Source organism: Temnothorax longispinosus, chromosome 11, assembly GCF_030848805.1.
Source record: "Temnothorax longispinosus isolate EJ_2023e chromosome 11, Tlon_JGU_v1, whole genome shotgun sequence".
Taxonomy (NCBI): Eukaryota; Metazoa; Arthropoda; class Insecta; order Hymenoptera; family Formicidae; genus Temnothorax; species Temnothorax longispinosus.
This window is the reverse complement of record NC_092368.1, coordinates 13029495-13171663: the sequence shown is the minus strand read 5'-3', so window position 1 is coordinate 13171663 and position 142169 is coordinate 13029495. Positions and strand designations below refer to the sequence as shown.

Genomic DNA, 142169 nt, shown 5'->3' with positions numbered 1-142169 from the left:
CCTCCCAAAGTCGTTGTAAAAAGTCGATTTGTAGAATCATTTGATTAGAGCTGTAACTTGTCAAGATGGTAGTTTAAATATATAAAATTATTAAAAAATAAGTCTGGCTACTTGTACTGGCTGGAAAATTGGTCTGGCACCCCCTTTCGTCTGCACGAGCGCGCCGGTAGCTCGTTGCCCGCCGTATTTGTAATAATTATTAACGCATTACTCATTGAAAAAGATTTTACTTGTCCAAAAGGAGAAACGTAAACGATTTCGTGCTTATTAGTAGTGGAATAATGTGTAATTAATTATGTAATAATCAGAAATAAAGTAATTAAAAAATAAAACTATATTTTAAAGTAGTCAACATTATGAAAGTATACGCTTATAAAAAATTAATTAACTTTATTTATTAAAATTATTAATTTATTCATCTGGATAATCTGTAATCAAACTTTCAATTTCTGATGAACTTTTATTTTCATCATCGGTGAGCTCGGTATTGTCGGTATCGTCATCGGATTCTTCTTCGATTTTCTTTGATTGAGTACGTTCATGATCTGAAAATGATTCAAAGTTGAATTTATTATTAAAATTACACGATTTTAAATAAGCTGCGATAAAAACAAAACTTTTACGAACTAAACTAATTAACTCGTTTTATTTGCAAAAAATAATTATTATCTTAAAATCATATTTCTAAAGTCATGATTAAAGATTTATTAACAGTATTTAAACCAAAATTCTTTATATTTTTATAAACTAAAATATTATAATATTATACAATAAATAAATAATTAGTTATTATATAATAAGTATCTTTATTAATTTCAAATTATTTGTTGCATCATTATTATAACTTTATTACTAGTTTATTTATTCAAAATTAATTTTGCATTCATTTAAAATAAAATTAATTTATGAAATATACCTTCATTTTCTTCCTCATTCGATTCAAGTAATATATATCGCTCACGAACGGGGGCAGTTGCACTCCTTCGAACCAAGTAAACTCGTACTTTTCGTCAACTTCTTTCCAGCCATTCTCAATCGGAGACTTTGTCATATGCTGCAAATAAGCGTTTCTCCAAATGGTTGCGATGCATGACGCTCTCAAAAGTTGTTGCTTTAATTCGGATTGACATGGAGGTATAGATGACGCATCAAGTACAACTTTTGAGAGCGTCACACATCGCAACCATTTGGAGAAATGCTTATTTGCAGCATATGACAAATTTGTCTCCGATTGAGAATGGCTGGAAAGAAGTTGACGAAAAGTACGAGTTTACTTGGTTCGAAGGAGTGCAACTGCCCGTTCGTGAGCGATATAGTATATTACTTGAATCGAATGAGGAAGCAAATGAAGGTATATTTCATAAATTAATTTTATTTTAAATGAATGCAAAATTAATTTTGAATAAATAAACTAGTAATAAAGTTATAATAATGATGCAACAAATGATTTGAAATTAATAAAGATACTTATTATTATAATAACTAATTATTTATTTATTGTATAATATTATAATATTTTAGTTTATAAAAATATAAAGAATTTTGGTTTAAATACTGTTAATAATTCTTTAATCATGACTTTAGAAATATGATTTTAATTAAATAATAATTATTTTTTTGCAAATAAAACGAGTTAATTAGTTTAGTTTGTAAAAGTTTTGTTTTTATCGCAGCTTATTAAAATCGTGTAATTTTAATAATAAATTCAACTTTGAATCATTTTCAGATCATGAACGTACTCAATCAAAGGAAATCGAAGAAGAATCCGATGACGATACCGACAATACCGAGCTCACCGATGATGAAAATGAAAGTTCATCAGAAATTGAAAGTTTGATTACAGATTATCCAGATGAATAAATTAATAATTTTAATAAATAAAGTTAATTGATTTTTTATAAGCGTATACTTTCATAATGTTGACTACTTTAAAATATAGTTTTATTTTTAAATTACTTTATTTCTGATTATTACATAATTAATTACACATTATTCCACTATTAATAAGCACGAAATCGTTTACGTTTCTCCTTTTGGACAAGTAAAATCTTTTTCAATAAGTAATGCGTTAATAATATTACAAATACGGCGGGCAACGAGCTACCGGTGCGCTCGTGCAGACGACTTTAAAGGGGGTGCCAGACCAATTTTCCAGCCAGTACAAGTAGCCAGACTTATTTTTTAATAATTTTATATATTTAAACTACCATCTTGACAAGTTACAGCTCTAATCAAATAATTCTACAAATCGACTTTTTATAACGACTTTGGGAGGATGTCAGACTCATTTTCCAGTGTCAGTTGCATGCCAGACTCTTCTAAAACATTTCTTCATACAAAAAACAATAAATATATAAAAGCTCAGCACTAATCAAATTCTTCCAACATAAGTGTTTTTTCGACAAGATCAAAGGCGCCGCAACGCCCATTCCAGCGAGACAGCGCAGTCAGACTCTGTATTTCATCAACAACACTATTAGAACAAGAGAAATTACTTTGTTCCAAGACTAATCAAATCGCTGACACTTTTGTGTTGCTACCTCTCGGACTATAACAAGAAAATATGAGAAAAGTAAAAAAAGTCCTATACTAATATGTATATAGACGACGGAAGGCGCGCGGCGCGAGCGGCAACGCGGGCTCGCGCGGCGAAAGGGTTCGGTTCGCGCCCGCTACGCGGCGCATCGCCGGTATATTCTCGCGTGATTAAGATTCAACATCGACCCCTATATCTAGGGCAAATCGGCAGGGTTTCTACAGCGTTCTCAAGTTCGCTCGTGGCGGACAGCTGACCGCCACAGCCTATAACAGCAAACAGCAACTTATGTTTTTGCCATGACTGCAACAGACGTCTCGTTTTTTGTCCATCAGCCATATTTTTATTCTTTGCTCTCTAAATTTCCTATACTTTCTTGAAATCTTTTGCATATTATGACTATATTCTAGCCGTGCAAGATTAGTATGGTATTTACTTTGTTCGTGTATACTTGTATTTTCGAGAAAAATTTTCTGCGTGTAACGATTCAAACCGATAGAAACTGATTGAAATTACATCTTTGAATACCAATCCGTTTCAATCGTTTTCAATCAGTGTAATCGTTATAAAATCATAACAATTCAAATCGATAGAATCCGATTGAAATTACATCCTTGAACACCAATCCGTTTCAATCGTTTTCAGTCGGTGTAATCGTTATAAATCCGTGATTTCCGGATCAAGAATCCAGATTCATGCGGACTCAAAATTTTTAATCGGATTCAATCGGTCATTTTTAGCAGGGCCCTGCTTTATAGAAGTTGTGATTTTCGTTAAAGCAGGGCACACACACGTGTGTATGCTGGTGTATGCCCTGCTTTATAGAAGTTGTGATTTTCGTTAAAGCAGGTCATACACACGTGTGTATGCCCTGCTTTATAGAAGTTGTGATTTTCGTTAAAGCAGGGCACACACACGTGTGTATGCTGGTGTATGCCCTGCTTTATAGAAGTTGTGATTTTCGTTAAAGCAGGGCACACACACGTGTGTATGCCCTGCTTTAACGAAAATCATTAAACAGTTACATCGTGCAAAATAACCAAGCATCTCGATTCAAGCAGTTAGGTCTCACGCTGGGAGTTTCATTAGTTTAATTATGCGTGGGAAGCACACACACACACACACACACACGGGGGGTGCGAGGGGGGGGCCTTCGGCCCCTCCCCTCCCCTGCACCCACCCCGTCGGTAAGCAGCGTGGACCTCGCTTTACAACATAAAGTACATACTAAGTTGTAAAGCGAAATTATAAAGCACATGCATGGAGGGGTGCCGAAGGCCCCCCCTCGCACCCCCCCCCGTGTGTGTGTGTGTGTGCTTCCCACGCATAATTAAACTAAAGAAACTCCCAGCGTGAGACCTAATTGCTTGAATCGAGATGCTTGGTTATTCTGCACGATTGATTCATTTAAAATTGGCGCAGTTTTACATGCGCGTGCGACCACTGAGCATGCGCATATGGCCGCAGGGCACGTTCAGTGTTGCTACATGTCGTCGGTATGACAGGAGTCATAACCTGATTCCTGTCAATTTTAATGATTAATATCTCGCGTCGCGGGGCAGAGCGACACTTTTTTCTGCCAGATTCGTTCGTTTCGTGCAAAAACGCGTCGATTAAGCCTAATTGCATCGATTTCTGTGCTGAGGTAGCTAAACTGAAAAATTACCATACATTTAGCGCAGCTTAGCCCACGGAGATTTAGCATTGTCGACATTGCCCACTTTGAACCGAGCAAAGTCCGCAATGTGATAATCGTTGCTGACATTGCCATCGCTGGATGGGCAGTGTTAACTTTGCCCACATCAAACCGGGCAATGTCCGCTAATAAACTACTTTGCCCAGTCGCGTTGTGCAATGCTGACATTGCCCGGGCACTGCCGACACTGCACACCATGCTGACTTTGCCCGTAACATATACACCGCTTTTATTATGTTACCCTTCCAATTTCTACCAACGCTTCACTCACTCACGACATGTCAGAGCGACAGGTACATTTTAACCCTTCGTCCGCATACGTTTTTTTGGCACCTTTACGCCGCATAGGTGGGTCGTTTTCGTCTTGTCGTTTTTTTTTAAGTGTTAAAGTGTTACAAAAAATCTGAAAAAATTCATGGAGGTAATTCAAACCTTCAATTTGAAGTATCAATCATAAAATTATAAGCAATTTAATTTTTTCACATATTTTTTATTTAAGAAATGGAGCAACTACAACTACAACTTGTAAAATCATCTTTTACTCAAAAAATCATAACTTTAAGACAAATAAAGATATCGAAATGAATAAAAAAAGAAATTGAAGGGGAAAAACGTACCTTTCATAAAAAAAATATTGCATGCAATTATTTTGAAATGAAGTGCTTAAGTGTTCGCCGCCAACCTCGTTTTTTCAAGAATTACGTGTCTCCTGTGACGGCTGGAGGGGGTCTGGCGCCTTGAAACTCGGTAGGCGGGTTCTCGGAGAGCATAACTTTTTTTACGGATGCGCAGTGGCGCCATTTCTACGCGTTTGCAAAAGTTACAACTACATTTGATTTTCGCCCGGACGAAAACGACCCACCTAGTGGGACGAAGGGTTAACACTGCGACTTACTGGTCTGTAATGCTCCGTAAGTAAGAATTTGTGATTGTAATTTTAATACTGATACATTGCGTTTTTAACATATTGCGACTCCGATTCACGGTTTAGAAAGTACAATCGAATCTCTCCTTTCTACCTGGTCTTCCAACCTGAGAGTAAACGTCGAAGATGCGATTGATTCGGAGCATTTGCATATCGGCATATCCTGACAGACTACCAAACATTCGTATGAATTTTATTTTATTGATTTGACTGCGCTTTTCTACTGATTGACTCATATTTTATCGCGATTAACTGTAATTTATCGTCTAAAATTTTCATGTATTATTTTCATTTTTACACTGAAAATGACACAAAAAAAGTGTCGAAACGTTCAAATTTATATTAACTAATATATATATTTTACTATTGACTTATTTTGATTGCGCATTAATTACCGCGCGTGGCTCTGATTGCCTCTCTTACTTCCCTTTATTTGATTTAAAAATTGAAACAACAATGTGTAATAATAATATTAATAACATAGGCCAGTAAAATTAGGTTTGAAAATGGCAAAACGGATTGACAAGCCAATTTTTTGAGGGTGAGTAGAGGGTCATAGGAGATGCCCAAATTCACAAAGTTCCAACAAAATTTTTCTGTGCGTCGGCGGCCATCTTGAAAATAAGGGTGAATATTTAAAGTTTGAATATCTCGGCTTTTATTGGTTGCATTTTGTTCTTTTTTTTTAGTTTTGTAGGGAAAAATATTTGCTACAACTTTTGTTCGAAAAAATTTTTAATAGCTGTCAAGGAAAAAAAGTTAAAACCAAAAAAGTGCCGTCGATTAGGGGTTGAACAATTTTATTGACACTTATATCGCCCCCTGTTAGTTTGATAAAAAAAATGTTCCAATAAAACTTGTAGAGGATTCAATTCTCTACAATTTTCGTATATATTTTTTTGCGGTGGCTCAAAAAACACTAGAGATAGAGAGCGCCAAAGTTGAGTGTATCTAGTAAATGCTCTTTTTCGTGGGAAAAATTCGCGGTTTTATTGTGAATTGTCGTATATTATAAAACTCTTTTCCGCGAACTGTACAGTGTGTTATTGTGTGTGTGTTGTTTGTGTGTGTTATTGTGTATTATTTACGGTTAGTCGTAATCTGTATTTCGAGCGTTTCAGAGTAAAATTTCTTGAAAATGAGCGAGTATTTTATTTATAGTCCATATGCCAGGTCGATTGAGCATTTTTATCGAGGTTGATGGCTTAAGTTAATGTTTTTTTATGTTTTTGAGGTTATAAAACAGGAATCTGTAAATAGTTGTTTCGTAAGTTGATGCAATAAAAAGTTATTAACAATTTATTTGTTTAAATTGCCCTAGCGATCAAACTATACATCCTATAAAAATGAACTAGAGAAAATTTGTTCCTCTTTTTACGACGAACAAAATGGCGTTTGAATTTTTCCAAAATCTTGATTATTGACGGAAATGTGTCAATTTTTAGGTAATTACTGCTTATGCGTCGCGGAGTACCCTAGGCGTGCGCGCTTGCGCTCAATTGTACCACACGAGTTTTGCTCCTTTAATTTTAATTTAATTTGCTTTTTTGCTCCTTTATTTACAATTAAGCGCGAGCGCGCACGCCTAGGGTACTCCGTGACGCGTAGGCAGTAATTACATAAAAATTGACACATTTCCGTCAATAATCAAGATTTTGGAAAAATTCAAACACCATTTTGTTTGTCGTGAAAAGAGGAACAAATTTTCTCTAGTTCATTTTTTTATAGGATGTATAGTTTGATCGCTAGGGCAATTTAAACAAATAAATTGTTAATAACTTTTTATTGCATCGACTTACAAAAAAACTATTTACAGATTCCTGTTTTACGACCCAAAAAAACAAAAAAAAAACATTAACTTAAGCCATCAACCTCGATAAAAATGCTCAATTGACCTGGCATATGGACTTATACAAATAAAATACTCGCTCATTTTCGAGAAATTTTACTCTGAAACGCTCGAAATACAGATCACGACTAGCCGAAAATAATACACAATAACACACACAAACAACACACACACAATAACACACTGTACAGTTCGCGGAAAAGAGTTTTATAATATACGACAATTCACAATAAAACCGCGAATTTTTCCCACGAAAAAGAGCATTTACTAGATACACTCAACTTTGGCGCTCTCTATCTCTAGTGTTTTTTGAGCCACCGCAAAAAAATATATACGAAAATTGTAGAGAATTGAATCCTCTACAAGTTTTATTGGAACATTTTTTTTATCAAACTAACAGGGGGCGATATAAGTGTCAATAAAATTGTTCAACCCCTAATCGACGGCACTTTTTTGGTTTTAACTTTTTTTCCTTGACAGCTATTAAAAATTTTTTCGAACAAAAGTTGTAGCAAATATTTTTCCCTACAAAACTAAAAAAAAAACAAAATTTGACCAATAAAAGCCGAGATATTCAAACTTTAAATATTCACCCCTATTTTCATGATTGTCGCCGACGCACAGAGAAATTTTGTTGGAACTTTGTGAATTTGGGCATCTCCTACGACCCTCTACTCACCCTCAAAAAATTGGCTTGTCAATCCGTTTTGTAGATATTCGGTGTTTTTCGAGCTAATTTTACTGGCCTAACATACCGATATGATTTTGGGGTGGCCATTTTCCACCCCAAATTCATATCAGCGATAAATAATTGTTTTTCAGGTGATATTGTTTTACGTCGATTTTGATCTTAGTAATTTAGGTTTTAAAATTTGTAGAATAAAATTAAATGTTGCTCGCTTTATTCTAAAAAAAAGGGTTTATTTCAAAAATTAAATATTCTTCCTCACGAATAATAATTCTAATAATGTTATTATTTGCGCAAATATAACACACAATAACCTATCGTCTGCCATTTTGACGTGCTCATAGTCGCTTACATTGCCAAAACGAACGACATTTCTTACTATTGTGTAAGCGCTCAAATTTCAAATCGAACGATTGAAAACAGCGCTTATAAGCGTGAGCGCTTAGGCTGAGTTTCCACTGAGCGCGTCACGCGTCGCGTCGTCACAAGTTAACCAATCAAAACATCCCATTTCATTACATTCTTGTGACGGGATCGAAATGGGATGTTTTGATTGGATGACGCGACGCGTGACGCGCTCAGTGGAAACTCAGCCTTACAGCGCGTGAGCGTCCAAACCGAACGCACCCTTATTGCACTAGTTCAGAAGTGCAGCGAAAACGAACAGACTTAATACACTTTGAAGTTGAGTTGTGTACGACGGCTTTAATGTGCACTAGTGCGCACTGAGTGCAGTGAGTGCATTCAATCGAGTTCGCTATAAGCTGTCGTGGAACTCGGATAAACAAAACGCAAAACATTCGCGAGTAAAAAAGTGTAGCAAGAAATGGTTTCGAGTGATAACGAAAGTGACGATGTATTTGGCATACCTGAAAAAATCGCTGAAGCAGCGAAAAATGTCGAACAGAACTTGTTATCGACAAAATCAAAAAGCCGGTATGAAACCACGTACCTAACCTTCATGAACTGGAGAAAAGAGAAAAACATAAATTCATTCTCAGAAAATGTGCTTCTGGCTTATATCAGTGAGCTATCGAAGAAGACAAAACCGTCGACTCTGTGGAGTCAGTATTCCATGCTGAAAAGTACCCTAATCGCTAAACATAACGTCAATATTCATAGTTATTCTAAATTGACCGCTTTTCTCAAGAGAAAATCTAATGGCTTTAAGAGCAAAAAATCAAAAGTTTTTACTTCAAATGAAATTCGAAAATTTCTAAATGAAGCGCCAGATGATCAGTATCTAGCAACAAAGGTAAAGTAATATATATAAATTTATAAAATATATAAAAATAATATATATCTAACAATATAACAAAATACATTTACTATTTTTTTACAGGTTGCTTTAATTGTTGGCATTGCTGGAGCCTGCCGAGGAAACGAACTTACAAAACTTAACGTAGAAAATATTGAACATCATGGTTCTTTGTTACTCATAAGAATTCCAGATACAAAAACGAAGATTTCGCGATTGTACACAATTGAAGGGAAATTCGCTGAAATTGTTAAAAAATATGAGACCCTGCGACTACAATATGCCACTACAAATCGATTCTTTTTAAATTTTCAAAAAGGAAAATGCACGACTTAAGTTATAGGAAAAAACAAAATCGCTAGAATGCCAAAAGAAATTGCAAGTTACTTGAATTTATTAGAACCCGAATTGTATACCAGTCATAGCTTCCGAAGGACATCGGCGACGTTATTGGCTGATACTGGTGCAGGTATAACAAGCATCAAGCGTCATGGTGGTTGGAAATCAACCAGTGTGGCGGAATATCAAATATTATAGTTACTAAAATTAATATTGTCCTATTTTATTTAAAACGAATAAAAATTTACAATTTATTTACAGAATATATTAAAAAGTTGATAAACAATAAAAGGAATATTGCAAATATCACATCATCAATAAATTTACATGAAACTATTGCAAAACAAAATCCTGAGTCCGAAGAACCGCCAATAAAACAATCGAAACTTGGAATAAATGTTAATGCATCAACATCAAAAAGCTCCGACTGCATTATGATTGAAGATGAATTTAAATCAACATTTAAAATAAAAAAATCCAGGAAATAATCCAATCTTCTAATTTTAAAATTGTAATGTAAATATTAAATTCATTAACTAATAAAACTTTTTCATTGTAATTATATTAATTTTTATAAATAAAAAAATAATTGCTATTTCAAAAATTATTTGTATTAAGACTATCGATTTCAAACTGTTTTTTTCTTAATAATATATCACTGAATAATAATATAACTAAATATACTTATTTACATAATCCCTAAATAAAATCCCAAATTGTCAATCAGATTTAGTGCAAAAATTAAAATTATTTTTTTTTCGATTTTATTGTCATTCAAATTTTAATTTTGTGATAAGTGGGGGCTTCGCTCCTGGATCCCACCAAAGGCTTCGCTCTTGAATCCCGTATTGCTCTCTTTTTCTCTTTCTATTTAACGATACGCGCGTACAAACTGTATGAATGAAACACTAAACGCACACACTCTATAGGCATTTTTAAAAATCAAACATTACCGTGTAAGACATCTAAGGTCCCGCTTTTGGACATGTGTGCTTTATGGGTTCACACTCGTCTGAAAAACGCAGCTTTTTCCTCTTGGTAAACAATATACTATTCTTTACAAATTATGGAAAACATTATAATTCCCATGTTGATGCTGTTGAAATTAAAGAGTCAACCGACGCTGAAAAGATAAAAGTTCATTTTTCACAACTGGTTAAACATCTTCCCCGCCTCTGATGTACTAAATTTTGCAAACAAAACTTTCATTTTTTGTACTAATTTTTACAAATAAAATTTTTTACAAAATTTTAAAATTGCTTTATCTATTTTCCTGGCCTGGAGTTTTTTTTGCTGGTGTCAATATCCAAGAATTACTTCTTGCCTGGGTCTGTTCAGTTCCTCACACAATCGTATTCCATATTATTTTCGTCTCTTGGCTCATTGTCTCTTACGTATACTTCTGGTGTGATCTGTGCCGTGTAACTAACCCATCGTGACACACGGTTGTTCCCGCACTATTTCTCTTATCAAGTCCGTGTGGCACAGAATGATGTGTGCTCTGGGCATCACGCAAAGAAGTAAGCTTGGTGTTGCTGGATGCGAATAAACGTAAGTAGTCTGGTTGTTGAATGTTACCTAAAAGTTCTGTGTCTATCTTTGCCACTAGGCTCCGTCTCTCAGATGCACGGGGAAATACTCACAGGTCAGGTCCGTAGTGTACAACACTTCTTCCGTCTTACAGTGGGCTCAACTGTAGGGACGTGAATACACCGATTGCTCCGTCGCTGAAATCTAAGCACACGACGGTCCGGTGGACTGACAGGTGCTCCGGGGGCCTCTCGAGAAAGATATGCGAGTGTGGTCCGTACCATGCTCGTGGGATAAAGGTCGAGCTCTGCTGCGACCGGCCGTCTGGTCTCAGTGCCGCACAAGATACACTCGGTAACGAGTAGAGGATAACATCCAGCAACTGCGAGTATGTGAATAACTGGACGATGTAATAAACAGATTTTGCGTACCGCGGCAGATCCAGTCCAAACTGAGGTGGCCTTGTAATTGGTGGCTGATAACGTACTCCTGGTATCAGACCTGTAAACGGCTGCTCAGAGATCAGCGAAGAGGGTTGTCCTCTGTACCCCTGCGCGTTGTGATCAATTACCCAAGCAGGTGTGAAATTTTGACTTTCTTCGCACCCTAGCAAGCGACATAGACACGCCCCTGTACTGCGTAGGTAAAATCAGCACGCGTACGATGGCCTCGTGACCTTTGAGACTCTGTCCCGCGAGTAGTCCCGCCGCAAATCAGACCTAGGGGGCGTTATCGCGTGACCTGTCCTAATATGCTCTCTAGGCACAGAATCGTTACTCTGCGGATGTGGATACATGATAGGTTCACCTTTGCGGCGACCGTGGGATAGAGCTCGCGGAGTACGCTGACTGTCATATGCGGGTCGATAACCTCTGTGTAGGTCTAAGGGCCACCTCTCGGTATGCAACACACACCCTTCATTGAATTGCGTCTAAATCAAACTTATATAAAATATATCCGTGGTTACCCATGCTGGAAATAAACCATTTGGATCGTGGTCATTGGGCACATCGCTCATATAGACATCCTGTTTGTATTGCTTAAAACTTCACATAATCGCGAATACAACATGTCTAATCGAAATTATTTAAATAGCTTAGTAAAAGAATTGTGATTCTTCATATGTAAAAAACAGTAGCTTTCCCAAATGTCGCGTTAATGAAAACTGTGTGACTATATTGGTTACATATGAATTGAAAATGAAAGTACTTTACTATCGTTAAAATCCTAAATTCAACTTTATTTTATTTTTCTACAATTTCAAACTTTTATGCAGTCTTATGTTCGACAAATCTCCTAATATTCATACTACGATATTATATAGAATCATATGGTAAAGTCGCTTTATGATCAATGATATTTTAATACAATACAGTAAATTAGTGTTATCCTCGTAGATTAATATTATTTTACTTTACACTCTCAATGTCCTATAAAATTAGAATAGCGGTATCTTGATAAATGATAGCGTATTATGTTGGACTGACGGTGGAGTGAAGATTTCATTTATATTGAAATGGATATATCCTCACACAAGTCTACAGTATTAAACCGCTAATAAGTCGTCCGTCATCTCCACAGGACAAAAATATAGTTCGTTCGCTATCTGTGACTATACAGTGTGTCATATATCTCTACTAATAAGTCAGTCTTGCCTGAGTAAAGCTGTTAGGTTATTGCCTGCTCTGGTCTCTGCGACTCCAAACTACCGCGCTCCGCGAGAGTCTCGCTGTATGTGACGGTGTGGGGCGCTTGACTGGCTGCTGGAGTTTCGACAACCGGGCATTTGGCACTCATAAATAATACTAACGCTCTCCTAGTCCTGCGATGCGATCACCGGCTAGGCCTTGTGCAATTAGGATGTAATTCGATAAGAGAGTTATATCACTTGGTCGAATACGCTGCCGTCATCACATAGTTTATACTGTGTGGTAGAGTCGGCCCTGTGTAGACCATCCAGGCTGATCGCGTTTTGTTGGCGAGGTGCTCAAGAAGTTCATGTCTCGTATACCTTTGATCGCTTTCGTGTCTGCGACCGGCTTTGGAATTGCGTAGGAAAGTTCATAACTTCTAATCTCTCGAGTAGCATGTGAAGAAAAATACGTATTACTCCAAGTATAGCATTGGGTTATCGACTGGTGTAAAATACACAAGTACGTTATGTTGTAATGGACCAAGTAATATATGTGAAAGCAGATCAAATTAATGATTGAGCCGCTCACTACAGTCTTTCCATAAAATACTAAGCGGTGTGTCCGACGTGCTGAACTTCGTCATGCAATTTGTTAAATTCCTGTCGGTACAAAGATAATTAAATAAAAGCTGTCTGGATAACCGGCGATACGGACCCCGAACCCGGCCCTATTAATTGTCTCAAACGTTAACCCCAAATATTTAACATCACACGGAACTCCAATACCTAAGGTCACGTCGTTTTTTATCAATTTACAATGAACCGACGAACTTCCATCATCAAAAGGCCAGGTCGCATGACTCTTTTGATGTGGAATTCGTATACTTGCCTGCCCATCTTTGTAAATAGAAACGTCCTGAACGAGCCCACCGAGCATCACACTAACTCGACTATAGAATCGTATTCGTGCGTCGCCAAGGGAGCAAGAACACTGACCGACTCATCGTGACTACTAGCGTCATTTACACGGTGATATCTTCGCTGCGTGGGTATATGCGGTCAACGCTGAATCGGTTTATCCCGTGCTGCGGCGACCTATTGTTGTTAAAAGATTCCCTCAATAGATTCACACCCGAGCTACCGTTAATATTGCGGGATCCCGTATTTCTCTCGGAAGCTCCCAGGTGCGGGTGAAACGTTGCTCGTCGTGCCCTGTTCATCACGTCTCATAAGGGATGTGGCAAACTGATCTAGAAATTGCTCTCTTACCGCTTACCATTCCTCTGTGGGTCTGCGGTGTATGGGGGATCCGCTGTTCGGGTTATTTCAAGACCGGAACTGTCCTCAATCTGTCAGCCGACGCCTTCGGATACGACTCATCGTAGGAACCCGGGCACGATAACTATCTCCAGCCGCAGTCATCAACTGCGCAGTCATGTGTCGTGTCTAAATTCCTTCATTAGGCTCATGTAATTAGGGTAAAAGCACCCCGGCCTTTGCGCGCAGGACAAACAGCTCTACATGAAAGCCGGAACGACCTAAATGTATTTGAGAATATCATCGCGCTAATGCAAATCTTATAAGTTTCGATAAAAACGTGAGAGTCGGTGAGTATGATTGACGTCGAACTCTTTCTGCGAATTGCAAACCAAAAACGCCAAAATTATTATGATATATTTGACATTAAATAATATAATTTAACAAGAGATTTAATTTCTATGTTGTAATTAATAATATATATAACTTTGTTTCAGCTTAGAAAATTAAGAAGGTAATGCTCGAGAGAGAGAGAGAGAGAAAAACTTTTCAATAATTAATTACAAATATCTTTTAGGTTTCAAAATCCGATTTTAACAAAATAATCTTGTTGGATATCGAAGAGATATAACTGTGTGTATGTTTGAATTTATATCCAAATTTATATCCTGATTAAAATCTAAAGAGGAAATATAATATATTATTTGATATATAAATGGAGAAGTATAAAAATTTAATTTTGCTCCGGTATGCTCCGACGCGAGGAGATGCATTTAAGAATTCGTCGTCTGTATGCTTATGCAAACGTTGTACATCTCGTTGCGCATCTCTCGAGTTCTCTCGTCTACGCGAGGAAACGTTTCGCGTCTGCCGCGAAATTCATCGGAGTTCCGCGCGACGACGGTTTCGCGCGTAATGCACATAAGTAAGTTTAACGCTTTCTAGAGGAGACGATATAACAGTGAACACGGTACCTCCATTACGGCGTCAATGTCGCAGTTTGCAATTTGCGATTTCTGGGATCGCCGCGAGGATGCTGCGAGATGACACACTCGTCAAAATGATCGAGCGACGTTGCGGTGCGATGACGGGACAGATAAAACGTCCATTTTTAAAAATCCTTCAAAAGAAGATACGCGATGCAATACGTATAATTTCACATAGACAAAAGCGCATTGTAATGAACGACGTATTTCGTCAAATATACATATGCAACACCCATTTCGCGTTTGTCGGTATGCTTGCCACGGAGAAAGAAAGTGTAATCTTCAATAATACCACTTTTTCAGAAATAGATGTATTGTTTCGGATTTAAAACTGATGGCACGCTAATTACGCGGCTCGTGTGAAAAGGATATAGATTTATTTCCGAAACATACAAGGTGTGTTTCAAAACTTACCAACCCACTTTTGTACATCCGAGTTTTTTCGCAGTCAATTTGAAGTTAACTTTCAATCATTTACTACAAGTGTTTAATTTCCAACATTAAACGTTACACGCCTTTTCAATTTCTTATATCAAACAAATATTAAATTAAGCAAAGAACGAAACCAGCTTATTCATCTACTTACACTCTCGATGTTCAATTCTCGAAAAGACTGCGGTATTTTTATTAACAAACTGACTCTAAGTTCACGAAAAAACAATCCGTAGATTAAACGTGACTCATTGACTCTGGCACACCCTGTATATCTCCTGAATTAACCGAGCCGCGAAATCGCATGGGATAAAAGTGATAGGTAACGCACGGAAGCTCGTTAACCCGAAGCTCTCCATTTCCAGCAATGCATAACAAAGCGAGGAAAAAGTGAGAAGCTTTTCCGACTGGCCGCTGCTGTGATGGAAAATTAAAAATCAAGTGTGCCATTTAAGTCAACACCAACAAAATTCACTATTAGCGACATCTTAATAATATGTAAAATGTCAAATAAATTTGAGATAATAAAAACTGTTGAAAACTTTAACATAATTAATCGCTTCAGTTTAAAAATTTACAATTTGCCAGAAATGTAAGCTCTGAGAAATTCAAGAAACCAATATTTTGCAATATCTAATTTTCTCAAGCGTGTATCTTTGACTTTGAATTTCTGACTTGTATTAAACACACGATTTTCTCGAATTAATAGACTTTAGAGTTTTAATTTCTGTTTCTTAATTCAAATTTTTATGTTCTCAATTCTATTGCATTAGAATTTCTTCTATTCTGTGAGAGATCTAAAACTCCCTTCTTTAAATCTTTTTAAATTTTTCACTCTTAATTTCCTAAGTCAATAATTTTGAAAAGTCAATAAAAACTATATTTCAGATTCTAAAAGCAATTTGCCGAAGGATTAAAACAAATAGAATTCTTTAATTAAAACGGACGGATTTCAAAGACCCGAGCTTCATTTATTAGGAATTCTCTCGCGAAAAAAACGAAAAAGGCCATAAGGGATCAGCGAGTCGACGATCGAATTTGCGGCGTTCTCCCGTGGAACAATGGCTTCATTTTGAACGCCGAGCGCGTTTCATGTCACGCAGACCCCGCAGAATGATCGATCAATCTGAAATGACCCCATCATCCCGATTACCTTTTAGTCCACTTCCCTCATCTTTTGCCGCGTCCGTCGCAAACGTCGCAGCGGGACTTTCGCCCTGTAACCTTTAACAGGACAAGGCAAAAGGGTAATTTGAATATGACTGGGAAATTAAAATAATACTGCGCCGCGTTCTAAAGTTATCAGTACAAAATTACCTTTTTCAAAAAAAGGTAAAAAAAGGCGCCAAGTACACGCGCAATGTATGTTGCAAATCTAAAAATCTTAAATGGTAGTAGCTTTATTTCTTCCTAACAAAATAATTCACAAAATTGCGTTACCTAACTCAACCCAAATGATATGTATAGTAGCTTTATATTTTTCTCCCTAACAAAATAATTCACAAAATTGCGTTACCTAATTCAACCTAAGTGATACGTATTTCAAAAAAAAGTGATATCTTTAAATTGCGCCAATTGCAAAGAGAATATATATACTTTCAAAAATAATTGTTGTGCAACTACTTTTAAAAAATAAAACAAAATTGTGTTACCTAACTCAGCCCAAGTGGTATGTATCTTTGTATTCCTGAGAGTCTTTCTATCAACCCAAGTGGTAGTAGTTTTAATTCTCCTTGATAAAATTATAATATTACAAAGAATTATTTTAATCACAAAAAATTAAAGAGGTAACATTATAAAATAAAAATATTTAATTAAAATAAAATAAATAAATTTTTCTTGTAAAAAACTTGGCGCTGCTTTTTTAAGGTTTAGAACCTTTGCACAAGACTTTCGTATGGCAACGTAGTGTAACGAAACGTAGTGGGTCAACGCACAAGAAACGTATCAGTTACGGCGTTAAAGCTGGCCACACACACTTTTTCGTAACAGTAACAGTAGGATTTCGACCAATCGTGTTACTCGATTCGGGAACGTACGGCCGTACGTTTTCGAATCGAGCAACGCGATTGGTCGAAATCCTACTGTTACTGTTACGAAAAAATGTGTGTCCTGAGCCTTAAGCGTCGTCTACAATGGCAGCAGGAGTATGCAATAAGACGTAAGCAGTAAGCTATTCTATTGACCAATCACAATCGATTATTCTTGAATTGTAAAAAATCCCATTAATCAATAACTTACTGCTTACGTCTTACTGTATACTCCTGCTGCCATTGTAGATGACGCTTTATACGTCAATACGTTTCTTGTGCGTTGATCTACGTTACGTTACCATACGAAAATTTTGTGCGGAGGCTCTAACCGATACGTTTCTTGTGCGTTAATCCACGTTACGTTACGCTACGCTATCATACGAGAGTCTTGTGCGGAAACTCTTATCCAGACAAATTTGCATAGCGCATAAACATAAGCGTAAGAAATTGATTGGTTTATATGTATATGTGCAAAAGGAAATAGACCAAAATCCATCTCTTTATGCATATGCTTATGCACTTATGCAAGTTTGTCTGGGTTGACCTTAAAAAAGCAGCGCCAAGTTTTTTACAAGAAAAATTTATTTATTTTATTTTAATTAAATATTTTTATTTTATAATGTTACCTCTTTAATTTTTGTGATTAAAATAATTCTTTGTAATATTATAATTTTATCAAGAAGAATTAAAACTACTCCACTTGGGTTGATAGAAAGACTCTCAGGAATACAAAGATACATACCACTTGGGCTGAGTTAGGTAACACAATTTTGTTTTATTTTTTAAAAGTAGTTGCACAACAATTATTTTTGAAAGTATATATATTCTCTTTGCAATTGGCGCAATTTAAAGATATCACTTTTTTTTTGAAATACGTATCACTTAGGTTGAATTAGGTAACGCAATTTTGTGAATTATTTTGTTAGGGAGAAAAATATAAAGCTACTATACATATCATTTGGGTTGAGTTAGGTAACGCAATTTTGTGAATTATTTTGTTAGGAAGAAATAAAGCTACTACCATTTAAGATTTTTAGATTTACAACATACATTGCGCGTGTACTTGGCGCCTTTTTTTACCTTTTTTTGAAAAAGGTAATTTTGTACTGATATCATGCGTTTTGTAGTGATAAGCAAGTATCGGCAAAAAATTTCCATTTTTTATTTTTTAATTATTTACAAATTGATAATAACAACAAATTAAATTTTTATTAAATTTATATATATATATATATATATAATTTATATATATATATATATATATATATATATATATATATATATATATATATATATATATATATATATATATATATATATATATAAAACCTCTTATTTTTTACAAATATACATATATGTGTATTTATATTCGTATTATATAGAGAATCGCTATAACATTAAATGTAATAATAGTTATAATATAGAACTATTGTCTTCTATTTTTGAAATTTATTAAATATGTATTTATTGATTAAATACGTATTTATTATATGTATATATATATATATATATATATATATATATATATATATATATATATATATATTCACGGCAAACCGCATATATAACATCGTGTTATTTTTATAACCTATTTACGCAACTTACGTTACTTCTGTAGTAACTTACGATACGATAATTCCTCTGCGTAAACGGGAGATTTTATAGTAACTATTATGATCGGAAATCAAGAGCCACCGTTGAAAGTAGTGAAGGTTACGTTTCTCTGATTGAGAGACGACGACGTATCTTAATATGAATTACTGTAAGTTACTACAGATGTACTCACTCACATAAACATATAGTTCGACAACTTTTACAAGACAGCATATACGTATGTGTGCAATTTTGGATATACCTTCCTTCTTTTGAAGATCTCCTCGACATCAGCTCTCTGTGGTTAATACTTTATATATTTCACTTACTACGTTTACGCGAGCGTAATTATCGTAAGTTTACTATAGTAAACTTACGATAATTCCTTCGCGTAAACAGAATTTTCCTTCGCGTAAACGGGATTTTGTAGTAACTTACGATAATTTACTCCGCGTAAACGAGTGAATTATCGTAAGTTACTACAGAAGTAACGCTCGCGTAAACATACAGTTTGACAACTTTTACAAGGCAGCATATACGTACGTGTTTGTACGATTTTGTAGATACACCTTCCTTCTTAAAGATCTCTCGGCATCAGCTCTCTACGGTCAATACTTATATATATTTCACTATCTGTCACGACGCGGCAACGGTCACGACTATCACACACTTACACTTATCCTTTTCTAGGTTGTAAAAAACTGTCACGCACTGCGACAGTGCACGAGTGCAATCTCGTGTCAAAAATGGGAAAGTGACACACCAGCCGCCATTTTTGTCCGACGTGGACGTTTCTTAAAAAAAAATTTTCCAGATTTGGACTTTGCATCGCAATATCTTCGCTCGTAGGGCACGTAACGGAAAAAAAAAACTCTTATTTATAAATCAAACCCCAAGCTATCGATCGAACCTACTTAGAAATTGATCCGTTCACTCGTTATTGAGATCTCAAAATCTCGGATACTCGCAACTCATGCGTTCGCGTAAAAGAGTCACGGTGCGTCTCGCTTCGCGCGTACTTGGCGCGAGACACTACCGTGTCTCTTGATCCGCTGATTTTAATGGCTAAAAAGCATCAAGAAGAGATTTAAAGTTCTACTCGACAATACGGATACGAAGAATTATATAAAACGTGCCAATTATCTTGACTTAATTACCAAATTGTTATAGATAATCAATATACATTTAAATCAACATAATTAATGTAACGCAGTATCAATTAATAAAACAAATTAATACAAATATTTAACGATGATCGTCATTTTATAATATAGTATCGAAGTAATATCAAAGAACGATCTTTTGTGCAAAAGTATTATAACGTGAAAAACCAGAATAATCTTTGGTACATGAGACTCTATTTTCGAAAGCATCAATTTTGAAATTTAATCTAGTAATGCTACACTGGATGTGAAAAAGGTATTATGGTTTTCAAAGGTTTCATAGTTTTTTCACCTTTTTTTATTATATGAAACCTTTTAAAATGTGTACGTTTACATGTAATAACATAAACAGAGATAAAGGCATCAATTAACTTCTTAAATTTCCAGAATTGGTCTCTTTTAAATAAAACTCGGTACGAAAAAAAGTCGATATTATTTTTTAAATAGGTACATATAAAATCAGCCTTTCACATCTCGTGTCATAAATATACTATACTAAATATTTAACATATTTTGATTAATGTATATTATATATATATATATATATATATATATATATATATATATATATTAGTCAATTTCAATATATGATTGAATATATTATAATTAACAAAGTTACGAAATTCTCGTAATTCTCTGGTCCGCCGCGTCCTCCGAGTCCCGAATCCCCGATTATGGGCTCGCGTGCAATGGTTAATATTCGAATGTAATGTGCAGCGAGGATTCATTTCCGGTCGAGGAGTTAATTGCACATAATGCAGGCGCCAAGTTGAATTTGACGGGCAGGCGCGCGAACACTTTTAACGGCATTCGCCGTTCGCAATCAGCGCTTATTAAATTCAATCGAGTTCGAATATCGTGACGAAGGATAAATAGGATTTCTCTTTCGCACGCGCTTTATTGTGGCCCGGCCGCGGAAATGAAGTGCGCTGACGTGACTTGGCTCGCCGATCGATCTTAACTCGTCACGTCGTCTCGCTCGCGCGGCACGCGGCGGCTCGGGAATCTACGGCCGCACATGTGTGTGCGTGCACGCGTGTTTGCACGCTTATTCGCACGCGCGCCTCTGCACGCTTGCTGCACAACGAATGCGCGGAAAGTCAGGGAGGATGCGACAAATATCTATAATTCGCCGATTATTTACGACGTCCAAGCGCGTCATTCAGCAGAACCGCGTTGGCGTGCAAACAAGTTCGAAAAATTCGATTGCGACAAGGAAAATCCAATATATTTTAATTTTTAACTTAAACTTATTATTGATCAAAATTCTTATTTTAAATTATCTATATTAAATTTATAGTTTTTATATTTGTATTTTGGATCTTATTATCTTAAACTTTTATCTTCATTTTCAAATAAACGAACGTATTCAAATACATATTTTTATTTCCAATGTCAGTTTTAATTATATTTTTATTTTAAAATTTTCAATTTTATTACTCTAATTAAATTTTCCTTCTCACTCGCAAGTTTATTTTCGATTAATTTACGTTCTTCTATTTTCGATTTCTACGATTCTTAATTCTTGAAATCAAGCCACCAAATCTTTCGGAGCTTTGATCCGCGCAATTCTAGAGCGAAGCCCGGACGAGATAAGAAATCGGCGTAAAAAAAGGAGGAAAAATCCCAGCGACATAAATCTCCGCGCGTAATGGCGTTAATCCATCACTGGGGAATTTATTTGAGCGCGAAATGAAATTTTCGGCGCAAGAAGCGCCGTGAACATTTAAGGCCAATAAAAGGCGGCAGCAGCTGAAGGCGCGTAGCCATGCGCCGCATATTAACTTATCGCAGAATGCATAACAACCTCTCCTAAGAAAAATCCACAAAAGTAGCATGCCGTAGAATGATAAAACGTAAAATGGAATAAAATCGTTATTTCAAAAATATCAAATTCTTTCTTAATAAAAAATAACTAAAAAAAAACACGCGAGACGCGACAGAATATTGTGTAACATAACGAAATTCTTTACATTTTTATATCATATTGAAAATTAATATAATCTGGAAAATTCGTAAAACCGAACGAAATTTGACAACTGCGTGACAACACATTCGGTAATTTGTAACTCTCAATAACTGAACATTTTTAAAAATATAATAAATCTAATTAAATTATATCTGTTCAATTAGTATGCAAAAACTCAAAATTCAGTAATTAGTTTGCGATGAAAATTGGTCTTACAAAATTGCATATTTAGTTAGAAAATCCAGAATATTCCTATTATAGCAATAAGTGGATTAAGACGAGCTTAAATCTGGCTCAAGAAGTTGTCCAGCGAAAGTGATACATTTAATAACCAGGTTGAGATTTGTATATGTAAATAGCACAATGACAATATGTTACATTAACAGCAGCGTATGTTAAACATTTAACACAAAAATTTCGACATACGGATAGAAATTCACTCAAATACAAAATGTTTTGACGTAGAACTACGTCTTTGTCGACAGTAAGTAGGGGGTAACATTGGGAGCACAGATGCAACGAAAACATGTCACACTTTGAACGTTTATATCTTCGAAACTAATAATCGTAGGGTAATTATTAATACGTCATTAGATAGCTTATATAGTCCCATTTCCTCTTGAAAGTTTCAAAAGTCTCAAAAAGCTTCCTAAATGAGGAAGACAATTATAAGCAAATAATTATGCTCAGGTCTGAACCACTTTCAATTTTGGCAATCAACTTTTCTAATTCTATTATATTCTTTAGTCTTTTCTACCCCTATTTCATATATAATACTTTAAGATTTGGTTGATTAGACCCAGCTTTATTAGACTTCTATATATGCATGTACGTATTCCTAGCAAATTTTAACGTATGTAACTCAAGAACTAATTAACCAAATTTTAAAGAATTATATATGAAATAGGGGTAGAAAAGACTGAAGAATAAAATAGAATTAGAAAAACATTGCCAATATAATAAAAAAGTGTACAAATTAGAAATTTGTTCTTTTTTTTTACTTATATATGTATATAACTCAAGAACTAATAAATCAAACTTTTAAAAATTATATATGAAATAGAGGTAGATAAGATTGAAGAACATAATAGAATTAGAAAAAATTGCCAATATACACTACCCTCCATAAGTTTGGAAACACTTTTATAGGACAGATGCCGTACGTGCGACTATTTACAGATAAATAATCGCACAGCAACGATCTGTGCAGATTTTTGGTATGAATATATCGTAAGACGTTCAAATAATCATATATATTTCCACCTGGGACACTTGCAACACTTATACATGCCGAAAATATGTCGGATGATTATTTCGCGACACCGAAGTGCTCGGAGTTGAATTTGTTGAACAGCGAATCACAAGTCACAGGTGCACCTTTGGGAAGTTCTCCAGCAAGAATGGAAACGTATCCCGACTGAACTCCAAAAGTTTATCCACCGTATGCCGAGAATATGCAAGGCAGTCATTAAAGCAAAAGGTGTGGTTACTTTGAGGAATGTAAAAATTAATGGAAGTTCTTTATTTTAAAAGCCTGTTGGATAACATATGTACTATTATGTACTATTTTCTGTATATTGCATTTTATAGAGTGTTTCCAAACTTATGGAGGGTAGTGTAATAAAAATCAAACGGGCACAGTAACAACTGTGCCGCAACCAACAATGTAGAACTACGTCTACTGTCAAAGTATTTAGCGAAGGACAGTTGACGTAGGGTTGACAGTAGACATAATTCTACGTTGTTGGTTGTGGCACAGTTGTTACTGTGCCCGTTTGATTTTTTTACCGTGATTGTATTGAAATAATCCTTATCAAATTATTACGGAAAAAAACTTTATAAAGATTAACGGAATTGAAATCTAAATTTGTTTAGTTGCTAAATAAATTTACCAAGATGTGCATTAATAGATACATAAGATTAAATCGAGTCAAATTAATGGGAAACTGTGTATTTTGTCGCGCTTCTGACGTTGCCGAGTCGCGCGGGAGAAAGAGAAACGTCTTTACGGACTTATTTATCAGACGACGTTGTAACGAAAACACGATATATACCGAACGAAATCTCGAGCGATACAAATCAAATCGAGAGCGATACCGGAAATAATGCCCATCTTCTGGATTTCCCGTGCGATATCCGCGAACATGCATTTTCGTTTCCTGGGGTGTCCTTCCGCGAGTCTTTTAATCGCACGTGCGCATGTAAGCAAAAAATCGCCCAAGGGCGCAATAAATCGCTCCTTTATCGCAATTCTCAGAACTATATTGCGTTTTGTTAATGCTCACAGAACTCTCGTTTCACTCGCTCTTCGCGGGAACATTTATTCGTGTCCAATTTATCGCGACGAGCTTATCGCGATTAGCATCCTTCTCTCACGACACCTTCGCTTCGTGCACTATGTGTTACAAATCGATAGTCAATTTAAAAAGAAATGGGATTCCTTCGCGCAGAATACGAATAATCTATCAATTGGTTTTATTTATCTTAAAGATATTAAAAACGATAGCTGCAGAAGAATTTAGAAGAGCGTAATATTGCAAAGAGAGTTCCAATTTTAATTCAACTTTTAAAAAGCCAGATTAATTTCAAAAACACAAATAATGTACCGATTTGTTTATTTATTTTGACAATAATAAGCGAAAATAGCCAGGATTTAAACTGAGAGAATTTATGAGTTGAAAATCGGAGAGAATAATATTCGTGAAAATGAAGCGCCAAAGTAAATTCTATACTTGAACAAAGCTGTATTAATTTTAATTTTAGAAACATGGATATCAGTATGCAAAATGCATCGTCCGAGATATGAGGGTGCGAAAAAGATTTTTCGCAATTCCCTTTTAATATTCAACTCCTTTTGCATCTATAAATTTCACGGATATATGATTAAAATGAGATAATAGGATTAGCTTTCGCTGGAAATACATGGAAAACCCACGCAGAATTGTTACAATTAACTGTCATTTGATACATTTGACAAACGCGTATTTTAATAAACATTATTTAATTCCTGCAATTAATGAACGTTTATTGCAATTAAATCCAATTTCGTACGTTAAACAACATATAAAAAAAATTTATTCTCCTCATAAACGCAATTTAATTTTTAATTAACCAGAATTCTTTCAACTAAATCCGCTTTTGCATATTTGGTAATGTAGATTTCGATAAATAAAATATTCTTTATAATTAAGCAAGATTATTTTAACTAACTGAAAATTGTCAATTATGTTATAACTTCATAAATAGATTCTAATTAGTTTAAATTGAAATCTTAATTAATAACTTTTGCAATTATTGCAACGATTATATTATAAAATAAATTTGAAACATTTCTCGAATCGGAATAAAATCAGGTAATTTTAGTTAATTAACAAAACAAAATTGAAATTTTATAAAATATCCTTTTTATTACAGTCACCAAGAGAAGAGCATATAGCTTATAGAATAAAAAATTATGGAATAAAAATTTGTGGAACAAAAATTTACTTTTTTATTAGAAACCTTTTTTTTCTTATTTGTATCACTGATTCGGAGACGCACCATATATTAATTTTTACAAGCATTTTTTTAGGCATTTGTAAAATATTTTTTTATCTATTACTTGTATACATTTTTCCACTCTAACAATATTTATAAGAACAAGTATACCGCGCAATTTTATTTTACAGCGAATCTCTCTTTCATGGTAAAAGCATCTTGATGACATCTGTCTCGATGTTTGCCACTAGAATTTACTGCTCCCAAAAGGTTCGTGGAAAAATGTTCACATGAAAGTCCAAAAAATATAGCTTTAATGACATATCGCATCTCATAACGTGAGAACTGTTTAACATTTCAGTGTACCGGCATTTTCAAAATTAGTTTCAGAAAATAACTATTAATATAAGAGATTTGAAAGGAATACGCATAGAAATACGCCGGAATCATTGGTTTTTATTGGAAAGGCAAAAGATAAGGTGTCATCAATGATTTATTAATAAGACGCTGCATCTCGCGTGCATTTGATGCAAGAGGCGACGACGACGAAGGACGAACAGGTGTCTCAATGTGGGCAGGCCGTGCGGCAACGCTTGCGCGTCGCAATACTCTCGCCAGGGGTTGAGAAGCACCGGCGAGACAGCCGGTGGGGGTGACGTTGGCGAGAAATGAAAGCTAGTGGGCTAGTAGTCCACGGCGAAGCAACCTCCGTGGATCGCGTTGTTCGCCCTTCGCGCTCGGTTCCGAGGTCGACCCGCGAATCACTCGCCCGTCGCCACCCCCGACCTCTTATCGGAGACGCGCGCGTTTGAAACCACGTACCGTGGAAAGGCCTTCGGGACCCCCAAAGTGTCCGTTCGCTATGGAGGAAAGTTCATCGAACAATGTGCGTCCCGATTCTGCGGTTTTACGAAATATCCAACGAATTTTAGCTTCCCCGAGTTTCCATTAACTCCACGAGCACGATCAAAATTCCTGAAACTGCGAAAATTCCCGCTACATTTCCTAATTTTCTTAAAATTTCATTAAAATTATTTTCCTTATTTAATTTATCCTAATAATTTGTTTCATTGATTTTTCCTTTTTTGTTTTCAAAAAATTTTCTATAAATTTTTTAGCGTTTCTTTATTGAACTCATTTTTTATCTAAATTATTAAAAAGTTGTGTGGAAATTCTAAAATTTCAAAATTCTCAATTTTTTAATTTTTTGAATTATTGAGTAAATATATCTATCTTTTTATTTAAAAAAAAATCTTTGAAAATAGTTGCTTATTTAATTTTTAATCAAATCGATTTTTATCATTTAAATTTCTGCAACTAGATTCCAAGATCTTAAAATCCTAGTTGAATTCTTGAAATTCACTTTTCGTTGATTCAATCTATTTTAACAGTTTAATTCATTTTCTTGAATCTTTGAAAAGATTCTCCAGGAAGTTTTAATTGATTAAGAATTTCTATTAAATCTACTGAAATTTACTTAATTTAAATTCTTGTAAATCATAAAAATTACAGACTATAAAGTTCTTAAAGCTTTTTAAACTTTCTTATTTTATTGATTTAATTTATTTCTTTAAATTTCTATATTTTAAGAAAAAAATCCTTTAAAATGTTTTGCTTTACGTGCTTATAGTTCTTCAGATTACTGACTTTCTTGTTTTTAATTACCTACCTAAAGAACACCGATTAAAACTCTGATATCTTAAATTCTCGAAACTGCTGGAACTTTACGACTTATCGCAAATTTTTGAATCTTAAGGCCATTAACTTTTTTTCCAGCGTCCCGATTTGGCGTCCTACATCTACACAGGCCATGAATCAACCCAAGGCATATAAAACGCCTCCAAGATTTTCCGAAATTATCGACTCGATTGAAATCGCGACAGATTAATTGCAGGAAAATTCGAAAGTACGCTCATATATAACTACTATAGCGATAATATTCGCGATTGCTCGCTTAAGCGATCCGCTTGTCGATGTAACCTGTTGAACACGTAATCCTCGCTTTCCATCGATACATATCACTCGGTATATTGGATCAGTCGCATCGATGAAATTGAATCAGTATCGATACTCGTAATTCGCCGAAGGCGCAGCTGGAATGGCCTCTTCCGTCTTCAGGAAGGGTCTTCTTCCAGGAAATATTTGACAATTTTATCATCCTGCATTGAGGAAAAATAATCGATCCGTGCTCTTGAGAAAAATATTTCAAGATCAAAACGTACGGCCTATGAAAGCTCTATGAAATTTTTAAATCATTAAATTATTCGAATTTTCTGATTACTGGATTTATCTCGCACTTTCCTGTTTAGATCCTTAGATTCTCGAATTTTTATATTTACGATTTTAAAACCGTGGGTCTTGGTACTTTCAGACACTTGCAGTTTATCTGCGGATTTTTAAGATCCACTAATATTTAATTTGCTACATTCTTGACTCAACCGACGCGACGTTCAACGTTAAATTTTTGTTTTGCTTCAATTTCTATTTCGTAAATTCCTAGCATTCTAAATTTTTCGCCTTCAATATCCTGCCTTCCCGAGCTTTCATTCCTCGAATTTTTGGTCCCTAAAATATTTCATTTTGTTCCTGGTCAGCTTCGATCCTTTCTCACGAGTCTCACAGTGCCGCATGACGTCTCTTAATTAGGTTATTTAAACGGATGGTATATATTCTTTGTAAATCCCTTTGTTTCATAAATCCTCAAACCTTCCGATATATTTCCTCCGACTATAATTAATTTTGAAATAAACCGTCGTTACTCCAACAAGTCTCAACCTCTGAGAAACTCGGTATCCCACGACGATTCTGCATGGCGCGCTTTCAGATGCCGAGTCCTTGCGTCACTCGCGTGCCGTGAAAGTGCACGTCTCAGTGGATGAAAGTTCTCGACCGAGCGATGACGAGATCGACGACTATGCAGGTTGTCCTGACGGATTCCTATGATTACTCGTTGACCCTGTGGGATGCCGGTTTCACGAACGGCAGCGAGATCGACCTGGAGACGACGACCGTAAATCCCGCCGGCAGTCAGAACGACACGGAAGAGCTCAACAATTGGTGGGCAATGCTGGCACTCGTCCTAGTTCTGGGAACAGCCGCGGGGAATATCCTGGTGTGCCTGGCGATCACCTGGGAGCGGCGGTTGCAAAATGTTACTAATTATTTCCTAATGAGTTTGGCCATCACGGACCTTATGGTCGCCATCCTAGTGATGCCGTTAGGGATCCTCACACTTGTTCGAGGTAAGTTTACCAAGATATAGCGTACATAAAATACGCGAGAAGATGAGTCCCCGGGAGTTAGTGAAGGGACAGCTCGAAGCCGGGACTGTAAATTCGCGGTTTACAAGCAAGACATAAAACTTGAGCGACATAAAATATTTCACATTTTTAATTGTCATTAGAAATTTAAATTAATTGCTAATAATATTATAATTTACAAAATATTACGAGTAAGAAATCGACGAATCCTAACGATTTCCTAGTGTCCTGAATAAAGTGTTGCGAGTCTATTCCGACCAATTTAAGGAAATGCGGGGATGTGAATAGCGCAAGGGTGCGTATATATAAGGACGCGCATTTATCATCGGTATTACAGTATCCATATCCGGCAAATCTGAAATAGGATGATAAGACATTTTCCAGTATTCCGAGTAAAATGGTAACTGTCCGAAAAAAAAAACAAAATAATCGTCAGCAATAAAAACCTGGGGAATAAAAGAGTGCTATTTACAGACTATTTCGAATAATTCAAGGGAGAGAGAGAAATCCGGGTAAAAGAGCGTTATTTACCGCCGATATTACTGTGTCCACACTTTAGAAAAGCCAGAACGAAAGAATTTGGCTTTCCGAATAAAATGCCGTTCCGGTTATTCCAAGCGAGTTTGAAGGGAAATCGCATAAGGATGTGCGAGGGTCCCATTTATCATTGATATTCCTACACCTATATTTGTACAACCTTGGAGAACAAAAGGGTTAAATAACTTTCTGAACAAAATGTTATATTTGTCCATAAACGTGATAAAACGACATAAAAAAGAACTTGGAGAACGCTATTTATAGATCAGCATAGCTATTTTGAGTAATTTAGAGCGAGGGTGGATGAATTCGCGTAAGCTCACATAAGGGTGCTATTATTATTGCCAACAATGCTGTGCCCATATTTACACGGAATCTAAAATAAAAAGGTTAAAACATTTTCCCTACAGGATTCGGAATAAAATACCTGCCCGCCTCTTCCGAGCAATTTTGGGCGGGGGCGGAAAGGAGGTAGCGTGAAAATGTCACAAGCGCGTGTAAAACCGCGCTATTTTATCGCCAATGTTATTACGTTCGTGGTCTGGAAAATCTATAACAAAAGGGTTAAAAATTTCCCACCGACATTCTGAATAAAATATCGCCTGCCTACAAGAGGGAATCAGTAGAAAAGGGATTCCAGGTGAGGATATTTATCCACTAGCTAGGAAAGAGCTTTTATTTCGGGTAATTTGAAAGAAGGTCGAATATTCGAATAAGCCGCTAGTTATCGCCGACGTATCCGAAACAAAAGGGGTTAAAAATCTGCAGACGTCCGAGTGAAACGTTACCTGTCAAGGGGAGAGAATCGAGCCGGAAAGAAAAACCTGCATGAGCGATATGCTATTTGTAGCAGCGGTAGCCGCTTTTTCGAGCGATTTGGGGTGGCGGGAGCAGGCGGAATTGGCGTAAGGGCGCATAAATCGCGCTATTTATCCCCCGACATTACCTCGGGCTCGCATCGGTCTTCTCGCGTGATAGGTGGTTCTCGCTTTTACGAGTCGCTACCGAGGAGCTCAAGGCTCTTTGTTGGCCGAAACGAGAGCGCTTATGCATAATGGATCACCTGGTGGCGAGCGACCAGCGACCAGTGATGCTTACTTGATACTTGCATCGCAACACGACGAGTGCAGCTGGCGACGGGTAGCATCGGTACCTCCGTGTCCAAACACCGAGAGAAAATTGATTGTGAGAAAAAGATGTTAAGCGATTCCTTAAAACACTATGGAAAAACAAAATTGGAGTCCAACAAAAGAGACGCTTTTCAAATGAAAGATAGAAGCATTATTTTTCCATTATCTAGCATTCGATAATAATCATCCGTCAATTTTCATTAATTTATTCTTGCAAACTGAATTGTCACTGCGATATCAAATACTATCTGAATAAACGCATGCTAAATTTAATATAAATATCTTGAAAATTTTGAATTTGATTTATGGAATGAATATTGACGTATTTTAAAAGCCGAATAATAACTTCGCTGATAATTAATAATAATCTCTCATAAATCTGCTATTTATAATTTTGTAAATAATGATTATTATTCCTATTACATTTGTCATTTCCGTTAATTTGCTATAAGAAAAACTTTATTTATTTCGCTACATATCGTCGGCGATATAATAATAATATTAAATATCAGAAACAATAAAACAATAAATAGTCATAATTAACAAAAACTAAATTAAGTTCATAAAATGCAATAAAAAATTTTCATAAAAGTTCAATCAAAGAAACTTCACTGAATTAAAGCATCTTTAATCGCAAATCGCAATTTCTTGGCACGACTTGCGGTTGTGTTAAACGACGACTTAATTTAGCCGAAGTGAGGTCAAATATAGACGGCGGCCCACAGAGGAAAGACGCGTGCAGGCGTGCACGAGAGAAATGAACAGAGAAACGGAGGATCGATGCGCAGAAATAACATGCACTCACGGGATTCGCCGCTTTAATTTCCCCTCGGGGAGGAAAGGATTCGTGTCCTGTATCGGTCAATTACGGCCATTGTTTCTGCTATTGCTGCACCAAGGATGCATGTAACTTCTGTTGCACTGCGTATTAAATAGTTCACTGTTAAATAATAAAATTTAAACCTTAATTTAATAACATTTTGTTATTTTTAACTACCAAGTGTGTCGAAATTTATCATTTTAACACAACATAGTATTATTTCAACTCTATTGGTTTAGTTAAATTAATATTGTTTTAGTTAAATTGACGATATACTGATTGTGAGTAAGAGCAGTGGCTACTACAGGAATAGTAAAAATTAACTCAAATTGAGTATAATTTGATGCTACGAATTCAACACTGCTACATTAGAAATATCAATCTTTTCTTTTTTCAAATTGTTTCTGTAGAACCATGCTATATATAATTAAAAAAATATATTTTTTGACAAAAAAAGAGTTCAAGGATAATCACAAAAATTGTCAAAGATTCAAAGATCGAAAAGAACGAGGTGAGCAATTAAAAGGAGCAAAAAATTCTGTAATTCACATATTTTCTAAAATTGCGATAAGGTAATGAGATTATGAAAATTTGAAGAGTGAAAAAATTCGCGAAACCAAGGATTCATTAGCAAGGAAATAGATTTTAAGATGACGGTTTTTAATAATCGCAAAGGGAAGGACGAAGGACGAAGTCGGATATCAAATGGAATATTCATCAGGTATAATGATTTGTTCGCCGTGAAACTTTAGGAAAGATCGGCCGATTAAGCATGCATGGATAGCACGACAACTTCGAGAGAAGGTGTATCATCCGTTCCCGAGGGACACAAGATCGGAGGGGTATAAAGATTTTGTAATCTCGACGCCGCGAAAGTCAGTTTTTCTCAGATTTATATATCCAATATTTTAATTCCACATTTTTTAAAGATCAAGAGTGTCTGCGGATTAAAACCTGAGGCTAAAAGAATCTAAAAGTCTTCTGAGATTTTAATGATCTCATTATTGAATCCATTAAAACGCGTAATTAAATATGTTATATAAATATAAATAGATAAAATAAATAATTTAAGAGTCTCAAAGTATCAAGATTTTTATAAATAATTTAATTTTTCAGTATAGATAAAAAATTCGATAAATTTTTTCGAATTTTCTTTTACAAATTATGATATATCGAGCTTAATAGTCAAAGATTGATGAATGTAGCGAGTTAATTAATTCCATGCTGTCAACGAGAGAGGAAACAATTTGAAGGGACAAGAGTCGAGAATTGATTTCCAGTGACAGGATTTGATCCTAGAGAATGTATACTCTGACTAAACTGTTCCTAGTTGGTAGGACACGCATGGAAATACGGTTAATTGTAAGTGTCCTGTCGACAGGATACGTCCGCGCGTCTCGTTAAGGTTCGTAGTCGCCTGAACTAACGAACGGAATGGAACTGAAACGTGTCCTTAACTTTATTATGCACGAAGAGAAGCTTTAACATAGTTACGCGAGACATGTCGGCGCGTCCTTACACGTGACTGCTAATATATTAATAATGGCGAAAGATCGCTTTTCTCTTCGGAAAAAGGGAGCGCACGTTTAATTAACTCCTTATATTTAATCGAAAAAAAAATAGATTATTGATTATTAAAATTCTCGATTTTTTGCCGGCGAACTTACGTTAAAGGCCGATATTAAGCGATAATTCGCGATATGTAATTAATTACACGGAACACCTATTAATACCTAATTAACATAACGTATCGATCATACGTAATTAATTGAAAGCTCCTCATTGAAGCTGTATTTACTTTCTTTCGGCGAAATTGTGTACACGTAATGTTACATCAGAAATATGTACTATATTAACATAATGCGCAGCTAATATAAAACATTTACAATTCGCGACAATTATATAGTGTTAATTGTTTTTATTTATTATAAAAGTTTATATTATTTGTAGATGCATAGAAATTGTTACAACATAATTTTTATAATATTCCTTTTATGGACAAATTTATTCAAATATAATTAATGATACAAAAGAAAAACAATATCTAAGAAATGTCTCACTCTGTCGCGATCTTTCATTATACTTCGGAGAACCGTGTCTGATCAAGCTGGGTCTTTACCACTTGAAGATCTTCCGCAATGTCTGACTACAACAGATGTCGCGATTACTAGAAACAATATCTGACTTAACAGTTTTTTACTACTCCAATAAGCAAATTATTCCATAAAAGACAACGTCAAAATGTTATTGAGATATATAACGTGTTTGATTTGTGTCGATATTTACGAAAACTGATAAACACGTTACGTCAGCGGGATCTCGTTAGTTGATCGATAATGGACCGTTATTAGGGGGCGGTTCTTGTGGATGGCCTATGGTGACAATTCTGCATTCCAACATATCGATATGCATATATGGTTGGTCGTCGTATAATGATAGATTGTCTATAGACTATTCTAGAAATAGCAAATTAAAAAAACTAACTAATTAATTTTCCCATAGTTATTTTTAATAATTACTTTTAAAAACAGTACATAAAATGCTAGTTACATTCTATATCTATCCTAATAAATACCTTCTTATATCCTTTTCTAAAAAAGAACTAAGATTGAAAGCAAAAATTATTAAAAATACGTTTAAGGGGATGCTGGAGCCGTAGCCGAACTCGATCAGCGTCGATAAAGAAGTGCTCACCGACTATATCTGTCCTTGTATAGACAAAGATATAGACAAGGATAGCACGCTACATTGCACGCACACATACGCACGATGCACACCGACATTATACTTTTATATTATGCTTCCAAATCTTGATTTGGGGGGTTTATCGATGTTTTTCTTGTTGTGCAATTCGGGGAAACTTGTTTTCGCGTTCGTACCAATGGTATATCTCTTATATGAAATACATCTTGTGACGAGCTGACAGCTCGCCGCAACTCGAGACGCCATATTGGGATAAGAGTAGGATAAGGAAATCTGTACTTCCGTAATTTTTTCTCGTTTTCTATATAAAATCGGAGTTTCCCCGAATTATTAATGTATGTACTGCAATTCTGGAGAAGGATTTTTAATTCTGTCAAATTAATACGACGCTACGTGCCGACATAAAATGCCGGTAAAACAGACGGCTCCAGCATCCCCTTAAGATTAAAAAAGGCTATAAATTGCAATATTTTCTAAGCAAAATTTAAATTGTAATTTCGACTCATAACATGTTTATATATATATATATATATATATATATATATATATATATATATATGTATAAAAATTATGTGCTTTAGAAATATTCACAAGGATAAAAAAAACGATTAAAATTTCCATTAAATATTAAATAAAAATAACATTTTAAAAAATAAAAGTTTGTGCAAAAAAATTGCAATTTGCTTTCTCTATTTCAGAAACATGTCGAAATAAAAAAAACGAAAGGTCATGTAAAAAAAGATTATGTCTGCAATAACAAGCAGGCAGAATCTTTTTAATAAACTCCCCACGTGGAGGGTATCACATCGAAAAATCTCTCTGATCAAAAAATCCAGTATGTAAAAAAATCTGGTCGCACTTAAAATCATAACTTGGAGTACACGTTGTATATCAAATACATACAAGTAGAGGGCAATAAAACTTATAAATGTTCACGTTAAGTCTGAATAAATTTCGTATGTGCTTTTAGAATTAAACACCTAAGTTTTCAAATAATAAAAATAGAAATCTGGCACACAGTAATTAGTAATTTAAATTTAATTTTCTCAATATATATTAATACTTTCTCTCAAACTGTGGACATTCAATTCGAAAGGCGCAATTCCTTGCAATTCTTTGAAATCTCTGAATCTGAATTCGATGCATTTCATAAATTAAGAAGAAATGAAGGAGAGAAGTGGTATTTTCGCTTCAGTAACATAGTTTCTTGAGATTTTGCACTTTTCTCAGGTCGCGCTGTTGCATTGAAAACAGAACAATGCTGTGATCGATCTTTGGAATGAATACGAAGCGAAATGTTTGCAAACTCTTGAGAGAAATCGCCGCTAAAAAGAAAGAAAAAGAAAGAGATAGAGAGAGAGAGAAAAATAGGAAGAGGAAGGAAGGGGAAAGTGAGAGAGTTTGAAACGCAGGACCTATCGACTCACATTTTGTCGCGACAGCTTTTGTCAGCGCGAGGCGTGAACATGATAGGTCGGATCATTGCGAATCACCCGGTGTGTGTACAGGCTGCCACTCGAGATATCTTGGCTTATCCACTTGTACTTCGCGCTATGGCAGATCGATAGTGCCAATTTACTCCCCCTCTCCCTATTTTGCATATCCGGTGCGAATTTTCGCCCCGGATTTAACTCTTTGAGGCACGATAGTACGAGATAAACTAGAGTAGTTTCCATTTTAACAGTGTACTCGAATTTCCGAGTATTCCTCTATCCAATGGAACTCGATTTAGTGGTCTTTTCATGGTTATTGTGGATTGCATCTATTTTGTTACGTTACTTATACATATAAAAAACCATTTTTATAGCCACGACCGAAGAAGGTAAGATATAAAAGAAAAATTCTACGCAAAACGGAATAAACAAAAGACATTTCTCCTTTTTTTTACAAAAGTGTACATATGTGATCTTGCAATTATCAATCGTTTTTTATAAAAGAGAATACACTTAAGATCACTCTTAAATGATAATATTCAATTTGATTAGAAATCACGAGTTCAATTTCGCGGTTGTTTAATGCGGAAACTTTTTCGGAAAATGCAAGAAACACGGGAGCGAAAGAAGCATTAAAAGAATGTTAATTACGATAATTATTTGTATACTACAATTGCTTATCTCACCCACGCGAACGCCTTGTAACTGCCAATCCCGCGAATTCTGATGTGTAAGCACCATGGATTTAATTAACTGTTTTAGATCCTCGCGAGCGCTCTGGCAAACTTTAACTTCCGACATTCTGATAAACAGAAAAAAGGGGGAAATTCAAGGATGCTCTCCTGCGCTGCTGTAACGGATAGTTCGCAGAGTAGCTTATCGCCTCGGATACGGAACGCCTACAATCTCCTTCTCAAGTCCCGGATTCCGCAGCCGATAACGGAAACTTGCTTCTCGACGAATCCTCGATAACCTCCCGAGAGAGAGAGAGAGAGAGAGAGCTCCATTATCCCTACTAACGCCTTTCCAAAGATTGTCGCATTCCGATTCGCGAGAACAATCGATTCATAATCGAGTCACGTCTTATATTTATACGTTGATACTTGAAATTAATTCGGTGTGTTTATCGCATAATCGCGACGTAAAATCGCGATGAATTTAATTAACGATTATGTAAATGTGGGAAAATACGATAGTTACACCGATGGTCCTACCATCCACCACAAATAATCTCACGCAATTTTAAGATTCATTTCTTGTTTTGTGAACAAAATTTGGTGATTTGAAAGATATTCTGCCGCATATCAGATTCTAATTTCAATTTTCTTATTTATTTTCTTGAAAGTTTGTACCATGTACATTGATTTTAAAATAAACAACTTTAAAATATCTTTTGCATTCTCCTTTCGTCGATATTCAGCAAGGATGCTGCAATCTTGTCTTCCGACAGAATTCTCTTTCTATGAGCGGAGAGAAAAATTACTGAACAGAATTCTCAACGTTCGTGATCGTCGCTCTTAGTTCTTATGGGCCGAAGTTCACGCGACAATCTGAGAAGTGTAGTTTTTACGTGTTGCACTTCATAACATGGAATATCGTTGCGGTTCCGTGCACGTATACCCATAGCAGTGACAATTCCATCATAGTCCTCAGAAGCCCGAAAGATTCGGGGATATCATATTACAATACGCTAAAATCACGTTCACGTGGTTGAGAGGGCAAATATAGCGCGGTGTAATCACGGGGCTCAATTCCATGTCTATGGCATCGAAACCGAGATTATATACACCCACTTCAACTAGTATTTATCGAGAGGGAGAAAGAATGGGAGAGAGAGAGAGAGATTTGCGTGAATAATGCCGCGGTGACGGGTCCCACCCCCATCGACAAATGACATGCAACCCCCATTTACTATTCCGCTACTTCTGGCCGACTTACACTACTTACAGCTTACGCCTCACGCCGCGCCGATGCGAGCTATATGTCATCCAGGCTCGCGACGCAAGTATGTAATGTATGTGTGTGCAACCGATCGTTAATCCCTGCCCGCGCTCGTTTCTCCGTTTACTGTCGCAATAATGCACCGCCGTACGCGTTTCCGCGTACGCGGGATTACGTCGCATTACGCCGTGTTTGTTGTTCGCGGTTGCTGCATCACTATACCGGGACGAGAACAACTTGTACGCGATAAACGCGCGCGACCAGCTTCCACGATGATTGCCGTCTGTCAACGTTTTTTTTTTTTTTTTTTTTTTTTTAAGTATCGGAGCAGTTGAGCCCATTTTGGATCGGTTGCATACGAAATACCTGTCTAGAAATCAGTTCAGTTTAACGCTCTTACTCTCTAAATCTCATATGATTTCACCACTAACATGTTAGAGTGATTGCGATAGTCACTGCAAAAGAGGTTGTCACTCTAATTTGAGTAAATGCGGGCACTCATAAGGTAGGAGTGAATTTTTCACTCAAATTTTTAAAGCGACTGCTCTACCAAAGTGATACAATCTCACTCTAAAAGCTATAGTGAATGATCATGATTCACTAAAGATCGACTGATAAATGACTCTAACAAAGTGAAATTTTTTACTCAAAATTATAAAGTGACATAATTCACTGATGTGACATAATTCACCTACAACACTGATCTACAGCACTCGAAAAAAGTGCCCTTTTACTTAAATGGAGTGCAATTTCACTCCAACTTACAGAGCGCAATTGTACTCTTTTTCACTCGAAGTGCACAGGTTCAATTTTCACTTTTCATTACACTTGCATTTCACTCGTTTTGAGTGACATTTCACTCTTCGACTTTTAGAGAGTATCAATCAATATATTTTGACAATCAAATATCATTATGATAATGCGATATTATATATGACAAATGCGATTAAATCCTTCCTCTGATTTCTCACATTCAAGTTCATTACTGCGAATTGTGTTCCAATAAATTGCGCACGTTTGTACACGATTTATTGGAAGCGGATTAAAAATAAAAACTCTTTTGGTTTCTCGGCACGCAAACGTATTATCTGTTCTCGGCATCAAGAAGTTGCAATCGCAAGTTACGTACGTGATTAAAATCTCGAAACATGAATTACGGTTATTAAATCCGTCGGTTTTACACGAAAGAAAATAAAATTAAATCAGATCGAGATCAATTTCCTGGAAAAATCCGTGTGTAAATAGAAAGTCGAAGGATCAAATTCTACCGCGAGTTACGTGAAATTGGAGGGAACAAGACCTATAAATTATGTCGCGCCGTGAAAAAAAAGTTCATTATAGACCAGACTCGTTCTTTTGTGCGGGCAAGATTGCCGAAGGATGTCGTAAGAAAAGGGATTATTAATGATTCGATATCGACGCCGCGCCGTCGCACTACTGACGTCGCGATCTTCGCTTTTCTCCGTGTCAGTGATTAATCTGACTGAGTGACTGGAAGTCTCCTCGAAGATTTTGAAAATAATACTTCGAAAAAGTATCCTTCTGATGATGATACGACGTATTTCTTTTTTAACGAGCCAGAACGCAGCAATTTTTGTTTCACTTTTTAAACACAGAAAAAAGTGTCAAATCAACACTGATATAATATACATGTGTATATTATACGCAAGAATATATATATAATCTTCTTATAAGAATTTCAACTTCTTATTTCAACTTTTTTTCTTGATTAAACTATATAAAACTTCGTTTAACTATATAAATGGCTTCATTCAAGCAAGTTTTCTTCGTTTAACGCAATATAATCTCATTTCAAGATTATAATATATGTAGATATTCTTTCGTAATATACAAGTATATTAGTGTTGATTTGACGTTTCTTTTTTTCTGTGTATAATTAAACATTAAACTGCAGTTTTATCCACTCTTAAAAAATATACTAAAATATACATCTATATATTAGAAGGTGTATATACTTTATGCGAATAAGAAGGTGAAAATCTGAGGATTTAATAAAAGAAGACTTAACCTTCACCTCGAAATTTGTTTTACAAAAATACAAGAATAAAAAGTTTCATAGAATTTAAATTTGATAAAATTGCGCAAATAAAAAACTCGAGAATTTATATTAATATTAATGTTTAACTGTCGATGTTTAAAAATTTTCAAAATCATTAAAATTTATACGTTTAAAAAATATGAACTCTCGCGTATGTTTGAAATGCTACTTTTAACTTTTCAAAATTCTGAATATCTCGATTTTTCACTGTTTATTCTCAAAAAAAGTTAAAAGTTTCCAAATCTTTTATTAAAAAAAAAAAGAAAATATTTTTCTTCCAATTTTTCAAAATGTCATCTTTTATGTCAAGTTATTTTATTCTTTGTCTTTTGGGATTATGACAAATTAAATTTTGTCATAATCCCAAATAGAGAAAACCCACAGTGCTAGAAATCGAAGATCCACTTTACATGAACCAATAAATTAATCATGGTGGACGTAAATCCCCGTTGTCAATATCACTAAGCTACCTCTCGCGTGAATAGCGAGTCGTTTGTTATTATGCATCGGCGAAGCCATCCGTTAATCGAAATTTGTAGTGGCGCAAAGGCCGCATCGATATGCTTAATGGCGCGATGGCGGCCATATTAAGCACTCAAAAGTGATGGAACGTGATGCAACAGCAACGCGATACCGCTTTAATAGCGCTCGCTACAAGCCTACAAAATTGAATTCGCCTGCAGATTTTCGCGCATCCACATCTCTACGCGCTTGCACTTCGAAATAACCTCCTCTAATATCCGGCCAGTTTTTTCCATCTCAGCTTTTTTCTGAGTCAACAAACAAATTTCTTTCTACAGTCTATAAAATGTTATCTTTCTGTTTTTTACATTATGTTCTTTACATCACTGAAAAAAAAATAAATAACCAAATAAATATTGAAAATTAATATACTTATCAATTAAAAGTAAAATAAGTATATTTTTAATATTCAAAATTTTAACTCCCACGAGTTCCAAGTTTTCCTCGAGTTCCCAAACTTCTGAAATACACGACCTCTCAAGTGTAGCAAAAACTTTCATTCTCCGAATATTTGACCGTTGACACTTTTATCTGCTCAAATATTTAATTCGTAGGATCCTTGATTCTTCGAATTTTAAAAGTTTCTCACAATACACGAATGCGACTTCGCAATTGCGAATTTTCAGTTTACTCAATTTTTTAAGATCGCGAGGGCTCTTATTGCCTCTCCGCGTTTATCGTTCTTCATGTTCTTAAATCATCGTTTCTGCGGGCGATAGAAGCAGCAAATAGGAGAAATGGGGAATAAAGAGGACATTGAATAGGAATTTTCGTACACGCGGCGAGCTATTTCCATCCGCACGACCCCACTGAATCCATCAGGTAAAAAAGAAAAAGGAAGAACGTGGTCCAGGATGTGTCAATACATCACGCTCGAATTCGAGCTTGCACCGCTCTTCGACACAATTTCCACGAGATTTCACTGCAGTTTTCAAGAAGTTCAAATTTCTCGATGTATTGTTTGTCTAATTCGCAGCCGAGTTTTCCTAAAAAATACGAAGGTATATTGACTGTCCTATGCAATCGGTCAATAAAAGCCTTTGCGAATCGAACTATAAAAATGGAAATACATGCAATACAATCTCTTACTCTTTTCAATTTAATTTTAAATAGCTCAAAACTTTAAAAGATTTCTATTTATATATAAGACGCATTATTATAAAGATACTTAAGTTTAAAAATAAAAATTAACATCTTGTATAGAAAAATGGCATTCATACCATTTTTCGTTAAAGATAAATCGATCCTAAGCCGATAAAGAAACATGCTTACAAAGTTTGCCGACTTCTTTTAGTATCACCGTATATATATGTGTATGTACCCTATATTTCATGAGATTTATATGCGAAATCCAGGCGCTCTTGACGTTGAAATTTATTTGCTTATTTTAGTATTGATCTTTACTTTTGTACGCGTGTACAAAAGCTCGGAACGTAGAAGCCGAACCTTCATCCTTCGTAGGCATTTCAAAAAGTAATTACTAATTTTTAGAATAGGGTTCTAATTTGAGGAAAAATATTGTTCTTCAATAAGCCTCGGAAGAGATGCTATAAAGTTGAAAAAACAGGCTAAAGCCTAATTCAAGGGGAAGAAAAAGAAGATAAGAAATATATTGTTCTTGAAAGGTTAATATCAAGCTGTAACTAAGCTTAGCTAAACCATCTCATAACTAATATTAAGTCCTATAATTAGTTTAGCGAAACTAATAAGCTACTGTGCATGTGGAAATGTCGTATTCCAAAAGTTTTGATCTTCTGGAACACTATTAAAGTAAACATCTAATAACCAAGTGTTACGTATCATATTGAAGTGCAAGATTCTTTTACAAAAAGTTTTTTTTGTGCAACTTTTGTGTTTTCCTAGGTGAATACTTATAAATAAACTTGTAAAAGAAATAGAAACTTGACTCGTCGTCAACTTGCGTTTTACTCGACATAAAAAGACCCTTTTATTTTCCTTATGGTAATATATTAAAACTTGAACTCTACGGAGGACTAAAGGTCACCTTTAAAAATTCAGATGACGACAGACGGTACGCGGATTGCATGGCATAATCTGATATTTTATATCAAACTGAATTACTTTTCGTTAAATTATTTTTTAAAGTAGTACATCTGCAGAACATTATGACTACTTATGACTAAGCAAAATACAATAATGCCACAAAAAATATATAATGTTACCGTTATAATTTATATAAAATATACATTGAGAATAGTAGATAAAAAATCCTGACTAAAAAAAATTAATTTGCAAAACCTTCTTGTCTACTTTAATAAGAAACAGCTGAAAAGATTAAAAGTTACAGCTAAATTCGCACGCTCAGGGATTCTGCAGTTCTAAAAATTTAAGGCGCCAACCTGTAGCTAAACTCTTAAGTGACGATTCTGGAATCCTAAAGTTCGACATGCCGAAAGTTTTCAGAGAAGGGAAGTCCCGCTTTCTAGGGAATCCCGAAAGATATTCCCGCGACGGAGAGAAGAATTTTTTCTCTGAATCCGGCCCCTCATTTTCCGGCTTAGCCTGCCTCCTCTTTTCGGTCATTCCGAAGGTGACCCTACGGAAGGTGACCTTTCATGAAAGCGATGATCGATTTAAGGGGTCTCTGCGCGAGTCTCGTCGCTCTCTCCGCGAGAGCGTAGAGTTTTGCCGCGCGCGTTTATCCTGCGGAAGGGAAAACTATATGCTTCCTCTGAGAAGCGAAAGCACGTTTCGAATCGCTCGTCACTCGAAAGTTTGATCGCTCCGAGCATTCGAAAGCTCTGAAAGCCTCGACGTGTCGCGCGATCGATGCGAGCGCGACTTTACAAAGCTTGCCGTTTTCCCTCGCTCCTTCTCTTTCTCGCTGTGCTATTTTTATTCGTTTACAATATCTAATATATACAAAACACAATTTATACAAATCTTACACTGAGAAAAAAATATAATGTTATTAATCCCAAAAAATATTTAGTTCAATACGTTCAACTAAACATTTTAGTAAGTTATAACTAAATATTAGTTGAATTAATTAATTTTTGATTAAAGAAACTAAATAAATTGTTGAAACAATTAATGTTTAGTTAATTAACTAAAATGTTTAGTTGAACGTATCGGACTAAATATTTTTTCGGATTAACAATTTTCTCAGTGTAGTAATAACAGACTGTTTTCTCATTTCGAAAAACTTTTTACAGTATTCAGATCCGTTCTTTTTTCATCTTCAAAGCACTTAAATTTCATTTACGTACCTTTTATATACATAACGCGTCTTTCTCGTTTAATATATGCAGCACTTCAGTAATTTTTCACTGCTTCGTGATCATCTATCACTGTTAATATTACTTACGACGAGTCTTATTGCAAATTCTTACAAAATTAGTTTCTAAATAAAACGTTCAGGAGGGAATGTCGCGAGCGGTGTCTCTCTTAATAATAAAGGCTCGAAAAAGGGTTGATGCGAGTGGCGGACGCCGCAAAAGGGAGGAAAAAGAGAAGTATTCTTCACGTGGCCGTACCACCTGACACGATATTCTCGCGCACTATGGAACAAAGTGGTCGGTGATTTATGACGCCATCGGCCCGGTCGGCCAGACCTTTGGAGCGGGAATAATGTGTCCCGGACCGGTCCGGACAAATATCCCGCGGGTCAGCAGCCGCGTGGCGAGCGTGGCTGGCCGTAGATATTCGACAGAATGAAAACTGTACAAAATGCGCATGGACACACACGAAGACACAGGAGAGAGAGAGAGAGAGAGAGAGAGAGAGAGAGAGAGAGAGAGAGAAACACACAGTTTACCCATACAAGTGAGCCAGATATAGTCGGCAATCGATATATAGCGGAGCAACTGTATTTTTCCATCTACATAGAGTACAGCGATTGAGCACCCCCAAATCGTTTTGAATCTTCGAATTACCCCGATATTGCGACGTTCGCGCGATCCTATGAGCCCTTGAAATCCTATAGCTCTCGATAGCTAGCGATACCTTCAAATTAATTCCTGCTCGTATTCTACTTCGAGCTTTTAAATCGATTTCTATCTTCAGCCGTGTGGATTGGAATGCGGACGGACGTACACGGTGTCCCGGATATTCCTCTCACGTCCGAGGACGTTTAAATCTGTCTTCAAAATAGTATAGATCAAGGAAATACATTCGGTTTCTAGAAAACTGGAATTGCTGAAAATATCACTCTCATAGAACTTAGAAATCATATCAAAGAACTAGAAATCTTCAACAAATAATTAAAAAATTTTATCCGAAAAGAGTTTTAAAATTGAAAATGTTTATTTATAAAATTAATAATGGCAACTTTTAAAGAGATATGTTTCACACGCGCAATGATCTTTCTCTTCTAATAACTGCGTAATTGCAGTTACAATAATTACTATAAATGTGAAATGGTAAGTTAATAAACTGAGCACACTCTTTATACGCACATACGCAGGTATAGATCGGATTTTTCTTTTCAGTACTAAATCCTATTACTCCTGGCTGTTCTCTTATCTCTCTTATCGTAATCCTCGCATTGTTAAATCTGCGAATCCTTCAAACTTACAGGATGCTGTACGAGAAAAGGGCTCGCGAGCTATGCAATAGCCTGGTCTACGGAAGGTCTCGAGTAAACTTGAAGCACGAAAAGTGCCAAATTGACACGACATTAAACGGAAATACGACGGTAGAAAGAGGATATCGAATTTCGATTGTCGTTCGTGCAATTATTGGAGTCCATCGAAATTTAATTCTCGAATTGGCCTTCTATTAGGAAAATGTCAATATTGCGATTAAGATTATCTCTATAAAATATTTAACACCCGCAAAATTTCACGGACGATTTAACCGGATATCGATAGTGCAAATATTATCCTATTACAAAATTCACAAGGAATCTATATTAGTATTTAAAACGGATTTGCTTAAAATTAAAATCGCTTCGAAATATTCTTAATTAGTCGAGTAAGCATATAAAATTAGACATAAATTAATTTCTTAACAATTATTTTTCTAGTAGCGTAACTGTAGAAGAAAATTAGACAAAAAGCGATTAATTTCACAAATTGACTGAATCTTTTTTAACTTTCTCAGGCGGATTTCATTGGAGTTAAATTAAAAGTTCACTATACAATAAAAATTCAATTGCAAATTTTTTGCATTCATTTGCATCTGATTAAAATTATTTCCAAACAATTTCCAATTCTACTTTAAAACGATTTATTTTATCTCCTCGATATGTATAATTCTGTAATCATATATTAATACAATGTATATACCATTATACCAATATATTCTCTATAATTGTTTTCGTAAAGCCAATACATAACTTGTTTTGTACCAAATGTAGCGATAAAGCGAAAACACAATATTTCAATAAAATGATGCATTAAGGGAACCTGTCAGATTGCAAAAGCTGACAGGGTGAAAGGCTTAAAGTCCTGAAGCGAGGGAAAGACAAACAACGGAAGCGGCGAGTAAATTGAACACGAAAAGCTCTTCTCGGACTTCTCTCGTAATTAGCTTATTACCGCTGATAACGTCGGAGTTTTCTTCGGATAGGTCACGTCTTAATAATGCAGCGGCAGACAAGTAAGGATGGATGCGAGCGTCATACCGATCAAAACAGCGAAACTCACTTGGCCGTGTTTCGCATAACTTTCGCAAAACTCGTCCGAGATACGCGGCACGTCCGTTGCTTTCGCGAGCTCTCGCAAAAGGTCCGCGGCTCGAGCTCGACATCTCCCGCGAGATTGCCCCGAACAATCTGCGGTAAGTCCTTCGTCGTATTCCCCCCCCCCCCCGCCGCGAATAAAAATATCGATATGAGGCGCGATCAAATTTGAAAGATAGCCAACTCGAAAGAAGGTATTGAATTTAAATTAAGTTAAATTAATTAACTTATCGTTGAGGGACAATCGCAAAATCAAATAAGTTTAAATGAACTAACTGACTAAATTGACTAACTGTCGAAATTATATTCGATTAAATGTAAAATATCTCGATATGGCAAAACAAGTTTGAATTTGGAATGATTTAAGCGCGAATTCTCGCTCTGCAAATATTTCGCGGAAAATGAAGGTTGAAAAAATGCAGAAATGTTGCGCAATCAATCTTTTTTTTTATTTGCGTAACGTAATAAGAATAATATAAAGCGCGAGAATAATATAAAGCGAAAGAGAAATTTTACCAAAATAAACTCTAATTACCTGGCACCAAGTTAATTAAATAAAATTAATTGAATAGTAAGAAAACAAATCTTTCTGATTATTATAATCGACATATATATAACTATTTTGTGCAATTGACAGTTTCAATTTTCCATAATAGAACACGAAGAATTTTTTTCATAAATTAAACTTTGCAACGTGCAAAATACGATGACAAATATTGCGCGACATTAATAAAAGTAAAGGAGCTTGTTAATTTTTGTTTTATAAGATTTGCGAAGAACAGGCTCCTAGTCGTAGAGATCTCTCCGCTCTCTTAGTGCATGCTTTAAGATAAATTCACAAAAAGTGTGTCGCGTAATCATCTCTATTTTCGCCGTTTCCAATTATCGATCCATTCATAATCGATGACGTCTCGCCAGTAGGTTACTACCGCGATCGTGTTTCGAAGGTTAATGTGACGAAGTACAACTCGCCTACTTGTAGTCTTGCAGACGAATGACAGCACGACCTCTCATACAACACGGCAGCGGCAACGCTGTCCGCCGCAAAAACAAGTATCGAAACCACCTTGTGTCGGTCCGTTATTACTTTAAAATATTTAATGCTTTACACAAAAAATTCACGCCGAATATATTATATTTCATATCGATTTCGACGAAAAAGAAAAGCTTCCCTCGACGCAACTATTAAACTTTTCGAACTGACGACGCAATGAATAAACTTATTGTTCTATGATAGGTAAGAGTTGCCGAATGCGCACCGGTTGCCTAACTTAAATCGTCATCAATATTTTATATTTATTACTTAATATAAGCAACATTTAGTAACAAAAATATGAAATAAATGCGAAATTAGTAGTATAGACAGAAATTTGACAGGTTACATCTTGTTTTGTGTGCTAACAACATTTAAAAAATTCAGATACAATTTATGTTAATTTTTTATCAATTTATGTAGCTGATAACAATGTAATAATGAAATTTTATTATAAATTTTTATATTTTTATAAAAGAAGGTTTATTTTAGAATATTTTACATTCTTTGTACATACATATTTATAATTATTATAAAGATTAAATCAATATTATTATAAAATCTTTTAAATTTCCTAAATACCATTATAAAGTTTCCTATATCGTGCCGATACGATCTAGGAACTCGTGCTGTATATTCATGTGCACGCATCTCTAAATTACGTGGCATAATTTAGATTATGTTAGCACGACAGTGACGTCCCTACTTTCTCATTATTGTTATTATTAATTATTAAATACTTATCCTTCTTTTGATAAATTATTAATAAAATAAGTATTAATTAATGATTCCTCTATCATTAATCTTGTATTTTTAATTATTTTCACTCATAAATTCGATACTTTCAAGGAGGTAGATGTAGAAGACTCACAGGTACGATTTAGGCGACCAATTGCCTAAATCGTACCTCTTAACCCTTAAACTACACACTACCTATTTGAGACATAAACTACACCCTGGGTCATTTTGACCCAGCGCTACTTTGCGTAATTACCACAAACAGGGGATCGATTCTTTTTGGCTGAAATTAAAAGGGTGCATTCTTGCAACACTCAAAATGAATGTGAGATTGTTTGTGAAGGGTTATTAATAAAACTTTATGGTTCAAAAATTCAAAATATGGTTTATAAACCAAAAAATTGCTATTTTTTACGAAATATTCAATAACTTTCTAAATTTTCAATATTTTTACGTGAAAATTTAACTGCATACTCTCTGGATTATATACTTTAAGGTAAAAATACGCGCGAAAGCTAACATTTCAAAAAAGGTATTTATTTGGAAAACCGAAAGCAATATAAATCGATAGCACATTCGCTTCAAGATTCGTTAATGAACGATTCGTTTTCGATGGATAGGGCATGGAAACAATTCGAACTATAGTAAATAGACAAAACAATGTTAAAAAATATTAATCATATTATTATATAAAACCCGACTGTTTGTCTGTCCGTCCGTCTGTCCGTCTGTCTGTCCGCGAACTACTCATTCGTTAGTGGACCAAAGCCCTAAGATTGTACGACATCTATGTATAATTCAATGTTATTATTGATAAACAACTGATTAAAAAAATTTCAGAGCATATTTAAACGTTTACTTACACTTTAATTGTTCGAAAGAAGCTCAAAAAAACTAAAAAAAGAATCACAAAAAATCACCCCCAAAATGCGTAAACTACACACTGGGTCAAAATGACCCGTGATTTTCGGAACGTTTGACGCGGACGGCAGCCAGACACAGCCTGCTGACTTACAACGACTGTACCGCTATCTAGAGAGAGGTTAAAACTACCAAGATATGGCGCGACAGATCCCGATTTCAGCGTTTCAATGGTAGATAATGCAACACAATTTTTTTACTGGGTCATTTTGACCCAGTGTGTAGTTTAAGGGTTAATTGTAGCGCAAATAGACTTATAACAAAAAAGATTAAACATATAATAATAGATGCCTGAAACATTAAGCTACAATTTTCAACGTTTATTTGCGTACAAATCGTTACCGAATGGGAAATATAATAAAAAATAACTTTAGTACGCATTCGGCAATTCTCCCCTACGTTACATCCATCTACAGTATTCACAATTGCATTACCTCTTATTAAGATGGAAGACAACTCACCGACTCGACGCGCAGCAGCGAAGTTGCAACCGCATCATGGCTACGTTGAAATCTGCAACATAAAAAGCGTATACGGCGCTCGAAATAAAAAATATTTTAAGAAATACTTATTAGATTTTTCATTTGTTTCTCTTTTTTAAATAGAGTGCGTATTAGATGTAAAACAAGGATAGACTGACGCAGTATTGTTAATTAGGCCAGACATTTTAGACAAAAATATGGCTTTTGTGCAAAAAAATTAGAAACTACTTTTTTTTAATCGCTTTATTTCGTTGTTTTAAATAACATATTAAAAATCGAGAACGATATCGGCAGGGCTAAAAAAGTTATTCAAGGTCACAGGTCACAAAAATCAGTTATTTGCGAAAATCTCGTTTTGTATGACTGGGAGGTCAATTAAGGTGGTTACAAAAAAGAAAGATCATGAAATTCTCTACAAAAATGGTTTTATTCATTTTTCACGTACGATAAACCGTTTGCGAAATACAAAGTGACGAATGTGTACGTCGAGCATTGTATCCATTTCCGTACCACCTTTGAGGTAAGATACAAAGCGCGTAAAGGTAACTTTACACTAAAATGTCGATAACAGAGATTCGCGTATTAAAAGAGATAACGAAGACGTGCTAAAATTAATTGAGTGGTTCAAACATCACAATACATAGCCGTTTCCGGCTATGAAACAAATAATGTCCTTGGCAACTGAAATTATCGGTAATGATGAAATAAACTGTCATAATGCACGTAATATTGGTCTCCAATCATTGAATAATATAATTGGATAAAAGTTCGATAATATTAAATTGAAACGATCTAACAAGGTTCTCCCACTTTTATCTGTGAATAGTTCTGTGAAAGTCCATGATTGCAAAGTTGCCATAGATCCATTATTACTCTTCCAGAGAATCAGTGTAAATGAAAAATTCAGTGAACATCTTAGTGACTATTTACATTATGAATTGAGTCCAGATCCTACCTCACTCTTTGACAATTCCGGTATGCGTAAAACAAAAAAATCTGTACTGTATCAATGCCTTCAAACTGTGGATGTTGAGATATTTCCTGACACCTTTACATTTGTCATTGATGGCGGATTTCTCCTTCACCGAGTTATCTGGCAGCAACATGATACATTTCTCTGTGTTATTAACAGATATGTTACTTATATACAACAACATTTCGGAGCTAACGTGATTGTTGTATTTGATGGGTATAACGACAATAATAAGAACGTCAAGGCAATGGAACAGTCACGAAGAACCGCCGCAATTTCTGGATCTCTCGAAGTTCTTTTCGATGAACATATGCAAGTGCCAATTTCTCAAGAAAAGTTCCTATCAAACCGCTCTAATAAAAAAAAAATTGATTTCAATGCTCATGGACACATTCAAAAACGTCAACATCGCAACAAAACAAGCTCGTGATGATGCAGATGTGTTAATTATTGAAACAGCAATGGAAGAATCAATCGTTAACACTATATACTGTCGTAGTAGGCGAGGACATTGATCTTTTGGTTCTTCTCATAAGGCATAGTCATTCACAGCAACAATTATTTTTCATGAAACCAGGCAAGGGAAAGGTCAAGACGCAATTTTAATTCTTCAAGCTTTGACAAATATCCTCATTGTAAGCAACATATTTTATTGCTACATGCAATAACCGGATGTGATACCACTTCTGCTCTATTTAAGGAGGTTGAAGCAGTTTGGTCAACTCTAGATTTTAGTTTGTAAAAAATATATATGATAGTATAGGATCTACCGCATGTGTGAGAATTATTTCAGATTTATTGACCATCCAGAAGCTGAGATATTAATTTCCAAAAATGCGTCGTTTTACATGGGGTTAGATGGAGAAAGCGTTGACGGCGATGATTGATCCCAATTTTCTTTAATATCTAGTCTATATAAACGCTCAAAAAACGTGCCTACGCGAACAGTAAATTAATGCGAACATTTAGAACGCAAGAAAACACGTATTCACCATCTAATAACAAATATATTACAAGTTAAAGCGATCGAAATTAGACTGAAATAGCAGTTGATAGTTCGCGAGTAGGTAGATGTGGCAACGCAGCATCGCCCGCGTTTTGGCTGTACCCGAATCCTGTCGGTATGTGCACATTTTTGTGGTTCTCTTCCGTGCTATGTCCACGATTTTTTGATTCTCTTTGGAAATAAAACCAAAAAATCATGAATCTAACGGAAGAAAACCAAAAAATTGTGAACATAACATAAAAGAGAACCCTAAAATCGTTGACATTACTACAAAATAGTAGACACAGCACGGAAAAGAACCAAAAACGTGCACATACTGACAGGATTTGGGTATAGCCAAAACGCGGGCACCTAACCTCTTATCCAGAATGACAGAAAATTCACCGGCATGTTTACGTTTAGCAACTGCCGTTACGTGGCTCAACACAGAGGCGAGTACTGCTACCAACCCCATAAAAGTGAAACGTTGCCAAGTTTCAATCGTATTTAATATAATCGACGGAAAGTTATTAAAAAATCGATAGCTTATATAATTGTCAAGGGAGCTACCAGTAAGAATCATTATTTCATTCTATCAACGGCAAAACATATATTCATGCCATTTTTATATTGAAATAATTAGCAATACTACAAGTTTTCAAGTTGGCATTGGCAAAAAAGTGTTTCGTTTTTAGCTAATTAAAATATAAAAATGCATAATATGATACTTTTACTATACGTTTTATGCAATAGCAGCGTATGGAGAATAAAATGATACCCAATACAGATTTTTTAATGACCTAATAAAAAACTTTTTTCTAAACCGTCAATTGACTCAACTGGATCGCTTCAACCTCCTTAATAAAGGAAAACAATAAAAATCTTTGAAAATAGTCCTGATTTATATTAAGCTGCAGAAGTTTTTCAACAAGAAAATTGCTCTCAACAACTTATATTTGAGAATGGAGTACGGATAATTTTGGCGATGTATGGAGCTCCTAAGTCGGAAACATCTCTTGATAACTATCGGTACTTGAGTTTTGCAAAATCGACTACGTTCAATACTGCTGTAAAATTACAATCGCTTCCACCTACAACTGCAGCAGCTCAACAACACCTGTACCGTGTATATTACCAGGTCCAAACATGGCTGGGAAAAGATATAGATCCACAACAGTGGGGCTGGATCTTAAATAACAATATTTTGGAGCCCGTTACAACGTTGTTACCACCTGCGCCGGACAGTATTCTTAATATTGTAAGAATAAAGGCCAACAAGCAGTCGAGCATAGACGTGGATGTCAAATTAAAGTTCGTTTATTAAACATAAGTATGTGTAGAACGGGACGTTTCGACCGCACAGGGTCTTCTTCAGCCGATACAAATTAAAAAATTACATAAAGTCGCGCAATAATCAGTAAACCCGTAAACGGTAAAAGGAAACAAATTCGATGGAAATAACAAAGTCATCCGGAGTCACATCTTACATGAAAGCATTCTAATGGTAAAATATAAAATTGTATATATGTATATAGATTTCTGTAGAGTCAATTGTGCAATGTAAAACTGTATATACGTAAATTCGCAAGTCAGTAGTCCGAGGTAAATCCATGATTATTCTTCGTTGATTGGCGAAAACGAACCAAGTCAGTTGTTAAAAGGCGTTTAATCTTAAGTCCAACAACGGTGTGGTCAAGTTTAAACTACGTTAAATTGCAGAATTATGTCGTGGCCCGATGTTTTGCGCTCTCACGGTCAATGTTTTCTCCTTTCTGTCTCAAATACTAATGGACTAAGGGCCATCGTTTCCGACCGGCATACTTGTGACCCGCTTCTCACTTCGTTTTCTACCGACACGTGTGTGACTGCGATATTCTCGTTTCTGTTCCGAGATGTGCGACTCTCCGTATCCACACCGTCTTGCTACGACTTTTTAATTAATGTATATATTGTATTTTTGACTGCTGCAGAACTTGAGGTGAGCTCTCTATTTTCGTGGAAATGTCCACCATAATCGTGTGCTCGTTTATCACGACATCTCTCCAGGAAGGGAGTTTGCTACCTCGAGCCCTGCAGAAATAATTTCCTGTTTGTGCTAATAAAGCTGAAGATGGCTCAAAGGAAAAGCCGAAACGTTCTTTACTTGTAAATACACGTTTTAATTTTTATTGCGCACCACGTTCCGCGTTTGACTCGCATCGCCGTTTGTATAGACGACATTTTCACGAGTCTAGATATATTATTTATTATTTTAATATGTTATTTAAATCAACGAAATAAAGCGATTAAAAAAAAATAGTTTCTAATTTTTTTGCGCAGAAAACCTAAAATGACTGGACTATAATGGCGCGCTCGCCGAACGCAAGCATAATAGTATTTCGCCCCTTGACTGTCACATCATTTTCCTCGAGTGATCCTAAAATACTAATAGCAAAAGATTCTCGAAAATTAATGAAAGTTCATATAGAGGAGTTTTTAATGGTGCTGATGACAAATTTCAAGTCAAATTTAAACCATTTTTTGTCGTAAAACTTTTTAAACATTTTTTAAAATATGACTTCAAAATCATGTTCAGCACGCCCAAAAACTCTTAAATGTACCTTTGTCATTAATTCATTGTAAAACTTTAATATAACAAAATATCTTATGACGAGAATATTCGAAAATTTTCATTATTCTGATAATATATTTTTTCTGAGGCAACATTTTGCAAATCAGACTCAAAACTCGTGTTCAGCACACTCAAAAACCTTAGTTACACTTTGCTTGAGTAATAAAATCACTTAGCAGCTCCATAACAAAATATCTCATGACGAGAAAATGCATTTTCGCGGCACTGAACGCAAAGTCGAAAATATAACGAGAATTCTCGTCAGCGGCAGCCAAAGGGTTAATAAAATAATTGTATAATTCACAAAAGACGCTTCTTCATGTACAAACTAATAACGTTTTACAAACAAAAGTCTTCCTCATCACTTCTTATGTGAATCGTTCGAACAAACGATGTCCGAGTAACCGATTAAGCCCACGAGGAACAAATAGGACGTAAGCAATAATTTACTTACCACGCGGTTGCTCCGCCGTCGCCCGACGCCTCCCAGGCCTCCTCCACCTTTTCCTGCTCTTCAACGACTTTCTTCGCCGCTGCACCTCCGTGCACCCACACAACGCTCGCTCACTCGCGGAAAAGACGGTTTATTAAATTAAGGTCACGCGGCACTTTACACGGCGCTCCCGATGTTGACCGTACGCGACGCGCACTTTGTTATAACGGAAAAACATCGCGGAAAAAGGTTACGTGCGTCCTGCTCGAGACATTTACCGAGTTAGCCGCGACAAGCAAAGGAAGGTTGGAGGGAGTTTGAAAATTGCGCGGCTAACTTCACGCGCCACTCGCCGCGACGGCGTTATTGCCCAGCGCCTTCGGGCACTTAAGAACTGGCGACCGAGATATATATATGTGTACATATACGGATAGATTTCTCACACTATAACTCGAATTTTAGGACGATTATCTCGTTTTACGAGTATGTGAGAAAATACACGATTTAATATTTAGGACAAATATCACGTAATATCCGAAAACGTGATCGTCACCTCGTCGAATAGCTGCTCGCGCAATAGATATTCCCAACGGAATAATCGTCGATGCACAAACGCCAAATCAGCGTTACGCAATTGATGGGTGTAGTGCGGACTGCGGAATCAGTTCTGGCTGCACTTATTGATTGACATCGTAACGCCAATCGGCTCAAAATCGATCCGCTTCGATCCCCTTGGCATTTCGTATAGTCGCGAATTACGAGAGTCACAATCTACTTCAACTTCACGCGATACTATGCGAGTCGAATTGACGGCCAAGACGCGGCGGGTCGTTCAAAAATGTGCGACGCTTTTTCCCCCGGTCTCGCAATCCGGTGGAGGGCTATCGAGGATTGGCGGCACGCTTAACTAATTCCGACACCAAAGTTGGGCGCCAGGTGCAACGGATTGCACCACCGTACACTATAATCTCTAACGCGATATTCCCGGCAATAATTCCGGGCGTAGGGCTCTTTCAGGGAGTTCGGAGAGAGGCGTCACACAATTAATCACACTCACAGGAAAATAAATAATAATAACAAAATATATATTTAGTCAGGCAGTATCAGGGTGTATAATCGATCTGAGTCTCGCATTACCGCAACAAGGTAGGCTAGGCGGACGCACGAATGCCGCAGACGCCATAAATGCACGCCGTAATGTCGACTATGAAACACCGTAGACTAATGCACGCGAAGTTCTCAACGCAACGGATAAACGCAGACGGACACACGAAAGCTTAACAGAAATAACGACGATTCAGGTATCGCGGTACCTGGCTGCAACACAATAAACTTACGCCACGAGGCCGACGAACCGCTCGCCTCACCTTCGGCAGCTCCTCCAACGCACACCCGGGCCACTTCGATTCCGCGCGACGCAAAAGTATGGGCGATCTCGCCGAGTCGACCACGCTGGCCGGCGATTGCCCCCGAACACGAAATAAGGACACGTATCGCGGACGATCCCGCGGCTTGCCACGCGAATCCCGAATTCTCTAGCAAGTACGGAGATTCCGCGGCCCCGCGTCGATCCCGTCGATCTTTCCGTCCCGCCAAACACAATATTCGCCGTCCTCGAGGGCCCGGACACGTTACTCAAATACGAGGGCGAGTGCCCTTCAAATTACATGACCACTCGCGGCTCGCCGTTACCCGTACAACTCGCTCCCGTTATCGCCACGCAAGACCTCACTCTCATTCTCACTCTCGTTAATATGGCCAAGACGCGACACGATGAGGAGCTTAAATATGGCCAAAACGCGACACGATTACGAATAAACTTTATCCCAACGAAACGCGGCACGATTACGAACATAAACTCTATCACAATGAAACGCGACACTGTCACGAATAACGCGGTACGATTACTTACATCAATTAGACGAGACGCTACATAAACGCGACACGATTACTTCGATTCACACATCTCCACGCCACGCGACTGTCGGCCGTGGCGGTGCTCGCGGGGAGGGCACAAATGGTCTCTACGCATTAGAGAGCTCACTCTCGGCAAGGCCCTGGCACATTTTCCACACGACGCTACTTTAAGGCGAGCGCAAGGTATCGCACGCTCTAACTCGGTACACAGGTATCCTGCGTAGCTCCGGTAACCAACGTGTGCCACGGGCCGATGCCTCGAGCGAACCCTCTTCTCTTAACGCGGGGACGCCAGAGTGGTGACCTTACAATGCGTCGTCCCTTCGATAGTCCGGGCAGCTTGAAATCCGGGAGATCCTCTAGGCTCGCTAGCCGGCACGACAGTCTCGGAAACGATAGCCTGCCGGGATCGCGCCGGTTCCCCGCGCCTGCGCTGTGCGTGTCGCTCGACCGGATTGCCGATCCTAGCGCTTCCTGCGCCTAGGCCGCACGTGCGCCGCTCCTTCCGGGGGCGCCACTCCAACTCCAGGGCGCTCTCGTCGGCGCCTCAGCCTCTCGCGCGCCTCCCTTTCCGGCGGCGCCGCTGCAATCACCTCCGATTCGGCGCGGGCTTTTCGATTCAACCGGCGGTCCGGGCTGCGATGATCGAGTCGGCGTTCGGGGTCAGGCTGGCCGGGCCTCGGCCCCGTCCACCGGCATCCCCTCGGGGTAACGGCCCCAGGGCTGTTCCTTTCCCTGGGCCGCTCCTCGGCACCCTCGTCCGACTGGCATTTCAATCGGGGGTGACCCGGGGTCTTCCAGATCGTTATACTGCCGTGGTTGCGACCGAGTGCGGGGTGTATTCCGGCCGGCGACGCTCACGCATTTGCGGGGAGGTCCGGGCGACCCGACTTCTCGCCATGTCCCCTGGCCGTCTCCGTAATCTTCTGCCCTTCCTCGTTGCGGCCCCCGGCCGTTACAGATGAAGTCCGATCACCACCGGCAATCCCTTAAAACTTAATATTTAATTAGACCAATTAATATACGCAACCGCCCCCCCCTCTCGCTCTAACGAGGAGGCATCCCCGAATTCCCCTCGGCCGAGCCCGTCCGGGAAGGAGACGCGACTTGTCACGTCACAAATGTACAACTAAAATTATATATATATGTTATTGTTTTCACGTTCTTATGCCTTGAGAACATAAATCCCGCGAGATATGCTGTTATCTTTAGCATTATCAATAAACGAACAGCAATTATCTTCTCGTATTGTATCTTTCTTTACGACATATTACCATGCGCTCTAATAATCGAAAACAAGCGAATTGCATTTAAATTAATAATTAAAAGTTCAAAGAACAACGCGAGAATCAATTTCAAATAGCGATAAAGAAATAACTGTCTAATAGTTCAAAATAAAATTGTATATATGGGACATTCCATGTCAACCGGAACACCGCCACGCCCAAAATTTGTGAGGGTTTAAAAATTTTTTCCTGGGTGCAAAATTTATGTAAACATATTAGCTTTCAAATACCGAGTGCGCATTTAAAAAAATTCAACATGGCGGACTTAGCACTTCGATATTAATGAATTTTTATCTCTAAAAGGATGCGTTATATCGAAAAATCGCAAAAAGGCATTTATACTTCAAATTTGACGCAAAATATGACCATATTTTTTCAATTACAAATTGTAAGTTTCGATTTTTCGTCCGCCATATATGGGTCCGCCATTTTGAATTTTTTTAAATCCAATATACCTAACGTAAAGTACACGAATGAACACACAATTTAGATGCAAAACAAAATTTTACTCTGTAGTTTTATAATTTTTTATTATGTGACTCTCTTTATTCTAGGCGCCATACTAAGTCCGCCATTTTGAATTTTTTCAAATGCGCACTTGGTATTCGAAAGCTAATATGTTTACGTAAATTTTGCACCCAGGAAAAAATTTTTAAACCCTCACAAATTTTGGGCGTGGCGGTGTTCCGGTTGACATGGAATGTCCCATATCCCAAGTAGCAAAAATGACGTCACTAAGACGTTAATGACTGCATCCAGAAGCACGATCACTCATTGAGCGCTCACAGGTATAGCCGCTCAGTGAGCATTTTTGATGTACTGGATATATGCTCACAACAGTTCACTATACGCATTTATGTGACGTATAAGTTATAGATATTTATTTACATTTATAATAGACATCTACGTCTCTATATAAAGATCTACGTAAATATTAATTTCTATCTTTACTATCTGCCACCTGTAAAAATATACAAATGCTTTATCTAAATAATGTTTAACTACTTAATATGTTAATTTTTTGATTATTTGCAAAAAAGAATAACTTTATTTTCCAACTAAAAGATAAAAATTAACAACAACACAAGAATTATTTTAGTTACTAACCTTTAGGGATATTAAATTGGCGCGACGATTGGAGGGGAGCGTAAAGTAAGCGGAGTGAGCGATAGAAAACTACGCTCACGAAAGTGGCGAGCGCTCACCGTGAGCAGCTCAGAAAGCGTTTGTATCCAGTAGATAGATCTAGGGGATATACTGAGCGCTCAATAAGCGCTCAGTGAGCGGTCGTGCTTCTGGATGCAGCCATTAAGACGTCATTTGACGTCACTTTGCTATCTGGGATATATATTGTTTTCATGTTTTTCTTGGAACACAAATCCCGTGAGATATATAATTATTTTTAGCATTATCAATAAAGGATCAGCAATTATCTGTCACTCGTGTTATACCTTTATTTATGACTTGCGTATTACCATGCGCAATAATTGAAAACGAGCGAATTGCGTTAAAATGAATACAAAATTTCAGAGAACAACGCGAGAATCAATTTCAAATAACGATGAAGAAGTGACTGTCGCCCGTAACAAAATAATAATTTATAATTCCAATCCTCTTGCTTCGATACAAGTTTTAAATAGACGAGTCACGCGAAATATATTATGCCAAGTATAGTAGCATTATTATAGACACGCTGGCAAGTCATCAAATAGCAAAAGTCGACCAACGACTAATTACTTCGTCCTGTGAATTATTTGGTGCTCCGCCACAATCGCGTTTCGAAAAAAAAAACATATGACGGCGCACCGCTGCCCACTCGAGTGTCGCCGCGTGCTTCTTATATTTATGGCACTAGGCCACGAATGGCGCCCATAAAGGGGTGATTCCGTTTCACGCATGATGCATTATGTAGGCTAATCGACTGTTTTTCGCGACTGCAATCAGAATACTTTCCACGTGAATATAACGAATATTATTTTATTCAACTCTACGTCCTTGTTCTCGAGGTCGATCGTTACAATACGGGTGTGAGCATGTATCGTTCCACGACGCCAGCGAGACTCTGCCCGGCACACGTTCCCCCGCTCGTCATCCTGAGTATATTGGCGGGAACGCTGATTGGTCGAAACTCGAGCCCGACCTTTGGTTACGGCGCATCGGTAGTGACGTCATCTCAGCAACCCGGCGGAAGGCCCGTATTCGCCGCGGGCCCTTGAAATATCGCTTACATTCGGCCCTTCCTGTCAAGGATGCCTGTCCCTAGGCATCAGGGAGTTCTTCGTTGGATTGCAGGCTGGCCGAAGTTGTAAAGGTGCCTTTTCATGCTGACGCTCGACGCTCATTTTCAGCGGCAAGAAGGTCGCATGACCACAATTGACGCCGGCGTCAATTGAAATTCATGAAAAGGAAAACAGCGTCAAAATTTCGGCGTCTTTGCGCTGCTTTGGCTTTGACGCTTGAAGTTGGAAAAATCCAACTTCTCTTTCTTGACGCTGGCATCATAGTGATGTCACGTGACGTCGCTCAACGCTGTTTTTCAGCGTCCCATGAATTGGCACCTTAAGAATCCTAGAAGTATATTGATTGTTCCATGGCGTAAAGCCGCGCTAGTGTCGCGATGCATGTAGGTGGCGCGCGGTCGCCGGTCTATCCGGTTGATATGCGGAGGGCGCATCGGGCGCTTGGTACCTAGAGAGTAACTAGGGATCGTGTGGCGCGAGCCGCGCTTCTAACGGTCGCCGTGCATGTCCGTACAAGTCCGTGCAAGAGCAGTCTCGAATAGTCCTCAGAAGAGCCAAGTCGCAATTACGTTCGTTCCCGCAAATACCTTTGTACCAGTTATCAAATATACATATACCAAGAGTCATCTCTCAATTAATTCGACCATCCTTACAGTTCCTTGGAAAGCAAACCGAATTAACTAGGTGTCCTTGGTCTGGAAATTCTTAGGGTTGATACCTCACTTCCACTAATTGGCACAACAATAGTCCAATTTAAGCTTTACGAAGGCCATAACTAATTATCCGGCCATTATCATCATCTGTAAATAATAATCATTAACAGTTACTGTGTCGTATTGCGGTCGTGTTATGTCTCATTCCTACAACCCTTTGACTACACCTGCTCAACAACCACAATCTGTACATAGCCGGTTACTTCTTATAATTTCCAATGGCCCAGCTCGTTGTACTGTTACATCAATATATAATTTCCAACTGCCAGCTCATTGTACTGTTACATCAATATATAATTTCCAACGGCTCAGCTCGTGTACTGTTACATCAATAATTTCCAACGGCCTAGCGCGCTGTACTGTTACATCAATATATAATTTCCAACGGCCTAGCGCGCTGTACTGTTACATCAATATATAATTTCCAACGGCCCAGCACGCTGTACTGTTACATCAATAATGGCACCCAGGCCTACAACAACTTTGTAATTTCCAACGGCCTGGCGCCTTGTACTATTACATCAACAATGGCACCCAGTACCAACAATACTTTGTAATTTCCAACGGCCTGACGCCTTGTACTATTACATCAATAATGGCACCCAGTACCAACAATACTTTGTAATTTCCAACGGCCTGACGCCTTGTACTATTACATCAACAATGGCACCCAGTACCAACAATACTTTGTAATTTCCAACGGCCTGACGCCTTGTACTATTACATCAACAATGGCACCCAGTACCAACAAATCCAGCACCATGGACTAGAACAGCTAACTTCATTAATGTCAGCTGTAATCGCTAGCTCACCTTGTATCGTAATCCAGGGCTTCAAATTATCGGCGGCTGCAACCGTCCGACCTCTCTTTCGACCTTCCCTCAAATCCTCAACCTCGTACCGATCGTTGATCAGGACCTTGTGAATCCGGAATGGTCTCTTGAACTTTGGGTGCAGTTTCCTGCTACTCCCGGTGGCAGGGTCACTCGTGATTCGTACCAGGACCAGGTCGCCCTTTTTATACAGTTTGGCATCTCGGCGCGTCTTGTCCGTACCGCACCTTCTGCTCCTGCTGCTTCAGGTCGATGTGCATTTTCATGTCATCACGCAATTCCGCCAAGTCCAATCGATGTACGACATCCTGGATTTCCGTTAGAAAACGGGCCTCCGCCATGCCCCTCGTCTCACAACCAATGAGAGCCTTCATCGGGCTAGTGTTAATGCCCTTATTATGCATCGTGTTCAGCGCACTCTGGATTGGCTTCACTACCAAATCCCAATCAGCTGGGTCCTGTCCTGCCGTGGTGGCAGCCAGTGCCTGTACAATAGTCTTATTGTACCTCTCGCATTGCCCATTGGCCCTTGGAGTGGCTACCGCGTTTAACACATGTTTCACGCCATATGTACTGCAGAACGTCCGGAATGACTGGGACGTGAATGCGGTCCCCCGATCGCTGATTATCCTGGAAGGAACTCCAAATAGATAAAACAGATTAGTCAAAATTTTTACAACGTATTGCGTCTTCTGACTCTTTACTGCCTCGATGACAGTGAACTTCGTGAATGCATCCACTATTACCAACAGGAATTTGTGATGTCTCCGACTAGTTTCGAATGGACCCACATGATCAAAATGTAACGTGTGAAAAGGTATTGGTATCTTTTCAATAATGTTTAGTTTGCACTGCTTTTTGCCGGCAGGCTGTTTATAATAGGCACAATTTAGACAAGCCTTGACGTACTTCGCTACGAACCGTCTCATACCGGCGAATCAATAGTTCCTTTGGATACGCTCCAACGTCTTCTCGGCCCCCATGTGGCCAGCATCATCGTGGCACAGCCTGCAAACCTGCATACGTGCCATTGTGGTACCACCCACGCTTTACCGCAATCTCCCAGACATCGGTACAGCTTGCCATCCTGCAGCACGTATTCGTCGAAGTAATGCTTAGCTTCGCCTATTGGTTTTCCCTCCATCAATATAGTTCGAATGCGTGCCAGTTGCTCGTCCTGCAGCTGAGCAGCCAGTATCCAGTCACCTTCGGTAATGTCGACTTGCATGACTTCCAGCGTCAATGGCATCGGATTTCGGCTGAGTGCATCAGCATGCGCCATCCTCGTTCCAGCACGGTACTCAATCTCAAAGGTGTATTCTTGCACCTCCAACCACCATCTGGCTATCCTCGGCAACAGATCTCGCTTCGCGAATGTCGCCCGCATTACAATCGGTTACAACTTTGAATTGTACCCCCAGTACATACACCCTAAAATATCGCAACGCCAATACGACCGCCATCGTTTCCAGCTCATACGAACGGTAATGACGCTGGTCCGCCGTTGTCTGTCTACTGAAGTAGGCTATCGCCACCATCTTATCATCAACTAATTATAACAGGACTGCGCCCACACCGATGGCGCTCGCATCAGTGTGTACTTCTGTCGGCTTATCTGGATCGAAAATTGTTAACACCGGTCGCGTGGTCAATTTTCCTTTAATCGCATCGAACGCTTCCTTCTGTTCTTTCGCCCATACCCATGGTTCGTTCTTTCTCGTCAGTCTCGTTAACGGTTCCGCCATTGTCGCAAAACTAGCAATGAACCGCCTGAAATAACTCGCCAGTCCTATGAACTGTCGTACCTGTTTGACGCATCGAGGTGCTTCCATGCATAGCACCGCCTCAATTTTCCGACGTCCAGGTCGAACTCCTCGACTATTAATCTCTCTACCTAAATATTCTATAGAATTCGCAAAGAACGAACATTTCTTTAACTTAAGAGTTAAGGGGATGCTGGAGCCGTAGCCGAACTCGATCGGCGTCGGTAAAGAAGACCGGCGAACTATATCTGTCCTTGTATAGACAAAGATATAGACAAGGATAGCACGCTACATTGCACGCACACATACGCACGATGCACGTCGACATTATACTTTTATATTACGCTTCCAAATCTTGATTTGGAGGGTTTATCGATGTTTTTCTTGTTGTGCAATTCGGGGGAACTTGTTTTCGCGTTCGTACCAATGGTATATCTCTTATATGAAATACATCTTGTGACGAGCTGACAGCTCGCCGCAACTCGAGACGCCATATTGGGATAAAAGTAGGATAAGGAAATCTGTACTTTCGTAATTTTTTCTCGTTTTCTATATAAAATCAGAGTTCCCCCGAATCATTAATGTATGTACTGCAATTCTGGAGAAGGATTTTTAATTCTGTCAAATTAATACGACGCTACGTGCCGACAAAAAATGCCGGTAAAACGGACGGCTTCAGCATCCCCTTAAGTGATGAGCTCGGAATACTTCCAGTACTCGGCGCAACCGACTCATACCCTCTTCTTTTGGATGGTATAATTACATCATCCAAGTACGGAAATGCTACTTCGTCTTTCAATACTTTATCCATCAATTCCTGAAAAGCTCCGGGCGCATTCGTTGGACCAAATGGCATCCGCAACCACTCATAGTGACCATATCTGGTGTTTTTTCGATTGAGTCGTCCGCCATCAGTACCTGGTAGTATCCCGACGCTAAATCCAATCCCGTGAAATAACAACTACCGCCCAATTGATCTATTCGATCTTCGATCCGCTGCATAGGGTACGGCTTTTTAATCGTAATTGCATTCAATTTCCGAAAGTCAATGCACAACGATATTCTCCATTGCCCTTCTTCACGAGCACGACCGGACTTGCGTATGGTGAATTTGATTCCCGAATTATGTTGTTTGCTAACAGTTCGTCAACTATTTTTCTCAATATTTGTTTCTCAAATTCAGCTAGCCGATACAGACGATAGACTACAGGTACATCCGATGTACATTGTATACTAAACGAGATAGTATTCGTCTTACCTAAATCCTTCATTGAGGATGACACGCAATCCTCGAATTCTCGAATTAAATCGACACATTGTCGTCGCGCCGCTTCGCCAATGGGGTCCACGCGTATCGAACCTTCCATTGCCACATCTAGGAAGCTCACACCGACGATATTTTCCGGCGACTGATTTATTTCAGGCAATTGTTTAAATAACAATTCCTTTCCGCGTTTGATCGTTACTACGTGTTCCTGTTCCAGAAAATCGCGACCGACAATAATATCATACGTCAGACAATCGTTCGGTACAACGATTGCGCTGACATACGCTTTCGCATCCATTATTTTAATTTCGCATTGAACCGACCGATCGCTGGTCGCGGTTTGTCCCGCGAAACCTCGCAATACAATATTAGGCCTCGTTACAGCAGGCATTTTATATTTCTCTACAATCGCACTACGCACCAGGGTACAACCGCTCCCTGAGTCGATCAGTCCGTTTATATGATGTCCGTTAATCGTCAATTCCGTTCGTACAAATTCGATTCCGGTCTGTTTTCATCCACGATATTTACACGTTTTTCCTGCGGGCACTTGTCAACAAGATGCCCCCATCATTTACACTTTTCGCATTTCACTCGCGGTTCGCTACATTCTCTCGCGAAGTGACCTTCTTTTCCGCAATTAAAACATTCCCGCGGCTTAGCATGCACATTCTCAACGGCCTTATCTGTTGATTTCGGATCGTCCTTATCAACATCCTTATCAACGTCGCGCCACTTACTCGATCGTCGCTGTCTCGAATATCGATCCTTCCGATCGCTTCCTTTTTTCCCTGTCGGCGTGACTTTATCGCTTTTTGGCGGTAACTCACTGAGGGCTGTCATATACGCGTATAATTCGTTTGCGTCGTTAATCTGCGCGGAACGTACCGCTCTCGAAACATTTGCATCCGTTATTCCCCCAATTACCGCGTCGATCATATATTTGTCCGGTATTTTAATATCTAAACTACGTAATTTGCGCAATTTTTGGAAGCAGTAATCTCCCAGCGTCTGACCGGGAAGAGACTCGTAATTCGCTTCCTTGAACAACTTTTGAAACGGAATAGACTTACGAAATTGTTGCGTTAACTCTTTTTTCGTGTTTCGCCACGTGACGGCCAGTCGCGGCCGGGCGTCATACCATTGCCTGGCATGCCCCTTCAATCGGCTCGGTATAAGCCTCATGACCGATCGATCATCTCAATCGTATTGTTCCGCCAAGTCGTCCACATGCTCGATCCATTTTTCTATCGTAAGCTCATCCTTTGCTGGATCGAACGTCGGGATCATCGCCTCGTCTCCTCGCTGGATGCACGAACCGTACGCCCCTGTGACCGACGATCTAACCTCTCCACGACTCCACAAGGCGCTCGAGCCTCACTACTCGCTCGTCGGTATCGTTGCTTCCGTCATCTCTTGACGAATTCACAGAGGACGAACGACGCCTCTTATTTCCTCGCGCTTCGTCTTTCGAGTCACAACTCGAATTCCTTCTTCGCACCCCATTTTCCGAATCGCGACGCGACTTCCTTCCTCGCGCTTCGCCTTCTGAGTCACGACGCGAATTCCTTCCTCGCGCCTCTTTTCCCGACTCACAACGCGAATTCCTTCCTCGCGCCCCTTTTTCCGACTCGCGATGCGACTTATGGCGGCCCATTGTTCTACAGCCCGATTTCGTCAGGATTCCCGAACTTCTACTTCGGCACGTGTGTGAATCCCGCTTCTGATGATATGTAGGCTAATCGACTGTTTTTCGCGACTGCAATCAGAATACTTTCCACGTGAATATAACGAATATTATTTTATTCAACTCTACGTCCTTGTTCTCGAGGTCGATCGTTACAATACGGGTGTGAGCATGTATCGTTCCACGACGCCAGCGAGGGCAGCGAGACTCTGCCCGGCACACGTTCCCCCGCTTGTCATCCTGAGTATATTGGCGGGAGCGCTGATTGGTCGAAGCTCGAGCCCGACCATTGGTTACAGCGCATCGGTAGTGACGTCATCTCAGCAACCCGGCGGAAGGCCCGTATTCGCCGCGGGCCCTTGAAATATCGCTTACAATTACGTGCATTATGCATGAAACGAAATGCACCCAAAGTCAGCTGTCTGAGGCCGCGAACAGCGCTCTCAATGTCGCACGACCAATCAGATCGCGAGGTTGTTGCCATGAATCCCCCTTCCCCTCGACAGATGAAGGAATTATAAATGAATGAATTCATGGAAATATAGATAGCTAAAAGAAGACAAGCAAGTTTTGGAGTAGGGCAATATATAATGGAATATACAAGCGATATTAACATAATTAATAAATTTAGACCCGACTTAACTGAATATAACTGACAATCATAAATTACATGGTTAATATCTTGCATATAGGATCGCCACCAATAGGCCAGTCATATTAGACTAATTTAGAGGGTTAACCTTCCAATTATAATCTTCCCAGGTTACAACCACCATGAATCGCTTTGATTTGAGGTGCTATAAGTGGGATTTATTTTGCTTCGCAAAATTAACGCGCAATAAAAACTTATTAACAATATTATCAACAAAAAACGCGATTTCTTTTATTTTTTCTCAAATATCTCGAAAACTAAGCAAGATAGGGTAACTAACTATACGTACCTTTTTTGTAGAGCGTAAAATTATCTACAATAATGATCTGAACAACATTTATCGTCAAGTCAGTCGTTTAGCTTGCACGCGCCGTCAAAGTCCGAGACTCGGATCCCGAAAACCCTCGATTTCATCGTTCTTTTTTATGTTGCGCCGGTGACTTTTTTCCGTCATTTAAAATGGAATTAAAAATCCCCCAAAAATCACACATCATCTAAGAACTACAAAGAATACCTTTTATGATGTAACCGATTTTTTAAATCCTTTTTCTTTAGTTTGTAGCTATGTAGGCAAAAAATTTTGATTTTTTGGAATAGTCTTAGTTTTTCGCTGTTTTCAGGCCTTAGAATTTATTTGAGACGAAGTTGACATTATCGACATCGAGGAAGTTCGTCCGTCACTCCAGCATTCCCTTAAGAACATATGTCTTCCAATACACTTTTAGCATCTGAGAAGATAACCATCTTATCGTATTCGAATTTTAGGATCAGAATCAAAGTCTGAAGGATGGCCCAAGCTTCCGCAGAAAATTTAGTTATCTCCGAAGGCAATTTGTGCATTATGCGAATTTTCAACTTAGGGGAGAAAATACCTGCCCCGACAGGTTCTCCCGGGTCGCCCTTGGAACCGTCGCGTCGCGCGTCGGTAATGTCGTCGTGCGAGCCAGTGGCAGCGAGCCGACCTTGTGTAAACACAACATCACTGTACGCGGCAAAAACAAGTGGCCAAGGCCGCGCGCCACCCAACTCATCGCCGCTTCGAAAAATTTTATATTTTGTAAAAAATAAATTCCGGACACACGCTATTCGAATTTCGTATTAAATTCGGTGAACAAACTAATGTTCCGGAATTTCCCCCTCGTTCAGTTATAATTCGTCAACATTTACCCGGAATAACAATTTATTTCACTCTATCAAAATTCAGTCTAGTTCAAATTGTTAGAAATGAGATTGAGTAATGTAACACTTTTTTGCTGTAATTATCGGTATTAATAATCTTGTCAATGTGATTAATAATCGTCAGTATTGATTGTTATATTGTACATACATATCGGATGTGTGTATATAAGAAATGTAACAGACAGAATGATTTGAACAGCAAAAGTTAATATCATCTATATAAAAGCTAATGTGAAATCAATAACAGGTGATCACTGTTCTAATTCTGCGCGGTATTATTAGCCATCTTCAATCGCATATAATTCGAAAACGCGGCCGACATTAGACATTAGGATCAATTAAAATAATAAATAATAAAAAATTCTATAATACATTATTAAAGTACCGGCGGTTGTGTGTGAGGTATTCTGTATCGATATGGAATTACACTATTAAATATCAAAGAACGAAATTTAAACCAATAATACCTTGAGTTAAATAATATTTTGTTATTTTTAACTACCATATGTATGTCGAAATTTATTATTTTAACATAAAACAGTATTCTTTTAACTCCATTGGTTTTTAGTTCAATTATGTAACGACATAGTGTGATAGGAGCAGTAATATGACCTAATAAGAATGATTAAAAATGACTCAAATTGAGTATAAAGGCCGGTTTTCACACGCAATGATTAGTGGCGCCAACTGACTGGCATTCATTGGCGCCAGAACCGACTAGCAAACTCACAAGTATTTACACAGTGATTGGCGTATAATATGGAAAATATTTAACATTTATTAAACACACAGTAAATGACAACAAGCATATAACCTCCAAATTTGAGGTTATATGCTTTGGCCAATAACCGCCAGTAAACGCCACATTACTAGCGCCAGTTTGTATCAAGTGTTTACACTTGCATTTTTACTGGCGTTAGTCGACTGGCGCGGCCTGGCGCCACCAATCATTGCGTGTGAAAACCGGCCTTAATTTAACACTACGAATTTAACAGTGTACATACAATAAATATATAATATATGTATGTACACACATTTACTTTCATTAATATTCATGTAATAAATTTTTTTACTACCACGCTTTCATAAAATTTAATTCATAGAAATTATTTTTAATTTCACAGAAACCTGTCAATCGCGCAAAAAACTATATCAATTACTATGATTTCTTGAATTTCGAGATTTCTGATGTTTAACTAAACTATATTCTCTAAAAGTCGAAAAGTGAAATGCAAGTATAATGAAAAGTGAAAACCGAGCTTGTGGACTTCGAATGATTCACCACTCTAAGAAAGAGTAAAATTGCGCTCCATAAATTGGAATGAAATCGCACACCATTTGAGTAAAAAGGGCACTCTTTTTAAGTAGATTAGTGTTTATAGAAGTGAATTATGTCACTCTACTTTGAGTGGAAAATTTCACTCTGTTAGAATCATTTATCAGTCGATTTTTAGTGAATCGTCATTCACTGTAGCTTTAGAGTGAGGTCATATTACTAGAGCAGTCGCTCTAAAAATTTGAGTGAAGAATTCATTCTTACCTTATGAGTGCCCGCATTTACTCAAATTAGAGCGACAATTTCTCTCTTTTAGAGTGACTATCGCAATCACTCTAATATATTAGTAGTGAAACCACTCTATGAAATTTACAGAGTAGATTTTTTGCTTAATTATAATTGGAATTCAGTTTCGTACAACCTCATTAATTCTTATTTTCACTGCAATGAACGAATACATCGTATTGCAAATGAAATGCATATAATAATATACGACGGTTACAATAACATGAATCATAAGTAGATCCTTTCTTTGGAAATATAAGCGACGTACATACATACGCGTGCAAATCTCCGGGGACGCCTGACGATTTTGCAAGCAGCCGGAATCATGGCGGAGTATACCAGCGACTGCATTAATAACACAGCGAAATATTAGATCGTCGTATACACGGTGGATAATCCGGCGGCGTATACATGAATATGCAGTTTCTGGGGGTTGCACGACGGGCACGAGACGGTAATTTCGTTCGACACGCGGAGTTGTGTTAATCCCTCGCTCCTTCGTACATTAACCGCCTGTCGTTTCACCTGCAGGATCTGTGCTTTCGGTACTTTCATCCCTCCCACGGGGAACAGAAACAGAATGCGAACGCGACACCCCACGCGACATTTGCACGACACTGTCGTGAAATTTAAATAATCTCTGTCAAAGATAAGCTTACCAGTTAAAGGTTAATCATTGTCTCGTGTTCTTAAGAAAAACCTTTGACTCTCTAAGCGATTTTCGCTCGTTTAAACCTTCCCAGCGTTTCTAAAAACTAATCTTATCAAAATATTTTGGGAATAAATTAAATCCCAATCTTAATTGAATCTCAATTTCATTTCGAATAAGCGGCTATCTTTATGAGATTAGATCGTTAACTAGTTTTAAAACATATCAGAAAATGATCTTTATCACGATCGAATCTATTGTTAAAACTTAATTGTTGTTAATGAGTTAAACGGTTAATCTAAAATCAATAAAATTCTTATTATAAAACTCAATTTCTATTTTGTAAAATATTTAGATCAAAATAGGAACAACTGCAAAAAAGATTGCAGAGCGAGTATATTTATTACTCATTAATTACGTGCATAAAATGTTTAGCAAGTAACCTTTGGCGTAGAAGTTTTACAGCCGGAAGTTGCTCGACAAACTAAAGTTTTTGTGTGACCACGTCCACTAGACGTAAAACGTTTATTAACGAAGAGTGGGCGTATCAATTATGGCCTTTGGCAGCTTGCAAAAATGAATATTTAAAAAAAAAACTCGCTGGTAGCATCCGTTGAGACTCGAATAACAGCTCTACGAAGATTAATTATTAAACAAAATTTAAAGGTCGCAAAAAAGGAATGAAATCACTGCAACATCGATCTCGAGGGCTTTCTATTTGCGATAATATTACTATTTCCACATATCGCCTGGCAGACGAGAGAAACTGAAAATTTAATATCGAATGGCCCCGAATTGCCTGGAATGCAATCTAGCGAAGATTAAAGGAAAATTGCCGCGCCCTTTACGAAGTTTACTTAATATACTATATACGCATGTAAATTGCTAGTCTATCATTATAATACATGTCAGCAGACCCCATGTATCGATGTCATTTTATCGATTGCTAAGAAGCCAAGGGTAGTAAAGGTAATTTCAACTCGTCCGATCAATAATAATTCAATTTTTACATTCTAATGCTTAATTTATAATATTCAGAATACAATAAAAAATCTAATGTTAAAATGCTCGCGATGAGCAAAATTAATAATTTACACACACACACACACACACACACACACACACACACACACACACACACACACACACACACACACACACACACACACACACACACATAAAAAATGTATATTTTTCTACGATGAGTTCAATATATTAAAAATTCAATTGTTCTATTAATTCCGTACGGCAATGTATGATGTTAAAATCCGCTTAATACAAAAAAATATTCAGCGATACTGTTACGCATAAATAAAATACCTACCGCGCGGACGAATGTCGAGATAATTGAAATTTATCTGCCGGCGAGCCAAGATTCCGCTAATTGAGCCAGGATTTAATTAGCCGCGTTCCGAGCGAGAGTACGCGGGCAAGACTCATTCGCCGTTTTGTTTCGCAGGATACTTCCCGCTGCCGTCGGTTTATTGCCTCGCCTGGATTTGCCTCGACGTGCTATTCTGCACCGCCAGCATAATGCATCTGTGCACCATAAGCGTGGACCGTTATCTAAGTCTGCGCTATCCGATGAAATTCGGGCGCAACAAGACAAAGAAGAGGGTGACGCTGAAGATCACCTTCGTCTGGATCCTGAGCATCGCGATCAGCCTACCTCTAAGCCTGATGTATTCGAAGGTAAGCCGTCGCACTTTCGCCACACAATCGCATTTTCGATTTCCATCCGCGATGATTAGGTATTATTTTGTAAATCAGAATCCTTTAGTTTTCTTCTTTTTACTTTTCCTCGTCTTTTCGTCTTTCTTTACTCTCTAAAAGTCGAAGAGTAAAATATCACTCAAAACGAGTGAAATGCAAGTGTATTGAAAAGTGAAAATTGAGCCTGTGCACTTTGAGTAATTCGCCACTCTAAAAAAGAGTAAAATTGCGCTCAATAAGTAGGAGTACAATCGCACTCCACTTGAGTGAAAGGACACTCTTTTCGAGTGCAATAGATCAGTAATCATCAGGAGTGAATTATGTCACTCTATAATTTTGAGTGAAAAATTTCACTTTGTTAGAGTCATTTATCAATCGCTCTTTAGTGAATAGTGATTCACTATTGCTTTAGAACGAGATCGTATCACTCTGATAGGGTAGGTATCCGTTCTAAAAATTTGGGTAAAAAATTCACTTCTACCTTACGAGTGCCCGCATTTACTTAAATTAGAGTGACAATTCCTCTCTTTTGGAGTGACTATCACAATCACTGTAATATATTATTGGCGAAACCACTCTATGAGATTTAGAGAGTGTCTTCTTCTTTTTTATGTTCTGGCAAATATTAGATGAGTAGATGAAGACAGTTATTGGTCAGACAACTTTACTACTCTAGCTTTCTTTTTCATTCTTATTAACAATTAAAAATAAATTATAATATACAAATTATCTTTCTCCAGAATAAAATATCTGTAAAGATAATTTATTCTATTTCATAAATAAATGGACTTTTCGATCGTATTATCAGAGATATCTCACATTTTCTCCTCTCTTGCTTTTTATTCGCTCCGTATTTTGATAGTTTTGAAAAATTATACATTTCCCCAGATATGAATACACGACCAGCTTACAACGGCTAAAATGTAACGGCGATAATTTTTTGCTACACTCTGCTCCGCGAACATGCTACTCAATTTTCCGTAACGATCGAAAGATTGCGCGGTATCACCACGTAAAATATCCTTCTCAGGTGGCAGACGCGAATCTCGATAACCGAAAGTTTATCGCCGTTTGCGGGAAGCGTTGCTCATCGATCATTCTCGATGCAGGATAGGAGCAGGATGGATTTATACAGGACTGCACATCGCGGCGCCCGTTTTTCATCGGCGCGGCGGTCCCGTCCGGAAAGGAGGAGGCCGGCGGCCGCGGTGGCGCGATATTCTCTCGCCCGAGTGAAATTAACGGCACGAGATGAAGCGACGTTATATTATGAAACAGTTGTCCGTTGTTTTCGGCGTACGCCCCCTTCGTAAATCCCCGAAACTAGCCCTTCAACCAGCCGTCGTTTCAATGCGGCTTTACGCCACAACCGTCCCCGAAAATCGCGTTAAATGTCACCGTCCAAATCCCGAAGCTTCGTCATTGCTAAATAACACCAGCGAACACGCGACACGCATTTCGAAGAGTTGCACGCCACTTGTACAATTTCATTCGCTGTAATTTATTTTACAGCTGAATGTATACATAAAACTTGTTTTATCTTCAGTTTATTCTTTATTGCTGTTACATATATTCTTTTTTATTTTTATGTTCTATACATTTACGTCAAAAGTGTTTAAGCGACGTAAAAGAATAATGGCGCACAGTGGAGAACCTAGTAGCTGCGCGCGACAACAAAGTAATTATACATGTCGCCTTTAATTTTCGCGAATGTAAACATGACTGCAAATTCCGGTGGAAAATGCCGGCGTTATGGGTTTTCCAGGGATGGATGTAATGTGTACACGTCTAACAGGTTATTTTCTTACCCCGGGTATGTTCATCGTCGTAGAAGCTGCCTCGGCTTGCAAACTGCTCTTACAAATGTGCAAACTACTTTCGTTTCACAACGCGCGAGAGAAAGAGAGAGACGAGACGGGACGGGACGAGACGACGAGACGACGAGCATCGCCGCATCGACGAGAGTTTGTCGGGCGAGTTTCAGCAACTTTACAACACCATTTACCAGCGCGTTTCAAGCCTTACTTGGGTATTGATCCAAATTTCGCGGCCGCCATGTACTCATTCAAAATTCCATCCAACACCCGAAGTGTAATTTGTTCTGTCAGGCGACAAAAATATTCCATACGATTGTACACATGCCACGCATATTCCGCGTTTTTTCCCGCGTTGTAAAATCATTAGCTTTAAATTACGCGTCAATCTAAGATCCAGACCTTGAAAAGTGGAGAAAATACAGACGCAGATAAAAAAAAGTCTTCACGGCACGTAAAATTTTTACATCCTGGATATCTCCATTTTCTCCATCGGGACATTTCTGGACATAAATTTCAGATTTTCCGTGAAATTGAATGTCAACATTTCGAAGTTTGTGAAATTGACACAATCTTTTTATTTTTTTAGAGACTTGGTATCACAAATTTATTAAGTCTGATTTTTCACATATCAACTTTTCGGACTCTGAATATTTTCATTTCTATAATTGAAACTTTTCGAGAGATTTTGTCATTTCCAAATCCAGATTTCCCCTGAAACATTTTTATCGTCGATCATAAATTTCAGAATTTCTGTGAAATTGAAAGTCACAATTCCGAAGTTTGTAAAATTGACATAATCTCTTTATTTTTATATCGACTTGGTGTCACAATTTTTTAAGTATGTGTGTATTTGGCCTTTTTCTTTTCAATTTTTATATTTATACGAGCGTGATTATTATTATTATTTTTATTTTTAAGTATAATTTTTGACGTATTAACTTTTCAGATTCTGAACATTTTCCTATAATTTAGACGTTTTCGGGAAATTTTGTCATTTTTAAATCCAAATTTTCCCTGGAACATTTTTATCGTCAATTTCATAACAAAAGTAGAAAATCCTTGATTTCTCGGTTTCTCAACTTCCTTCTTATCTCGAAAAACCTACATGGAAAATTAAATGGTGCGGCGACGTCATCTCCGAGCCACTTTCCATTCCCCGGAGACCCTATGTCGAGTGGAGTGCTATCGACTGACGTCGAGCGGAATTCGCACCTTCCGGGAACACGTGTGGCGGATGTACACGTGCGTGGGCTGCGATCTTGCAACGAGGGAGCGTCTATCTCCTCATCTTTTTCCCGTTTCCTTCCTCCCCCGCGCTCACCGACAGGCGTTATGACCCGCGCTCGATCAAGGTGACCGCGGCGCCGCGCGCCGCGAAAGCGGAACACGAGCTGACCATTACGGACGACGGAGTCGACAGAGACTGAAAGCGGAAGCGTATTTCAAGGAAGATTCATGTCTACGGGGTGACCCGCGAGCCTCGCGTCAAACTTTAACGATGAGCAACGATGAATTATGGAGTGTATTGTCTCGCGTATACTCCGCGCTAACTTTTGAAATAAAGTGCTCGAGGGGACGTGTAAGGATAACTCCATGATCATCTCCGCAAGTCTAAATTATTAATCAGTTGTTTACAGAAAATAACAAGTTACAGACAAGTGCCGACAGTCTATTTATTTACTGGCACCACGCCCTGTAAGAATTAATTATTATTATTTCATTATATTAGAAAGAAATTTATATATACATATATATATATATAAATTAAGCGTTAATGATTAGAACTTTAATCAGAAATATAAAAATAACACAATTATTTGTCTATAAAAATGTAATTTATTGATACATAACGTATATGTAGAAAATAAAAAAACTCATGAGAAAAGAAATTATCAACTTATTTACAATCATTGCGCAGCAATGTATGAATTATTTTCATCGTATTCCGATCTTTCTCTCTATTTATTTTTGTTAATAAAAATTAATTTCTTGAATTAAAAAAAATTAAATACGTTCGCACTATTCCATAAATATTACTATTCACAGCTTCGTAAATAACTAAATTGGCGAGCTGTTCATTAATCTTCTTGATTCTGCTTAGAAACCTAATTAAAGAGTTGTAAGGCGGGAGACTGATAACACTGAGTAAGTCTGACGCAACAGCTTTATTACAGCTGGCAGAGTATTCCGCTGATTAAATAGACACGCTAGGAAAACCGAATATAAAAAAGAGACGTGAGGTTATTAACGAAAGGTGACGACGAGCGTATTGCGATGCCATCGCGATGACGAATGGCGGACGACAGGATAACGGAACGGGCTGACACGTGTTTCCGGCCTTTAATCCTCGGTATACTCAAAGGGTTCGGGCGGTTCGGCTTCCTTCTCTTCTTCCGGCTTCGGTCCGAAAGCTGAAACAAACCGGAAGTACTCAAGCGCACGCTCTTCGAGCATACTCAACACTCCAAAAGTAACGGATCGAATTGGTCCGTTTGTTTATAATAATTGCGTTTTTGTGAAAAAATTTCCTTTTGTAAACAATCAATATCAAAAATATATTACAGATTATGCGTAAAATCTTAAATCCTCGACAGTATATAAATCAATAAATGTATGCGAATAAAAAATAAAGTTTAATAATAAAAACTTTATTTTCTGAAAACCAAGTGATTAATAAATATCTTGAAATCTATGCCTATTCATGAATATCGTATAAATAAAATTATACTTCAAGAACTGTTGCTTCACTATCGCGAAATTGCCAATTCAATCATTCTCATTGTCAGATAAATATAAATTAAAGTTACTTTTTCGACGAGATCAATTTCTGAAAGAAAGTTTTGAGCTCTTTAATCAGCGAATACAGGATCAATCACTCACCGGCGACGGGCTCGACGAGTTCCTCCTCGGTGTCCGTCTGCGTGTGCTTAACCATGACGATGCCGCCGATCTGAAGATCCTTAACAGAAGTATAATGGCTGCCTTCAACCAGCTGTATGACCTTCAATTGCTGGCGCAGAACACGCGCAGGATTCTGGAGGATCTCGAAACTCGGCTCGGGCTCCTTCTTCTCCTTTTCATCGTCTTTTACCACTTTTTTCTCGGGTTTCTCCTTGGTTTCCTTGGTTTCCTTAGTCTCTTTCTCGTCCTTCTTCTTGTCATCCTTCTCCTTTGAAGACGACGCAGCTTCCTTTACCTCATGAAGCTCTTTCGTCTCCGACGGCGGATCCTGCAATTTTTGTTTAGTTTGTCTTTTCTTATGTGGGGGAGTGTTTGAAATCTATTAACGTGTCATTTGTCATAAATTTGTTATATAAATTACCACGTTCATCATAAATTCCCAGAATAGAAAAAATCTTAATAAATTATTTTGTACAACAATCTTTTTGATAAAAGAAATGCGCAGAATTCTATTCTTGTTTATTGTAATTGAAACTTGAGGCTTAAGGAGATTCTACAGGTACTCTCTAGTCAGTTGAGAGATAAAGAAAAGAGAAAATCTTCAAATTCATCGATTCTAAGTATTCATAAAATATTTTCGTGAATTTTGATGACGTTAGAGCATATATCATACCCATATTAGTCGAAGCAAAGAATAATTAAAAATATCGTGTAAGTGCTCCTTTGACTCTGGCGGCTTATACATGGAAGAAAATGTGGTAACGTCGCGAACTTGACAGTTCTACTCATATGACCGTGTTAATCTAGTCAATGAGAATAAAATAGCAGGAATATAATAATGCAATTATTGTTTTCTATTAAAAAAATAATAATTTTTTTCCCATTTTATAAAACTCACTTCCAATAAAAGCTCAATTAAATTAAAAGTTATTAAAATACAAGTAAAAATAATTTAAAAATGAATTTTTACCAAATTGATGGCTCGATCGCGACAAATAAATACTTCAAGATATCAATGATACACATAATTCAGGCTTAAAAAGGTGTATATCGGATTTGAACATTCTCATAATTACTCTCGCTATTTTCTCGATAATTACTTCTTGCTATTTTTCTCGTTAAATTTGATTTGGCGCCAGATTACAAGAGAACATTTTTTCTGACATTCCCTGGCATTTCTTGATTTCTCCTTTAACTTACCACTTCCATCTTTTCATGAGAGTCCCTGGCTTTCCTTTCAGTCTCGCGTCTTCTGGCACGAGCCGCAATACTAAGAACGGCGGTCGTAACCTTCTCTCGTTCCTCCCTCTTCTTCTCTTCGAGAGGCGCGGGATAAGCATACATACTTGGCCTAGCATTTGATTTAATCTCCAATTTGGGCATCTTTAGCTGAGCGTTCAGAGCGATCAGACACGTCGGCGTAAAAGCCAGAGCCAAGCAATGCGCAAGTGGGAACCAGTACCAGTATTGAGTGAATACCAGAGCACCGACCACTGCCAGCATGTTCGTATGTCCCGTACGCGATTGCAGAGATACAGTTACGTTACGACCACCTACGAAAAGACGGAAATTCATTCGTCTCACTTCGCAGCTGCTCTTTTCGTTAATTTTATTTCTTTCACGATTCAAGTTATTAAAATCTCAAAGCGATAAAAGTGCGAAAGTTCGCATTTTCACGTATAAGAAATCTCGCAAAAGCACTTTTGGAAGAATACAAGAATTTGTGTTTCAAAAATTAGAAAATTGCAAATTGTTTAAAAAATTAATAAAAATGTAAGAATTTAATGAATCTATTGTAAGTAATAAAAATTCTAAATTCTAAAAATTAAGAAATTTAAAAGCACGTTTTATATAAATACTAGTACCTCTACAAATTTAAAAAAATTTTATACGTTCCATAGATCAGAATACAGGATAATTCAATTTCAATTTTTTAGAAAAAATCAATTGCAGACTTGTCAAAATATTTATAGTTAAAATTGAAATATGCAAAAAAGTCTGAAGAAACTCACCGGCGTCGATGATCCCTTGCGCCAAAATTGCTCCAAACTTGGCCATCACGTCCTCGTGTTTGTCCACGACGACCTTAGCATATAATGCTCTAAAATCTTTAACACGGGCACACGTGGATTCCGTCTGCTGGATCAAAATCATGGCAGATGCGATCAGCGCACCTTGCCTGACGAAATTCACAGGATCATTAGTCATTGGGTCCAATAGAGCGATAGCTTCCTTCAGGCCGGTACCCGCGCAGGCGATACCCAAAGCCATCGCTGCGCCATACCGCACATGAGGATTATAGCTTTCCGCTAAGAGGGACACCACACTAGGACATTGCTCCGGAGTCCTGGAACATATAAAAAAATCGCAATTCTCATTTTTCGCTCAGACTTGTTGATTTGTGACATTTGTGTCATCCTCAATATTACTAATTACTATAACATATTTTTTCTAATTTTTTTATATTTACCATTAGCATATTATAATTTAAGTTAATATTATATATTTATCAATTCTTTTTATCAATTTCATTTTCTATTTCTTCTTCGGGATCTTGTTATTAAATTTTTTAAATTAAATAGTACTGTCAAAATTTATATTTACTTTATAAATACAATTATGATTCTTTTCATCTTCTTGATCAAATAAGTTTTATAATTAATCCATTTATTACATTTTTAATAATCGCAATTTTGGAATAAATTTTAATAAAAAATTAATCACCTTTCGTTGAGAGTCGTCAATATTAAATTTAATAAACCATTAATTCTTTCATATACCATCAATAAAATAATATGTTGCAGTACGCTACTTAAAAGGTTGCGGTATTTAAATGGATGTACGTTCATAAATTCTAATTACATAATAATTAATTGATAATAATTTGCTGTTAAGTTAATAACGTCGCTACGCCTCTGGTACGCTCGAATATTTATGTGAATTAATATCAAACAGTAATTAATAGATCTATTTTCTCATTCTGTTTTAGGAAGATGATTCGGTACTGGTGGACGGAACCTGCCAGATTCCCGATCCCCTCTATAAGTTAATCGGTAGCATAATTTGCTTCTATATCCCATTGGGAGTGATGCTGCTAACGTACGCGTTGACAGTAAAATTACTGGCGGAACAACAGCAGAACATCGGTGGGACAGGAGCAGGTTGGTCATCAGGGTGGTTGGGTGCCCCTCAGGGTGCACCCTCCGCGGCAGGTTAGTGTACTATGCACTAGCCTGTTTTCCATTCCTAAAAACCTAATATCGATTGATCCTCTTGCGACTGAGACACTTTGCCTCAATGCCTCATTTAATATTTTTTATTCGGATTCTACTTTGCCACAATTTTACTTTAGAAAGAAACAAAATTTTTTAGACCTTTTATTCTTAAATATACATATATTTATAAAATATGTGTGTGTGTGTGTGTGTGTGTGTGTGTGTGTGTGTGTGATAAGATGTATAAATATTTAATTTAATTTTTCGAAGATTAGCAAAAAATGAATATTAAAAGATTCCATCTTAAATTTTCAGAATCCATAAATATAATAAAGCTTGCGTGAACACTTCGATAAAATATTTAAGAAATTCTAGATTTCTTCTTCTCAAATTTTCCATTCTCTAAATTTTTAAACGTTCGATCGATCATTGATGTTTCAAGTTTTCACCAGTAGAAGTGCTTTTAGAATCGTAATTAAATAACACAAGTGGTTAAAACGTATTTCTCTTCCATCTACACTTTTATCATTTCACGGACCACTAGCTCCTGCAATTTCCTGCTTTCTTCCCATCAACTTGACAATGATAAAAAAATAAAACATAACTATTGTTCATCAAATGTTACCCTGTTGCTCATCAACTTTCCATTGTTGGCAAATTTTTCTCTCTAAATCCGTAAAAGTAAATAAACTTAAAATGTAATGTTTTAAAAAAATATATTAAAACAAATCTTAATAAAAAATGTAAGATGTAATACAATACGGTAATGTATCCTTCTCACCAATTTTCTATCTCTTTCCGCACGGCAGTGCTTCCCAGTTTTTTTCCCGGGGGATACATTTTATTCGGAAACGAGCGAGGCGCCGAGCAGAGGAAACTGCGACTTAGTTTCTCCGCCTGATAAAAATTATTTATTCCGATTTATCGGTCGGCTTCCGGAACTTCAAAGGATACCGTGTGTCTGCAGGCGTCTCATAAACGTTTTCCGAGAACGCTGGGCGCAAATTCGTCCCCCTCGACAAAACGTTTCGAGGGAGAGAACTCTCCTACCGTCTCCCTTTCTCTTCCGCGACAGAAAGTTTCGCCGGAAGCCACATCGTCTATTGTCGCTTTGATTTTACCTGGGCAACCCTCCGATTACTGCCTCAAACAGAATTTGCATACCAACTTCACGGCGGAATGCACCGCGCTATTTTATACACTGCGTTGCGCAATTATTGCATTTTAAAACGCATTCTTGATGAAGTTTTCTGGCCAGCTTTGAAGAAAATAAGAGTCGCGAGACATATTGTCTCATACATATTGAATTAAAAATGTAAACAATGAAAAGGTAGATTAATTACAATTTCATATATTCTCTGTAAAAGTTGAAGAGTGAAATATCATTCAAAACAAGTAAAATGCAAGTGTAACAAAAAGTGAAAATTTAACTGGTGCACTTCGAGTGATTCGCCACTCTAAAAAAGAGTAAAATTGCGCTCTATATATTATATATAAATTGAAATAAAATCACATGCTTCATTTGAGTGAAAGGGCACTCTTTTCGAGTGCAGTAAATCAGTGTTCATAGAAGTAAATTATGTCACTTAATAATTTTAAATGGAAAATTTCGCTCTTTAGAGTCATTTATCAGTCAATCTTTAGTTAATCGTGATTCACTATAGCTTTATCACTCCGATGGGGGAGCAGCCGCTCTAAAAATTTGAGTGAAAAATTCACTCCTACCAGTTTCTTCTTCATGAGTGAGTGCTCGCATTTAGCCTCAAATAGAGTATGACAATCCTCTTTTTTGGAGTGACTATCACAATCACTCTAATATATTAGTGACGAAACCACTCTATGAGATTTAGAGAGTAAACCTTTCTACTTATATTTCTCAGATAATTCTTGGGAACTTTTCGGAGATAATGCAAAGTTCTTGCGGTTTCGTAATTGTTTCTCGTCACAAGTTAGGCAATTGCAATCTATTATCTATTCGCGGATCTCTGGCGTGTGCAATTCGCCATTACGGTATAAATAATTCGGCATGCAACATCAAAGATGCCCGGTGGGCGATGGTCGTTTGATTAATGGTGTCAGCGCGCGGTACGTTTTTTCGCGTCGAATCGATCCCGGAATCGATGGTATACGAGGGACTAGGCTGGGCTTCTGTCTAAAAGCACTTTGCGACAAGAAATTTCGCCGGCACGTCAACGGAAGCGTGTCGACGTCCACGGCGGAGATATGCAAATGCCGGCCATTATGCAAAGATCTTGGATGCGGCACAGTATGCTAAGAAGGCCCCGTCCGACTACTCGCCGATATGAAAATTAATCGATACCCCGTTGGGCGCGAACCCCGTTCACGGGCACTTAGTATTCCGCAAGGATTGAAAGATTGCAGAACATGACACAGAAATCCTTTAAGTACCTCATTAAAAGTTAATAGCTCTTATCGACAGACTCAAAATATCCCGTTAATTTAGAAAAAGAGATAAATTCAAAAAACAAAATTAGAAAAAGAATAAACAAAATTTACTTAAATTAAACTATTTTTTAAAAGAATTTTTTAGAAGAAATTTAAAAAAACCTATACTTTTAAATTTATAAGAATTTTTTACTAAAGAATAGTAAATAAGATAAATTGTTTGAAGAATTATCTTTATTTGTAAAACTTCTATTTTCAATCAATCAATATTCATTTTTACCATTGTCGATTCTATGATTCATAGACTTCAGAGTAGGTACGATACAGAATTTTTTGCAAGGAGTGGTTGAGTACCTTCTTGCGAAGAGAGCACTCGCATTAATTCACTTCAAAAAGCTTCAAATCGAAGAAAAAAACAAATTTAATCTTCAATATCTTCAGTCGCTAAATTTACTGAAATCTCGCGTTTTTCAACAAAAGAGCATCCCCCTTCGTTCGAACGAAGAGTAAATCCTGCATTTTCCGAAGCTCTCCAATCGCCAAGTCGCTAGAATCCCGATATAAAAAGGAAAACAAATTCCCCTTCATTCACGGATAAAATAGAAGATCAGCGGAATTATTCTTCCTTCCCCGATCAAAAGAAATTTCTGATTAATCGCTAAAATCCCTGGTCCTCCGATAATTCGCGTAGGGCTCGAGCGACGAGGCACCTGGAAGAGATACCTCTTGAACAAAGGCTCGGGCGGCAGCGGCGGCACGCCGCAACACACCTCCGGCACGTCGACCGACACCGAGCTGACCACCCTCGACACCCACGAGCTCTGGCTACAGGAGAGCGAGCCACCACCCTCGGCCATGTCCGCCCTTCATGCTTTCGGCGCGGAGATGCTAAAACTATCGAGGGGTCTCGAGGGAATGGCCGGTAGCTCCGGCAATCAGACCCCATCAAAATCGACAACCCAACACCAGCATCATCATCATCATCATCATCATCATCATCATCATCATCAGCAGCAGCAGCAGCAGCAGCAGCAGCAGCAGCAGCAGCAGCAGCAGCAGCAGCAGCAGCAGCAGCATCAGCAGCATCAGCAGCAGCAGCAGCAGCAGCAGCAACTGCTGCAACTGCAACAGCACGGTCCATCACCGCGTAGATGCAGCTTCCGCAATGGGTATGATGAATATTGCAAGTCAATTATGTGTTTGAGAATTATAATTCTTTCTGAATTATAATTCTTGTCTTACGGTATAAGTTTCGTAACTCAAACATAATGAAAATAAAATGTGTGGTTAGAACAAAATAATGGAAAATATAAATTTAGACACATATATACTAGCTAAAAGTCGAAGAGTGAAATGTAAGTGTAACAAAAAGTGAAAATTGAGCCTGTGCACTTCGACTGATTCGCCACTCTAAAGAAATAGTAAAATTGTGCTCTATAAATTGGAGTGAAATCGCACTCCATTTGAGTGAAAGAGCACTCTTCTCAAGTGCAGTAGATCAGTATCAATAGAAGTGAATTATGTCACTCAACAATTTTGAATAAAAAATATCACTCTGTTAGAGTCATTTATCAGTCGGTCTTTAGTAAATCGTGATTCACTATAGCTTTATCACTCCGGTAGAGCAGTCACTCTAAAAATTTTAGTGAAAAATTCACTCCTATCTTATAAGTGCCCGCATTTACTCAAATTAGAGTGACAACCCTCTCTTCTGGATTATTGCAATCACTCTATATTAGTGGCAAAACCACTCTATGAGATTTAGAGAGATAAATTCTAAAGATTGAAAAGAAACCAATCACACATACACGCTATCAAAATAATAAATTAATAAATAGAAATAGGTAAAATTTTTATATTCATCTTATTTCTATCGGTAAAAAAATTTTAGCGGTAAAAAAAAGAGTCTTTCATGAAAGTTTTCCTTCCCTTAAACAACTTTCAGGCAATTCTAATTAATTAATTTTCATAAAGTTTTTTAATTTTACTTTGCCCTCTGTTCTTTCTCTGTTCCTTACCGTTTTTCTCTGCGGTTTTAACAAACACGTATTGTTTTATGTAAAATGCTCTCGGTACATGACGAATTTATCCCCGACGCAATTTTGCGAGGAGGGAATTCCGTGCTTGTCTGAATTTTCGCGGCGGATGCTTTCGCAATTATTAACGACATATCCATCGCGTCGTAACCCGCGGGCTCTCAAAACACGCCATTGTGCCTGATGGCGGCACGTTTCCGTGGCAATACGACGGCATGAATTTACGTCACTTTGTCACTCTGGCTCGCACAACACCGTGACTACTACGAGACGCGGTTAGCCTTGCGTCAAATCAACTTACACCGGCAGCTGGAGAGTTTCCGGCGAATTTATGTCGCCATACAATCTACCAAAAACCTACGCACGCAACTATATTGTCGAACATCTTAATAAGCGGAGAATTTCTTATAATATTCCATATTCGCGTCTGTAATCCAAATTTATGATATTCAATAAACGTTTAATGTTCTTCAATTTGAATCTCGTATTGCTATCACAAAAGCTATACTTTCCGAAAATTTCCTAAAAACGTAGCATGTTGCTCTCAGAATATTTTTGAAAATATTCGCACGCGCGCTTCTGCATGAATATATGTATTAGGGTAACTCCGGTATTTACGCCGCAGATGTCAGAAAAAATAGAAGGAATAAAGGTACTTGCTCGCAATTATTCTGTTATGTGCATAGCTCTTGTATTTTTTGTTTAACTTAATATCTTGTATATCCCTCCTGTTTAGGATATACGGCAAGTTTGCATGCGGAATTTATGTCATAATACAGGCACTTTGTAAAACTCGAAATCTCCTATGTATTCTTTTTCCTTCTTTTTTTGGATCGTATAACAATAATCTTTAATGCATCTATCGCTCTTATATTTTCTTTTAAAATTTTTTCAGTTTTATAATTTGTTTATCATTCTTAATAAACTTCTTACACACATTTTATAATTTATTATGAAATTTTATTGTCTTATTTATAAACATTATTTGTAATTTTTTTTATAAGGCGTATATTTCACCCATGAATGTCATATAACCCACCCCTTTGGGATATATGGTAAAAATGCAAGAGTTTCTAAAAGTTTTTTTTTATTAAATACAAAGAATGAATATTTTATCAAACAAAATTTAAATAAATGGCTTGCAAACTAACGAAATATTTGTGCTACATTTATTATATTCTGAACAACACAGCTAATCAATAAACAAACGTTTCGGCCATTACTGTGGCCTTCTTCAGTGTAACAAAACAATAACTTTAATCGTTGAATATAAATAATTAACGGAATAGTCTTTACATCGTTATTAAATTAAAATTAATTTGATGTATCAGTAAAATTAATTTGATATATCAGAACTTATTTCGGGGATTATTCTTGCTCATTGCTTAACAAATACATCAAATTAATTTTAATTTAATAACGATGTAACGACTATTAGAGTCGTTACATCTATATAAAATATAATAAATGTAGCACAAAAATATCTCGCTAGTTCGTAAGCCTTTTATTTAAATTTTGTTTATATTAAGCGAACACTATCAACGAATTGTTAATATTTTATATTTCATATTTTTTTATAGTAGTAGGTAAACAGTAGTATAAAGTTTTTATTGGTATAATTCATTTGCCTTAAACATAGTAAATAGTACTCGATAAATTAAGTTTCTGTTAGCTGCGACGTACATACGTACCGAAGTTACCCTATATTCCGAGTTTACAAACCCGCTAATATTGTCGTCAAAAAATATATCTACATATGTCGAATAAGAAGTTTTATTTTATATTTTTAATTCGGATAATTAAAATCTACAAAACTTCCAAAATCAACAATTATTACTTTTAATTTAAGAAGAATTTTTAGTAAAATATCAAGAGACACGGCAGTGTCTCACGCCAAGTACACGCGGAGCGAGACCGACCGTGACTCTTTTACGCGACGCGACGGGTTGCGACTCGCAACTTGCGAGTATCCGAGATGTTGAGATCTCGATAACGAGTGAACGGATCAAGTTCTAAGTAGGCTTGATCGATAGCTTGGGGTCGAATTAGGGGGGGGGGGGTTTCTCTTATAATATTCCGCTACGTGCCCTACGAGCGGAGATATTGCGACGCAAAGTCCAAATGTGAAAATTTATTTTTAAGATTAGTTTATTTTTAGAAATTAAATGTCAGTTGAAAAAAATTAACTTTCAATTATCCGGGAATCTAAAATATATTTCCTGGGATGTCCTTACACACAGGATCATCACTTACTTCCTCAAGGAATCGAAGGAGAGAAAGAAAGAGAGATAGAAAGGAAGTGAGTTGCGGGAGAGAGGAATTATATTTGACATCGTTTAGAGCTTCCAGCGTTGATCCATGAGAATACGCAAACTGAATAAAGTGGAATGAGAACGTGGGAGTGCGACCGGAATATTAAAACTCCTCCGACCTACCGCAGTAAAATATGTTTCAACATAATCCACCGATGTACTGTCCTGCGCGTCTTCGATTTCCTACCTCCCGCTGCCCTTTGAACGTTTAAGAAGTATGTTTAAAGTTCAAACGCGTTTCGAAAGATCACAAATCAACACGACAAATAGTACCTCGCAAAAATAAAATACAAGAATTTAATAATTTCAGAACAAAAAATAAAACTTCATGAAATGAAAGAAGGAGTGAGAATGCAGAAGAGATCTTCGGGAGAGATTTTCGAATTTTCAGAAAGTAGCGAAGCGCGAGGATCTGCAAGGAATCCAGAAATCTTTGGAAAACGAGTTATCTATGCAATTCGAAACACGCAAGATTGTCAAGACGCAAACGGCCGGAAAAGTCTTGCGAGGAGCGCGAGAGCGAAATCGTATCGGTTACCGAACTGAAAGGCAAAAATCTCTCAAAGTAAATTGGTGCAATCATTAGATCGCAATATTTCAGATTGCGCAGCTTCCTTTCCCAGCTCCCTTCTTTACTCTTGCACTTAATAGACGTATTAGTAACGAAATCCCGGAGCAAGTCCCCTTTGGCTTTATGATATATTAAAGCTCCGTCCAAGAGTTCATCCGCCATAAAAGTTAAAACAAATCCCAGATCGTGCAAGATCAACGGAAGCCCTTTGATCCCTTTTAAAAAGCAGAAAAATTTAATTCTACCCAAATAATAAATATACGTAACTTAATCTTGCGAAAAATAACTCCTAAAGTAATAAATTCCTGATTTTATACAATTTTATCGATATATATTTTACAAAACGATGAAATACGTCACTTTTCAGGATATATATATATATATATATATATATATATATATACGGATAAAAGTCGCACGCGTGATTACACAGCTATCGCGATTTTTTGAATTTTGCATATTCCATCCGGCGAACTTCTCGAAAAGCTCCCTGAGTCCTCGCGGGACTCACGTGAAAACGCGAAAGCGGACGCGTCAGAAAGGTCACCGCGACGACGAGAAAACCCATTTATATACGGTAGCCTCAAAGTGGATTGCACTTAGCTGTTGGCATTCAAAGTGCAAAACGGACCAACCTCCGGACGGGAACGAAAAGGGCGAGCGAAGGGACTGACGGAGGGGGGGAGGGAGGGAGGGAGGGAGGTCGCAAATGGTGAGTTTCGCTCGTTCGCTCGTGGTCGCGTACTTAAGTAAACTGCTCTTGCCCCCACGTGAACCTCTAATAAAGGAATGCACTTAGGATCGTGCCTCTGAACGCATCAAACGAAGATTACCTCTCTATTGCGCGCAGAGGACTTTGCCTTTCGTGAAGCCGGGAGTTGCTTTCTGTCGATCTCGTAAATTAAATAACAGCAGAGTATTCAAAGACTTCCCTCAGGATGTTTTTCCATCAATTGTTATATTATAAATCGAATTATATTAAATTTAATAACAAAGTAATGAAACTCTAGCTAGCATACACACAGAACTGATAGCACAACTGCGGTAGTATAAAGAAGAACGATTTCTCATTAAAAAAATTAATAAAAATTTTCATACAAAGCTTCTTTTAAAAAATTGGAAAATTAGTAACATATTTACGCTTTCTCAAGTAGCATTTCAATTCAGAGTTCAAGTTCTACGAAGTAACGAGGCAGATTAAGATTGTTTTTATTGCATGTTTTTTATTTTTATTAGATATATTTTGTAAGAAAATTTAAATTAACCTTTTGTCATCCGTCTGGAGTTTTAAAGGCCCAAGTGAAATTTCTTTCTTGCATTTCTTCATGGAGAAAAGGAGGCGGTGTTTGGTATCCCCCCCTTAAAAAAAGTTGGTAGTAGAAGTTTCGCTGCCGCGGTGACGCCGGTTTCAGTCAATGCGTGTTTGAGCAATGACCCGGCAAAATTAAGTGCTCTAAACGACCCAGATGCATGACGGCGTTAGTGTTTACCGGCGTAAGTAAATGTTTCTTTTTGTTTTTTCACTATATTTCTAATAGTTTTTGCTAATTAAAGCACTTCTATCATTAGAGTATTATTTACAAAATGACGGAGGGAAACGCCGAACAATACAATACTTTTTTACTTTTTATTTATTAATTTTTTTATATTAGTAATAATATTTTATATAACTAACAAATTTTTATAATAAAAATTTATTTTTAAGTAAAGGAAAGTTTAATTTTATTTTTCTCTATATTTAGCATACGCGCGAATAAACCCCCTAAAATTTCATTATTTTTATTTAAAATAATTATACTTTTTGGAGTCGACTCAAATGAGACTACCATTCTTTCGAAAGGTCATAGTCTGAAGTACAAAACTCTACAATCATTTTTGTTAACATTTATTTGTTACAAAGTTATAAATTTTCAAACAAATTTCCATTCTTTTCCCACTTGTGTTCAAATTTCGCTTTGTATAAATTAGATTTAATATTTGGCTTTAAAACTTATTGGATATTGTAGTAGAGACGTTGACAAGTAACTCAGAAGTTTTTGAATTTTTTGAAAGCTTAGAACATAAAAATAACATAGGGTGGATTTAAAAGTCCCAGGCTGACGGCGCTAATAAAAATATAATGGATGACGGAGGGTTAATATATAAAAAAAATTGAAATTAATTAAAAGGAAAATTAAATAACAAAATAAAAGTCAAAGGAAATATATATTAAATTAAATTAATATATAAATTGTGTGTGTGATAATTTAACATAAATTTTAATAAAAATAAGAATAAAAATAGCAATTTTTTAGTAATCCAATATATAACGGCAGAGAGAAACCAAATTTTATTCTCTGCTTAAAATGCATTTCCTCAAATGCATCTGTTTCTTCTTCAACCAAACCATCTCTCCGAACTCCTTCTTTCTCAACCCCTTCAGTTTACCTCGACAATATTTTTCTCAATTGCCGTCAAGACCGCGGCAGTATAATCCACTCCGAGGACAATCCGTTTCTCTTTTCTTTCCGAAAGCATCCTCAATTATCCCCGAAACCCTGCCAACGCATTTTCCAAAGCGCTGATAAAATTGTCAATCTTCAACAACGATAACGCTCCGATAACGCTGTGAAGAGTGGAACTAAGTGGAACAGAGAGGAGGGGGGAGCATAGAAAGATAACCATTTTATCTTAATTTTTAAATAACAATCGTGGAATTCTGTCTGTTCCGGAAACCATCGAGCTCTTAATCTAAGTTTCTGAAATTTTCTTAAAATCCTAAAATTGTTATTTTATTATTTTTTATCTAAAATTCTTATTCCGTTATTATTTGTCCTTTTTCACACCATTATCTTAATTCCGTCTTTAAAATGTGACTTTTCTCTATGTCATTATCCTTTTTTCCAAAATCTAGATTGCTGGTCTCATAGGTTCTAGTTATCTCACGTTATCTCAATCATTATATTATTGCCCCGATTTTTCTTTTTAATCCGAGATTTTACTTCATTGTTTCGATATCTATTCGTTAGCGAATAAAGTACCGGCAACAAAGATATGGATATTTATAGCCATTCGAGTAACCAACGTGAATAACGGGCTGATAACGGTCGACGATGAGAACGCGCGTATCCCACGGCCGTCGGCGAAGTTTTCGGTACAGGTGCACATCTCGCGTGTCTCTAATTTGCAAGGACGGAAGCAATTTTTTCCCCTCTCCTCTCGCGCACAAGCTCATCCAATCTCGCGATCAATTACCGCACCACATTGCAAAATGGGATAAAATCGCATTTTTTTTTCTTCTTTTCCCTCTGTTTCGTCGTTTTTCTTCTTCAGCTGCATGCGGCTGACCGATTCCGCGTATCAAATGATAAAGGGACTCGCGCGCTCGTATCGGAACAATAGACGTATGCGCATTTCGTGACGGCGATATTTGTAGATTCCCTTTGAAGCTGGCTCGCGACAGAAATATCCAAATATTTGCTCCCTTCAGCGGACCTCAAGTGACAATTTCGCGTGAAACAATAAGAGGATTATCCCGTGCCGGATAATAAAGGAATCGGCAAATCAATCTTTCGTTCGCGCAGATTTAGTCCGCGATATATAGGCGGATTATTTTCGACTCGATTCGCAATTGATAAGAAAAGCTTTTGTCGCGCGTTGAAACTTTTCAAATATTCCCTTTCTCTCTTGGGTTTGATTTATAACAGCAGAGAGATTATTGAGCGTGATAAAATAACAGGATTCGAGCTATTCTCCCTCAATAAAACGTTCATACCTTTTTATCGCAGCGGGGATTATTTTGAAATCAATTACAATTGATAATAGAAGCCTTGTTAACGCGTGAAACCTTCCAAATGTTTCTCTCTTCGGTTTTACAGTGGATAATAAAAAGTTTGATGTTGAATGTGAAATAACAACAGACTGCAAATATTATTTTTTCGATTATAAACGTTTCATTTGCTTAATTCAATAACTTCTCGAAAAATCTCTGATTGCGACAAGGTGCATTTTTCGTGTCACGTGATACATTCAATCTGGCTGACCATCTATCGACTATTACTACTTAAACCAAATTCTTCTAATTATTCTGTAACATATAATTGTCATTATGATATTAAGTAATAACTGTCATTATCATTTAATGTTATAATTAATAATAAACCATTGCTATAATAAATAATCATTTTATAATATTTTTAATATCTTTGATATTAATATTTTAATTTGTTCAATTTTACTTTGCAATATCATGTAAAAATGAGTGTTAATAATGATAAATATATATTAACAGCTCAAGTTTTATTTATTTTCCAGCAGTGCGGAGAGCACGGAGAGTAGCATGTCCTGCTCGAGAACGAGTCTATCGGCGGAAAACTTCGCGAGTCCTTGGAAGCATCGGAGACGAGCGTCGACCTATAACGAGGCTCACTTGGAGAGAACGATGCAGATTCTGGGCTCGCCGAAGACTCCCAGAAAAAGGTCCTTCAGCTTCCACGAGCAGTCGTCCTGTCGTAAAGGCGAGGACGACTCGACGCGCAAGAAATGTCACGACAAAGCACCGGAAGGACCGATAACGCTACCGCCACCCTGTACGTGTCCTTACTTCGGGGAATCCTCGAAGAAACCGCCACCGTCGAGCGAGATTGTCATTGTCTCCAGCAACACCATGAAGCCTATCGGTAACAGAAACCTGGAAATGAGTCTTCCAGGTGATACCGCGAGACCCATTGGCAACAAGGGTCCGGAAATGGGCCTACTGGGTAAAAACAACAGTGCCAGATCTACGGAGGGTGCCAAAGGTTACGAGCAGCTGACCCTCGCGAATTCCGTGGTCACGTGGCGAAGCGGAAGGCGAGGCTCCAGCCTGGGTACGTGACAATAAGAGTGGCGATGACGTAAACAACAATGCGAGTTTTCGATTATAGCTCTTCGATAATTGCCTGTGGGAAATTCTCCTGGTCATCGCGTGCTGCTAACGTTCCACTAAAAATTGAGGAAGCAGAGAGAGTGAGCGAGAGGGAGAGAGAGAGAGAGAGGGTGAGCGAATTCGTGAAAGCGGTTAGATCGAGTCTCAAAGAGAGGAGAGTAAAACGGAATTGCACGATTCCCCCAGTTGCTCGCTTCGATCACTCTCTTTTTACGGTTTGGGGAAAAATGGAGAGATTCGTTTGAGAAGAACGTGATTCATGGTCACGAAAAGCTTCCAATCATTGCCTTCCTAGGATCGTGCAGGATTTTCGCACGACTGATCCTGGAAGATTTAAGACTGTAAAACTTGACGTGCTCGCTAATTTTTAAGATTCTTAACATGGATTAAAAAATGTCTTTGCAATTTCTCATCTTAAAATTATTAATTTTTTTTAAATTTTTGTATCGTATTTCGAAAGAGTGACATTCTTTAGATTACTTGTTTATCTGATTAATTAATTTTAGAAATTCGGTAAGTATTCCTAACATCACAACATCTCCAAAATTTCCAGCTTTGTATTATATAAATTTTAAATTATTTAGTATTAAGAATTTGCACATTACCATAGAGATACTTTTTTATCTAAGAGTAATTAAATTATAATCTTTATATTCTATATAGATCCCGGAATTAGATTCTAATCTTGAAATTTTCGCTAGCTAACGCTCAAATCTTCAAATCTTCGCACATCTGAATACCTCTTCTTACGAACCAAACTTTCATCACTTAGAATCCCGAACTTCCCCCAAGATTCCCGCAACGATTTCCAATTTGAAGCGACAGCGGCAATCCTTTTACCCGCAAGCTCATTCATTTTCGTAAATCGAACCTCTCGAATCCTTTGCAGGCAGCACCAGGACCCTGCTGTCCGCTAACGCGAGAGCGATGCCGTTGCGACGCGCGGCAACGATGCGGGCGCACAACGGCGCGATGGGCACGGCGACCTTAAACCAGAGTAATCCGTCGTCGCCAAATCTGCTCAGGTACTCGAGCGGCCAGGTGCGCAGCCATCATTCGCGCAACAGCAGCGTGATCTCGCGCAACAGTTCCCGCCACGGCAGAATCATCCGGCTGGAGCAGAAGGCGACGAAGGTCCTCGGCGTGGTGTTCTTTACGTTCGTGATCCTGTGGGCGCCGTTCTTCGTGCTGAACCTCGTGCCGGCCGTGTGCCCCGACTGCGAGCGTCGCATCGACCGCAAAATCTTCGACCTAGTCACTTGGCTCGGCTACGCCAGCTCCATGGTCAACCCGATCTTCTACACCATCTTCAACAAGGTCTTCCGCCAGGCGTTCAAGAAGGTGCTGCTCTGCAGGTATCGAAATCAAGAGTGGCGACCGCCTAGGTAGGCCCTGAGCCCCGGGAGACCGGGGATCGCCATCAGCAGAGTGTAAACGACGGGAATGGAAGATCGATGCGCGAATCGTTGATGAGAAGTAAAGAGACAATCAGGGCAAATTCGAGCTCATCGAATGGTGCTATTTTACTAGCGCGATTGGCTATAGATTCGAGAAACGTTGTAACAAAGGCCTGAGTAGCATATTCTTTGCATGTGTGTGGATAGCGTTGCCGATTGTTGACGAATTAAAAATTCTCTATCAATTCTTCCTATTAGCGACTCCTGTTTCATATATGTACAATGTTAATTTTAACGAACTGAAAATATTTTTTTAAATCCTCCTATATATATGTATATGTACACAGCTCCTAAATGTATGTACTAATACTTCATATCAATTACATATCAATAGACAATAATATGTAATATATATAATGACGCCTATTTTAGTAGTTTTATATTCAAAAGTAATTAGTATCTTCTAAAAAATATTTTATTAGAACAAAATTCAGATCCTTTACCAGGATTATTTTTGATAACTCAAATAATCATGAGATAATTTTAATTTGTATCACTAATTTTTATTTACTTTATTATTAACTTTTATTTTCAATAATTATCTATTTAATACTAAACATATTTTTCCATGTTCAATTATCACTTTCTTCCCAAAACTGATATTTTATTATAATAAAAAATATATTTTATGCGCTTAAACGCTTTTTAATAATTCTTAGATAATTTTCTTTATAAATGTACTATTTCTCGAACATCTTTTGCGTGTACTTAGAAACAACTTTCCAATAGCTTGATCGCGCGACTCGAAACGCGAGTGAACAATCTGACTAGTAGTCTACTAAGTAAACTGTAACATAGTACTTCCAAACACGCTTCCTGTAACCGCAAAATCACCCGATAAACAACCGCAGACTAATTAAATTCCCAATTGAATCTCCCTAATTAAATCCCGCACGGAGTAACGAGGAATTTGTAAATAAAAACGGAATAACGTGCGTTTAATTATAATTACAATCAAGAGCGTAGATTGTGGAAGTGTGTGCGTGTGTGCGTGCGTGCGTGCACGTGTATAACTATATAAAAACTTGCTAGTATGTAAGCTGTTATTAATGAAAACGGTGCTCATGCGAAAGTGTGTCAAGAGTGAAAAGTTATCGAAGAACGAGGAAAGAATCCGAGTTCGACAAGACAAATTAAATGATCGATAGAGATTCATTAATGACGTTGCAGTGTCGTCGATGTATACGAAAGAGAGAAAAATATCTCCGAGAAAAGATCCTTTGATATTTTCGTCATTTCCGGTGTGTAAATCGCCGCGCAATAATTAAAGAAATACGACAAGCTTCTTCTCATTATCCCCTAATTAGGGTAACTCCGGTATTTACGCCGCGCGGGGTTTTACGCCGCAGATGTCAGAAAAAATAGAAGGAATAAAGGTACTTGCTCGCAATTATTCTGTTATGTGCCTTTATGCCATATTAGTATTGTGTTGTAATTACAGTTCTTTGCTGTTAATATTAACGAAACTGTCGTGAGTTGAATCGATTTCTCACCGTAGTAAGAAGCGCGATCTTGTGTTACGACCTACGTAAAATGATTACTGTAGGGAATGTAAAAGGTTTAATGGTTATTTCATGATACATAAGTGTAGAGAGATAGTAAATAATGGAATACAGCAAAATACAAGTGCATAGCTCTTGTATTTTTTGTTTAACTTAATATCTTGTATAATATTCCTCCTGTTTGGGATATACGGCAAGTTAGCATGCCGGGATTTATGCCATAGTACAGACACTTTGTAAAACTCGAAATCTCCTATATGTTCTTTTTTCCTTCTTTTTTTGGATCGTATAACAATAATCTTTAATGGATCTATTTTCTTTTTAAAATTTTTAAGTTTTATAATTTGTTTATCATTCTTACATCTTTATAAACTTTTTACACACATCTTATAACATATTATGACATTTTATTGCCTTATTCATAAACATTATTTGTAATTTTTTTTAAGGCGTATATTTCACTCCATTAATGTCATATAACCCACCTTTCTGGGATATTGGCAAAAATGCAAGGGTTTCTAAAAGTTTTTTTTTATTAAATACACAGAATAAATATTTCATATTTGTATTTTTTTTTTTTTTTTCATAGTAGTAGACAGTATAAAGTTTTTATTGGTATAATTTATTTGAGCTAAACATAGTAAATAGTATTCGATAAATTAAGTTTTCCTTAGCTGCGGCGTATATACCGGAGTTACCCTAATTTAGCGAAATGCATCAGTGTCCGATATTCCTTTCTTTTTAATAAGAATTCTCAAGAGATCCCGCCAACTCAAAATTTCATAAATTCCTGAAGGAGCCCTAAAATACAATCCTCGATACAATTTTATTAATAATAATTAAATAAACACGCGCGTGATTGCAGAATCCAAGATGCATGCAGTTGTATCGCAGCTCGGCAATTATAGATCTCACAATCGCGTCGCGATATAATTGTCAATCTTGTCAAAATTGTACTATGACTCCGTAATGTCTCGCCGATTCTGAATTCAATTATGCAATACGCGTATAACTGCAGATCCTGCACGCAATTGTATCGCAAGTTAATAATTGCAAATCCCGAGTATAATCGTGAGTAGGTACAGCTTCGCGACTGAAAAATCGACGATGATGCAATTCCCAGATGGGAATTGCGAGAGGGGACAGAGAGAGAAAGAGAGGGAATGAGGCAGCCAACCTGTCGTTCGCAAAAATAAAGACACGATCGTCGAATTTGCGCAAGCGTGACGCGGCTCCGACGCCGAACGGTTCGCCGTTGTATCGAGCCGGTGGTTGGAGTACCAGCGAGTACAGACAAATGATGGATACACACACGGTGACGACGAGCCTCCCTCCCAGCAACCCTCCCCCCGCCTTCCCCCTTATTAAGGTTCCCCCATCGGCCGTCCCCAATCAGAAAATCAATTGTAGTTCGTCGCCGCATTAATCGTCCGTTCGGCCGATCGTTCACCGTCGTCACGCTAATTATTTAGTTTTCTATCGTTCGCGGCTTGTCCCGACGTCGACCTCGCGGAAACCATTTAAACGTGAGCAACGAAATGGCTACATTTTACCGCCGACTGTTCCCGAGAAAGAGTCAACCGATAGGCGATATAATGCCACACAATTTCCATTCGATTGTATCAATATTATAATAATGCTTAATATCGCCAAGTGAGTCTTACAACAAATTTTCGATATTAAAGAACCTATCGCACTCTCTAAATCTCACAGAGTAGTTTCATAAGGTAAGGGAGTGAATTTTTCATTCAAATTTTTAAAGTGGCTACTCCACAGGAGCGATGCAATCTCACTCTGAAGCTATAGTGAATCACGATTCATTAAAGATCGATTGATAAATGACTCTAACAGAGTAAAATTTTCCACTCAAAATTGTAAAGTGACATAATTCATTCCTATGGACACCGAGGAATGAATTCACTGCACTTGAAAAGAGTGCCCTTAGTGCGATTTCACTCAAATAGAGCAGAATTTTACTTTTTCTTAGAGTGGCGAATCATTCGAAGTGCACAGGCTCGATTTTTACTTTTCGTTACACTTGCATTTCACTTGTTTTGAGAAATATTTCACTCTTCGACTTTTAGAGAGCATATATATAGAAAATCTATCATCTTTGGATATTTTTAAAACTCAATTCCTTTATTTCTTTTATTTAAAATTATTAAAAATGTCGAGTTCCTACAAAAATACTTTTTAACATGAGTCATTTCTGCAGAATTCAGAGCACTGGGCAGAATGAATCATTTCCAGATGGATTAAATCTCTCCGTAGAATTAAACTCTTAATTATCATTTATATGAAACTCGTTAGGTTGCAATATTAAGTTTGATAACGTGACGTTAAATAATGTGCAGTTAGGACGAGCAAACCTTGCCAAAATCGATCGAGATTAATTGACCTCGCAAAGTCACGACATCTGAATTCGCTCAGATTCGCAAACTCGAAACCTCCTCTATCTGATGTTACAACCGAAACGGCATTAATTATACTTACTCATTAACGCGTAGCACAAGTTACGCCCGTCGATAAGACGATTGGGTCCACGGAATGCATTCGTCCTAAAGATGAAACTTCAGGAAGTTAATTATCGAGATGTCAAAAAAACAAATTAAAATTAAAAAATATTAAATTAAGATAAAACCTAATAAAAATATAGGATTTAAATAAAAGATAGCCATCTGATTTGATTCAAATTGGAATAACGTGGAATGAATATGTAGAGTACAATGTTCTATTACAATTGACAATATACGCATTAAATATTAAAATGTGAAATTGGAATAAAATGAAAATTAAACAATAAATAATAATTTCTCGTAAAATGATTTTAAGAGCAAAGATCTAGTTGTATACACTTAATGTGTCTTTCGATATTCATACATTACTTCATCCAACTTTCGTCTCGTCACGACAATTTCTCCAGCAAGTACCAACTTGAAACGGTAATACGAGGTCTCCCGCGGAATTGGCGTAATTGGCAATCTGCACAATTAGTCCGCGTCTCTCGTCGAAGGGAAAGACTAATCGTCGTAAGCCCCGTGGGGCTGAATTCCCCATTAACCCTTAAACGGCGCTCGAAACTCCCCCTTACTTCCGAATTAAGAATCGATAATGAAAGAAATATCAAATCAGTCGAAATTAAATTAATTAGTATACGATCACAATGTCAATATCGCATAAAATAATAATATATTATTAAACACAAGAGCTTAAAGATAAATGATATGAAAAATTGACGGAAATTAATTGAGAAATCAAGGGATCAAAGAAGAGAAATAATTACGTCAGGAAAATCGGACTCCCTCGTCTATTTTCGTCGAGTGGCAGAAACGCGTCAAGTGTTTCGCAAACAGCAGCAAGACAAATCGTACAGAAGGCGGTCGCGACTCTCAGACGCAAAGAAGATAAGGTAGAAGGGGTCGAATCCGAACTGACCGCGAATTCGACTGACGTTAATTAAGTTCTCAACAAGCCCGAGTGCCCCGATAAGAGCCGAGGTGAATTCTCGGAAGACAGCTCGCGGGGTCGATCTTTACGAGGCTAAAATTTCGGAATTTCCGTGCGGGTTATCGTGGTGTCTAAAGAACAAGAGATATAAACAGAGAGATAGAAATAGAGATAGATAGACAGATATAAAGCTGGATAGATAGAGGTAGATAGATAGATAGATAGATAGATAGATAGATAGATAGATAGATAGATAGATGGAGAGGGGAGAGAGGGCGGGGGAGGGGAAGGCAGAGAGGGAGGGAGAGGGGAGAGAGAGAGAGAGAGAGAGAGAGAGAGAGAGAGAGAGAGAGAGAGAGAGAGAGAGAGAGAGAGAGATGCAAGCGTAATGGCCTGCGTTTTGCGGTTCCACGCATCGCGATGCATCCCGATGCACCTGGTCTGCGAAATACATTTCGCAGGCCGTGGCGCGGCGGATATGTGCATGTAGTAGTTACGATATATAGCACAATATGGAACTGGGTACATAAGACACGGCACATAGGTCAATTAATCTCTAACCTCGGCATTCCGATATATATTAAATTAGTCAATCCTTCGTGGATGGATGACCATCAAAAGCATCACTCCTTAAATTACAAACTTTCCGTAGAAAAAAAATCTGGAGTTAAGCGGACAAATTAAATTTGTCAGCCTTTTAACTCGCAGCCATTAAAAGTCTTGGAGATCTAAATTAAAGCCCTTCTGTCAGAGTTCAAAAAATTGAGCTAATATCGAATTAAATGTTAAAAGCCTTGGGCGCATAAATCAGAGATTCTTCCGCCCTTCAGGATCGAAAATTGCACCCTAAATAATAGAGGGTGAAACGACGCCAGTTGTGTATAGCTAAGAAAAACTGTAATAATTTATCAGACTAGCATTGCGGACAGTGACATAACTGCATCCGGACCCGTTAATCTATCGTAGGAAAATGAAACGGCGAACTTGGTAGGGACGGGGGATCGGGGATGCGCGTGGATGAGAAGAGACGGGTGGAAAATGTTTTTCCAACGCTCGCACGATAAACTCGTTTTAATTAACGAGCGGATCCACGTTAAAATACGACGTATTAAAGCGCATTATTTATGGAAGACGAAGTACAGCGGCGGAGAAATAAATGTAACAACGTCCGGAGAGTCCTGGGAAAAGTTACTAAATCCTACTTTGCAGATTTCTCAGCCATCAGTCTCAAAATGCAGTAAGGTCCTTACTTTTGCGGACATTAAATCCCGGACAAGTACGTGCCTTTTACGGAAAAATAAATTAATTGAAAATAAAATCTCTCTTTTTAAGGAGAACTTCTAAATCCATCGATAAATAAATCCACCGGTATTTTAAAAACATCGACGCGAATTTTTCAGAGTCGATTTACTTTAAAATTAAAATAACTGCTAATAATTACTAACAATAATTAATTAATAATTCAACCAAAAATAATAGATAATTGCTTTATCTCGGTGAATAATTAGTCAAGTTTTAAAACGTTACTTGTAAAATATTAACGGAAAGTGCTAGCTGCATTCATTATTGTCGGTCCACCTGTGTCTTCTCGACAATTTCTTCTCGATTTTATTTGCTGAATTGGTCTCTGAAAATGTTCTTTAATTACAATAGAATTTTAGCGAGCGTTACCGCGCCGAAAGCCATTAAATTTTCACAAGACATTACGCGAGTTTCTCGGTAATTTTTATCTGCTATCCCGCGTCATAAAACACTCATGTGTATTCCATAAAAAGAACATTACTGCCGCACTTGCGTTGAGCACATGAATAGACTTCCCGACATTAGAAAACAAAAAAAAACGGTTGTTCGAAAAGAACAGCAGCATTGACATCAATTCTTTCGAACAGATATCAACTCATTTTATCATTTACCTATAATTATTAATTTAATTACAGTAATAACCAATTAAGTTCGAATTAATTTAGTGGATTTTATCTATTCATTATTTTCAAATATGGCATGCCCTTTTTAGAAGAGGATATATATATATATACAATATAGACAATATCATGTTACTTTGAAATAATTATGTAATTATTAATCATATGTGTACTAATAACAATTATAGTTGTAAAATAATAATTTTTTAATTATTAATTTTAATTAAATATTTATTTCTAAGCGTAATAAAGATAAAAATATTAATGTAAATTTTATATAATATAAAACATATAAATTTCGATATAAGAGATTATAAAAAAAAATGTAGAGAAAAATAGATCTCTGTAATTACAATAAAAGTTATCATATAATTCGCGCTTTTAAAGAACTCTAAACATTTTGAATATATTTAAAAATGTGCTAAGAGTATGAATAAATTATTTAACATATATACAAGCATTTTAAGCAATGTAATTTTAATAAAATGCAAGAGTGATTATCAATTCGCGATTAAATATGAAACTAGTGTTCCGTTAATTACCCGATTATTCCCCGTGAATTAATTCACTGCGAAGAGAAGAAGCGCACGCGAATTAATTCCAGTTGCGAAATATTAAAATCGTACGCTGGATCTTCGGTGACTCTAAGCGAGGATTATTGGGGGGTTGCATCCTCCGCGAAGCCGCTAATCCTCTCTGTGGGATTTAAATGTCACGCGAAAATATTAATTCGCACATGAGCGCGGCGATCCACATTTTCTACTTTATATTCTCCTAGATAATAATCTCTATTCTTAAAAATTCTAATGCCTGAAAGTAATTACCCTAGTTAAGAAAAAATAATCCCCTTGTCTCCCTCTTAATTATGCTACTTTTTTGTCTTCAAGTTCTGTTTGAATTTTTTTCATATAGATATTTTTCTATTCTTTAATCTTTTATTAGGCCTTTCTTTTTTTTATTTCTTTTTTTATTTTATTTTATTTGTATACGTTCTCGAAAACATTTTGAGAGCTCGTTCGAGAATCTGCTCACGCATTTCTAGATCTCCTTCTCATCCTCGGAAATCCCTAATTTTCCCAAAATTAATTTACATACGGCCGCAATTAGCACACTGATTAAAATCAAGATTAATGGATCACAGGTAGCGTACTTTCCTTGGTTCTCGCCGCTGCTTATTACCCTAATTCTTAGCGAATCCTGCCCACTCGATCCAACGTCTTTTCATAATCCTGACAAGGCGATCCTTCCAAGGAAAATCTCATAATTTCATAAGGTTACCTAAATTTTCACTTTACTTATTACCTACTTATAATTTTTTACTTATTTTACATGTTAAATATATACGTATTTACGTATTTTATTTACGTATTTTACATGTTAAATATACGATGTAATAATTTATATTTATTATAATCTGATCTGCTAATTTGTTCAGTATTATCAATTTTTCATATTTTAAAAATTTATACATATATGTATGTACATAAGATTATATCATCTACATTGATTTTTTAATTTTTCAATTTTTAAGACGAAGTAATGTCTTAATAGGCCACTGTATAATGAAATCTTTCTTGATAATTGAGTCCTTGGTCCATCTTGGTCCATTTGTTTGGACGTTGGAATTTAATCGTTCCTCGAGCCCGAGAGAGTCGAAGAAAAATATTTTCCAGGCTTTCCGAGCTTTATTAGACCGAGGTGTTCGTCGGGTTAAACTCAATGCAATCAATAATTTCTCGCGGTAATAAAAAGGCATCAATCGCATTTATATTAAATTTTCTTGCCTCACAGATTCAAGATACCATTACTGAAAAGTTTTCCCGGCAAAGTAATAAAATCTAATTCATTCGCTATCTCAATTTTTAGTTTAAATTCCGTTATGGTATCATAGTTTTCGATATTTCTCGTCGAGACTAAACTTCATAGTGTTAAATTGAGAGAAAATAAAGTCTTTCTCAATCGTAATATATAATAACTATTGTATGCATAAATCTGTCGATAAATTCACGCCAGATAAAAAGTTCAATTTCCTCAATTAGTAAAAAAATATGTTCTTTCTCTGTTTTTACTTCAACATGTTTATATGCCTCTATTTAGTAATTACAAGTAATTAAAAATCACATTTCGATGCATATTATATTCTTTCCCGCCCTGTTTTCACTTTAAGGCTCCTGGGTATTCGTCGCGGCCATGTTGGAATGTGACGTCAGAAGCGAGAAATGACACGTTGAAAATTCTTGCGTAGTATTTCCAAATAAAAAGATATTTGCTTAAAATAACACTACAGATAACTTCAGCATACTTCGAAAATACTCCGAGTTGAGGTTAAGTCTACCCCTTTCCCTTGACAGTTAATAAACAGCCGTAAAACGAATGTGATACGATGCAGGCTTGTGCGCAGTCGCATGACTTATAGATTTCGTATTACATTCATTTTACGGCTGTATTTATTAACTGTCAAGGGAAAGGGGTAGACTAATTAACTTCAACTCAGAGTATTTTCGAAGTGTGCTGAAGTGATCTGTAGTGTTATTTTAAGCAAATATCTTTTTATTTGGAAATACTACGCAAGAATTCTCAACGTGTCAATTCTCAACATTTCTCGCTTCTGACGTCACATCTCATGAGATGTCGAGAAAAAGCCCAGAAACCTTAACGTGTTTATATGCCTCCATTAGTAATTAAATCTGGTAATTAAAAATCAGATTTAATTCCGATGTGACGATATGTGATGTAACAAATGATATATCGCATACGATGCATCACGCTTGAAAGGATTAAAATGTTGGCCAGGTGCGTAAGGTCGGGGCCAATGCGGGCAACAACTTGTCCCGCGATCAATAATAGTACACGCATTCGGACGGATAAATAGCGATCAATTGCAGGCATCGGGCATTGCCATAACCGCGTTAACGATTACATCGCGAATTCCGGGAATCGCGCGTTAATTGGCCACGATTGCACGTTCAATTACTCGCTTTGTCCACAGCGTGTGCACCCGCTCGCCGATACGCATTGCTTACTGCCACTAACCGCTACACTTGAAATAACATGCGAAATAAGAGATACGAGTAATTAATAACAGCATACACTACATACTCGTTTAATAATCATAATTAATGTTGCAATAGCGCGGCGGTTAAAAGAAATGCTTGAGACGTATATTTCAATAGAAAATTTGCCTTCGCAATTAATAATTACAATGCCGACATTGTTAATTTAATGATCGTAATTATTAAATCGAGTGCATAATACAACTAAAAAGTTACTTGATAATTAATAATTTCAATGCCCGGGCTACTAATTTAACAATTATATAATTAATATGTCGTTAAAATAGATGCATAAAGTAACGCTTTGATTACGAAATATACGACCTTGCCCTTTGAGAATAGTTTATTGATTAACCCCCAAAATCTCAAAATCCCAAATATAACAGCTATCAATTTATTTATAGTCATAAGATAAAGAAACAACGCGGCGTGTATACAGTCATCACATTGTTTTAAAATAACACATCGATGCAATATTTCGCAATCGTTTCAGTGTTACACATTTATTTCTGTTACTGTGCAATCAATATTTCGTAATATTTCATGTATTCCTTTCAAAGAAAAATACCGGTCAACCCGATAAACCCGATTCAATGCGATAAATCCGATGATTAATTGACCATTATTCAGTGCCGATGATTACGATTTTTGAGAAAAAGAGAAATTATAATAATCCAGTGATGCACGAAATGCACGGAGCAAATTCGTCTCTACGGTATTAATCACCGGACTCAAAGCGATTGTGAATCACTCGAGCACCTTTTATGGACATAAAACATGCCATAAATATTCAACTCTAATCCTTAAGCATGCGCTTGATCTCTTTTCGTTGCGTATAAAAATGCTAAATTTGCATTTTTGTAAATTAATCGTTACTTTTGTTACGTTTAATCGATTAAATATAATAATTAATTCAATTATTACTTAAGATATTTTATTAAAAAAATAATTTTGTGAAACTTTGCTGTGGAGATTTTCGAACATAATATCAATTTATTTTAATTAATAAAATTAATTTATTTTTTCAATTTTTCAAGATTTTCTCATTATCTCTTCTTTTTTTATAAAATTGGATAAATGTAGAGTAAATCAAACTTACTGGTAAAAAAAATAGGTAATCACGGTCGCGTTCGAGATCAAAGGGAAGTGAATTTAAGGGTCAACGAAACATACAGGACGAATTGGCGTGAGTGCCACAGAAAATGGGACAGGGTGTTCAAAGGGTTGGAGATTAAACGTGGAAAAAAAAGGAATGAAAACATGTGACCTGAAATTTGAATGATGTGAGAACCACCAACCCGTGTATTGTCCGGAGATTAATTGGAAAGGACGGACAGCAAGAATTGAGCGAGGATCTTCCGAAGAAATGAGAAACAGAGTCAGGGACGAATCCGGCGAATTTCTGGGTTTTAACAAAATGAATAATTACATCATCGAAAGCCCGAAAAATATTAATTTAGATTATTATAATTGTCATACATTTTTTAAAGAAAATTTTGAAAGAAGACGAGAAGCATGCTTAAAGAAATAAAATATTCAAAAGTCAGATGCGTCGTTATCATAGCTTACATCGGAGATCCGACCCTGAACAAAGCGCAGAATGGACCCATCAAAGAGTTGCAACATGAAATAAAGTCGTGCTTTCAGTTCGTCGATCTAGGAGAATAAAAGCTATTGATTCCTCCTGTTTCATACGCCCTTATTTGTTACGTGACGCAAAATATTACTAAAAAGGCTAAAAGTCCATTCGTTGCGTGTGTAGCTAAAATTCTAAATTAAATTTACATTCATTGAAATTTGATTGCATTAATTTCAGATATCTCACGGAAATTTTCAAAATTAATTTCTAAATGACCTTTCCCGATTTATATAATTACGTAATTATAACTATTTCATACAAAATAAATATGTATTAAATGTATATCAAATTTGATCTCTTTTTCTTTATATTTTACTCTTATATTTAGGCAATTTCTGGTCTTAAAAGCAATTGGAATCCTGTGACGCCGTACTTTACGATCAAATTACGATACCTCGAAGAAAGAATGCTTCTTTATCGCAAGGCAATAATTCATTCGACGAAGAAGTCCGAAATTGATTTAATATTTCAATTTAGAACCTCATTATCTCTTCTCGCTCTCTTATCGATTATCCCTAAACAAGTCGTATACGGGTCGAATAGATAAAAGATAAAGCCGAGACGATTTACTAATCAATGTCTGTCGAAATCTCGGTCATTACTCTTGAATTGATAACGTCTGCGCTCTTGAACTGGCTACTTTCTATTAAAAAATCAACAGTTCAAAACAGACTCTTAAAGACATCTAGAAAAATTTTCTTCTTCTTAATAAAATTATCTTTCTTTACTTTCTTAATGCTCAGTAAAATAAAATTTTACCTTCTTCGCAACAAAAAAGATTATTGTCCACGTCTTCATTTTTTCACTTAATAAAACTTCGAAGCTGAATTTCACGATAAATATTTTGTAAACCTTCTTTTACGTGCTAAAAATTGTAAAATATGACATATTTTGTGAAAGAGTTCATGAGAATAAAAGGGAAGCAACTAAAAACTTGTTCAGATACATTTTAGTATGAATAGAACTACAATCCTACATGTCTCTTTCTTAGTCCGGAAGAACCCGGCAACACTTACTACAGCAAGACAGGAAAAGTAAAAGCGACGCACAGAAGAAGAAAATAACGCACGTCTCCTCTACATCATGCGCACGAGAATGGTGGATTCCTTTCTCCTTGACAATATTAAATCGCTCAATAAGAGAACGTACGTGCTATTCCATAAAATAAAAAATGGGTTAAATTATTTTTCTAGTAGCTCTTGTCAGTTCTGATTTGTTTTACAAATTACGAGATTGTAGGATAGCGCACTTATACATGTCTCCAAACTAATAATTTGAAGACTGGAGGTAAAGAAAATCTTTTATGGAAAAATAAGATGAAATCGTCGGATAAAATTTCTTCATAAAGCTTTATTTTTGAGAAAAATTACTTGGGTGATTTTCAGTAGCAACTTTCTAATAAAAGTCCATTTTCTCACAAAAACGACTTTCTGCCAGATAGCTCACTCCCCCATTGGGCCACTCGATTGTGTTTCACGTCTTGTCGAGCACGAATAAACTCCTTCGGCTTTCATTGACTACCGCCGACGCAATAACGCATCCCCCATGGGGCGGGGATATTTCTACCCTGAAGCTCATCTCATAAAACTGCAAGCCTTGTAACGCGAGACGGCGCGGCGCCTCGGGATATGTAAGGTAAGAAAGGATTATTCCTAGTCGATTTAAAGTAAAAATAGAACGCGAAAAAACCATTAAATCTTTTTGATCTTCAATAAAAACTGGAAAATATTAACCTGGAGTTTAAATTAACTTCAAAAGTGGAAAAATTTAAATTTATATAATCAGACATAAAAGCCTTAAAAAATTAGGTTTATCTTCCTTTCAAATTTAAATTGAGTTAAAAACTAAAAAAATTATAATATTTAAACGGAATAAATTTCAATAAGAAAACCGTAAAAAATGCTTTTCAATAAAATAAAGCCTTAATCTCATTTGCAACTTAAAATTTATTATGAAATCATAAACATAATAGTATAAAATAGAATTTTGTATATTAAAAACATTTTCTAATTATTATCGATTATCACAAGTTTTACAATTTCAAGAAAAATATTAATTCCACAAATTGTTAGGTTAATTTAATTAAAAATAAGAAAGAATAGTTCAACCTATAATTAATAAATATATTTTCACAAAAAAAATTTCTAAGAATTTAAACCAACTTGCAAGATCAGATATTTAAGACATTTTATCATCAAAACTATTTTTTTCCCCCAAAATTATATACCAAACTTATAACACCGAGAATAATTAAGAAAGAAGATTTTGTAATATCGCAAATTTCTTCTTTATGCTTAAAAGACAAAGAGATTATAAACTAAAGGGATTGCTCTCGGATCCAAGAGTGAAAGAGGAAGAGAGAGAGAAAAGTTTGAATCCATTTGTGAGAACCCGGCCTTCCTGAAATTGCAATCTGAATGTGGAAAAATGGAGCGTACTACAGTTTGCGGTATATAACTTATTCAATAGGTCGGCCTCTATTCACCGCGGCTAGCGAAAAGAGGTAATGGCGATAATCTCGAAAGAAACCAGAAATGTGGAAAATGTGAAAAAGAAATGTGGGAGAAGAGAAACGCGAGAGAGAAATAATAAAAACGCATCACATCTCATCCGAAATTAACATGGAGAGCTTGCACGAGTTGCACGTGAACCAAGCAAACAAACTCGGACAAGCGTGACCTGTACACAATATTGCCTGCACGGTGTTCTAAATTCCCGTGTTCCTTTATCCATGAACTCTTTGGCTCATTTCCTGACTTTACGTCGACGTAAAACATGAGACGTCTTATACCCTTTGACATGTAAAATCTGAAAGACCTCGCATTCGCGAACTGATAACGAAACAAACGTTCCTCGTTCAAGAAAGAACTTGTTTAACGTTGAAATATATAATAGATCCGTCCCGTTTCTTAAAACGTAATTTCGATTCCTCGAATATTGTTGGATTTTGACATTTCGAAGAGAAAATATTTTCAAAATAAAGCGAAAGCGCTAACAAAATTTGGCTCGATTTCGAAACAAATTTAAACAGTTTATGCGAGTGGTTGCGGTTGGAAATGGCTAGGTGAAAAGCAAATTTACACACTCGTGCTGCGAATGATATTCCGTTTGTTGTCTCATGTTAACAATTGCAAATCAGCTGTCGATCACGGACAACTGTTTAAACTTGCCCGTGTACCAACGTCACTTTCGTCCCATTGCTAAACTACATGTGTCCTCGAAATTTCAAACCTTGAAAAATAATCGTCCTTGAAAAATAACTGAAACTCAGGAGAAATGCATACAAAACGCCCGAAAATTGAAATGTTTCTCGTGATTCTTACACCAATCCGGAATCGATTTCTCGCCTCAATGGAAACGTCTATTTACTCTGTCGATTGATTAAAAATCAGATTAAAAGTAAAGAGAATATTTGAGTGTTAAATATAATAATAAAACAAAACAAAGAAAGACTATCAGGTTGAAAATAAAAGAATTTCCAGGCAAATTAAGCTTCGACAGAAAAATTAAGTAGCAAAATTATATTCTCCAGTCAAGGGAATTTTAACAGAACTAAAGTTCAACAGAATTTTAATTCAAAGCTTTGTTACAAAGATATGCAATGTAAAAAAAAAACTGAAACGATGTGTTGAGAAAGAAACACTATGAAAAAGCCGTCTCCAAATTGTGCGTCTGCAATTAAAAGAACGTCCGGCGGTAATATGGGCACGCTTTAGATGGTGAAATAATCCGCATTTTATTTTATTCACGTCATGTATTATAACACGGACTGCGTCTTTAAACGTTGCGTGTAAACGATATCTTACGCTATGTATATCTCTAATTGTAAATGAAAAGGCGGCACCTTTATTTATAGTGTTTATTTACTCGTACTTTTCGTCGCAGTGTTTTATCGGTCGGAATGTCTCAAAATATCTCTGCAATCGATCGCGATAAGCTCGCGGGTCACTGTAGATTAGTATGAATGCATTCCTATGACGTCGGTATCGAAACTTTTCAACACCTTTTATTCGGCGCAGATATGCACTCATAGTGCCTTTGAGATTGCTTGATTACTGCTTGTTTAACGCGACTGATTTCGTTTCAATGTTTACAACCAATGTTATTAAAAAGGAGGAATTAACAGTTAATTTTTTTGCGCGTTAAACACATGTAAATGAATATCCGATATATTGATTCCTCGTCTATTCGATATTCAATCGATTTTACAACGAGAATTAACATAATCGATACAAGGATTAACATAAATAATTATCTGCCGCAGGAGTTGATGCAGAACACACGTCGACAAAAATTAATATCATGATAAATTCATTTTTCTGAGAATAATTAACGATGATCGATGTTATTTGAAAGTAAATCAATGTGTTTGCATTCCCTCTTTTATGCAAAATCACAACAGAAAAGATTACAGCTTCGTTATTTTTGGGCATTGGATGAGTTAGTATACGCTCGCGAGCACGCCAAATATGATTTCAGCTCGGCTCTGAAAAGAGATCGAAAGCCGCGGAGTCCGCAAACGCGCGGAATTTTCGCATTCTTCGGTTACGTTAAATTCCATTTTGCGGAATTGGGTAACTTTACAAAGGTACTCACCGAAACAGCAGGAAGCCCAGACCCGTAACCGCGGCTCGTCGAACGTCATCGTTAACATCAGAAACCTGTTACAACAAAAAAGATCCGCGGATACAGCGTGTACCGCGGAAAATTCAACCTGCGGTCTCTTTGAGTTGAAATCGACAGAACCCATCTGTCTCTCGAATTAAATCAAAATCAGTGTGTAAAATCCATTTTATTTTTATATATGCAAAATAAGTGTATTTATTCAAAATGGCTTCTCATCTAAATTTATTTAAATATTAATAATAATACTTTATCACCGAGAAAGAAAACACGCTCAAACATTTATAGGTCATTCTATGCATAAGAAACCAATAATGAAATAATAAATTAGATATAGTGATAAAATAACGATATAAATTACAGATAACAAGAATCGAAAAAGATTCTTTCTAAATAAAGCAATAAAATATACTCTCTAAATCTCATCGAGTGGTTTCGCAACATAATATATTACAGTGATTGCGATAGTAACTCCAAAAGAGAGGGTTGTCACTCTAAATTGAATAAATACGGGCATTCATAAGGTAAGAGTAAACTTTTCGCTCAAATTTTTAGAGCAACTGCTCTACTGGAGTGATATGATCTCATTCTAAAGCTATAGTGAGTCACGATTCACTAAAGATCAACTGATAAATGATTCTAATAAAGTAAAATTTTCCACTCAAAATTTTAGAGTGATATAATTCACTCCTATGGACACTGATCTACTGCACTCAAAAAGAATGCCCTTTCACTCAAATGGAGTGCAATTTCACTCTAACTTGCGTAAAGTGCAATTTAACTCTTTCTTAGAGTGACAAATCACAGGCTCAATTTTCACTTTTCGTTACACTCGCATTTCACTCGTTTTGAGTGATACTTCACTCTTTGACTTTTAAAAAATATAACAACCGAATACATCGATAAAAATACGGAATCTACAGGGAGTACGTATCAAATATAAACACTTACGGCAACGTGTAGAAGTTTGCGGATGGCTTGATTGTTTCCGGTGCCGCAATAAGCCATCGCCAAGGTGTACATACCGCTCCTACGCAGGATCGGATCCTTGTCGGCGCACAAAGACGTCACTAGAGGATCAGCTTCCTCGAGGCGGCCGTACATCGTGAAGGCGATACCGACCGCCAAGCCACGCAAGATCTTCTCGTGCTGCGTCTCTTGGGCGTACTGGAACAGCAAAAAGCCTCGTAAAAAGGTGGATATTCGGCTAAATGTCGAAACCGAGAATATCTTTTCTTTACTCAGTGAACGCAAAGAAGGTAATAATCTAGTAATGTTTTAGCTTCGCAATAGTCAATAGAGCAGCTGCGCGCTTATAAATACACACCATGGCCTTCGATATTAATACGAAATTATTTTTCTAACTAATAAGATGTGATAAAAGCGTTTACGTCTTATTGTCGTATTTACGTTTAAAAATTGCCTCGCTTTAGAGATTATTTCTATTCAGTTATCCAAATTGAAATTTAATGTTATTCTACAAAAAAATTCTATAAAAAATTAATGTTATTCTATAAAAAATCTCTAAAAAAAACTTTAAAAAAATCTTCAATAGTTACAAATTAATATTTTTCGATTCTCATGCGAAGAAAAACTTTCCTTGTATAAAATAATTTTCTCCTATAATCCTTCTTTTTGTTTCTGAAAATTTGGTTTCGTTGAGTTGCGTGCTTTTAACGCTAAATGATCCGCATTTATTTCGCACGAATCTACAATTAATGCGCGCTGGCCGGTTTTTGCAGGAGATCGAGATATGCTTGTGCGTTACTTAATCACAGCCGCTGGGATACATTATGGTACCCGTAATGGATAATTCAATTAAACCGACCGACTAGTGGCAAGTTATGATTCATTTAGCATCGACCTGCTGCTGCTTGCAGCGGTGACCGGCAACGACGAAAGTTAAAGCTCGTTTCAGCCGCGCGTGAAACTACTTTCCGCGAGAAATGTCAAAACTAAAACGCGACTACGGTTTTCGGAGGCTCGGAGAGAAAAACTTTGTGGATTAATGCGCGAATAGCGTGAGAAAAAGAACAGCGAAATCGTGTCTTTATCGGCCATTTCCCAAAGAAAATAAAGAGACTTATCTGAAATCATTTAATGTCAAAAGAACACAGATAAGTTCCTTTAAAAATACCTAATAAAATGAAATTATAATAAATCTTAAACCCAAATATTTTGTATCGAAACTAATATAAACTATAAAATTCCAAAGAAATATTCAGCGTCAAAACATCTTAAATTATTTAAAATTATATATTTTAGATTAAAAATCTTTTAATCAAGAGATTATAAGACAATTGCAAGCTGCCATTTCTGCAAATAAATGTTAACATCCAACTGCGTAATCATAAAACGGATTAATTAATCTCTTTCCGAAATGACGCATGTACTAATTGATACCCATTAACCGATATCAACGTCTTATCAAACTCAACGTGTAAATGCCCGTCGGCGAGCTATAAAAGAATCGTCAGCAAAATCGCAACGAAAATCAACGTATCGTATCGATTACCGTGAAGATGGGTTCGCCAGCGATTGCAATCTGTGCGTAAAAAATAATTATTCTCAATTTTCGTCGTCGCGTATTCGTAAAGAAAATATTGTTTCTTAATTTTATTGAGTTGCATTTTGTGAAAAAAAGTTATCCATTCGCGGAGAAAAAATATTTCTCTTCGATTTCGTGTCTTCCTGTGTCAAAAAATATAATTATTCTTCGTCTACGCAGTGTTGTCCATCGATAATAGAAGGATTATCTTCCTGGGCTTCGTAATAAAAAAAGTATGCAAGTAGAAACTTGCACATTGCTTCCTCATAGTTTTTAAGTGTGCAAATTATAAATTTGCACGTTGTTTAAGCAACATTTTATTTCGCTCATAAACCTTCCTCTTTTGAGCTTTTTTATACATAATTATTAGTAGATATTTATTAATTTGGCTTCGTCATAGAGAAAGCTTTATGAGCGAAATAAAATGTTGCTTAAACAACATGCAAATTTATAATTTACATACTTAAAAATTGTAAGGAAATAATGTTCAAATTTATAATTTGCACACTTAAAAACTATGAGGAAGCAATGTGCAAATTTCTACTTGCACACTTAAACACTATGAGGAAGCAATGTGCAAGATTGCAAGTTTATACTTGCACGCTTTTTTTTATTCTGATAAGCTTTATTACGACTAATATCTGTTATACTATTACAAAAATGTTATACTATTGCTCGTAGTTGAACTCTTTGAATCATGCCCCGATCTTGACTTAATTGTTTGGATCATACCCCGATCTTGGATCATGATCCGATCTAGACTTCTAGGCAATTAAGCCAAGAATATAATCCTCTTCTAAAAAGAAGATGTCATCGATACTCGAATCTATCGAAATATTGTTGTCGCTTTTCCGCGATGCCGATTGGTTCTCTTAATTGTTGCGCTTACTTCATGAGCGGCTGTCATGGCATATTTTGACAGTTGTGTGGTTAATAGTGTAAAGGCCCCCGCACAATCAAAAATATAAAGAACAAAGAACAGATATTAGCGATTAGGAATAAGAAATCAGGAATAAAGCTGGTGTAGCATCATTAATACACGGTTTCCGATAGATTAAAAATCTATTGCCTTTGTTTTTCGTGCGTCCAGCTTTATTCCTGATTCCTTAGTCCTAATCGCTAATATCTGTTCCTTGTTTCTTATATTTTTCATTGTGCGGAGGCCTTAATAATAGTAACAGTGAAATATTAAAAATAAATAGCGCGCGCGCAACGCGCGTCTGTGATGTCTAGTAAGGATGCGTTCGGAAACATTACCCGGGTACAACGGGAATACTCTCTTCTTCTAATTCGCTAAGATAGAAAGAGAAGGGAGTATACTCGTGTATACTCGGGTGACGTTTCCGAACGCCTAAAACTATAAATAGCCTGATATTTCAAAATTTGCCACACATATTTCTATTTAAAAAATTATGGACCTTTGATCGCGTATAAAAATGAATCTAATCAACCAAATCTTAAAAAGTTATATACAAAATAGGGGTAGAAAAAAACTGAAAAATATAATAGAATTAGAAATAGATCGATATCTCAAATATTGAGAAAGCTACAGCGTAAAACACACTTTTCTGAAAAATGAAAATCCCCCTAAAATCCATACCGATCGACAAATTTTAAGAAAATTAGAAGAGAACATACTTTCTATGATACTCTATTTGTGCAAAATTTCAACCCGGTATCTAAAAAATTGTAGAAGTAGATGCGTGTACAAAAAATCCGTGCACACAATACTTCCGGACGTTTTCTACTAATGTGTTTTCTCATTTTTAGACATTTTAGAACATTCTAAACCTATTTCCATCAAAATCTCGAAAAAATTTTTTTCCACCATCACAAAGCTTCCTCTATGAGGAAGCAAAAGAACAAAATATTCTTGGATTTCGCATAAATCTATAACAGATTTAATTCCATTTTGTGAAGAATCACTTTAGACCAACATACTTTTGCCTGCAGTGTATCCCACTCTATTGGCGTCCCTCTCGTCGAATCCGAACTACACGCTCTTCGCTGACGATCGTGGGATGTCACACATAATTGACACCAGCGAATCTGTACTTACACAGAGCGACATCGAAGAGCTCAGTGAAGCCGCCCTTAAAACCACCTTCCTGTTATACACTCGGTAAATATATTCGAAATACTGATGCAAAATTGCAATGAAGATCACGGTTTCTAATCGGCTTTTCTCCTTAGGAATCGGCATGCCGGACACCCGATTGTCATCAATAATAAGGATAGCGTGAGGAAGAGTTCCTGGAATCCTACTCATCCGACTCGTATTGTTACTCATGGATGGCAAGGTGACATAAACCCTGGATCGGCTTGCGCCTTGATTCGAAACGGTAAGATCAATCTTAATAACTTAAATACCTGAATCCTTGCACTTTCCAGGATCTTCAATATAATTTTTCTTTAATATAGTTTTCTCCGTCCCTTTACTTTAGCTTTAAATTCCTAAACTTTTAATTCTGTAAATTCTGTAAATTTAATTTTCTTTGGTTTCCTCGATTCCTTAATATAGAATCATTGTTTCTCTCTCCTCGTTACTTTCAATTCTCTGATCATCGGGATTCCGTAAATTCTCAAACATAATTTGAATTTCTGAACTCTCGGATTCCACGCGCCGTTCGTTCTTAGTGCTCCGAGTTTCAGCTAATTTATATTTTATTAATATTTCCTCTTTGATATTCTCAGCTTATCTCAACGTCGGTGATTATAACGTCATCCTCGTCGACTGGAGCAAGGCGGCCGGAAATCTCTGGTACTGGAAAGTCGCGCAGAGTGTGCCACTAGTGGCGCAACGCGTGACAGAATTAATAGACTTTCTGGAGAGCGAAGCTGGTCTGGATCTTTCCAAAACCAGAGTAGTAGGACATTCTCTGGGAGGACATGTCGCCGGTCTCGCCGCTCGAAATGCAAGAGGCGAAATTGCTGAGGCGATAGGTAAGTCTAATAAAAATCATTGAGAAGAAGAAAAAACCAGTTTAAAAATAAATAATAATACAATCAAGAGCTTTCAAAATCTTCAAAAAAAAAAAGAAATGAGAAAGAAACGGCGTTTTCAAAAAAACTGTTCGTGAAAATAGTAAGATATATAAAGGATAACAATAAATATAAATGAAAAGAAAAAGCCTCGATAAACTTGGAATCTTAAAATATTTCTGTGAATTTTAGCTAAAAATCCCTCAATCTGATAAAACAGAATCCGATTTGCAGCTTTAGATCCCGCGAGACCCTCGTTCGGGTCGAAAAAACCGGGAGAGAGAGTGGACAAATCGGATGCAGCTCGGGTCCACGTGATTCACACGAGTACTCTGGGTCTGGCAGAACCAATAGGTGACGCCGACTTTTATCCGAATGGGGGCAAGAATCAACCGGGATGCAATGTGATCGGTAAATAAAGCTTGCTATCGAACCGCCGAAATCAACATCGCGTGCTCATTAATTAAAGCGGTAATTAATTCGCAGCGCTCGCATGCGCGCACTCGAGGTCTTACGAGTACTACGCCGAGTCCATCCTGAATCCCACGGGCTTCCGCGCCGGGAACGTGTTCATGGGTGGACCGTCCCTCGATCCGAAGTGAGTATCGGTGTCATCTTATTTTCCAATATGAAACATTCGTTCTCTTTCGAAACGTAGCGTCATCCATGTCCATTCACGCGAATTGGCCGAGACGTTAATTGATCCGTTTATCGTTTGTGTCATTTTCAGCGCACGTGGAGAGTATATTCTAGAGACTGCCAAAGAACCACCGTTCGCACTCGGATGACAACGTCGACACTATCGTTATATATTTAATATTTTTATATTGCATGTACATCTACGATATTAAAAAATAAATTTTTTACAAACACAGATTAAAAATAGGCATGAATTGGTCTAATATTAAAATCCTAGATTGATCCTACAACATTAAATCTTAGTAATGATTATTCACCGATTGTTGAGAGACTTCCACATAACTAAGATTTCCCGTTTATTTTTGTCTATTTACTTATTTTTATTTATTGGCTATCTTTTTTCCGTTCTACATGTGATGCTTCATGGTGACTATTACGAGGTTGTCTGTTTGATGAGTAGATTACACTTATCATGTAACAAATGCGAGTTATTAATTTGTTAGTTAATTCCTTTAATCTTTTTTCTTTTATTTAAAAGTCAATTTCGTAATATGCCATTAGTTGATCTTTTTAACCAACTTCGCAGCCGACCACTGGTTTAAAGAACATAACTACATTTTCACTACTATTTTGCGTCGTTTCAAAATTATAATTATATATTTGTAATTGTTATACACTTCGCTTTAACATCGGCGTTTGCCTTCTAATTATAATCAGAATCCTTTACGTATTTTTCTTTAAATAATCTATACTCAACATTTCCTTCATATTTACAATAAAGTTAACGAAAATTACGTCCTACTTAAGGCCATTGCACGTAACAAAGTTTTAGTCATAATCGAAAGGCCGTAAGAAAATAGACCAATCACAGTCAATTATTCTCCTCGATCTCGAAGAATAATCGAGTGTGATTGGTCTATTTTCTTACGGCCTTACGATTATGACTAAAACTTTGTTACGTGCAATGGCCTTTAGTTGAAGCCCTTTATCATGCACTACTATATCATCATTTTTATCGACAGAAAAATTCTCTTTCTATCTTGCCATTAGATATCAGAACACTTGAAATTATCAGAATAGAAGTTTTGTTTATACTAGCATTATATCTAAGCTATTTTTCTTGAAGAAAATGGATATCTGATTATAATCATCAATTTTCTACAATCTTTTTTTAATTAATCTCCATTCCAACTTGATTGACACCTATGATTTATGATAGCTAACGATATCATCGATATTATCAACGACTTATCGATCACGCCACCGAATAGACGTCTATCTGCAAACTATAAAAGACAAGGTAAATCTGCATCTTTAATGACTCATGAAGATTATTTCAAAGATGATCGCTACGCCGGCAATCGTATTATGTACGTAAAGAATTAGTTACCTTCGAATTACATAATTGAATATTCATGAAAAAAAGGACTATTCTTGGACTTATAGTTACATGCAAAAATAGTATATTGTACAACTAATGGAAAAAGTGGTCGATTCTGAATGAGCGTGAAGTTGGTCGCACGAGCGAAGCGAGTGCGACTATCACACTCATTTGGGCTCGACCACTCTTCCCACGAGTTGTTCATACTATTTTTCCTAACAAGAGCGTGAAACAGGCCGCTTTTCGCGCTTGTTTTACAATTTCATTTCTCCACTAGTTGAGAAATGGCTCCATGTTTCAACGCTTACGTCATCATTGCGAAATGGATCGTTTTGCTCACTCAAAACAAGCGCGAAAAGCGGCCCATTTCACGCTCGCGTTAGGAAAAGATATATTTATATTCGCAGTTGTATAAAAAAAAGTATTCTCAGATTCTACATAAATTTGTGGCGTATTTAATTATATCTCCAAGAAATACTTTAAACTAATAGATGTCTGTTGCTTACAGTGTATCCTACTTTGTTGACGTCTATTGCGACGAATCTTAATTATACGATTTTCGTCGATCACGGAGAAACAATAAATCTGATCAATATTAATGAACCTCAATTTACGCAGGCAGAACTCGAAGAGATCGAGGAATCTGCTAAAAAAACTACTTTCTATTTGTATACTCGGTAATGTATATATCCGAGATATATAGTAATTTATATGTATATTCGAGTAATATGTATATACTGGCGCAACATCGTAATTACGAAAAATATCGCTTTTAGATCAATTTCTTCTTCTTTAGAAATAACCCGCTAATTGGACAGCAGGTATTCATCGACGATCTGGATAGTGTGAAGAAGAGTTTTTGGAATCCTGCTCATCCCACTCGACTGGTCACTCATGGATGGATAGGAAATTGTGAGGGAGCTGCTTGCACCCAGATTCGAGACGGTATATAGAGTTGTTATTAACCCATTAAATCTCCTAAAAAGCCCCTACGCGTTTTTCTGTTTTATATCTTTGCAACTCGAGTCTCAATAGAAATTTTTAGACCGCAAATGATATTTAAGAGTAAAAAAAATTGCTCTTTCTAAAAATCTAGTCGGCGATGGGGTAGGATATCTGGGGGAAAAAGATATAAAGGGTGAAAAAAGAGGTAAAAAAATAAGTGACCCCTGTCTTCACATTGACAAATATTCAATTAACAAATGATTTCGTTTACTTTTTTTAGTAGAATTTTTGTTATAGATCTTAGATATCTTGGACTTAAATATGTAACAATTATATCGATTTATTCTACTCAAAAAGGTAGTCAAAATCATTTATTAGTTGAATATTTGTTAATAAAAGATCAGAGGTTATTTACTCTTTTTTTACCTTTTTTACTCTATTTTCAACTTTTATATCTTTTCTTTTTCTTCCCACCCCATCGCTGACTAGATTTTCGGAAAAAGCAACTCTTTTTACCCCTAAATATCAATTGCGGTCTAAAAATTTTGATTAGGAAAGTTACAAGGATTTAGAGTTACAAAGATTTAAAACAGAAAAGCGCGTTGGGAGCACTTAGGACTTAATCTTAATTGCTTCTAAATCTTCGTTTCTTTGAATTTTTACTTTTTCTCTCACTTTGTTTTTAAATTTTGGAACTTTTAATTTTCAAATTTAATATTCTTTGATTTCCTGATTCTTTAAAACATATCTAATTCTTATTTTTCTCTCCTTATTTTCAATTTTTTATTTCTTTAAAATATTGTTCTTTTTACAAATCCTCAAATTTTATTTAGATATATAATCTCCTGAATTATGTAAGCATGAATTGTTTTAGTGTTTCAAAAGCCTCGGTGATTAATTTCTATTAATATCTTCAGCTTATCTCAATGTTAGCGATTACAACGTTATCATGATCGATTGGCGAGAAGCAGCTAAACATTTGTATTGGAAATCAGCAAGAAGTGTGCCATTCGTGTCGCAACGCGTGGCCTTTCTCTGATAGACTTCCTGGAGTACAATGCAGGTCTCGATCCTGACAGGACTACAGTAATCGGATACTCTTTAGGAGCGCATATCGCCAGCCTCAGCGCCCGTTTCGCGACTAGCGAGATTGGCGAAGTAGTCGGTAAGTTCAGCGAAAAGCTTCCAATTCCTTAGGCCCAGTTTCACAGGTGTCGGTTAACTTTTAACCTTAGATTAACTCACTCTTCGTCTCCTTCTAACGTCCCCCTTATAACCATTTCTATCAATGTGGATTAATTTTAATCTCGGTTTAACTTACTTTTTATCTTTTTCTAATTTCGAAACTAGAAAAAGATAAAAAGTAAGTTAAACCGAGATTGAAGTTAATCTGCATTGATAGAAATGGATATTAGAAAGAGACGAAGAGTGAGTTAATTTAAGGTTAAAAGTTAACCGACACCTGTGAAACTTGGGCCTGTCAGCTATCTTGATCCGGGATCAAAATGAATTCCCGATCTACAGCTTTAGATCCTGCGGGACTTGCTTTCAAATCCGAAGGACCAGGAAAAAGAGTGGACAAGTCAGACGCGGTTCTAGTACAAGTGATACATACTTGCACGAAAATTCTGAGCATAAAATCGGCGATCGGCACTTCTGATTTTTATCCCAATGGCGGTGAGGAGCAACCAAGGATGCGGTCCGATCAGAGGGATCGGTAAATGAGACTTACCAACATCAGTCGATATCACTCGTTAATTCATTAATTAGTAAACTAATTTATCGTTAATAATTCGCAGGTGATTCCGAGGCGATAAACTGCGCGCACTCTAGGGCTTTCCTTTACTACGTCGAATCCATTGCAAACCCCACAGGTTTTCGTGCCGGAAACGTGTTCATGGGAGGACCATCCCTCGATCCAAAGTGAATATATGATGTTCTTATTCTCCGATATGTATATTTGTCTTTTTTCAAAACATGGTACCACTCTTTTCCCTCCCCAATGCCTATCGTTTCTATTTCTGTTAATTAATCCAGAAATATCAGAAACTTTCGCGTTTTTCTTCATGTTAATTAATCGAGATGTTAATTAATTCGTTTATCGTGTCATTTTCAGCGCACATGGAAAGTACGTTCTACAAACTGCCAGCAAATCACCATTTGCACTCGGATAATAATTAATACCATTATTTTACGCTTATTACTTTTGTACATATTCCTACATTTTTTGTATTCCTATTAAAATCATTTTTATAAACCTACTTCTCATATTATTTTATTGTTTTATTTAATCAGAATTACTTCCTTCATATTACTTCAGTAACTCACATTAACGAATATTTTAATATTCTTTCGATATAAACTACTAAAACATAAAACAAACAGAAGACCTATTTTTTCCAAGTTTTCAACTTTATTTTTCATAAGTTGTTTAAAGAACATATTTTGCATATAAATACGTTTTCAGTACTAAAATGTATTTCTCTTTTCAATCGATTACTAGATTTTAAATATTATTAAATTAAAAATATCTGTGGTGGCCGTGTGTGCCCCTAAATGGCAGGCCGGCATTACATCAACCAGCCGTGCACGGGCAAATACGCTTTTTCGCGAGCGCCCAGCCACGTTGACTAGGTTTATAAACAAATTTAGCAAAATACTCATTTGCCAATTGACGCTCTCACCAAGAATCGAAGTGTGGTACATACAAATATAAATCAATAACATTTTTAAAGTTTGGTGATGTTTAAAATAGTATGAAAAATAGGGTTTTAGATTTTAAAAAGCGCTAGAAAGTGTGCATTAAACTTACCGCAACCATATCTTCGATCGCCTGCGTCGATTTGGATCCCAGCATGACCATTCCCATGGCGATTCCAGCCGCTTCACCGGTCACGGCATCATCTTGATACAAGTTGAATTTTAATTGTTCGTAAACATCTTGTCTATGTGAGCCCATAGCGGCTAATCCAAGGCCAAGACAGCCACCATGGCGGACCATCTGAAACAAGTTTAACAAAATAAATCGCATCAAATTTAATTCTCGGCACATACACATACTTATTAAAAGATTTACCGAAATTATGTATAATTTAATAAATACTTAATTTCAATACAAACTAATTAATTATAGAAAAGTATATATTTGTTCCGCCAATAAGTAATTAACAAGAAAAACTCTATTTTTAATCAACAACAATTAATTAATTATATACAAAAATCTTGAAATTTAACAGAAGAGAATATTCCAAAATAATTATGCAATGTACCTCGTTTTGGGCATCTTTTAATTGGCCTAAGAGGTAGTCTGTGATAGCGGCCCCGTGATTAGCATGTATAAGTCCCAAAGCATATAAACCACCGCCTTCAGAGTATCCGGCACCGGCGGCACCAGAATCTCTTGGCAAATAAGACTGCATCAGGGCTAAAGCTTCTTGTTCATGACCCCGGTGAATAACTCCCAAAGAAGCTGTCGCCGTCAACTTCGCCCAATTAGTGGCGCGGGCCAACCACTCCAAATTGTCTCTAAAAGATAACAAATATTCCAAAAAATTAAAAATTTTGCAAGATTTTTGCTTTTCATATTTTTCATATTCCATTTTATTATTTTCTTTAAATCGAAAATTCGTAATAAACATAATTATTAAAAACTGATAAATTCTGCAAAATTATATTTTTTTATAAAAAAATAAAAACAAATTAAAATTTCAAATAGCAAAAATTAAGACGCCTAACGAGATTTCAAAGATAGATACCTTAGGAATTGATCGCTTGTCGTCCCGGAATGCATAAAAGCATTCGCAATAACAGTGGCAGTGTGACAAATTGAGACTCGTATGGCATCTTTGGTGTTTTTCAAGATCAGCATGTCGGTATGATTGCTGCGAATCAGAAACTGCAGATGTAAATCGATAGATACTTCGCCACCAAGAATACTGGATAGAGCATCAACACGCTCTTGCTGTTCTCTCTCCTCTGCATTCTAGAAAAAAAATTTCATAAAACATCCTAAATTAATATTAAAATCTGTATCAATATGTATTTATCAATTACATAATTTTATTTCTCAAAAAACTAACACTCACCAAACTCTCGACGCTGCGCTGAGCTTTTTCTTCCCCGGCAGGAGCAACAGTTTCTTCCTCCACCTCCATATTCGCGGATTCTGTGCTAGCTTCCGTGGTTTTGGCAGCGACGGCAGCAGATGGCTTAACCACCGGTTTAACCATTAACGCGCCCGGAATGGGTGCAGTAGCTCGCAGAGCCTGCAGAACACGACCGAGAAACTGCTGAGTTGCAGACTCGTATAAGTCGAAGGCAATCTGATAGGCCATCAGCACACAGTCGTGCGAACCCTTGCTCAATCGGTCCAGAAGCTCGGCCACGGCCAGCGGATCGTCCAGGAAGATTAGGCACTGGCACATGTTGACATAATCGGGCGTACCAAGATTTCGGTAGAGACTAACCAAGCAGCGGAGTACAGTGTTACGAAATCCACGATTCTGAATCAGGCTCATGGCCACTTGAAAGGCATACGATAACATTCCACTCACATCGTCCTGGAAAGAAAGATATTTCATGGTATTTTCATGTCCAAATTTAATCTTGAACTTTACTTCATAAATTATAAATAAATACAAATCTGTATAGATCGCGTAAAATAGTATAACATATATATATATATATATATATATATATATATATATATATATATATATATATATATAGGGTGTCATTTTGGAGCAACTTTTTTTTTTATTTTACGAATAGCATATATACTTGCAGGAAGAGGCTTGTTCGCGTTGCTTGAAATCCCCAAACATTTTTGCACTTGAAATGAGATAAATATATATTCGGCCGTTGGAGAGAGAGAAAGCGAAGATGCTGAGTGCAAAAAGTGCAAGCAACGCGAACAGACCCAAGGTAAAATAAGATACCTGTTAAAATTTTAGCCCTTAATATTAATATTAACAGGTCGCTCATCGTGATTTTTTATTCTTTATTTAGTAAGATAGAAAAAATTTTATAACTATCTAACAAACAGTAATACAGCATTGCGCCACATAGATTTTCTGTAGTAAATTTACCGCTCTACAAAAAAGATCTCTTATCATTTTTTCATAAATTCAACCGTTCAAAAGATATTCAAAGTTTAAGTTTGATAAATTTTATAAAAATTGTTTTTGCTTCTTATGAATGTTGTATCATATCGACTATCAAAAATTATGAAATAATCAATACATATTTTTGTGGAAAATTTAACGATCTACAAAAAAGGTCTTTTGTTTTTTTCATAAATGTAACCATTTAGACGATATTAAGGTTTAAAGTTCAAAGTATAAATCTATCAAACTTTAACTTTATAAAATAAAATTTATCAAACTTTAACTTTAAATATCTTTTGAACGGTTGAATTTATGAAAAAATGATAAGAGATCTTTTTTGTAGAGCGGTAAATTTACTACAGAAAATCTATGTGGCGCAATGCTGTATTACTGTTTGTTAGATAGTTATAAAATTTTTTCTATCTTACTAAATGAAAAATAAAAAATCGCGATGAGCGACCTGTTAATATTAATATTAAGGGCTAAAATTTTAACAGGTATCTTATTTTACCTTCCTGCAAGTATATATGCTATTCGTGAAATGAAAAAAAAAAAGTTGCTCCAAAATGACACCCTAATATATATATATATATATATATATATATATATATATATATATATATATATAGACCAGTATAAGAACAGTTGATTCATAATTAGCGAGCCTCGGGTCCATTCTCGATTCTCATTTCATATATTTCAGTTTATAAGAGATTGATTGGAAGATTAAAGATTGCGAATAAAAAATAGGGAATAATTATAAACTATTACGGAAATAATAAAACTATGCAACTATCGTAAAAAAATCAATAGCAAAATACTTACAGACTGCATAATGGCCACTTCAAATATGTCCATCCTGCGTGTCTCCAAAGCAAGGCCCAAGGCTTGACGATACTGATTATCATCCAGACAACGTTGGAACATTCGATTTACTATTCCCTCCAGTCTGGGATCAATACCCTTGCTGCCTGGTGGAAGTTTTCCTTCCGCTTCCAAGACACGTTGCTGAGTATAATAATCAATACACTTGGCTGAAAAATTTGACAATTAAAAGTTAATAGGTTAAGAGATTAAATGCCACTCATAATGATTTCAGCATATACCAATAGTAGTGTCGACATATTCATTTCGAGCATTGACGTCAAATAGCTCTCCCGCTCCAAGGGCATAAGTCAACGAATCCTCGAAACTCCCCAAATGATAATATACTTTGCTGGCAACTAGAGCGGCTAACTCATGTTGTTGAAATAATTTATCTTCGTGCAGGATCTCACTGCAAATAAGGTATTTGTTTAGAGAATAGGAATCTAACAAGCAACAGAACAAACAATAAGATATAATAACAATTGTAATAATGTTAAATAGTCAAAATCAATAAATATCTTATTTTGTTCCTTTCCTACATACATTTTCTCTATAGCTTCAGAAATTTCAGGCCAGAATTCATCAACTATCATGTCCAACTTTTTCAAGGCAAAGACCTTTAATTCAGGCATCGGTTCCTCCAATAAGGAGATTATGCCAGCTGAAATAATTTTAATTGCATTCAAATTGATGTTATCATTCAATCATGATATATTACAATTAATATTACGTGCGCAAAAATAATAAATGATAAAAATATTAAATGATATAAAACAAAATCTTTGTATTGCTTAATAAGTTTCTGTGAAATTTGTTTCTTTATTTCTCTTTATCACGCAAAAATGATAAATGATAAAATAATAAATAATATAAAACAAAATTTTTATATTACTCGATAAACTAATGTGAAATTTGTTTCTTTATTTCTCTTTATCATGCCAAAAATGGTTGCTCCGAAATTGTCAGAGAGATTTCGAGGTTAAGTTTCGCACGACTTGCAAATCATCATGCGAAAGTTCCTGCAAAAGCGGTCAAATTTTCGCATAATCGATGAAAGACCGACACTATTTGAGCAATAAAAGATTATTCGGCGATTCACCTGCTGAAGTGATGTTCATCTTGCTGAATTTCATCAAGTGACAGTGAATCTTCTTCTTCTCTCTTCTTCTATTAAATTAACTCTTGCCGCTTTTCAGCGGACAATACGGCCGGATTTGCCACTGTTTGTTAAACAAAGTCTGAATCACTGTTAGCGTAGCGAAGTCTAAATGGAAATTACTTAGAAGTCTGAGTGGAAATCGATGCAGACGATGCAGACCACTTGAGCCGCAATCGACAGCGAATCTTCCACAGAACGGAATATGTGAACACACACACACAGCGCACCACAGCGCACTGCGCACGCGCACACGCCGCACAGGCGCACACCACACTAGGGTAAAGGTGAAACTTGCATAGGTGCATAACCATACGCATAAAGAAACAGATTGGTCTATTTCCTTATGCCCGTATCAGACTATGGATTGGGATTGCGATTGGATTGAAATTTGACCAATCAGAGCAAAGTTTACTAAACTTGAGATCAGTTTTCTCTGTTCTGATTGATTGAATTTCAATCTAATCTCAATCCCAATCCGTAGTCTGATACGGGTTTTATGCACATGCATATGGACCGTTCAATTCTCTTATGCCCGGTCTACAATGGATGTCGGAAGTCGGAGTCGTAAGAAATTGACCAATCACAGTTCATTATTCTTCGACCGCAAGGAGAATAATAGATTGTGATTGGTCAATTTCTTACGACTCCGACTTTCGACATCCATTGTAGACCGGGCCTTATGCTACCGTAAGAAATTGACCAATCACAATCGAATATTCTCTTCACATTTTTATGGCTTAGAACTTAAATACTCTTTAAAGCAAGGTTGTAGACCACGGTCCCAGCACTTATGCTAGGTCTACAATGCGAGTCGTAAAGTCGTGAGTCGTAAGAATTGACCAATCACAATCGAATTTGAGGAGAATAATCGACTGTGATTGGTCAATTCTTACGACTCACGACTTTACGACTCGCATTGTAGACCTAGCATTACGTTACTATACGAAAATTTTGTGCGGAGGCTCTGAGAGCCTCCGCACAAGCTCTCGTATGGTAACGTAACGTAAGTGCCCATCTACAATAGGTGTTTTAAACCCTAAGCTCTAAGAAACTGACCAATCACAGTCAATTATTCTCCTCAAATTTAACTGTGATTGAACAATTTCTTAAGGCTTAGGGCTTAAAACACCTATTGTAGACGGGCACTAACGTATAACGCCGTAACGGCCGTAACCAATGCGTTTCTTGTGCGTTGGCTCACGTTACGTTACGCTACGTGACCATACGAGAGTCTTGTGCGGAGCCTCTAACCCCTAAGAAATTGACCAATCACAGTCAATTATTCTCCTCAAATTCAACTGTGATTAAACAATTTCTTAAAGCTTAGGGCTTAAAACACCTATTGTAGACCGGGACTTAAAGGGTATTTAAGCTCTAAGCCGTAAGAAACTGACCAATCACAGTAGAATGTGAGGGAAATACTCGACTGTGATTGGTCAATTTCTTACGGCTTAGAGCTTAAATACTCTTTAAAGCCAGGTTGTAGACCAGCACTAATGCTGGGTCTACAATGTGAGTCGTGGGTCGTGGCTCGTGGGAAATTGACCAATTACAGTCGAATTTGAGGAGAATAATCGTCTGCGATTGATCAATTTCTTGCGACTCGCATTGTAAACCCTGCATAAAGCATCATAAAAGCCTACAGCATTGAGCGCGTTTAGCAAACATAACTGTTGAGTCTCGTCTTATCAACACTCTGCGTTGATTGGTTGGTTCTAAAAGTAAGAGCCAATCACGTTCGACTGCTACTGAGCGGCTTGGTCTGTTGAACGCGATCATTGATACATGGCTTCCAATAGGTTGAAAATTTAAGGCCAATACAAAGCACAGGCAACTGACGAGATACCCAGTATAAAGGTTTTCACATATAAAATCCCATAAAAACGTAAAACGTGAGCGTAAGAAAATCAACCAATCCCAATCGATTATTTTCCCCTACTGGGGTTATGGACAGCACAATACTCGATTGAGATTGGTCGATTTTCTTACGCTTAAGTTTTACCTTTTTAAACCGTGATCAGACTACGGATTGGGATTGAGATTGGATTGAAATTCGACCAATTAGAGCAAAGTTCACTAAACTTGAAGTTAGTTTTCTTTATTCTGATTGATTAAATTTCAATCCAATCTCAATCCCAATCCGTAGTCTGATCACGGCTTTACAGGATTGGGCCAAAGCACAAAAATTGTCATAACTGTTTACGACTCTGTCGTAAGTCGTAAGTCGTAAGTCGGTGTCGGGAGTCAACGCACAAAAGATTGACGTTAGCGTAGATCATATATCCGTCGCGTCGCATCACGCGACGGATACGACATAATACTAACGTCAATCCTTGTGCCCCTAATAGCACATGTATATTCTGAGAATGTTCAGAGGATATCATAAAGTATTAAGATATTATAAGGATGTTCTCAGGCCGGTATTCATAGTCGGTTCTTATATTTAAGACCATCTTAAGTACAATTTTAAGATGTTATTAACCAATCACAAAGCCGTATTAGCATCTTAAGATATTACTTAAGACCAGAGAGAAACCTGAGAGCGGCCACCGGGATCATTCCGTTCCAGCGGACGTATACTGATGCGCCGCCTGAGAAAGTGGACGTCAACTACGTCGTTACGCTCGGTAACGGTACACACATGGTTCGTGTCCGTGCTATGGTTCGTGTCCGAACTACTCAGATGGAGGGGATATGCCAGTCGGCTGACTCGGCACTCGTCAAGCTTCGAGCGGGGAGAGAAGGGCAGACATACGATCTGCTGTCTCCTTCTCGCTTGAGCTGTGACGTAGCTGCTTAGCACGCGCCGGCTATGCCACGATGCCATGCATTTCGGGTATCGCTCCTCGCGTCTCGCCGAATGCCGAGTCTCGCGTTGGCAAATCGACGATGCGCTATACGTTACATTTACGTTTATATTTACAAATTTTAATTTTTATATTTATAAATAAATATATATATATATATATTTGAAATTTATAAATATAAAGGTTGCAATTATAATTAATTAAAAAAATATTTATAAACATAAAAACTAAAATTCGTAAATGTAATGTATAGAAATCCCCGTTCTGGCAAATTTGCTCTTATATCAAAAACAGTCTTACATTAAAAACCTTTAAACTTTAGCATATGAGTATTTAAATTTAATATTTAAATGCATAACAATAATTACATATTAACTATATCGAGAAAAAAAGTAGTTCATAATGTTCTTTTTACTCTTATTAAATTTATATTAGCTATTAATGTTTATAAGCGGCCACGAGCAACAACAGAGAGATATTGAATTAAAATAAAAACAATTTCTTAAATAAACAATACACATGCTTAACGTTTCGACTGTACTTAGTCTTCTTCGGAACGGATTACTACGATAGAAGAAGATAAATATAAAAAAACATGATAATTAATGTTCAAGTTTACATACTAAAACATTAAACATTAGTCTAGACTAAAACATTAAACATGTTGGCGAACTAATAATATAAACAAAGTAAACAATAATCTAATTAAATCACAATAAATATAAAAACGCCGGAATAATCGAATAAAACCATATAACAAGATAAATTTATATTTATATTGAGAAGTGGTAAAATCTCTTCTGTCAGGAAGAAAATGTAAAGAATTATTAACGGAGGTATTCTGATTTAAAAGATCTTTAAAATATATATTTTTCAGGAACTTTTTATAGGGAAACGAAGAAAGTGAATAACGTTAAACTTTGCATGTTCTCTTCACCTTATTTTAAAAATTTATTTTTATTTTTTAAGTAACAAAAATGCTCTTCTTTTCTGTTATATCCTGGTCACCATAAATGACAGACGGTGTAAATAATTCTAGCTGTTCTAGGTATCTGAAACCTAAAAACCAAAAATTTTCTTATTCAGAAGAAGTATATGTGGCTATAGTCTGAACTAGAACTAAACCAATATTTTCATTCTAGGTTCTCTAGGCGGCTTTTTTATCAAAAATATTATTAATCAATATTAAATAAACCATTTACGATCTGAGCTTAGATTTTATAGTAGCCTAATAATATTTTTTATATACTATATTTACATATTTTTCTAACTTTAATCAACTATAATACGCGCCGATTAACTTGTCAGACTTACAACACAGCTCCTATTGGATTAATAAAATCCCCTCACACCCCTCTAATTAAATCGATTTAAATAATAGTAAAGAATTTACTACTCCAACAGGAGCTGTGTTGTAAGTCTGACAAGTTAGTCAGCGCGCAATTTATTAAGATTGGAAAAAATATACGTGTAATTATACATAAAAAATATTATTAGGCTATTAAGATCCAAGCTCGGATCGTACACGGCTTATTTAATATTGATTGATTGTATAACGGTCACATAAAACGGTCTTATTTCTCTTATATTATTAAAAATCAGAATAAATTTATTTCGCCAGTGAATAGAATAACAGTTAAAGCAGCTTAAATCGACAGTAACTGGCAATATATAACGTCTTTACCGATATGAACATTGAAAAAACCGTGAGCCAACTCGCTTTGTCGGATTCACACAGCACTTTTTCGGATCAATCATCGAGACATTATTAATTTCGACCAACGCTTTTGGTCAGAAGATGTAATTTCTAAATTAATAGTTTTAAATTTTATTAAAAATATTATTAAAAATATTATAACTTTTTTCAAAATTTTGTTAATAGAATGAGAATGTGAGCAATACCTTAACGAATTAATAATGCAAGGACATACAGACGTTATTACAACCATTCGAGAAAACTGTTCAACATTTTATGTGTTGCTGCAGAAGAAATTAGTAATGTCGGCGGACAAATTATACGCTAGTGGCTAGTGCTGCTAGAAAGGATCGTAGTATTTTAAGGATACATGCTGTAGATGATATTGCTTGTCCCTCGCTTGCAGTTTGAAAATGTTTGATTATTAAAAACATTTGATTATTAAAATCTTACATTCAAAATAACGCTTATAGCAGATAAACAAAAATCTTGTCTGTATTTGACATCACACTTGTGAAAATTAAGCGTGTAAAAAATCTGCAAAAGAAATGTAAACGTGCAAAGAAACTATTGTCAATAACATCACACATACACACACAAAAGAAAATGTAAATAATAATTGATTTCTTTATTATTACAATAATTTGAATACTGAAATTATTTTGTACCATATGCTTTCTCACACTTATATGTATGTGATTAATAATAAAATATGTTAATGACAAATAATAAATTACAAGAGCGTATTCTGGTTTGAAAGATCTTAAGGACGTTCTCCGAAAAATCGATTTTCTCTAGATTTTCTTGAAACTGTGAATATACATTAATTTATAGGTGTGCTTTATGTGTAGTATAAATTTTAGTACCTTTTGCGGTATTAAAAATCAAGATATTGAGCTTCAAAGTTTTAACTTTTAACACGGAATTCCTATTCCGAGGTATTGTGAAACAGACATTTTAATAAATTGTGAAAAAAGTTTTTTCTAAATGTTTTTGAAAGACTAGTATATGATGCTTTATATAAAAATAGAAATTAATAATATGCGATAAGTTTCAATACCCTTGCGGTACTCGTTTTCGAGAAATACTTGTGTAAAGTACGCGATTTGAAGTTAACTTCTTATTTTTTAGTTGTTATATGTAATATTTAGTAAATTAACTTTAGTAAAATAAATTTTTCTTTTTAAGCATGAATACAAGTATGACTGAGTATGACTGGAGCCGGAGAAGGTCTTTAAAAATAGGTATTTTTCAGGAATTTTTTATAGGGGAACGAAGAAAGCGTATAACGTTAAACTTTGCATGTTCTTTTAATCTTATTTTAAAAATCTATTTTTATTTTTTAAGTAAGAAAAATATTCTTCTTTTTTGTTACTTTTATATTATATCTTGATCACTAAAAGACGTAAGTATGAGAGACGAAGTAAATGATTCTAGCTGTTCTAGGTATCAGAAACGTAAAAACCAAAAATTTTCTTATTCAGAATAAGTGATATGGGCTATCGTCTGAACTAGAATAAACATTTTCTTTTAATAAAATACTAATAAAATTTTGAAAAAAGTTATAATATTTTAAATAAAAAAGCCGCTCAGAATGGAAATATTGATTTAGTTCTAGTTCAGACGATAGCCACACGTCTCCTACAGAATAAGAAAATTTTAGCTTTTTGCGTTTCAGATACCTAAAATAGCTAGAATTATTTACATCGTCTGTCATTTATAGTGACCAGGATATAACAAAAAAAAGATCATTTTTGTTACTTAAAAAATAAAAATAAATTTTTAAAATAAGGTGAAGAGAACATGCAAAGTTTAACATTATTCACTTTCTTCGTTTCTCTATAAAACATTCCTGAAAAATATATATTTTAATGATCTTTTAAATTAAAATATCTCCGTTAATAATTCTTTATACATTCTCTTCCTAACGTGTGTGTGAAGCTATCGTCTCATTTTGCAGAAACTCACAAATTATTGAGAGTTCTGGCTTCTTTCAAAAAACGCGTCAGTACAAACTGAGACGCTATGTTCACGCAGCGTCTCATTTTGTCCTACACAAGTTCCACCACTGTATCTCATCAGATTTTGCAAGATTTATATTAGTTCTATAACGTTCTATAAAGAGTTTATCTCATCAGATTTTGCAAGATCTATAGTTCTATAACAGTTCTATAAAGAGTTCTGCCATATAAAAGCAAAAAAATTAATTATAAGGTACTAAAAAAAAATTACAATGCAACGAGTATAAGTACCGGTTGAGATGCCAGTTGAAATCTCGGAGTTCCGGTTTATGTAAAATATTTTTCGAGTAGTTTTGAGCATATTGAAACATTTTCTAAAGAGTTCCGAGCGTTAGAATCTTTGTGTTATATTTAAAAAAATTAATATTAACCGAAAAGTAATCATGACAGAAGAAGATGAGACGCTGTGCGAAATCTCGGAGTTTTGGCTTATATAAAATATTTTTCGTATAGTTCTAAGCATACTAAAGCATTTTCTAAAGAGTTCCCGCCACTAGCTACGTTGTATATATACGTTTATTAACTTTAGCAAACACTAGCTACGTTGTATAATTTTTAAATAAATTAATACCGCTCAAAAATCAGGAATTTATCGAAAATAAGGTGAGAAGCTGGCCGTATTTCGGCAGTTCTGTGAGTTCTGCTATAATTCTCGTGTAGTTCTGAACGTGTTCTAACGTTGTCCCATTTTATTCTGGCAATAAGCATTATTTATTCATTTTTTAAATAATTCTTATCGCTCGAGAAAGACCCTATTCTCGATAAATTCCTGACTTTCGTGCGTTATTAATTTATTTAAAAATTATACAACATTGCCAATGCCCGGAACTCTTTAGAAATTGTCTTAGTATGCTTAGAACTGTACGAAAAATATTTTATATAAGCCAGAACTCCGAGATTTTCTACAGCGTCTCACCCACATACCCGCGTAAATGCGTCTTTCTTAGTCAATAAAAATTATTTAAAATATGAATAAATAATGCTTATCGTCAGAACTCTTTAGAAATAAACGTTAGAACACGTTCAGAACTATACGAGAATTATAATAAAACTCACTGTTATCCATGTGTATTGTTTATTTAAGAAAGTGTTTTTATTTTTATCCAATTATCCTTCTGTTGTTGCTCGTAATTTGGCCGCTTGAACATGCATAGGTAAAATAAATTTAATAAGAGTGCAAGAAACATTATAAACTACCATTTTTTTCTTAATATAGTTAATAATATAATTATTGGGTATGCATTTAAATATTATATTTAAAATTTATTATGCAAAGTAAAGGTTTTTAATGTAAGACTTTTTTAGATAGAAAAGCATAGAACGGTGATTTCTATACATTACATTTACGAATTTTAGTTTTTATGTTTACAAATATTTATTTAATTAATTATATTTGCAATCTTTATATATTTATAAATTTCAAATATATATACATATACATATATATATATTTATTTATTTAATTATAAATATAAAAATTAAAATTTGTATACAAGCAAATATAACGTATATAGCGGGTATAGCGTATCGTCGATTTGTCAACTCGAGACTCGGCACTCGGCGAGACACGAGACGCGATACCTGAAATGCGTGGCATCGTGGTATAGCCGGCAAGCCGGCCCGTGCAAAGCGGCAACGTCACAGCTCAAGAGAGACAGCAGATCGTATGTCTGCCCTTCTCTCCCCGCTCGAAGCTTGCCGAGGGCCTAGCGTACACGGACAGAGGAAAGGCTTGCGCGACCAGCATATCCCCTCCATCTGAATAGTTCGGACACGAACCATAGCATGGATACGAACCCATGTATCGTTACCCGAGTCCTCTCTGATCGTTACCGAGCGTAACGCCGTAGTTGACGTCCACTTTCTCAGAGGGCAGATTAGGACAGACGTCCCCCGAAGCCGGATGGCCGCTCTCAGGTTTCTCTCTGTTAAGACGGTCTTGAAATATGATCTGATTATGAATACCGGCCTTATTAGTATATTATTAAGTACATCCCCGAAAAAAAATATTCATATCTGATCATATATGATCATATCCAATTGGTCACGGTCAGATATGGAAATTGGCCAGATCTGAGGATATTATGATCTGGTATTATTGTATATGTTAAATATCTGATCAGGTATGATCAGGTACGAACTATATATTTATCAGGTATGGACATATATATTTAAGTAAAAGTTTCAGAAAATTGTTATATATTTTCAAAAGGATCTTATTTTTTAAGAGTGTGCTACTTTATTATAAAAGTAGACTTCACAATACAACTAATACAAAAATTTGTGCGGCTCCATAGTGGATCCCATCGAATGCCATTTATCGAATATATACTTTGAGATGCAATATCTGATCTGATCATACCCAGGTAGCACGTGCTACGAGCGATCTACGTGCGATAGATGGCATTCGATGGGATCTGTTTCTCGTATTTAAAATTTGACAGTGTTATAAGAACGGTATCAAAAGACACGACAGTCTCGCACTATGGAGCGGCACAACATATATTAGTTTCATATACGTTTTTTGAACGTATACATAGTTTCATAACCGTAAAGAACCATTAAGAAAGGTTTGAACAAAAATGTTTTTAAAACCATATGATTTAAGAAACGTATTTTTTACGTTTCTACAGTTAACAAAAATACTTGTTAAATTTTTTTTCAAAATTATAATTTGCTTTATCTATATATACTAGCTGGTTACCCGGGCTTCGCCCCGGAGAACATGTGTATTAAGACACGCAAATAGTCTTTCTCTCCCTCTCTCTCTCTCTCTCTCTCTCCCCCTCCCTCTCTCCCTCTGTAACAAAAACTGTACACATCATGGCGCTCTCCGTAAAATTCTACCCCTACTTCATATACAATTCTTTAAAATTCTGTCAATAAATTCCCGAAAAATTGAAAAAATTTTGGAACCGGCTTCCAAAGAGATCGGTAACAAAAAATTATACACTTTATGGCACTCCCTGGAAAATTCTACCCCTGTTTTATATACAATTCTTTGAGATTCCGTCAATTATTTCCTGAAAAATTAAAGAAATTAGAAAAACCGGTTCCCAGAAGATCGGTAACGAAAAACTATACACCCTATAGCACTCCCCGGGAAATTCTACCCCTATTTCATATACGTTTGGTAAAAATTCGGTCCATTGGTTTCCGAGATCATCGAACACAAACGATCAAACCGACAAACTCTGTCTCTTTATAATAATAGTATAGATATGATAGCTTTAATAGCCTTTTTTGATACATTTAAATTTATATTGCTAATTATTATTGCACAAAATGAATCATTTTATCCATGCATGCACGCATATATCCACTTATTTACTTAATTAATTTTGTCCTACCGGTCTTAATCTATATTTGTCATATCAGACAAATCTGAGCTTAGAAAACTTCCAACAGTTGCAAAATAAACGTTTTGCTGAACGTGGCCATTGAAAGAACATTTATACGTGTTTTCCGTTTTGAAGAACTTCCTGAACTGGTGCACATCAGTAATGCAATTAAGTTAGAGTGAGACATAGATTTTCTTTCACTTTAACTTATTGCACGAATGTGCACCAGTTGAGGAATTTCTTCGAAAAAGAATAGACGTCATATAGATGGTATATATGCATAAAGCTCGTAGAACATTATATATTCTCATGCATGTCTCAAAGACGTCATAAACACGTTCAAAAGACGTGAAAAGTAGAAATTTTAAATGTCTTTATTTAAAATGTCTTTATCATTAAAACTAAACGTTTCTATTAGTTTTTTAAACGTTATTTTATCAGAAAAGAAACGTTCCATATCAAACGTTTTTCGAATGAACATTTTTACTCATGAGAAACGTTTCTAGAAATCGGTTATAAAACGTTTCGGAAAAACGCTTATAAAACATTTCTGAAACGTGTATATATGCTACCTGGGTTACATCCACGACTATCACGTTTACGCGCGAGCGTTACTTATTATCTGTAGTAACTTACGATAATTCACTCGTTTACGCGGAGTAAATTATCGTAAGTTACTACAAAATCCCGTTTACGCGATCGAAGAAATTATCGTAATTTACTACAGAATTTAAGTAACGCTCACGTAAACGTAGTATATGTGTCATATTGCTACGTACGGCATATATTATGTGCTTTGGCTCTAACGCCGTAACCGATTACGTTTCTTGTGCGTTGACCCACGTTGTACGTTACGCTATACCCAGGTAGCACATATATATCTACGTTTTAGAAATGTTTTATAAGCGTTTTTCCGAAATGTTTTATAACCGATTTCTAGAAACGTTTCTCATGAGTAAAAATGTCCATTCAAAAAACGATCGATGGAACGTTTCTTTTCCGATAAAATATAACGTTTAAGAATTACTAGATATTATAGAAACTTTAATGATGAAGAAATTTTAAAATTCCTACTTTTTACGTCTTTTAAACGTTTTTATTATGACGTATTTGAGACATGCGTGAGAATGTTCTAGAAGTTTTATGCATATACCATCTATGGCGTCTATTCTTTTTTGCAGAAATTCCTGAACTGGTGCACATATTCGTGCAATAAGTTAGAGTAAAACAAAATATACTAGTCTCACTCTAACTTAGGGAAGACCGGGGTTTATTGGCACAAAAGGCAAATTGGCAATGCGTTCCGTTTATGTATTTATAGTGAAAGAAACAATAGAACTTTTCCCAAAGTTTTATTTAAATTAATCGAATATTACAATAAAAGAAAAGAAAACTGATTCAAGAGGTGGCAATTAAATGTTCTTCAGCGTGAGAAGTAAATCAAAGTATCATTATTAGCACTGTTTAATCATGATAATTAGTTGTTTAAGAAATAAAATGCCGAAATTGTGAAAATTGTGAAAACTGTGCCAACAAGCCCCGATCTCCTCTATTGCACTATATACTGATGTGTGTACGCCAATTCAGGAAATTCTTTAAAACAGAACAAACATATAAACGTTTTTCAATAGCCTTGTTTAGCAGAACGTTTATTTTGCAACTGTTGGAAGTTTTCTAAGCTCAAATTTGTCCGAACAAATAAATTAAGACTGCAGGTAAGTAGGACAAAATTAATTTAAGTAAAGAAGTGGATATATGCATGTGCATGGATAAAATGATTTATTTTGTGCAATATAAATTTTTAAATGTTTCAAAAAAGACTATTAAAGCTATTATATATGGATAAAGCAAATTATAATTTTGAAAAGAAAAACAAATATTTTTGTTAACTGTATAGAAACGTAAAAAATACGTTTCTTAAATCATAGTTTCAAAAACATTTTTGGTCAAACGTTTCTTAATGTTCTTTACGGTTATGAAACTATGTATTAGTATACGTTCAAAAAACGTATATAAAACTAATATATATGTGCTACCTGCAGGAATTTGGAGTCCCGAGAACTATGTTGAACGACTGACGAAGAAGAATAATGATGAAATAGCACACTTGGATGACGTGGCCGATATCATGGAGGCTTTGGGCGAAAATGAAAGTCAAGGAAGCAGCAGTGGTCGGATTCCGACGAGGATTTGGATAATATGTGCTGCGTGTGCTCAGAAATGACAGAGAACAGAGCTGACGAGAAACAGTGCATTTCGTGCGAGCGTAGGGTACACAAGTGTGCGTGCGCTTTTTTGTAATTATTTTCCGCAGAAATTCCATTTTTTTATTAAAAAATAATTAATAAAATATGTATATAATATCCTATCATTTTTCATGATCAGAATTATGAATTTTTATTTAAAATCCAGTCCAAAAATGGAGTGACGACTCCGCCCCGGAGGTGTGACTTATTGTTGTTGTTAATTATGTGTGCCATATAGAGATTATGCCACATGGCTTGGAACTGCGGCGTTGTTCTTTGACCTGCAATCTCCGATTGTCCGCAGTCATTCCAGACAAATTAAGTTAATTTTATTTACGCAATATGTTACAAATATTTAATTATAAATAAATTGCGCTGTTTTTGGAAAAATAAGCAGCATATTACTGCAATTTTTACAGCATTGGATAAGACCTCTTTTATTTGCTAATTCATGTCGTACGAGGACGAATCTTTGAATAACTATAGCAGCAATTTTTAATTTTCAAATTTCGTCACTATATGCAGACAAAATGTCGACATGTGTATATCTGAGTATGTATTTCTTTATGAATACGTTTTATATTTTCTATCTCTTCTTCAGGAAATATGCATATAGTTGATATCATATATTATATTATATCATAGATATTTTTTTATATCATAAATAAAACAAAGTTCTTTTTGTAATATATATAGTTTAATCACGTAATATTTTAAATGTTTAAAATTATAAGTCGCGTAAGTAATATGTGCAACGTCTGTACAAAACTGCGATATTACAATTTTGCAACTTCCATTTTTGAGATAAGTCTATTTTCATGACGGTATTTTCCTCTCACTTATATGCATATACTAACTTGTTATTTGGCACTGTGTCTTATAATTTTGAAATGGTTATTGCAATGCGGTTGCAATACCATCGCTGTGCAACGCGCGAGATGTTTGTTATTTCTTTTTAGGTAATTACTTTTAAAAGAGAGGAAAATGTAATATGCAATATATATATATATATATTTTAAAGAATACAAAATGTCTTATTATGGCTATGTATTGCAGATAACATAATTTTAATATTTATTTCAAAGCCATAGAATGTGTCAGAAAACGCCTAATGTTAAATGAAATGGGTCGGAGAGAATGCTGCAAGTTTGATGACATTGACAAATATCTATGAATGAATGAATGAATAATATATTTATGTTAACATTATTTTAAACAAAATAGATATATAACAAAATAAATATTTTACACACTACATATATATAATATACATATATCTAAACTTGTAATTGCCAATAAATTTCATTATTCTGTAATATGACTTAGTTCATAAGAGAGTCTAAATAGCTACAAAATGAGTAAATGTTTATGATGCTCACATCCTATATTTACATTATTATAGTCGTACTAAATAGAAGTTTTATTTCAACATATCTAAGAGTTTCTTACAAAATAAAAAGAAAATTTGCCATTGCCCTACTTGAAACCCGCAATTTTGCGGTGAGTGTAATAGCGAGTTTAATAAGCTGTAACTATCACTTGGGTTAGTAGAATGCCATTAGATGGATGCAGTCTTCAGGTAGGGCGCAGAAAATGAATCTGATAATGTAAAAACACCCGTATAAAAGCGACTGTCATGTTGCACGACTAGCATACGCGAAATGCTTATGCTACCATCAAAATGGGTAAGTTGTCTCAACATTATTTTCTCTTTATTCGCTTTTATTTCGGCACTACAGTGCATTTTGTTATAATTTTTAGGTAATATATATCTTGTTGGTGATCAATTGCGCTGGCGCACGCTGGCCGCGCGTCAGCCGTCAAGCAGGATATTCTTATCAGCGACCCAACGTGCCATTCTCGTTACCAACGGAAAGAGGTGGTCAACAAGGATATCCAAGTGCTCAGCCTAGTTATTCTTATCCTGCACCACCACCACCTCCTCCCCCTCCTCCTCCTCCTCCTCCGCCACTACCTCCACCTCCTCCTCCTCCACCGCCACCACCTCCTCCTCCACCTCCTCCTCCGCCACCACCACCTAGATACATACCACCTCCTTCACCACCACCACCACCACCACCACCTCCTCCTCCTCCTCCTCCTCCTCCTCCTCCCCCACCTCCTGCTCCTCCTCCACCTCCTCCTCCTCCTCCTCCTCCGCCACCTCCTCCTCCTCCACCTCCTCCTCCGCCACCACCACCTAGATACATACCACCTCCTTCACCACCACCACCACCACCACCACCTCCTCCTCCTCCTCCTCCTCCACCACCACCACCTCCTCCTCCTCCTCCTCCTCCTCCTCCTCCTCCTCCGCCACCACCACCACCACCACCTCCTCCCTCCTCCTCCTCCGCCACCACCTAAATACATACCACCTCCTTCACCACCACTACCACCACCACCTCCACCACCGCCGCCACCACCTCCTCCTCCCCTTCCTCCGCCACCTCCACCGCCTCCCCCTCCTCCTCCGCCGCCGCCTCCCCCTCCTACACGCCGTACATATCTACCGCCACCTCGACCACAACCACCACCACCACGCCCGCCTGCTAGATATCTACCTCCTTCTATTAATCAACAACCATCAGTGTCGACACCCGCGCCCACGTATTTACCACCGTACGGACAGCAAGGGATCATCGCCGGATCACCCGCTGCGTCAAATGCAGGTGCTCCCTCATTTTTGCCCAGTCCTTCGGATGGTCTTTCGAATCTTCCGACGGGTGTGGTAAAGTTGAGCGGTCCAGCTGGTGGCTCAAGTTTCGGGACCGCAGGTGCTCCTTCATTTTTGCCTAGTCTTTCGGATGGTCTTTCAAATCTTCCGACGGGTGTGGTAAAGTTGAGCGGTCCAGCTGGTGGCTCAAGTTTTGCGACAGCCTCAAGTTCGGCTAGTGCTAGCGCGTCCAGTGGAACGTTCCCCGAGCAACAAAACTTTCCGAGCCAACCTTCCGTCTCCATTCCTTCTGCATCAATAAACTACAGTCCTGCTGGCCCAACTGTGAGTTCTCCTTCTTCCACATCGGGATATCCCTCTGTGACACCAAGTTATCCTTCGGCTACCCCAGGATATCCGTCGGCAACACCAGGCTATCCTTCGTCTACGCCTTTATCTCCGTCGCCTACAGCAGGATATCGTTAGATCTGTGACTGGCTAGTTGAATACTCCTGAAGACTATTCGGTATACATCCCTCATTTATCTACTTCATTCACTAGGATAATATTTATAAGTTATCCTATGCCAAATTGTTGTAGTTTTATATAAATACCAACGCCAGTATCAATAATATAAGATAGGAGATATTTATATATACTAGCAGTTAACCATCGTAATACATGTCTAACATCATTAGATTAATAACAATAAGTTATGCTCAAGAAATTTGAGACATTTATTTGCAATTTACAACCAACTGACAAGAAAAATATCTTGACGTTATTCAATGAAGATATAAAACAAGAAAATTTTATTGTGAACATTCTATGTACATAGTTCTATGTACATAGTTCTATGTACATAGTTCGATTATAGTTCTTGAAAAACATATGAATTATCCACTCTTTACATTTAAAACAAGGCAGGTGCATACTCAAAGAGAAAACTGAAATGTTGGAGAAGTGTGTAGTTGAAACGTACAAATCTTATAATTAGAATAATTTCAATTTCTGTATTCGAAGAATTTACCGCATTGATAAAGTAGTTTAATAATTTTACGCCGAAAAATCTTAATAAATTTAAATCTAAAAAGAAAGTCTTATGTAAAACAAATTAGTCGTATTTTAACATATCTTTTACAATTGACAAAACGTCAGTGATAGATCCATAATAAATATATACATATATATAAGCACAATATTTCTTTCTCGTTGTAACAAATAAAGTAAATCTCAATGGCCTGTTTAAAAATACTTCCTTATAATATTCCATTTTAACAATAAGTCAACTGAAATAATTCACATAAATATGACTAACGTTATTAAACATTATTTAATTCTTCAATTACATACAATTATTTTCGGGAGAAATTAAATCATCTCAAAATTGTTTACATAAAACAAATAGCATCTTATCTGCAACGATTCAATTAATAAATATCAGAGATATCTTTAAAGCAGTTTCAGGCAGTCCCTCACAATTTTCTATAAACATCTAACAAACAAACGATTAATCAAATATATTATTCCACAGTTATTGGCCGATTATATGCGAATACCCTAGCTAGCTGCTATCGTATTTCGCTATATATCCGAGGAAAATATTGAGATGAGTTTCATTTCATGTGTAATCGATCTATAAAGAATAATGTTCGGCGATAACATTTTTTATTCAATAAAAAACTACAAATCAACATAAGGACTCATTATTATATAGGGCCAGTGCATGAACATTGCCGTAGCGTCTTATGCTGGGTCTACAATGCGAGTCGCAAGGTCGTGAGTCGCAAGAATTGACCAATCACAGTCGATTATTCTCCTCAAATTCGACTGTGATTGGCCAATTCTTGCGACTCACGACTTTGCGACTCGCATTGTAGACCCAGCATTACGCCTTACGTGAAAATATTGCGTTAGTGCTGGTCTACAACCTTGCTTTAAAGGATATTTAAGCTCTAATGCTGGGTCTACAATGCGAATCGCAAAGTCGTGAGTCGCATTGTAGACCCAGCATAAGCCGTAAGAAATTGACCAATCACAATGGAATTTGAGGAGAATATTCAACTGTGATTGGTCAATTTCTTAAATATCTTTTAAGCAAGGTTGTAGACCAGCACTTACGCGACACGCAAGCCAATCTTACGGCAACGCACGAAGAAAAGCGTAAGGGCCTTGACACATAGAAAAACTTAAGCAGTAAGAAATCAACGGTATGGATTCGCTACCGCTTAGGGCCGTGCCTTAAGTTCTTGACTGTGATTGGCTGATTTGCTTACTGCTTGAGTTTTACTGTTTAAGTTTTTCTATGTGCCACGGGCTTAATGTAACGTACGTAACATAAGACTAATTACGTTACGTTCTTCTTTGTGCGTTGCCATAAGATTGGCTTGCGTGTCGCGTAACGCAATATTTTCACGTAAGGCGTAAGGGCCTTGGCACATAGAAAAAATTAAGCAGTAAGAAATCAACGGTATGGATTCGTTACCGCTTAGGACTGTGCCTTAAGTTCTTGACTGTGATTGGCTGATTTGCTTACTGCTTGAGTTTTACTGCTTAAGTTTTTCTATGTGCCACGGCCTTAAGACGCTACGGCAATGTTCGTACGTCGATAGTGTAGGCGGCCGCGGCGCCGCGCTGCGCCAGCGAGCAACAATCGGACGTCGCCGGAGATTGGCCGTTGTCTCAGGTCGCCGGGCCAAGCGCGACCTCTAGACTGCGCAACCCACGTTCGATCTGGCAATCTGGGTAGCGATCATGTAACTTTTTCCCTAGAGCGAAAACGTGAAAAGTGAAAAGTTTTATGTAACTATCTCTTTTACCTAAGGGCCATGGCACACAAAAAAACTTAAGTCCATAAACTTAAGCAATAACCGAATCGACCAATCACAGTCGAAAACTTAAGCAGCCATTTTGAAATTTA

The 142169-nt window shown here is 36.7% G+C and overlaps 3 protein-coding genes, 1 long non-coding RNA gene and 1 pseudogene across 13 annotated transcripts; 4 read left to right on the top strand and 1 right to left on the bottom strand.

The window, feature by feature from the left end:
- The first annotated feature begins 8430 nt into the window (after positions 1-8430).
- On the top strand, positions 8431-10502 carry LOC139821522 (uncharacterized). The gene is made up of 3 exons (XR_011734273.1): positions 8431-8949; positions 9037-9421; positions 9553-10502. It is a non-coding gene; the product is annotated as an uncharacterized lncRNA (long non-coding RNA).
- A 15537-nt stretch (positions 10503-26039) lies between these two features.
- On the top strand, positions 26040-93955 carry 5-ht2b (5-hydroxytryptamine receptor 2B). 9 transcript variants are annotated; one of them, XM_071792503.1, is made up of 8 exons: positions 26040-26250; positions 27959-28026; positions 28189-28606; positions 70796-71028; positions 78757-78979; positions 82080-82557; positions 90601-91154; positions 92103-93955. In XM_071792503.1, exons 3-8 carry the CDS (start codon positions 28240-28242, stop codon positions 92600-92602), a joined length of 2355 nt encoding a protein of 784 aa, XP_071648604.1. In that variant the 5' UTR covers positions 26040-26250; positions 27959-28026; positions 28189-28239; the 3' UTR covers positions 92603-93955. The 9 variants fall into 9 exon arrangements, with proteins under 9 accessions (XP_071648604.1, XP_071648603.1, XP_071648601.1 ...); XM_071792502.1 differs by having other exon boundaries at positions 28133-28606; XM_071792500.1 differs by lacking the exon at positions 27959-28026.
- Rpn2 (Regulatory particle non-ATPase 2) lies at positions 75013-124683 on the bottom strand. The gene is made up of 14 exons (XM_071792497.1): positions 124423-124683; positions 123867-123984; positions 123563-123732; positions 123282-123490; positions 121437-121910; positions 121107-121333; positions 120621-120876; positions 120164-120352; positions 109808-110023; positions 108830-108894; positions 77780-78114; positions 76968-77320; positions 75747-76095; positions 75013-75277 (listed from the first exon to the last, which is right to left on the bottom strand). Exons 1-14 carry the CDS (start codon positions 124454-124456, stop codon positions 75207-75209), a joined length of 3066 nt encoding a protein of 1021 aa, XP_071648598.1. The 5' UTR covers positions 124457-124683; the 3' UTR covers positions 75013-75206.
- Positions 109912-115890, top strand: LOC139821469 (pancreatic triacylglycerol lipase-like). 2 transcript variants are annotated; one of them, XM_071792507.1, is made up of 7 exons: positions 109912-110051; positions 113358-113526; positions 113598-113746; positions 114099-114347; positions 114621-114797; positions 114873-114984; positions 115117-115890. In XM_071792507.1, exons 2-7 carry the CDS (start codon positions 113426-113428, stop codon positions 115172-115174), a joined length of 846 nt encoding a protein of 281 aa, XP_071648608.1. In that variant the 5' UTR covers positions 109912-110051; positions 113358-113425; the 3' UTR covers positions 115175-115890. The 2 variants fall into 2 exon arrangements, with proteins under 2 accessions (XP_071648608.1, XP_071648610.1); XM_071792509.1 differs by lacking the exon at positions 109912-110051 and having other exon boundaries at positions 111950-113526.
- On the top strand, positions 116238-119624 carry LOC139822243 (pancreatic triacylglycerol lipase-like; annotated as a pseudogene).
- Positions 124684-142169: the final 17486 nt, after the last annotated feature.

What these genes read in the sequence shown, in the direction of transcription:
- 5-ht2b (XM_071792500.1), top strand. Translation starts at nt 28,240, where the DNA reads ATGAAAGTTCTCGACCGAGCGATGACGAGATCGACGACTATGCAGGTT. An exon ending in GATCCTCACACTTGTTCGAG is followed by an intron (nt 28,607 to 70,795) that starts GTAAGTTTACCA and finishes TTTGTTTCGCAG; the next exon opens with GATACTTCCCGCTGCCGTCG. An exon ending in TAAGCCTGATGTATTCGAAG is followed by an intron (nt 71,029 to 78,756) that starts GTAAGCCGTCGC and finishes ATTCTGTTTTAG; the next exon opens with GAAGATGATTCGGTACTGGT.
- LOC139821469 (XM_071792507.1), top strand. Translation starts at nt 113,426, where the DNA reads ATGTCACACATAATTGACACCAGCGAATCTGTACTTACACAGAGCGAC. An exon ending in TTGCGCCTTGATTCGAAACG is followed by an intron (nt 113,747 to 114,098) that starts GTAAGATCAATC and finishes TGATATTCTCAG; the next exon opens with CTTATCTCAACGTCGGTGAT. An exon ending in GGACCGTCCCTCGATCCGAA is followed by an intron (nt 114,985 to 115,116) that starts GTGAGTATCGGT and finishes TGTCATTTTCAG; the next exon opens with CGCACGTGGAGAGTATATTC.
- Rpn2 (XM_071792497.1), bottom strand. Translation starts at nt 124,456, where the DNA reads ATGAAATTCAGCAAGATGAACATCACTTCAGCAG. An exon ending in GATGAACATCACTTCAGCAG is followed by an intron (nt 123,985 to 124,422) that starts GTGAATCGCCGA and finishes AAATTATTTCAG; the next exon opens with CTGGCATAATCTCCTTATTG. An exon ending in AAGTGGCCATTATGCAGTCT is followed by an intron (nt 121,911 to 123,281) that starts GTAAGTATTTTG and finishes CTTTCTTTCCAG; the next exon opens with GACGATGTGAGTGGAATGTT.